A 144,179-nucleotide genomic window follows, 5' to 3' on the forward strand; every position below is an offset into this window, starting at 1 on the left:
AAAAAAAAAAAGAGCAGCGGTTTCCTTCCTCACTTCCTGCCTCCAATGAATTCAACACAAAAAACAGGAAGCCCGCGGTGCTTGTGCATTTCCTAGATCTTGCTTCTTTTCTTGTGTGTTTCACACGTACCAACCTTCAGAGGGGTGAGCGAAGGGAAACAGAGGCAGTGATTGTTACATAAGCTGCACGGATACGGTGGTCTATTAGAGGCACTGATGACAACGGCAGTTTCATGCAGGAGCTTTGCCAAGTGGGACGAAAAGGAGCATGACCTAACAACAAGCATTCACCATCTGATAATGTACCGAGGTATAGATACAGTTAACTGTAGAATTATGCAAATACCCCAGATCTGCAGTAACGGGCCAACGAACAAGATTCCTAGGAAAGATGCAAGAACTGGGCTGGTGAAGGGCTAAGCCACTAAGGCTGTTAGGGGTTAAAGGGGACGGGGAAGGGCACAGCCTTCAAAGTGTGTGTGTGGTGGGGGGGGGGGGAGGGGGGGGTAGGGTTGAATGGTGACGGCCACTGAAAGGGGTAAATTCAAAGATGCAGAAAGAGTCCTAAATTCAACTGAGGCAACCAACACCACACAGGGCCAAACAAGGGAACATCTGCCCACTTAACAAAAGCTCACCACTTGCCATAAGAGCTGCATTGGCTGTGTTTGCAGTATCAACAGGTTAGAATTAGGTTTTTGGCTTTTTTTGAACATTATTTAAGCGATTTTGATTGTGGAGACTGCTACACCGTTTACTTTGAGTATGCAAATCATGCACGAGCGCACTGCATCCGCCACGAGGCCGCCTTATTTAAAAACTTCCATTCGCCAAAGACGTGCCGGCGTTGAGACGCGACCGGTTCTCTGAGGTCAGATATGCTGCTCGGGAAGAACCACGCTGTCTGGGGGAAAGTAAAACTCAAGATGTCTCAGACAGAACGTGTGGTGGAATTTGTAACTTTGTGGTCACAGTCTTTCTGGGAAAGAAGAGGTATGGCAATGTGTAACCTGGTGAAGTAAAATGGCAGCTTTTCAACAGAGAACAAAAAAAAAGGGGAGGAGCAGTCAGCTATTCTGAATTGATTGTTTTTGCTAAAATTCATCTTCTGTCTGTGATTGTGAGCGCATATAGAGCTAGAAAAAAGGGCCCCCCTTACAGGTGCACTTAAATGTTTCAGATCAAACTACTTCTTATAAACAGAGAAAGAGAACATCACTAAATACAGTTTTAAAATGATCATTTTTATTTTTAGGGAGTAAAAGATAAGATGGATAACCCTTACCGTATGTGAAAAATTATATATATTATTGTTCTCCCTATTTCATGTTGAGACTAAACCAATTTGTGGGTTGGATTAGGATTCAGCCGAGCCTGATTACTGCCAGACCTTTAAAATCACCATTTAATTTATAGAACCTGCCTGACAGTGTGAATAGGCTAAAAGAATACTAAAGCATCACACTTATTTGAGATGCTGTGTGCTGACAAGTTATAAATCTCTGGAAATCCTCAAATGTAGCTAAATCAAAAATAATCTGCAAGAAAGAGTGTGCAGTAGCAATGGAAATAACTCACTGGGAGTAATCACAACTGCCTGATGCCAGTCGTCAAGGGTGGCACAACCACAAGTCATTAGGTTGCTTTCTATACTTACTGGGTTATTTTTGTTGGAAATTTAATATTATTAGTTGATCTTAAACATTTACGTAAAAAACACTGCAGACTCATTTGAGAAAAAAAAGGAAAAACTGACGATATGCATTAAATTATATAGAAAATATTTTTCACAACTCTGCATGTATCGGCTTCACAAGAAATGTATGCACTGATTTTTTTTTTTTTTAAAACAGTTTATTCATGATTAATACAGATGAAACACAGTGGAGCAGGTAGTTCTCCCTATTCACAGATGGATGAAAATTGCTGCATTTTGAAAGGTAGCAGTTTTTGTGGACCAAATCTGTTTAAAAAGATTACATAAAACCGCATGTGATTAAGCAAATGGGCACATGGAAGCTAGCCCAAAAATCTAACTGACATAATAACTCTAGGGAAGCCTATCAGGTGTGGGTCAATGGTCCTGGATAAAACATTCAACTTGGCGCATTAAATCAAAATAAAGACATTTCGTCTTAGGGTATCCCCGCCTCTCTGCTTCTTTACTTTTGCTTCCAGTAAGTTACACACATTATAAGAAGCGTGGCCGCTTAGAAAAGGTTGCGGATCCAATTCCTCCTTGTTTACCTGTTGATCTATCCATTAACCCACACCAATGGGCTCACTCACCAAATGTTACCGTTGCTTGCCTCTCCAGAGGCCAAACGCATCACCATAGAAAACCGATTACTATCTTATGACCTGGCAGAAAATGTTCATGGCTTTTTTTTTCAAGCTCCCCTCACTGGATGTTGCACTACAGTGTCCCTGTGGAAAAGTATTCAAATTACATTGAGTGGTTTTACCAGTACACTGACAAACTTCACTGTATGTATCGTGCCACTCACTACCAACACACACACCTTGGATTTGACTTCTCACCTAGAAAAGATCTCTCTTTTCGTATCCCTTTAAATGGCTTCAAGGAACTTTAGATTTAGTATTAACAAACTATGAATGTTCTCACGGCCTTATTTGCTATTGTCTCGTCTGTTTGTATGAAAAGTGCTAAAAGATGTAAAAAGTTCCTCCTAATACTAGGCAAATCAAAGAACTTAAGTTTAATTAGGTATCTGGTTTGGTTTAATTTGTGAGGTACCAGACAAGGAACCTGAAAATTTAAACAATCATAGAGCACATTCAGAGATATTTACTTAAAATCTGCGCCTGGTAGGAGTCGAGAAAACCTTACGGTAGCTCACAAAAAGCTCTGTGATTAAAGAGTTTAGGTCAGTGGCAGCAATAGCCGGGGCTAAGACACTAACCTTTCTGGGATCAATGAATTAGCCTTGATCCTAGAGTTGCTCCTACAAAGGCTTGTTAGTGCGAGGATCCAAACAAACAAGATTATTTTATCCATCCCTTGTCTATAACGTTGTACTGATGGGATCTCAGGGAGTGGGTGGGTATCTGGTGCCTATCCCAGCAGTCATTGGGCAAGAGGCAGGGATACACCTTGGACAGGATTGCCAGTTCTTCGCATAGGCACAACGAAGAGACACGCAGGACAAAGTTTTGGATTGTGAGAAAAAGCTGGATATCAAGAGAGATGCATGGAGAGAACATAGCAAAACTCCCTGCAGAAAGACCCCTGGTTTGGGATTGAACCCAGAACCTTCTTGCTACAAGGCATTAGTGCTTCTAGCTGCCCCATTGTGCGGTCAAAAAAAGACTCACCTTCTGCCTGAATGCCGAAGCGTTTAAAGCACAGTTCAGGAGGACAACCAGGAAGTGGCAGGCAAAGAGGACGGACGTCACCACGAGGTTGCAGGAATCGGAATCCCCGACAGATCGGTGTTGAAACACGGAGGTCACAAAATCTAATAATCGAGGGTTTGTCAGGAGACAGGCAAGGGTGATGTATAATGGAGGTGGGTCCCAAGGGTGCACAAATTAGGTTCATGGCCAGCAATCAGAAAGAAAGAAAACAGTCAAGGGGGCAAAGCGTAAAAAAGGGAGAATAATATCAAATTATCTATCAAGCATTATGGGCTGAGGAGGTAAGTACCCGGAATAACTGAGCGATGTAAAAAATAAATAAATTATGAAACAATTTAATATTTGCCGTACATAGCCTACATATTTATTGGATTTACAATCCTAGACCAACACAAAGCCATGCAATAAATAGTGAAGTGTAAAGAAATGCATGTGTTTTACCATTTAGTTGTGATTGTAAAGCCAGGAAACATGAGCCGTGCCTTTTGCATTCAGCCTTCTTTACGCTGGTGATAGCCCCAAAGAAAATCCATTCAGTGCAACCACCTGCCGTTAGAAGTCAGCCTATAGGTAAACAGAGTACACCTGTGTGTCATGTTAGAACTCAGAAATATTATGTTGTTGTTTTTTATTGTTGGTCTATGAAGTATAGCCGAAATCGTGTAAGTACGAAAAACCACACTTTGGTATTATCAAATGATAGGGTCACCACTTCACGAGTGAATTTGTGAAACCCAGTCAGTTCTCAGCCTGATTTTTTGTTCAAAGTTTATTATTAATTGAGGCCGCACGGACGCTTATTCAAGAGTAGTGATGATTGAAGAACTATGTTGAGGGGTTGGTATAATCAGAGCTGTAGTGTGTCTAGGTGGTACCCCAGATGGCACAACCGCCGTTGCTCTAACAGGATTAGGATTAGCTCCAGATTAAGATTATGTTACCTTCTTGAGTTTATATTCTAGGAAACTACTAACAGTACCTCAAAGAAAGAAAGATGCTGTAAAAGGTTAAAAAAATATTCAACAGAAATAGAAAAGGACTGAGAAATTACTCCGCACAGGCCTCTGTGACACAGCGTGTGTTTATTTGACTTTACTGGAGATCCAATTACTTGGCTGTCAGAGGTTTAGAGAAAAAAAACACACAGATTTGAGAGCAGTCAGCTGGGGCCAGATGTATGAGGAACATGGTAGAGCCTGAATCATCACTGTTACATAACACGGCCTTAGCAAGGGGAGGGCATGCTGCACCGAGGGAGCGAAACCAAAACAGACCACTGACCTAGTCGCAACTGGTTGAGATAGTACCTGAGGAGAGGCCAGGGGGCAACCACACTGCAACGGGGGGGGGGGGGGGGGGAGGGGGGTGGAGAGAGAAGCATGGAATTGCGATCCACGGGATGAAGTAAATGTGATGGGTTTCCATCCCAGCATGTGGTTTCTGCTTTATTAAAAACACCTCTGAGTGGCTGTGAGCTACAGTGAACAACGGGGCGTTGGAATTTGGGTCGTTAGGCAATAGATTTTGACAACACTGCTAGCCAGGGAAAGTTTTATCGTACAAGTGCCGGGGTGGGTTATGGTGTAGTGCAGTGGACGTACACTCATGACCATTCTGTGTCTTTTTCCCGCTTTTGTTTTCCACATCTTCCTTTAACACCGTCAGCCACTTGAAAATAGAATAAGGGGAAGGTTGTGTGAGATCTGAGTTGAGTAAGAAAGGGATGACACTCTGTCCACTTCTCCTGTTTGCAGAGGTCTACACGCTGATCCGAAACGCTGAGAAGCTCTGCTGAGCTACTGTCCAGGGTAAACATATTCACTCCGTATAGTTTCTCAGCTTTTGCTTTTTTTTTTTTTCAGGCCTCCGTGTTCAGATCATCAAACAAATCATAATATCAGACAATAATAACATGTGGAAATACAAAATGCAGATTTAGGGGAACGCCCAATCCAAATCCAAAAAAAAAAGGTTAAAAATAAAACAACTGGACTTCTACTCTGAAGCTGAAGACGTTTCGCTTCCCATCCAGGAAGCTTTCTCAATTCAAAATGTCTGGAGAGCTTCCCGGATCGGAAACGAAACGTCTTCAGCTTCAGAGTAGAAGTCCAGTTGTTTTATTTTTTAACCTTTTTTGGATTGATCATAACCTGGATGACTGAGAATGTTCACCAACACACCCAATCCAAACCTAACACCTGGGCCTAGTGTAAAAGTATAATTGTCCCCCTTAACTCATAACTGGTTGTGGTCATCCTTGATAGCGACGACTGCCATCAAGATTTTGCAATAACTAGGCATTAAAGGAAACATATCTTACAAAATCCCCTTTTTTATTAGCCCGTAAATACATTTTGTTTTGTACGTGGAGTCTAGGGTATGCAGACAATTGGAATATAGTCTGTCCAAGAGCTGCATAGACATCTTTATATTCTCTTTGGGCCATATTTTCAAGAGCCGTTTCGTTTTCTCTGTTTTCTACTAAGTTTTTCGAACAATTATGTCACGGTATTAGCTGCAGAGCTGCTAAACAAGGTCGCAAAGCCACCATTGTTAGTTCTCTAAAGAAGTTTGTAGTCCAAGCTGAAGGATGCCAAAGCTACAAGTGGGTAAGCGAAAATGTTTGGTGTGGCATTACACCATCGCAGCTTACTCTAACGACGGTTGATCGAGGTGGAGTGGAATGCTCTGTGACCTGGAGGGCGGTGGAGTTGGAAGTGGCTCTTTGCATTTAAAGTTGTTCTCAGATTGCCTTCGAACAGGGTTGAAAAGAAGGGAACGTGGGGGTAAATTAACAAGAAATTTAGACCAAAGCATGGCACTTCCACCACATATAGACCACAGCTGAATGATTTCAATCTGAAAAGGAAGAACTTAAAAGCATGATATGTCCCCGTTAAGGCTTTTGTGGAGGAATTTGGGCCCATTCTTCTTTGCAGAATTGTTTTTAATTCAGCCACTTTGCATTGGAGGGTTTTTAAAGCGTGATTGACCAGTTTAAAGTCATTCCCCAGCTTTTCAAACACAAAGGTCCAGACTTTGACTAGGCTACTACAAAGCATTTTTTTTTTCTCTTGAGCCTTTCAGAGGAAAACTTGCTGTTGAGCACTGGTTTTTGCATTAAAACTCTCACATCAATGGCATTTTTGCCCATCCTCTTTCTTATTATTAAATAAACAATCACCCAACTGTGATGAGTGAGATCTGCAATGCCTGATTTCTAAATGTGCAAATTAAGATATATCATATAAAGGATACTTTGACTTATATTGACAGGCATGCAGACAACACATTTTCAGCATGACACCTTAATTTCACAAAAATAATCACAATTTGAAGATTCCTAGAGTCATCTCTACGTGATACAAAGTTTTTTTGAAAGAAAATCTAAAAAGTCCACTTAGGACATGAAATGCCTTGGAGGAAAGCAGTTGTCGTCATTCAGTGGAGTCAAAACATACGTATTGCCACATGGACCAAAATGGTCTGGTTTAAAGTACCAGCGTACCACAAAAATTAAATCATTATTAAATTTAAAACTCAAAAAGGAAGAAGATACGGATTCTTTTTTTTCTTCTTCAAAAAACAATGCTTGCTGTATTTGGTCAAGTTTAATGAATGGGTGAAATTTTATGAACGGGACACAATAAATCTTTCTGAGGGCCAATACAGGCGTCAGGCCGACAGTTTGGACACTCCTGTTAAAAGTGAAAGATTAAATCTGTGTGTGACGAGTTGTGAAGCTTTTAGTTCTTTCCTCCCAAAAGTTCAGAGATTCCACTTTCACCTGTATCTTCTTGGTCTTTATCACACTGCCTTGTTTACAACTAGCATGTGGGTGAGAGATAAGCAGCTAGTCGTGCCAGTGCCTTAAAATCATAACCATTCAGAGGGTTTATGGTCTGTTTCCTTCTTTGCTCTGCTGTCTTAGCACACACAATGGCTACACACATGAGACACACACCAGAACACACCCACTGGTGCAAATATTGCTCAACGCGTTTGCGTTATTCCTCCTGAAAAAAAAAACTGCAGATGTAGGAGAATCTTCACTGCAACAGCAAGAGGATGTTAATGGTTGCGAAAATTGACGGCCGTCTCACTTTCCAGGAATGCAGATGTAGTTGTTGTTGTTTTTATTTATTTATTATGTATCTACATGCTCAGTTAAAAGTCCGTTATGGTAGGTCACAGGAAACGACTGCATGTTTTCCCAGGTTTTATCTTGTAACTGGGTTATGTGTGAGAAATGCTGGAGCGACGGGTACGACGGGTAATGTTTCCTGTCTTGGAAGCACGCCAAATGACATGATGTGCTCATCTGCTTCTGTGGCTTTTCTGCCAGGTTGGATTAAGTTTAAAGTAAAAAAAAAATACAGAGACATACCAAAAGCACTCATTCTTTGGTTCTTGCATGCTTTCTTAATGTTACGGTGAAAGTGTGTCACCTCCATGTGTTGGACAATTAGTCATTGACTTGGATTACTCTTCACCCTCCCAAATCATCAGTTTTCTGTAAACTCCTCCTTGTGTGTGCTCATCCCAACCTTCTGTGTGATCACTGAGGCCTATTTCTTAGCTGGAGGTAAGCCCTCTGATAGGAAAGGGTACTGTGAGAGGGCACAGGAGAAAACGTGCACCAGTGATCTCTCGTGCAGTTCAGCAGTTGTTCAGCATGACTAGAAAATCTTGTCCGGCAAGTTAACCGTCGGAGCTCAAAAAAAAAAAAAAAAACGGCGGGATGAGATTGTCTTCCATCCTCTTTCTCTAGGGAGAAAGTCTGTTTGACACAATGAAACACCAACTGGAGAAATATTGGTGTCAATATTTGCACACATGGGAGGAGTTCAATCCCCCCTTTGAATATAAAAATATTTATTTTTATATCTTAACATGTGCCTTTTCACAAGTATCTCCTTTAAATTCCAAAAACAAAGCATGTAAGAAGGACCTTTTTGATTTCACTTCCCTAAAAACGAAGAACGCAGACGGTAATATGTGTTATTTTGTTCAAGTTGTTAAAATTATCTGCATCCAACTAATTGTGAAATAAACACTTTGCACGTTGCATGTTAAAAAAAGGTCATGACATGCAAAGCGCGTCTCGTTGCAAGGGAGCCCTAAACCTTTATATAACCACCATTGATATCCTGCTACTTGATTTTGGGATCTTTAAATGCAATTTTGTAGCAGGAAATGTGTTAAACAGGTTTGCACCTATCTGGTCCAAAACCTGACATTTGATAGTTATTTTCACTTCCCAATGCCATACAAACATGAAACATCTCTGCAGCGGTTTAGAAAACTTTTAGGAAGGATCTAGGTGGTTAAAGGGGCCTAGTCGTGTACTATGACTTATGACAGCTGCTCATTCTGGTTGTATACAAAGATTGTCCGGTTAAATTATTGTGACCTGTTGGCTTATTATATTGTATCTCTGTATTTTGCACGTTCATTTTGCTCTGTTTCTTAGTAAACTAGTCACTTTTTGTATATTTACCATAACAAGACCACGTGACCGGAAGTACGATATTGCTCATGTGCGCAATAAGTAAACGAGGAGAAGCAATGAGAGAGTCAGCAATGCCCAGCAGAGCTGCAAAAACAAAGACGTTAAGGGTGCATTCACACCAGCCCTGTTTTCTGCTTCAATCGGACTCTGGTTTGTTTGCTCAGAAGGTTTGGTTCATTTAGGGAGGTGTGAATGCCCAATTGGACTCTGCTGCGGACCGAAAAAGCGAACTCAGGTTCATCTCAAACCTAGGTCTCGACTCGGTTGAAACGAGCTGTGGAGCAGTTCGAATGCATATGGGAATACCATGCAGACCAGAGGGCGCTCTATAAGCAGGGAACAGACTACAGCGCATGGCAATCTGGGTAAATATAATTGTAACTGAGCAATAATACTAGTGAAGTAACTCATATGTTCTAAATACCTTGCTCTACATCTGTGTAAGTGTGCAATCAGTTCAATATAGTTATATGAGCCCCTACTCGTGCGCCGTCTCACCCGCCTCGTGTAAAACATAACAAACTCTGTGGTCCTCTGCCTTGTCCTCCGCTCAGCCTGAGATACTGTTGAATTGTGCTTGTCTGGCACAGTTGGCAAAAGACAGCATTGCAGTCGCGTGGCTAAAATCTGTTGCTATTCCATTTTCTTTACCTTTTCACTGAAAACAAAGTTATGAACCAACTCCTTTCCTTCTGTGTTCCTTGGTGCAATATGACCACAGGCGAGGGGTTGAAGAAGGTTGGTCGAAAGGTTTAGGTCATTTGACAAAGTGCAGCATGAAAGCAAACCACACCAGCTGAAAATTTGCAGTTTGAGAAAGAAGAAAGAAAGATTTCCCTTTATAGCCCCACAGAGGGGAAATGTGGTCCCCCCATCAAACCGATTCTGCGGGATATCGGGTGTGAAAACGACCTACGTAACACTAACCGTGTAGTTTGGGTTGGCCGAGCCGTCACTTTACTGCTCGGTTTACTGGCTAACAGTAGCTGTGTCAATTGTTGCCATCTTGCTTTCTGATAGCTCTGCTGTACTGTAGGCAGATGGCACAACAATGTTTATCCTTGCTGATCGTGCCCGGTGCAAAATTCTTTTCAAGCTCAAAAAGGACTAAGTAGACACTACCACGCTTGACGTACATTGTTTTATTTGAAGATGAATATAGGGATTTTTGAGTTTTCTTTTTATGGTCAAAATACATGAATGGGCCCTTAACGAGTTGACTGCCATATGGAGATACTAATACTACTAGTAAAATTTGAGTTACTCTTATTGTTGTGTCTTGTAATACCTTCAACAGAACTTCCTGGGCTCAAATGCCAGTTCAAATAAGGGGACTGAAGAGTTGTGCAACAAAACAGTTACCTGGGGGGGGAAAGTGAACACGAACAGGTAAAACAACAACTATTCCCGGCAGGAACAAAGGGAAGCAGGCTGCAAGACGGTTGGTGTTCAGGGCGTGCCAGGCTCCTCTGTCAGGCTGGACTACCTGAACCACATGGCTGAGCCAAGTTGATTAAACAAATGACAGGAGCTCAGAGCTGAGTCATTCAGGCCTGCAGAGGCTCATCACTGGTGAAGTCATCGTGTAGGCAGCAGAAATTAAAAGGTATGAAGTCATCCTGAAATAGGCATTCGGGTAAGAGTTTTACTGAATTCTGCAACTCAAAGAAAAACATCAAAGGTTTTCTGCTAAGAGTCTCACAGACAAAGAAACTGTCACTAGACACGCAAAAGCATTTATAAGATTTGGTTCCAAATGAAAGACAGACTAAAAGTCTTCCTACAAAGGTATTCCACTTCAGCTAACAGATACGACATTCACAAATTCACAGATCACATCTTTGAAGCTTTGAGTTTGTCACATTTATTCAAAGCACAAACTTTCATTTATCTTGTTGGGTAATAGACTAACACAAAGTACTGCGTAACTGCCAAGTGGCAGGAAAAGATCGGATGGTTTTCAATTACATTTGCAAATGAAAATTTAAATCAATACCACGTAGAACCAGTTTTCACTGAAATTACAGCTAAAAGTCTTGTGGGGTTGGGCTTGGAGAGAGAGTGTTTATGAAAGGTGACTTTCAAGTCTTCCCATAGGAACTGAGCGGACCCTGTAGTCAGCTCTATCCATTTCTCATCAAAGCTGACAAACTTTCCTGTCTTTGCTAAAATATAAAATATCTCGGACTCTACCTTGTATTTGCGAGGGGAAAGTATGTACAAGGTAATATGCAATTTTAGTTTTCAGGCCACATCTTAATCAGCTCAGTTTAGGTTTTTTCTGACCGGAGCATGTTCTTGGACATGTCTGATTTGTCACCTATATGGCTTTTGGCAAACTGCAAAAAAGCCAAAGGCTTTCTTTCAGCTATGGCTTCTTCTTGGCATTCTTCCACAGAAAACAGAATGCAAAGCTAATATTTGTCCTGTCAACAGATTATCCCACCTGAGCTGTGGGTCCCATGCAGCTCCTCCAGAGTTAGCAGGGTCATTTTGGGTGATCATTGCTCTCCTCCACAATTTCCCTCCAGACCTCTCAATGTCCCTTGGTCTTCATGACAATGTTCATTCTCTAATGTTGCCAAACTTCTGAGGCCTTCACAAAACAGTCACATTTATACTGCGATTAAATTACTATTTGCTAACAAAGCAACTTCTGAAGGAGGTTGGTTGCACGCTGTATTTTATTTCTGTGTATCAGAATAAAAGGGCCTGAACACAAATCCTTCACAAACATTTCCCGTTTTATTCATAAAGAAATATTGAAAACAACACTCTGTTTGCTTTCCATTTCACAACCAGATGCTGCTCTGTGTTGATTGAGTCCATAAAATTCAAATACAACACGATAAAGTCTGGAGTTGTAACTAGCAGTAGGCACTGAACTTTAAATTTATGAGCAGCATAGTATAGGAGAAGTTTTGTAGTATCTGTGAAATTAATGCTGACACATCCAATAATAATAAGTGGTTTGAAAAATGCATACATATCAGCAATAAATATCTAATATTTCACAACATTTTGTTTCTGGAAATAGCCACACAATGGCAGTTCTCGTGTGAAACGCAAACTCCTCCTCCTCCCGTGCCACGACCAACTAAATACCCCCAAATTATTTGAGATTCTGGGGAGGAATAAAATGCACGTGCATTCCCAAACAAAACAAGAAGCTAGTTTTATTCTCGGCAACAAGCACGGCATCCCTAATTAACACAGAGGTGTGACAACTCACCATTGACTGCAATAGATAAATAAAAAGGATAAAAAGGGGTAAAAACTTCCACAGGCCTGGCAGATAAGTTTTTTGTTTGATTTTTCTAGCCCTTGTGGCCCTCATCAAAAGCTACCACTGCACACAGACACACAATATTTTATTTGTACCTTGTTTCTATTCCTAAGTTTTATACAATCATTCCCATCAGCAGTTTGTTAAATGTTATCGCCACCCTACTTCAGGCTGTTAAACGTTTTTTTTTATCATGACATACCTACTGATGTCACAGATAACAGTCATCCTGCGCTTACTTACATTTTCTAAATACATCTATAATTTTGTCCTCCGTGTGTTTGCTCGATTTTCCTCCAGTTTATTCATCCATTGATCTGCTTTTGTCCTGTTTACAACCATCTGGGTCACGGACATGGTGATTGAACAACACTGGGGAGGAAGCGGTTCCGCCTTCTCGTCTGTTCACAACCTAACAGGAATGCTCTCTCCCTAATACACTGACTCCCTTCCAGGCATCTGGAGGCTGTTTGAGAAATGACCTTGTTATGGGTCAGCTATATCCTGTCTCGGTCCTGGTAAAGCAGTCTTGGCCAACTTTAACCGAATCAGATCAAACCGGTGTGGCCACAGACTTTTCCCTGTGTTCGCATTCCCTGCTGTGACAAACAGGACTCAGCAGAAACTAATTTTAATGATCAGTAAAGAGTTGAAGTTACATCATAAAGCAAATTTAAGTTCAAAAGTTTATTTTGCTCATTCTGTCTGTGTGGATATTTGAAGCTGTCCTCCTCTCAGAGCGCATACCTGCACTGGATTCAAGTAGCCCTTCATTCAAGGGGCACTCCTCCAGAGATACCGATTGTATTTATGTGAGTGTGACCTACTTCCTGCACACATCAGGTGGCCAGTACATGCAGCAGCCACTGCAGAGGGGAGGATCCACAACACTACTACACACATGCAGTCTCCCCTCAAGGACAAGTCTGAAGGACAAAGTCTCAACCTCCTTGGGAGCAGCAGCTGGTGCACAAAACAAATACACCTTTAGAGGATAGACACACATCAACCTATTTAGCCTCCTCTGTGGGGAAATTCAGGGGTACCAGCAGCAAAGTGGAAGACAATTTTCAGCACACAAGGGGAAAAAAACATAATAACAGACTGTACAGTAATGGCAAAATTTAGGGCAATTATCATCATATGTATCCTCCATGTGAAGACTTTTTTTTTTTTTTTGAATGACTCACTTTTGATAATAAATAATAATAAATAATAACAACACTGTCTCCAGTGCTTTTGAGATTTTTGACCATGTAAGAAAAAGTTCAAAATCATATACATATTAACAGCGATGCTTGTAGGGATATTAATAGTAATCATTGTAAAAGTAAGGAGAGAAATTAGACATATGTCTTGACAGCGATGCATCAAAAACTTTTGTTTTGTTACTGCTGGATTTTAAAAGCTGCATTCCACACAGGGGATTTTCAGGTACGGAAATACAGTATATTTGCTTTTTGCGCTATTATTGTTCATGGGGCAATTATAAACATCTGAGGGAACAAAGATCACATGTGGAGTACCTCAGGGTTCCATTCTTGGACCACTTTTATTCAATGTCAACGATCTCCCTAAATCAGATTTCGCTGTATCTTTTACCATTCATATGTTGATGACACAATTTATTTTGCTACATGACCGAAGTCCACCACAGTCAAAGAGTCAGAGTAAATCTTGATAGCCCTGCACCTAAACATTGGCCTTAGTTTTGTACCATATGTTATGATTATTTGGGGTTTGTGTTTTGGCTTTCATTTATGTTTGTTTTCATCATTTCCAAGTTAATTTTTGTCTAATATGGTCTTCCCATGGTAATTCCTTTGTGTTCATTAGTGTCAGACATTTCATTCCATATTAGCTAATTTCTTTAGATTTAGTTTATTTATTTGTTGGTTTATGTTCCCTGCATATTAACTCTTATTCCATTGGGTCAGTAAAGCCTTTTTGTGTATTACATTAGATCGATCTGGATTCTGCCTTAGATTGTGAAGCATCACAACATATCTTACCATATCTATTCAGATGAAACACTTGTTTATATCTATGTATCATATGACAAATTTGCCCATGCCTTTGGTCCTATAAATACTAAACCTGTGTCAAATGCAGCTTTAGAACCCAGCAATACCAAAATAGCCATTTTTGATGCATTGCTATTAAGACATATGTCTATATTTATGAGTCCACGATGAGAACAGAAATATGACCTTTTTTAACTTGTTTAGTTTCCAGTTCAAGGTTTTATTCTTTTTATGTAATCTTTCTTTTAGTTATTGGTTTTAAATAAACCTTTTATTCAACTTAATTGCCCTGCGATAGACTGGCGACCTGTCCAGGGTGTACCCTGCCTCTCGCCCATTGACAGCTGGAACTATACAAACTTCCCTTGCCTCCTTTGATGCAGAGGTAATACCAAATCAGTGTGTGGCTGATGCTGTTCGGGTTGGATGATAATATGGAGCAATTTGCTACTTCTGCTTTCAATATTCAACATAAACTTTCACGTCAGTGTAAGCTCAGGCGGAGCTGACACTAATGCTGTAATGTCATCTGACAGCAAGACCAAAATAAATCAAATGTTTGCTTTTTTTGAAACAAAAACAAAAAGACAACATGTTTGTATGCAAATATGGTATAAAAATTTAATGAAGCTTTGAGGTTATCATGCTTTAAAAAAAACAAAAACAACAATCAGAGAAGCCTGGATATCACAAAGTGACGTGTGAATATAAAGTACAGCGGTGCTACTTTTTTACTTTTTTTTGTTATTTTCCAACTTTATTAAAAAATAGATGTCTTGTGGCACAGAGGAGCAAATTTGTAAGAATCCCTGGCTTTGTCTCCTTTACCTGGAGAAATATGCTATTATTTACAAAATGATTTGTACATCAAGTCATTATTCATTCACGCTTGCAAACACAAAGGCATTCACACATATTTAATGTGCAATGATGAAATGAAAACATGATTTATTTATTTTTTACGCGTCATGACTGCTTTAAAACATTTGTTAAATCTAAACGATTTCTCATCACAGCATACCTGCAAATAGATTTGCTATAGCAATAAAAAAAACAATTATGACCCATCGTTTAAAACTGTGCAAAGAAAAAACATTTCGTAGCAAACTGCTCCTCCCAATAACGGGTTTAGAGGGCGTGGCATTGGATTCGACAGGAAGCCCATAGCCATATGATTTCTTTCAGAACATAATACACAGCTATTTACACACGAAAAGTTGCGATTATAAAAGAATAGCTTTTTTTTTTTTGAAAGTGACAAGTAATTGTTTTCTGAGGGTAAAAGTTATTTGCTGTTGATGAGGCAGATATTGAGTCTCAGGAGCGTTTGAGTTCAGACAATCTGCGGAGCAGCTGCTGCTGCCTTGATCTGAGGCGCTTCTTCTCCTGCAGGTGCCGTCTCTCCTTTATATGCAGCTCATCCAGGTAGTCCGTCGCCTGGGTCAGGATGGCCACCTTGGGGGCCTTGGCTGATTCCAGGCCGGGGATCTGATCCCGCAAGGCGGTGAAGCGGGATCTGAGGTCGTTCCTCCTCTTCCTCTCCAGGAAGTTGTGGTTTCGCCTCCGGTCAGTGTCCTCCGCGTCCGAGTTCAGGGGGGTGTCCGAGGGGGAGGGCGGCAGCTGGTGGGACGTCGTGCAGGCGCGCTTGCTCAGAGGCTCCTCTTCATAGTCGTCGTCGTCCTCCTCCTCCTCGTCCTCCTCCTCTGGGTCGCTGTCCGGCGAGCGGGCTGCATAGTTGTGCTGCTGCCGGTGGACGGACACGTGAAAGCTTTTGGGGCAGGGGTCCGACCGGACCCTGATAGTGACCGGTTTCCTCCCGCTCAGCAGCCGCACCCGGCTCTGCTTGCTCTCCACGGTGACCACGTCGATTTCTTCCTCGTCATCTGTCATCACAGAGGGAAATAAGCCATGAATCCCCATTCAGAAGGCTCAAAACAATGACACCGCAGTACCAGGCAACAGATTTCTACGTTGGGTTAAAGTGTAACGAAACGAGCTACGAGGAAGTAACACTTGCAGTAATGAGGCGTCAATCAGCGGCTACTCAATAATCTAAACGAGGAGAGTCAAAGGTAGCGGGCATTCATTAAGCCGGTAAATGTCACCCAGGATGGTGTTTAGGAGGTGAAACTGAAGGGGGCGGCACCAAAGGGGGTTGGTAGGAGGTGAGACACCCCAATAAATTTGTGCCACCACCATCCTCTTCCTAGTCTTTCTTGTAAAAACGGTAAAGTATTTCATCTAAACAGTAGCTACAATAACTATGCCAGGCCTTAATTCAATGATGTAACAGCTAACAAACAAGAGCCAAAAACAAAAACAAAGAAGCTTGCCGTTACGTCTGACCTGTTTAGAGAAAGAAACTGTGGTCATATAAACCCAATAATAATAATAATAATAATAATAATAATAATAATAATATCTGCCAGCAGGATCAGTTATATTTCAAAGTGAAACTGGGTGGAAAAATAATAAATACAACTGATTTATTTTACACGTGACATCCGAGACAAGGGAATGAATGTAGCAGTCTGTTTACAGATAGGTATGCAGGAATTGTAGGTGGTGGTGGTGGGGGGGGGGGGGGGGGGGGGGGGGGGGTACAGGTTATTCAGGTTATTTTAACTCCACCCAAAGGGACCTAGAGGAAAGCAGTTTATGTAGGTGAAAGGTGTGAGTTGGCTGCGTGCCAAAATGATTGGCACACAGACAACGAGGCGTTATAATATTACAAATACCTCTTTCAGTTAAATTAATTTATAAGGATCAACGAGATTTATAGTCAGACCTAGATTCCCGGGTCCAACATGACAATATATAATGTTATGTTGTTGTTTTTTTTTAATCGAATAATTATTGGTAGCCCCCCCCAATCTGGCCACCCCCAAAAACTTCCTGGAGGCGTCCATGTGAATAATGGCAATAAATCCTGAAGACAGGTTAAATCCGCCCCTCAAACTGGAGCCAAAGATAAAGAAACGAGGTCTGTTTGCTAAGGCTAGAGGGGCGCGGTTTTTAAAAGGAAGCATGAGCCGGTCAGGGCAAGAAGGAGGCACTTTTTCTCAAAGAAAGAAAGAAAGAAAAAAACACAAAGTCATATTTGAGGTTGAACTGGATAACCCCTCGGCTTCAGCGTCGCCCAGCTTTTTCCAAATAACCCATTGTTGGTGGGCAATAATATAACCCCAGAGGCAGGACGGGGTGGGGCCGTTCTTACCAGAGGAATCGGAGCGAGACTCCGAGCCAGACGACGCCGGCTTCCTGCAGCTGCTGGCGGGGAAGGTGAGGACGGCGGCGGGGTCGACGCAGTCCGTGGCGGCGGAGAGGAGACCGCCCGCAGAGGCGCACTGCGCCTTGGTGGCCCGCACCGAGATCTGCTGGGGCGCCGGGCTCTGCGCCGCCACCCCGGACACTTTCCCGAAGCTACTCCACATGCAGTCCTGGATGATGTGGGCGCTGAGGTTGTCGAAAAGCTCCGCGGGGTCGGGCGTGAACGGACCCTCGCAGTCCTCGTCCTGCCCCAGCACCTTGGACAGCCAGCTGAGCTTGTCCCCCGGGGAGAGGTGCAGGGCCGCGTCGCTCAGAGTCCGGTGGGGGGACATGGGAGGGGTGGGCAGCAGCTCGAACTTTTTCCAGATATCCTCGCTGGGCGCAGTGGACTTGTAGAAATCCTCCTCGGTGTCCAAGTCGTGGAAAAAATACGACTGGAAACAATCAAATTCCATGTTGAGGCTGATAAAAAAAAAAGAAAATATCCACGTTTAATCCCAGAGAGGAAGTAGATCCTGTAGCGGAGAGTAAAAAATAGATTAATTACGTTGCATTTAAAAGTTTCTCCCCCTCAAACTGATCAAATATCCACCTAATGGGACATTATTCCGGGAACAGCTGACTTTCACCACATTAATAATTGATCCCATCATGCGGATGTGCTCTTTGCGCTGATGGACGCACACACCCACTCACCCACCCGCGCGCACCGCGGCTTAGCTCATGTTGAAAGAGGAGTTGTGGTTAATTAAGTGAATAGAGGATGGGAGAGATTTCAGGTTAGAGTGAAGCATTTCCTGAAATGTACTTAGAGCTTGGTTCGGTAGCGCACACCGGGGGAAGAAGGGTGAGCAGCGGCTGGCTTAAAACACAGCACAGGAGCTCTTATTTCCACACCAGAAAGTAAACATGTGAGAATTAAAAAAAAAAAAAAAAAAAAAAAAAAAAAAGTACTCACCGGATCTCTGCAGGTTCCAGACGCGCAGGTCAGCACATCAAAAGCCGCCCGTGTCGGCGGATGAAATCGCAAGAAGCTGACACCATCGATCGCAAAGCAGCAGGAGAAGACGCTGTTTGCGAATCTGGTTCAGTTTACTATGAAAGAAACGCGACTCTTGAGTCCCAAAGAGAGAGAGGAAACATCAGACAACAAACGCCGTAGACCCGCCCGCCTCACAATAGAAAGCCCCACAGTGCGCTTTTCGCGCCAGTGAGAGATCCTGTTATAAGGCGATAAAAGCGCAGGGAGGAGCCGCAGCCGCAGCAATGTCTGCTGCGGTAGATCCGGGTAAAGCCCCTTTATTTGCATCAGAGGCGTGGGGGAGGCGCGCAGAACCCCGCCCCGGTATGCAGCACCAGTCGTGGCCACAATAACAGATTCGCAATAACTGTTTCACTCCTATTAGGGATTATAATGACAAATTGAGGACGTAATGGTCAATCAAATGAGGCAAATCTATCCCTGCTGCAAAAACGGGCCATTTCCAAAGCTGCGATGGTAATATTAAGACTTAAAGGCGCATTTCAGTGCAGGAGAATCTCACCGGAAAGCATCATCTATTCAGTCAATTCAGCTAGAAAACTAAAGTTCATATAGTCAATTGCACAGATTCATTACGCACAGCATGGTATAACTAATTTTTTGTCATTATTTTCTTACAATTATGGTTTCCAGCTGATACACCTCGATCAAATAATTCTAATATTGCATAAGGTTAATAACAAAAGAACCTCAAGCGATGCCCTACATAACCAAGAGGGAAGACCTCTGACTGGACAGTTGTACCAGACAGTCACTGACACCCTCTACAAGGAGCATAAGCTAAACAGCTTTACTAAACAGGAGGGATTTTTTTACAGAGCGGCGTTGCCAAGCCTCCATCCATCAATTCTCTATACCCGCTTATTTGTGCAGGGTCACGGGGCAAGAGACGGGGTCCTCCCTGGACAGGCCCCGTTGGCAAGCATTTAATGGAAAGTTAGGTGGAAGGAAAAAGCCTGCAAAAGCTACAAGCCTCCCTGCAGCCGTGAGAGAAATATGAAGTTAGACCCGTCAAAAAAGCCTGTGGGAAATTCAGAAGGTCTGAACCACGGCTGATGCCAGCGCTTCAGTGGGTCTGGCAAAGATCTGCTGGTGTTGGTCTATTGTGTTCAAGCAAGGTTTCCCTACTGGACCTGTTATCCTTCTGACCTAGCAATGGATTTGTGTTTTTTATCTTTTGCCACGTTTATACCAAAAATATTATTTTGCTATTATATCATTGTTGTTATTTATTGTGATCTATGAGAGAGATTCACTGGGTTCACGTCACCTATTGACCAAACCTAATCAGTAATGCCTCATATTATTAACTTGATGTTGTTGTTGAACAAAGACGTTCAAGTCTGGAATAAGACTTGTGTTAACCAACCTTTCTTATTGCAAAAATAAATATCCTTTATATCCATCCATCCTTTATATATGGATGGATGGATGGATGGATGGATATATCAGGTTATCTTTGGCCAAACTAATGAGAGCCTGTGTATGTATTTAAATCTGCAGAATGAACACTCCTACTTTTCAAGATTTGGACTTAGCAATATATATATATATATATATATATATATATATATATATATATATATATATATATATATATATTATTGATCCATCTTTTACCTGATGATGTTTACCGTTGCAGTCAGTAAAGGTTTTAAGACTAGAAGTTTGCCACATCCTGTTCAGGTTGTCCTCAAAGTTGTGTGTCTTTGAACAGGGGAAGGAAACAAGAGCTAATAAAAGCAGCCAGTGGACAGAAATTGTAGACACAAAGGTCACTTTACCACTTTACCAGGCCAGATCTGGTAAAAATAGTTTCATATCTGTTTTCTCAGAAAAAAAGGCTTAAATTATATTCAACTGCTTGAACCCGAATTCTGTATAATGCTACAAATTGCACAAGAAACCCATAATTTGTCGTACTTCAAGAACAATGTCCTTTTATATAGATATTTGACTCTCCAAAGCTGTGGCTACTTCAGTGGGCTTTTGATGCCTACTTTCACACCCTAATTAACACAAAACACCCGACACAGCTCTGAAAATGAATAATTACATCACAGCACAATGCATGCAAGACGGCTGGGGTCAGCATTCGAGTCAGGGGAGCACATCCAGGCCAGATTGATGTCTTCATTGTTCAGACTGCGATTCCCTGAGATAAGGACGACATGTGTCAGCCTCGACACCAAAGATTACTTTAAAGATTAACCTACTTTCCCCTAATCTCGTTAAAATTAGCAGAATTAAGAATTAATCTGCAATTTGGGTTACGTAAGGACTTCTTTTCATTAATGTTCGTTGGAGCAGACCAATTTTAAATTGAGGTTATAACCAGGATTTTCTTCTTCTTCTTCAAAATCTCTGCCTGTGTGAAAATGTGTGAATTTGGAGACATTTGGTTTGTAATTTGTGTTACAAAGGATCTGACTTAAATTTGAATAGCCTTTTACACCTTTGTAGAGACAAGGCAGTCAAGGCATCCAGGCTCGCTTACAGGGGCTTTGTATTCCAAATCCAAGCAAAACTACTGGATTTCAGTTCCTGCAGTTGAAAATGTTTCGCCTTTCATCTGAAAGGCTTTCTCCACTCAAGGCTAGCAAGGGAGAAGTTGGAAAAAGGTGGCCACAGCCCGTAAACCCTGGGGATGATCATTTATCATACCTAAGTGCTCATGCAAATTGCCTCCCGTAACAATATGGAGTCGTTAGTGCCGTTGTTAGCCTGGCTCGCTGAAAGACGCTCAGTTTCATGGAAGAAGGTGTGAACTGGTTTGGACTGGATGTTTCTGAAAGCTGAAATCTTCTGCTCCTCAGAGCTGCTTTTTCTCGTTTGACCTAAATGGCTTCCTTCACTCTTGTCTCAAGCCATCTATCTTCTATGTCCAAAATATGAACATCTTGCTCCCTAAAAGTGAGTCCCTCATCCTTGAGGTGGGAGTCTTGTACTGAGGAGCTGAGCCCCGCAACTGTGGAGAGGTTTGTTCAGCTTCTCCAATATAGAGGTCTGGACTTTCCTCGCCGATTGGTTTGAGTTTGGGAATTAAGGATGAAACCAGCCTTTGTTCCACCAAACTCATCGCGATGTTGTGTTCAGAGAAAACCCTTCTGAGTTCCTCGGGTGCGGACGATGACGTTTCTCCATTTGCTCTTTTCCTTGTTCTGTTCAGGGGTGTGTTTTGTAGATTTCCTCGCTGCCTTGACAGATACGTAATCCAAAATGTGAAGCGTTCCCACGTTGTTGAGTGCCATTTAAAGTGACAGCTTTTAAACGGCACGCATTTAAACACCAAGGGGCACAATGGAACAGTGAGTTTTTTTGTAAGGAGAGTAATCTTCTTTAAAGTGCATGCCTCAACAGCTGCAAACGAGTTCATGTCCTAAACAAACACAACTTTATTTGCTCTTAAATTCCCTTTTTTCCAGGGCAGAGCAAAAACCTCGCGGAAGCAACAAAAAGGCCACGCCTGAAAACCGCAGGCTCCTGTCAGTGAGCTGAAGCGTCTAATTAAGCGTGTTGAAACAAGCGGCGATTAAACAGAGAGCTGATTTGTCCTTTTATTGTCTGGCTCAATTAAACGCTCCGTGCCGACTGGTGAGCAGGAGGTTAAAGTTTACCAACGTCTGGCGATCGGAGAGCAGCGGGTCAAGATCATCCGCCACCCCGCCTCTTTTGCCTCCTGCTAATGTATTGATCCACTTCGCCGCTAGCGTGGGTTCCTTCTGATTTAATTAATCGTTCATGTGCCCAAAGCAAAGCCTGCAACATCTTGGATCAAACTGAGGCACTGATTAGTGATGGACATCTGTCATCGTCAGTGAGCGTCTTAATGTCCAGCATAGGCCTCCAATTGTTCAAATCTTCCTTTTTTTGTGCTACTTTGCTGGAGATGCAACCGGCCGTCCCAAAAAAAAAAAAACAAGCATCAAAGCACACGTGCATCTGATGAAATCACTTAAGGTAACTGATCAGAGAGCTTTAGAGAACATCCATTCATACTTTGTTTGTATTTTATCCTATTTATTCACCGGTTCTTGATCCAATTTCTCCTTCAAATCAGTTTGCCTGGTCCATCATGTTTATCAATGCCTGGTGACCGATTTAATTATTGTGCGTCTTGGGATCTCATCAGTCCAAATCTACATAAAGCAGAACAAGCAGGATTGTTTTTATCTTTTTAAAAGCTTTGCATTTTATGAAATCTTGCAGCGGAAATCCATGCTTTGTTACCCAATTGTCAGTGTATATTTGTTAGTAAGATAAAAATAAACAACTGAGGATTGGAAAAAATGTATATACAAATGTGCAAGATATGTAATTTCAGCATTTTGTCTGTCAGTTCATGTGATTACATCAAAGACACGTTGGTTTGAAATGAAAACTTGTGATCTTCAAAATAATGGAAAATATCCACACAAAAAATCTTGATATCTTGCCTTGTATCGTATCAGATAATTTTTTTCCTGAATACAAAATAAAATTATTTCTTTTGGAATTAAATCTTTGACACTTTTTTTTCAGAAGCTTAAGCAAATCTTTAGTTGTTTTTATTGTCCGTTGGTTGAAACCTAAATAAACTCAATTTTGTTTTCAGAAAATAAAAATGAAACTTGATTTTGTTTTCTTTTTTTGCAGAATCCACAAAAAGTTTTGATTTTATAATTGAATGTTTCCAACCCTCTGCACTCAGATACTGCTACATGTAATCTTTATTTTCTATGAACATATATTTATAATATTACCTCTGTATGTCTGAATATACACTACTGAAAACATCTGTTATATGTCTGCTGTTTTGCATGCTTGCTCTTGCTTTTTGCCACCAATCGCTTTCTCATAAAATTCCCAGTCTGTCTTACAAACTGACCTTGTAATAAACCATGATTCTGATCTCAAATGATAGTTTGGATTGTTTTACTTTAGATTTTATTTTGAGACATTTACATGATTACTAAATGTGCACAGACGCAAGTATGACACAAATCAAAACTTTTTCAGTCGTTTGGATTTGTTGCCATAAATCTTCTAAGCTGTTTTGGTAAAGTCTTCCAAGACTAGCTGAATTATAACACACTGGAAAATCCCATCAGTCTGAAGTTCACAAAGTTATGCTTTAAAAAAAAAAAAAAAACACAAAAAAACACAAGCATACTTATTTTAAAGTGCTGCTAATTTGATTGTGGAGTTTTTCCTCCCACGGATAAATGATCCCAGTATTTATATCCCTAAATTGTCATCTCATAATAACTCTGTTAACCAACCCTACATTTTGCACACTTGCAATATTTCATTTATCCCAGACAGAAGAATAAAAGACTGCAATATGTTCCTTTCAGCTTCTTTTTATTTTTTCTGTCCATTTAAAGTTTCTGATCCTCTCCTCTGCAATGAAAACGCTGCTTAACACTAACAAAAGCATCCCCCCAAGTCGCTTCCCTGCTTAACTTCAAGTACCCTCTATTGTTCTTTCTTGTTAAAGCAGCATATGTGTGGCAATGCTAAAAAAAAAAAAAAGGGGGGGGGGGGTAAGGGGCTTGGTGTCCGCTGGGCTGAGTAACAGTGTGATCTGTAACTAGTCGGCCTCCTGGAGAACATCAAGCCCACCGCAGTCCAGGAATTTGGAGGGTTTTCCAGAGATTCTTTAAAGCATCGCCCACATGTGCAACACAAGAGTGGTGCACCCACTTTCCCCACGACCTCCATGACATCCCCTGGCCCTGACCTGTGACCCTCTCCACCCAGCTGAGAAAATACGATTTGTAGCCGGCTCCAAAACGGGACCGGTCATTCAGAAAGAAGAAAGCCACACAGGAAAGACAACAAAATAAGTCACACAAATGTTATTGCACCCCCGGGATGTAAAAGCCACACATTCTGGTGCTCTTCCATCTGCAGTGTATTGCGAAAGCTTAACAGGGTTCCAGTTTTACCTGCTTTCACATACCGAAGACCTCTGTCAACACGGTGCATTACATCAGGCTTTTACTGACTGTCATTTCCTCACTAAAGTGTTGCGGCAGTAAAAGGTGGTAAGACGGCAGTCAAAGTCTGTGAACTGACCAAAGTAACAGATTATAAATAGCTGCTGATAAAAGCTAAAATCTTGCCCACAAGTAGAAGGAAGTCAGCTGGAAGTTTATTCTTACACTGTGAAATGTGCGTCACAAGGTTTGTTTTTTTTTTAACATTACTACTGTGTAGACTAAAAGATGCATTCAAGAGTTGTTATGAAGAATAAAATATATGTGTTTGATTAGGTTCAACTGCTGCTGAAATGAAGCAGATATTGATTGACTCATGCTGCCACCTGGTGGTTATTAAGTGTAGAATATCCAGAAACTTGTATATTTTGCCCTGTTGAGGAATCCTTTAAAATATAGGAATGGGGTTTCAGTTGAAAATATGCTGCAAAAATGTAGTTGTGCCACAGGTAAATGTATACCTGAATAATATAGGAAACAGTGCCAACATATTATTGGCTAAATCTCCCAAAGTTTCAAACACTAAAGGACTTAATTTGAATTTCAATATATACACATTCTCATTTTTATATTTAATTAGTAGATGATTTGAGGTTTCCATAATCCAAGTGTAAAAGTTGTCATTTTATTTTATGTCTGATCACAATGTAGAGGCCCATGCAAAAGTACTACCGTGACCAGAATGTATTTTATTGGGATCTTAAGTGATAGGGCAACACAAAACAGTGAATAATTGGTAACAGCTGAAGAAAAAGGACTAAGCTGTTTAAATATTATGTAAATAAAAATCAGATAAAACTAACATGTGTATCTATCTAGCTGCTGTTACTGTAATGCCTCGAAATAAAATCCATAGCACGGGATTACTTTCTGAAATCGCCTGACCGGTACAATCCACCTGCGTGTAATTTAAACTCAGCATAAATCCAGATGTTCTCTGAAGGCCCCAGAGGTTTGTTAGAGAACACCGAAGAACAAACAGCATCATGAAAACTAAGTAATAAAGTTGTGGAGACATTTAAATCAGGGTTAGGTTATAAAACAATATCCTCTGATTTGAAAATATTATGGAGCAAAAAAATAAAAGTGCAGACCGAGCTTTAAATGGCTTAGGTCTGCCATAAGAGCAGCCAAATCAAAGTCTATACTGATTTCCAATCGAGAACCTGCTTCTATACTTAAAATAAATTTACTTCACTGATGTTTTTCATCCAATATGACTGAGTTTGAGCTATTAGGTAACAACTGGCAAAATATTCAGGCTCTAGCTCTGCAAAACTTGTAGAAACTTTCAGCTGTAATTGGAGTATTAATTCTTCAACAAGGGGACATATGAACAATTTGGAGAAGTATGAATACTTCTGCAGGGCACAGTAACCATATAAGATTTTAAAAAAAAAATCATGAAATGAATAAATAAGCACAAAATGTCATTGAAAAAATACTGATTGTAGTGTATCGTGAGTTGAATTTCAAAATGCCGACCTTTATATTTATGGCCACAAGATGGCGCCAGTACTTTACTTTACGCAAAAATGTAATGTTTGTTCAAATTTTGTTCTTATATTTGTACTTTGTGTGCATTTTAATGACTTTTATATAAACACCTTATTTCTGTTTTATAGCATTCAACAACTCTCTGGTATTCTACTCATTCATCAGACTGACAGTAAACCAAAAATGCTACAAAATAAAATTAAATCACATTCAAACAATCAACATTATTGTTAGTTCCTATAATTCTAAATATTTCTGTGCATCTCTCAGTTTCCATCCCTCATCATACTGAAAGCCTTTAATTTCCTGCACATGTGACAAAACTGGCATGTTTACTGTCACACATTAAGATATTTTGAGTATTCAGCCGCTCTGCCCCCCGCCTATGAAACTCTCTACCACCCCTACTTTGAAACACTTCTCCATTTCATATCACAACTCAAAACTCATCTGTTTAAGATTGCCTATTCTCTTTAATATCAATTTCCCTGTCCCAGCATTTGTATTTTTAATTGGTTTTTATTCTGTGTTTCGACTTTGTTTCTGACATTGTGTTTTTATCTTTTTTGTACGGTGACCTTGAGTGTCACAAACAGTACAAATGCGTTTCATCTTCATCGTTGTCATCAGTTCCCAAACTCTATTTCTTCTGCTAACACCTCTGTTCCTTAGTGCCTTCCTGGATTCCTCTCCCAAGGTCCAAAACAACATTTACTTACCTGTTAGTTTCAATAAACCATTTAAGGATTCCTCAGTTGTCCGTTGATGTTGTCTTGACAAGGATCTCATCTTACTAAATGACAACATGACAAATGCAGGTTGCCATGATGATAGATCAGGTTTGCAATGACCAAACACCCAGAACCAAAGAGGGTTGAAATAGCCTACAGATGCCATAGAATCAGCCTGGGTTCTGGTGCAGTTACTCTTCTAATGTGTTAAAATAAAGGACAAACTGATTGAATGTAGCACTTTTAGGCTTAAAATGGCTCCGTTCCTGACTTTCCATAACAAATCCAAACTGGACAACTATTTCGCACCAAACGATTGAGCTCCTTCAACTTAACCTGCCTGGATGGTCGTTGCTTTACCTCTGATTTACAGCTATGACAGCACGATTAACGTCTTTTATGACTCATTTAGATATGAACTTAATGTTTAATGGGGGTGATGGTGTCACAAGTGCCAATAATTAGATACTTTAAAAAATATGCAATAGTCTGGCAAAAAGATGGATTTAAGATGACTTACCATGATTTTCCATGCAGGCCTCCAACCTGCATAGAATTTTTATGTGAAATACATAAAAACTGACAAGTTAGTTGTCAATGTTCAGAACAGATTAGTTTTAGTTCCCGTTCTCATCCCTCTGGTCAAGCCTCGAACTTTTATGAATGTATACATCTTAGTTCATTAACTAAAGTTATTAGATCTTCTAGTTCCCCCCACATTTCTTTAAATATCATTCGAATAAGTACTGGTAGGTTGTCCCCCCCCCCCCCCCCCCTCATTGATAAAATCATCCTTTAAAAACTGTCCTTTGTATTTACTCAGGTTGCCTGACATCAAAATATGATGATCTGTAACATTTACGTATGATTTTATTTTATTACTATTATTATTATTATTATTATTAGAAACCTGTAAGAGGTGAGTACTTCAAAGCACGGTCTTTCCCAGTTTTAAAGTAATCTTAAAGGTGATAACATTTGACTTTTTGACAAAAAGTTAAAAGTAATTAAGAATGCTTTATTATTATTGAAGAAAAGTCCAAATTGTCTCACAGAAAACATTTCCCTAAATACAATTTAAAAAATTTTCAGTCCTAATTTATGACAAAAGTTTTTGAATCCATAGGAAAAGCCACAATGAGAACCAAACATCTCTGATAACGGAATGAATAATTGCTCCACTGGCTTCCCTGCATGCAAATCTGCAGGATAAAGATGTGTGAGGCTATTGTATCTGCATGTGGCTATGCAGCTCCTTACACCCAAATAAGCACGTTCGCTTAGTTTCGCTTTAGGTCATAACTATGTCAAAGTAAACTAGAGCATTATAAAAAGATTCATAAGTTTACCACAACAAAAGAGTGAGAAGTCTAGAGATGGATTGTCTGACCCCCTCCTCCCAACCCAAATTGCTTGCTATGAGTAGTAGCACAATCACAAAAGCAATTACACAGACGGTTGACAAGACACGAAGATAAGATGCAAATTCATAAAGTTAAAAAGAGAGCAATCTAAAACACGCCTTTAAAAAAGTTATAAACTAGATCTAAAACTGGAGTTAAAATACAACAATTTGATAGAGGTCTTAAATTAGGAGCTCTCTCATGTGTTTGTTTTACATCTTGGTAGGACGTATATCCTACCTGCAAGGAGAGGTTTGAACTGTGTGTGTAGGGTGTGGTTCACCAAAACTTGTTTGGCTTTGGTAATTGCTCTGGACATCAATAATGGCCCGTTTTCCATTGCAAGCCCCACGGTTTAAAGTATGGAGGACCAGAAGAGTCCCTGAAAAAGAAATCCAACCATTTCAAATGTAACATTTAAACGATACAATTAAAAATCCAATTGAAAAGTGTATTGTAATTGCACATTTTAAATTGTATTAAAGAGGTTGCAAGGGGTCTATTGTGCATCGTAATTATTGTTAGATACTGCAATTTGGAAATGTATTTGGAAATCCTATTTCTAAATGGGGATTTAAAAACCACAAATCACAAATCTGATTATAAATACCTTTCCTTATCAAACATTTAAAAAAGGTTTTTGGTTTTTCCATTTTCATTTTCTTTTCCACCTTGCATTTTTTAAATTCTTTTTGCAATTGCATTTTCTTTTTACTTTACCCTCTGCATTTAGCATTTCCGTGACCATTCTTGTTCCTTCATTCTCTTTATAGTTTCTCTTTTCCTTTTAGCTTTTGCGTGACCCTTCTGGCGCACCAGGAACAATTTTGCTGCATGCACAGTACCTCCTACGGTAGCCGTCGTGTTGTGATCCAAGTGGGGCTGTCTACCTAATTAGAGAGCTGGTTACACCCGAGGAGCAACTGTGATTGGTTTAACTTGGTTTTCAGAGCCGTGGGCAGCCTGCATGATGCCAGGGGGGCTACCCCTGGGGGCTACGCCTGTCTAGCTTGTGGGACCTAATTGACAGAGGTTTGCTGCAGCCTATGGAAACAAGGAGGGCAGGAATCTGTGAGCATGAAATTAGATAGTATCTCCTTGGTGATGCTGCGTAGCCCCAGCAGAGCAGGTTGCTCAAACTTTTTATACACAATGGCAAGCTGATATCCAAGCAACCTGTGTAAAACAACAAGATAAGCAGGGCCAGAATAGCTGGCTGTGGGATGCATGTTTTGCCTAACTTTAGATAAATTAATAGAGAGGCCTTCATGGAGGAATGGAACCTCTTTTGCAGCAGCGTGATTCTGGCCCGTCTGCTATTGTAGAGACAGAGAGACCTAATGCACGTGCTGCTCTTATGGAGTTTCTAATTCCTAAAGTGTAAAATTTTGTATAGTGCAACCTGACATGTTTGTATATTTGGTGCTTTTATAATGCTTTTGTATGTTTTAGTGCTTTGCCCTTGGTTTTTACAAACTACCACATTAATCAATAGAGAAGGTGTGAGTCAAACATCTTGGTCAGTCTTTGTTGTGTAACCCATAAAACTAGTTCCTGTGAATAAAATAAAACTGCAATAGACATCTCTGCAATTTTAATAGTAATAGGTAGATGCTTTTATAAAAGTATACCTGAAGTCGACGCTACTTTAGAACATTTCACAAACTTCCCATAAGATCTTTTTCCTTGTCATTCGATTCCATGCAAACAAAAGCATTGAAGAAAAATGACAAGCAATAACACCAAACAAGGAGACATGCAAAATACAAAAAAAAAAAAAAAAAGGAACTCTGGGACAGTTATCAGTACAAAGTAAAATTTTCTTCCTTTGACTTTGATAAAAATTCAGACTTCACAGTTTAATGAGCTATATATAGATTGTGTTGAAATAAAACAGGTGGATGTCTTCATAAAAATATACCTGAATTAGTTTCTACTTTTGAACTTTTCACAAACGTCCCATAAGTTCTGTTTCTTAGTCAATCATTTCTGTGCAAACAAAAAGCATGCAGTACAAATGGCTATCTCTAGTCAAGAAATAAGATGTGTAATCACATGAAATATGCAAATATACAAACAAGGTACTCTGCTACAGTTACCAGTGCAAGTAAAATTTAAAGGTTTTGTGCAGTCCGGTTAGATAAATAGTTTATGTTTTACACAGATTTTGTTGTTTCAAACTAGACATAGAAAGAGTTGGTTCTTGCTAAATTTGCAACTTGAAATAGCCTAATCTTTTCTATGTGAAGGCTCAACCAGTAGTCAGGAATGTGTCTGTCATATCATTGACTTGGCATAGGGTGACTTTATGACAGTTGTTTAGTTTCATAGTGGTTAATTAAGTTCAAAATAGCAATACATATGAACAATTTAAGAAATATCTTTAAAAAAAAACTAATATTACAAGGATTTTATCTAAGTAACAAATGCTGTAAAATGACTTCAGACTGCTTTACTGACTGCAACAGACCTCCAGGACTTTTTTGGTGGCAAAGTTATGTCTGGAAGAGAAAGACTGAAGTGTATACAGTAAAGTATAGCTATTGCTCAGTGATGCTCTGGGACTACATCACTTCCCCTGGCACTGCAAAACAGGAGTTTGTGGTGGAAAATATGTATTGATTCAGGTAAAGGAAAATCATAGGAAAGGAAGCTAAGGTTTGGGTAGTTGTTCAAACAGGACAGTTGACCCATATCTCAAAGACAGCCAAGTTTCGGTTTCAGAAGCTGCCAGATTTGAATTCTATTGAACCTCTGTAGCTGATTTGGAAAAAATACTAATGAACTGGAATCCTTTTTCCATGAGAAGTGGGCTAAGAATTCCCAGTTTCCAGCAGGTTATGATTTCCAGCAGGTTATGAAGCAAATAGTTCTCTACTAAGTACTAAAGATGCTTGCCATGAAGGGGTTCAGTAATTATAGGTGCAGTTGTCCAACTATTTGCAACTTTGATGCATTTTAGTGAACTTTGGTCAAATGAGAAATGGCTTTGCAAATGAAAAAAACATTACAACTATGTATGTTAACGAACATACCTTTTTTCATTTTATGCATTTGTCATTTTAAATCTCTTGTTTCTTACATCCTTAATTATTTTGTTTTTGTTGTTATTTTTTACTTCCAAATTGATAACATATAGGTGACCTTCACATTTTATTTCTAGTGTGAGGCATTTTAACCCAGTTTCACAAAACATTAAAAAAATGAAAGAGACAAACAGAAGTGCAGGCTGTAAAATGCATGCATGAAATGACCTCAACAGCAAGGTCTTTATGGCTAAGCTCAAACAGAATTTTGGGTCATAAAGGTAGGTAGCCTTCATATTTTAGTTAATGTAACAAAGGATTGTTTCTAATTGTAATCTATTAGGCCTGGGAGCCATCGTGTCTTTAATAAGCAAAAAATATACGTTTCTTGGTGAGTTTTTCCGTTCTCGCAGCTGAACGTCATGTGAATGGATTATGTGGAAAATTGTCTTTCCATACCGAGAACATTTTTCCTTTGACGTCATGACGTACCGTAGTAGAATGATTGAGTGGGCAAGACCGAGGAAGCTACACGAGTTCATTCAGACACAGTGGAAGTGGAGAGCAATACAACATAATGCTGCTGTGAGGAGGCCGGTGTTTTTTATTGTTATTATTATTCAACACTAAGTATTTTCATCAGATTGGACCAAAAGTTATTAATTTACCGGCTTGAAATGGCTCGAGGAGAAGGTGCCGAGCAGTACTCCGCAACCTTACTGGTGGCGACAGCTAAACCCACGAAGACAGAAATCAAGGCGGTCAAGGTAATCTTTTTTTAAAATTTATTTCAGTGTCTACCATGAATGCGGATAACTTCTCATTGACTTCACCCGGATTCGGGCTTTAATTTACGGTCACGCACCCCCACGTTTCGTGTCGTGTCCCTCGGTCCTCGGGTTTTTGAATTCCACCCGGCGTCTCACACACCTGTCTTCCTTCTGCTGCTGGTTTGATTTGCGGCAAGCGAGTTTTAAAGGAACAGCGTGAAGTTAAAAGAAAAAATAATAATCTCCTAACAGTTCATTCATTTTCGCCGGTCCGACGAGCCAAAGCAGAATAAGCAGGACACGACGCCGCTCGTTCTCAGAGCCGCATCAGACGCAATCTGATGTAAACCCTTTAGACCTGAATGAATAATGAAAATTAGGACATTTCTTTTAACAACGACCTCGAAAATGCTTAGAATAAATCAAATGAGAGCTCCCTGTGAGCCCCGAAGGTCTGAAGCGGATCTTATTTGCATAAACATTCCCAGAATATTTCAGATATTCATAATTAAAGGTGCTATGTAGTGGTGTAATTTACACTATAAACTTAGCATACTATTTAAGTATACTAAATACACAGTTGAGTAATGAAGTATGGATACGGCAGGATTTAACAAAATAGAAATATTTCAGAAACTAAACAGAAATTTTTGCTTTCTGTGAATTTGAGTATCGGGCACAATACTCAGTGCAGTGGGTTTCTCACGTTTGACTCATACGTTTAAACTTGCAGAATATAAGTAAATTTGAAACATGCAAATAAAGACATCATTTGCTTAGCCAAAGGCTCCTGCATGCTGAATATTGTCTTTGGGGAGGCCTTTTCAATTATGTTTTACACAAAGATGGCAAAACTAATTTAAAAATCGACAATCTTGTCTATATACTTAGCTTAGTTGATTTTTACACCAAAGGATGGCTATTCCCTCTAAAAAAAAAAAAAAAAAAAAAAGTCCCACTCAGATGTACTTTTTTTTAATCCTTTTTTTATGCACTATCAGAGATATGATCTGACATGTAAGACTTTACTACAAAAAAATGTGGGTTCTGAAAAGTATCAATCTGTCATGTTTCCGAACAATTTCAGCATTATGTGAAACAAACCAGACGTTCATTGTGTCAAAACTTTAACAGGTTGGGCTGTTCTTTGTTTTACGAGTAATTAAATTGGATGTTGTCTTGTCTTTGAAGTTCGATTAATTATAATTTATGTTTATTGCCTTGTATGGCTGTCAATGCAATCCTACTTTTTTTTTTTTTTTTTTTAAAAAGGCTTTCTGAGACTGTCCATGGTTTTATTTCTAACTAAACAGTTTCTATGGGATTTATCAGGTTAGATGATGAACATTTGAATTGGTATTAAATTTTCCCCCTCATTGATGTTTTTGGATTCCTGAAGGTGATTGGCTGGAGCCAATAAGTGCGTGGTGTGCGGGCTGCGCCGCGGAAATGCGTCACATCACCTGCAACATCCCATCTCAGGAGCCAATGGCTGAGCTGGGCTGATGCGGTGATGCAGGCTGAGTGCATATGAACGAAAGTAACCCCCTCCCGCCTCTGACTCAGACGGGTTTTCAGTTTTAAATCAGTTAGAGAGAGAGAGAGAGTGATGACTGAGGGCGTGTGAAACGCAGAGCGAGGATTAAAAGACCCATTCATGAGTCCCCCGGGGAAGGGGGGGGGAGTTAAAATCTGAAACTCAAATCGGTCCAAAGTCACGTCGGCTCTGTTATGCATCTCTCCCCCTGATGTTTCTCTTTCAGTCCAGCGAGCAGAGGAGCGTCACACAGGAGCAGAGGAGGAACGGGCTGTCCGTGTGGAATAAACTGTGCTATGCCTTCGGAGGAGCTCCCTACCAGATAACGGGCAGCGCTCTAGGCTTCTTCCTCCAGATCTACCTGCTCGATGTGGCTCAGGTGAGCTATGCCTCCTTAAAAAAAGGAGGGAGTTGTGCAGAATCACAATAGAGGACAAGTACAGAATTCCAAAAATATTTCTCCCACGATGGTTTGCAAGGATAGATTCCAGTCATATTATGTGTTTCTTTCTCAGTAGCAACACACGCCGATTAGCTTGGAGTTTGTTTTGGCTCAGTTTAACCGTCTCCATCTGGCTGGATTCAGTCAGGCGCGTGAGCTTGGACTCCCGCCGTCAGCTTTTCTTGCCCCATTAATATTTTCCACTGTTCGCAGCTGGACTTTTTAACACAAGGTCACGCAGCTCAAAGAACGACCTCATCACAACTAGGCCTGGGTATCATCTAGGATGAGCCGATTCGATACGATTTTCGATACATAGCTCACGATACAATACGATTCTCGATATAGCTCACCTTGATTTGATTTGACTCCAATATCGATATTTATTACTTTCAAATGCTCAAAGTCATTCAATCAACAAAACCAGCCAAATATTATATTTATGTTCAATTTATTGAACACTGATATATTAACAAGAAAACAAAGTGCATTTGGTTGAATGCATTTAATGTATCACAGAAACCAAAAACGTGCCCAAACGTCTGATTTTAGGGATGAAGGTTAGGCTGCAATAGCGCCCCCTAGGTGTTGGGAGGTATATCGATATTGAAAGCCAGAATATCGGTTTTAAATCATTTAAAAAAAAAAATCGATATTAATCTTTGTATCGATTTTTATGCACAGCTCTAATCACAACGCGACCGTATCTGCTTCTGTGTTGTTGTTGTTGGGCTCATTGTTCCTTGGCGCTTCTCTCCTTGACAGCTGGATCCTTTCTATGCCTCCATCATTCTGTTCGTGGGCCGGGCCTGGGACGCCGTCACCGACCCGACCGTGGGGTTCCTGGTGAGCCGGAGCAGATGGACCGGCATCGGCCGTATGATGCCCTGGTAGGTACCTGTCTGCCATATGCTGAGCGAAAGATGATGTGACGTGGTAACGACAGGGGTTCCTGTTTAGCCTCGTAGTCTGGAAGCTGATCTGAGAGTTTTTAAAGAACTGGGTCAGTGTGGAAGAAGAAGAAAACATGGAAAAGTTTGTCTATCCGTCCATCATCCCATGCATCCACCTGTAGATCAGGCCAGCCTTCAGTTAATCATATTTTCTTCCATCCAGCCATCTGAACAGCAAGGTTGAAGTGGCTGAAAGAAAAGAGGAAACAGTGGAGTGAAAGTTTGCAGTCCGACAATATGAGTATATAAAGAGAAGAGAGTAGGATAAAGAAAACTCGACCTCTGTGCATGTTCTTTTTCACTAAAACTATAACAGATCCCTAAAGAAATTCAAATGTTAAGTAATCTGCTCTACTGACATCAATTACCTCCTTAATAGCTGCTTTTTTTCTAATTAGACTGTCTTTTAATCATTTAAAGAGGTCTTGAGAGAAGAGCTTCCCAGTTGCATTGTCCTCTCTCTCCATTCTTTCCATACATTCAATCTGCTTAAACACTACAGAGAAATACTCACAGTTCAACATAGTAAATGTCTGCTGCACATGTTAGACTTGTCCAGACCGTATCTAGAACCGCTTCCTGAGGAAATTATGCACTTCTGTGTTTTATTACAACTCAAACCTAAAAATAAGCTTTTTTTTTTTTCTTTTTAATTACAGAAGCGCTGACTTTAAAATGCACACGCTCTTCTTTATAGCTTCTGATGACCCCAGCAGCTAAGTTTGCATAAAGAAGCCGGTTCATAAAAATAGGTGACCTTCATGTTTTATTTCTAGTGCAAGCTGTGTGAGGCTCCCTCAGTTACAAGAATGATTGTAAGCCATCTTTTAAGGCTGTGAGCTGAGTTTGCAGACGAACAGAGCTGATTTTATAACACACTCTAAGTTGAATCACTCTTGGCAACTTAACAGGTCTTTAAAAAGCTAGAAATAAAAAAAGCTGCCGGGTGTTCATACGCCTCATGTCGCAGGAGGGGGAGGGGGGAGAGGGAAGTTCCCGGCATCTGCTCTGATTGGTCCCACCCACAACACACCATCTGATCCAACCAATAAGAGAAGGGGAAACACTGAGCGCCACGTGTAGGTTTGATTTCCTGACCAGGAAGCAGCTGAGACAAGAAGTACACGTTGTTTAAAGATGCATGGTCAAACAATCAAAAAATTAGGTTATTGTCAAAGTTATTGTATAGCTAGTTATATATATATATATATATATATATATATATATATATATATATATATATATATATAGATATATATATATATATAATATCTATATATATATATATATATATATATATATATATATATATATATATATATATATATATATATTGTGTGGAATGTTGTACATATAACAATGTGTGTATTCTGGAGCATGTAACAAAAGTAATTTCCCTCTGGGATTATTAAAGTATGTCTGATTCTGATTGTGAAAGAAAAGCACGAGATGTGGATGAAATATTCAGGAGACAGATTGGTTTAAATAGAAATACCTTTATTGTCCCACAGTTGGGGAAATTCAGAAAACAAGCGTTTTTGTGCACTTTTAGACTATTTGTGTCACGTACCTCCTGATGTGGTTAAGGCAGACAATGTCATTGTGTGAGACTATCAGGTTTAATCCACCGAAACCGAAAAACAAATCTAGGCTGGCCCGACTTTGATCACAGTTTTTATATCCAATAAAGAAATACCCTGGTGTGTTTAGAGATGCATCCCAGAGGAAGGAGCAGGCTTTATATCCAGGGCATGGCTGCTTGTTAGTGGCTGCAACTAATACTTGTGTGAAGGATGTGACATTCACGCTACAAAGATCCTCCTTTTGGTTCTTATTCATACCTTAACTCCTCCTGCAGCTTTTGTGCAGTTCCGCAACCAGGAAATGCCAGTAATGACTTTTGAAATGTCCAACTTTTAATACTTTTTAAAATGTATCGCGCTTTAAAATCCTATTAGAATACATGGGGAATGGCTTCAAACATTTTGGTGATTGCTGAAACACACAGACTCCAAAAACAGCATTTCAATTTTAGATGGTTGACGAGGCTTTTCGCAACTCCCAAATGATTCAGCTTTTCAACATCTTTGACCGTCTTCAACCCCCACCCTAACCAAACTGGGTAAATGACGCATACACGTTACATTCTTTGGCTCTTTTTATATAAATCTTAAAACTTACTCCCACACTTTTGTCGTACATTAAAAACGTATATAGCATTATGTAGCTATAAGGATTTTCAACTAGTTCAAACTAGAAAAAGAAGTACTTGGGTCTTCCTAAGCTTGCAGTAATGTAGTGGTGTGGATCAGAACACCCTCGTCACCTCATACAGTGCCGCCTCAGTCTTTTCTCCACACACCACCTCTAACCAGGCAGGATTAGGAGGATTATTCACAAAACAGAGAGAAAAGAATTTCTGTTGCTGTAGGGCAGACTCAGATAAGAAACTAAGGGGATATTTTACAGCAATCAAAGGGATAATCCATTAAACACAGTCATAATGGATGAATACTGTACTTTATTCCGCATTACCGGAGCTTACTTGGTTAATTAAAACTTTAAAAGTGCTAGCTATAACATTTGTTGGACTGTACTGTAAGTAATGATGAGTGGAAACCTTTTAATTAATGTGTCCCCAACATTTCCCTCTCACTTCTGTGCAGGATTCTTTGCTCAACTCCATTTGCGGTACTGACTTACTTCCTGATCTGGTACGTGCCTCCGTTTGAGGAAGGGAAGGTCATCTGGTACCTGGTGTTTTACTGCCTCTTCCAGTCAATGCAGACGGTTAGTCAGTTAATACCTTGTCTATGATTTCTGCTTTGCCCTCTCCAGCGCGCCGCTTACTGTATGTAACTATTTCTGATTGCAGTGCTTCCACGTGCCGTATTCGGCGCTCACCATGTTTATCAGCAGCGACCAGAAAGAGCGGGACTCCGCCACTGCCTACCGTACGCCGAACACTCTGCATGATTAGAATACAGTGTTTGTGTGTTTGTCAAACGTGCTGATCCTGCGAACCTTGTGATCCGTCAGGTATGATGGTGGAGGTGCTGGGCACTGTGTTGGGCACGGCCATCCAGGGACAGATAGTAGGCGGCGTCTCCAGTTGTCCCACCGAGTCCGGCGGCTCCAACAGCACCAACGCCACAATGAGCGCCATAGTTTCACTGGAAGATACAGTAAGTGTCTCGAATCTCTTGGTCGACGTGTAAATGCAATATTTTCCCTTGAGGCAAAAGGTTGAGCGTATGTTTCCGTCGCTTTGATCAGGATTAGGACGGGAAAAAATGCTTTTACAATGCCTTGCAAAGGCAGTCTTACCCCTTGATCTTTTCACGTTTTGTCTTGTTATACCTGAGAGCATCAGTTTATTTTATTGGTAGCTCGTGGAATTGGCCAGCTCAAACTAAAAGAAAGCAAAATGCTTTTTTTGTTTTTTTTTACAAATAGAAGTGAAAAAGTTTGCTGCACATTGTGTTCAGGCTCCTTTCCTCCGATACCCCTTTTCTTCACAAGTCACCGTACTATTAGTAAATAGAGTCTACCTGTGTGAAGGTTGGTCTCTGGTACGTTCACTGCAAACCTAGCAAGACATGATCATCCGCCTGCACTAAGAGCGTTAATCAGAGAAGCAGCCAAGAGGCCCATGGTCGCTCTGGAGGGGCTGCAGAGATCCACGGCTCAGGCAGGAGAATCTGTTGGCAGGACAGTCGTGCACTTCAAAGATCTCGGCTTTAGAGAGGTTTTCCAACAGCCATCTTGGGCAGTGCCCCCTCCCATTGTGCTGGAGGTTTTCGATGTGTCCCCACCCCAACCTAACCTCACCCTAGCCAGCTGAATTTCGCTCTGCCTAGCTTCACTCACGTCCATCTGGGACATCTTCAATAGAGAGTGATTTCTTCAACCAATTTTATTGTCTGGCCAATCAGGACGCAGGGCTGGAGTTTCATAGATGTGACGTAGTGGAGAAGCGACCGTGACGTGAGACTGTTTTGATTCAGACAACATGGCGGCTCGCATCGAGGAAGCAAGCGTTAACACTGATGCTGCTATTTCTTCCGTGTTGTCCAATCTACCTAATATTGTCTTACCCCTCTTCCTGTCAGCTCACTGTCAATAAAACGAGTGCCACTAGAGCCGCAAACTCTAGTGGCAAAAAAAAAGTAAATGTTTTCTTTCCTGCGTCGCTCTCATCAGCGTCACAGGTTGGCTTTGGTGTGAGTGGTTGAAATAGCACGTCGATAGAGATGACAGACAAGTGGCTTATCCAATCATTTGCAAGGATTTTTTATAAGGCCCAGCCTTAAAAAAAGGCAATTCCTATGGAGACGTCCCAGATGGATGAGTGGAGTTAGGCGGAGCGAAATACATATGGCTAAAGTCAGGTTAACCCCAACCACTACTGACTAAAATGATGGCATTACCTCCTCAGCATCCACTTTATGGCCTTTTAATCCCCAGTGATTTAGGACAGCTGTGTGGTAGCAGAAAAAAAAAAATAAAACATGCAGGGTAGTTGGCCCAAAGGGACACGATTGGGGACCTCCTTGATGTATGGGACCCAGCAAACATGAAAGTAAGCGCTCTAGTCAGAGGACACAAATAAAAATATCTGTAAAAACTGTGTGTGAAGGAAAAACCTTCAACGCGTAATGTGGGAATCATTTAGAGCTGAATCAAACAGAATCAGGAGCAACACTTAAAAATAGATGTTCGGAGATGCTGTCCATCCAGTATGACTGAGCTGTGGCTATATATCAGCCTCTAGATCTGTAGCGCTGATAGAAATATACCTTAGAAAGGCTGGAAAAAGGACACCGTTTAAGTGTTATTTTTAAATGTATCCCCCTCAGCAAAAGTTAAATGAATAAGGATTGGGCTGACTTAAGTCTGGACATTCATGTTTAAAAATGAAACTCTAAACGGTTCCTGAGTGTTAAAAGAAGCAAACAGACTCCTGTCCTTGTTTCCTTCCCTTCAGAAACGAGCGTACTTGCTTGCTTCAGGGGTCATCTGCGTCATCTACGTCATTTGTGCCGGAATACTGTTTTTTGGTGTGAAGGAGGAAAAAGGTATGAAAGCATTATATTGTTCTATGTTTTATCTTGGTGGTGTTTGTTTTGTTTTTTTGTTTTTATAGACTTTTCAAGTGCATTTGACTTGAACCTCATTGTTTTGAATTTCTATACTTAGCTTCCTGACACTCAGTCAGTGCTGCGCTGCAAAGTCCGGCAAGCGCAATACACTGATACTGATTAACTCGTAAGGCTCATAAAAAACTCATAAAAATGTTATTACTCTTACAACTTCAGTGAACAGTAACATCGTTTAAAACGGCACGTGAAGGTCATGGGACTCCTTTTGGTCTACCTCTGGTTCAAATGCAAGATATTTGGTTGTAGCCAAACCTTTTTCCAGCAGTTTTTTTTTTTTTCAGTGTTCGCAGATTAAAGGTTTTAATGAAAAATGTGGTGGCTGCTCTGTTAATTGTTTCCCCCCGCTGTCTTCTAGAGAGCTGTCGGAAAACCTCGGGTCCGCCGCTCACCTTCCGCCAGGGCCTGTGGGTGATTGCGAGTCACGGACCGTATGTCAAACTAGTCATCGGCTTCCTCTTCACATCCCTGGCCTTCATGGTAAAATATGCTCAGAGCTTTCTTAACTTTTGAATATGGAAAATGTTTGCAGAAGGAACCTGGTGTTGGGTTTCTAACTCTGGTTTTTATAAAGTAATTTTACCTTTTAACAGCTGCTGGAGGGAAACTTTGCCCTGTTCATCACCCACGCTCTGGGCCACAGGAAGGACTTCCAGAATATCTTGTTGGTCATCATGGTGAGTGTTTCTAATTTTTTTCCACTCAAGGACCGACCCTTCCTGTTTATCAGGATTAGGCATTCAGAGGACATCGTTTGTGCCTGCAGCCTTATTCTGGGCTAATTCTCAGACGTGCTTTCACACTAATGCACTGTGGACTGAAAGACTGCAGCTTCAAGGGTGCTTGAGCTCATGGGGGGGGCGTCACCCACGTCTTTACTGTTAGCAGGAGATAAAAGGAGAGATGGCGTACAGTGGCGCTTCTGTTGCTAGGCAACCCTTCACAGTGCAACCATTGGCTCTGCCCTTCTCTCCTTCTACTCAGTGTTGTGCGGCGCTACTATTTCTCGTGATTTTAAGCTGACGCCGTTTAAATGGAGCTAAAAATGTTGGATTTTCCTACGGTTAAGGTTTGCGTTTCCGTCTGAAGTTTGTCAGCGTCAGAAGGTTGTTTCAGAATCCGCTTTGTTGGCCCAGATTGTGTGCACAAACAAGGAATTCGACCTCACAGCTTGCAGTCATCAGGTATAAATATATAAAGTTTAGAGGAAATAAAATACCAGCAACAGCAACATGCACAGCAATTTTTCTTGTATTTATTTAGTTAATGTCCGATCAGCAAGCTGCACTTTGACCACTTGCTTCTTGTTGCTAACAACAGCCTTCTGGCAGAATAAGTAAGTTATTTAAATTTGTTGGTTTCTGTCCATTTAGTTTGTAATTTGTAGTAATTCATCGATACTAATGGCAGCAAAACCGTCCCAGCAACTTGCAACCACCGCCATGCTCCACAGTTGGTTCGTTGTTCTTAGGTTTAAAAGCCTCACTTTTAACAAACTTGCTGACATTGTGCACAGAAATCTAAACTTTGTCTCATCTTGCCACAAAAAACTTTCTTGCTTGTCTTGGAGGGGGAAACACAGCTTTAATTTAAAATTAAAGCAGTTGATTTCGGAGCGGGGGGCATCTTTCTTTGTCGCACAGCTAATCCAGCGTCTTCCATTTTAATGAGGCTTATTGATTCTTGAGCATCCTAACCAGCTTGGTTGAAACAGGACATCACATTTTGTTTTAGAATAAATTAAGCTTTAGAAAAAGCCTGGACTCAACCTTTCGGAAAATCTTTGGGCCATGTTTAAAAGTCGGGCTTTGGACCCTGTTTGAGTTGGAGAAAATGTAAATATGTGCGCCAGGGCTGCACAATATAACGATTCAAAGACGACACCGCAGCTGCTTTTTGGAGACAGGATTTAATTTATGAGCTTATCAACAGATTTTTACTTTTCAGTTTTTATCTTCTTTGTAACAATTTCCAAAAGAACTTTCAAATCTCTTAAACTTGAGGACAGGATCAGGATGTTCTGATTATCTCTTTTTCATATCACCATGATATATACAACGTAATTATCCTTGACGGTTTTCTTCCCACATAGTTGGATAACTTCAGTGTTTAGTGCCCATTTTAAGAGACTTTTGCACACAAAGGGATACAAATAGTTTTTCTTAGAGCTGCTTTTGACCAACTCACCTAAAAAAAAGCTTTTTAAACCTGAAAGGTGTTTTTGTACATCCAACAGTTAATTATATTTTTAGCATCATTTTTGATAAGTCCTGTATTGGCTGAAGGCTGGTTCACACAGCAGGATTTTAAAATAATCGTCCGATTTTTAAAGCCTGAGAGACAGCACATGTAACGATAAAAAAAATCTTATAAAACGCGTTTGTTGGTACAGTGTGTGGCGTCCGGTCAGACGAGCTCAACTCACCACACACGAACAGATTAAGCTTAAGATCGTTCAGATATCAGAGAGGAAATGTTGTGAATCCTCTCAAGATCAAACTTCTGCTCAGAGTAAACAAACATGGACGATGGGGGAGAATAACGCTGATAGTTTGTAGGCTGATTTTAACAGAGAAAAGAAACTTAATAAAAAGGAAAGGTGTTAAAGAAGCGGAAACAATGCGACATGTTGAATATCCCCAATTTGAGGTTGGAGCGGTCCTGAAGTTCCACCAAGCGGACCCGATTGCTCTTAACACACCACACACGGCAGGATATTCTCTTAAGAGACACGCTGATAATCGGTGCCTCTTGAAGGGGAGATCGGGGCAAAAATCGGGCTTAAAAATCCTGTCGTGTGAACTAGCCTTCAGTCACGGTTTATACTAATGACCTCTTTCAGTGGAAGTTTGTTTTCACAATCTGACTCCAAAAGAAGCCCGTCAGGTTTCTCCTGTCTGCCGTACTGCGCACAAATCTTGAGTCGCCCTTTACTTTTTCATAATGTAACAGCAATGGTTTCAATTCTCCAGGCTTTCTACTTTTTCCACTTTTTCTCCATTTCCAGTCCACTAACTAAAAGTTTGCACATTCAGAGGGATTAAAAAAAGATTTTACCAGTACTGTCCTATCTTACTTTTTCTCATCTGTAGTTGCTTTGGTTCCTCTAACCAACAATGCAGACGTTTGCCTTTTCTCTACACAGGTCAACAGTGAATTAAACGTTGCTGAAGCTCAGTAAACCGAAACAATCAAGATGTTCATTGAAGCAGTTTTTGCTTCATCCAGCTTTTAAAAACGCACTTATGACTTTTCCTGTTTGGATTTTAAGATGGTAGAGATGGAGCCACATTGTCGTCATCATTGTCATCATGTCTTGCAGCTATCAGGGACTTTAACCATCCCGTGGTGGCAGTGGTTCCTGACTCGGTTTGGGAAGAAGATGGCTACGTACTGCGGCATCTTGGTCTGTATTTTCATCACCTGGAAAAACATCCGATCATGGCGCAAAGTTAAATTGCCTCCCGAGGGATGCTAATCGGACTTAATTATCTGTCCCTGCAGTGGGCAGTACCCTTCATGATCCTGATCGTCTCCGTCCCGAGCCACCTGATCATTTCCTACCTGGTGTCGGTGGCGGCAGGTGTGAGTGTGGCAGCGTCGTTCCTCCTGCCTTGGTGAGGAGCAAGTTTTTTTTTTTTTTTTCAGCTGCACCTTTTCCTCGTTTTATCACAAGCTAAATGTTGTTTCTCTTCAGGTCAATGCTTCCAGATGTTGTGGATGACTTCAAAGTTCAAAATCCAGACGTGCACGGCCATGAAGCGCTCTTCTATTCTTTCTACGTGTTCTTTATCAAGTTTGCGTCTGGCTTGTCTCTGGGCATTTCTACTCTCAGCTTAAAGTAAGTCTTACCTATTATTATATTATTATGGTGATGCATGCCCTGAACCATCTTTGATAAGTTACTCTATAGACTATATCACCTACCACTTTAAGGTGCTTTTTGTGCATTTTCATGTCTTAGATAAACACAAACTAGTGCATAGTGGTGAATTAGGAAGGACATTAGATGTAGCCTTAGTTATATAAATGAATCTAAATAGTGTGACGTTCGGTTTTATTCAGACCCCCTGAGTCGACATTTTTACGCACCACCTTTTGCTGAAGCTACAGCGCTAGTCTGTGATTAGCAATTTTCAAGTCTTGTACCATATTTTCAAATAAACTAAACTCTGTGCCTGTCTACCGGATACATATGCTTTGATATAAACTATTTATCGTTGCTCTGGCAGTATGTTTAGGGTTGGAGAGTGAATCTCCTCCCCCAGTTTGAAGTCTCTTTCAGCCTCTGGGCGAAAAAAAATAAAAATAAAATCTCTGCATTTCTTATACCAAATCTAATCAATAAATTTTTTTCCCCTTCCTTTCCATTTCACAAAAAAAAATTAAAGAAATAATTAAAAAAACATGCTGTTATTTCAAGCATTTTCTCTTTGACCTGAATTCAAAGTGTAACTAAATAGAAGCTGTGAAACATGCTTGTAAAACAAGATGGCCGTCCTGCCGTTGTAAACAATGAAAATATAACAAAATGTTTGCTGCTGGTGGTTTTACACAATGAGCGAAGAACAGACTTCACTTGTGTAACTTCAAACGTTAATGAATACATTAAAGTGCCTCATCTTATGGTTAAAAAGTTTCTTTAAAATATTCTGACATATTTTCCTAAACATATATTCAGCATTATTGCTGTTCTCTTCATGGAAGCCCAATAAGCGCATTTGCTAAATAAAATCCCGATTTTTTTTTTTATTTTTATTTATTTTTTTTATTTAATTGTAAATTGAAATCAATCGATTAAATCATATTATCATCCAGCCCTATCGCTAACAGGTTTTCTCCCAGGATTTCCCTGTATTTGTCTCTGTTCGTCATCTTGTGGCCTGCTTTACAGGCGCAGTCCCACAGCATGATGCTGCCACCACCATGTCTCACAGTGCTGTTGATGTGTTTAGGCTGATAAGGCAGTCTAAGTTTCCCCCCTGAGACTTTATCTGTAGGCAAAAAAGGAGAATTTTGGTCTCATCTGAAAGGAGAAACTTCTTCCACCTGCCGTGTCTCCAACTTGGCACAAGGAAAACTTTGAACAAGACTTGTTGTGGCTTTCTTTAACCAAGAGCTTTCTTCTTACCACGTTTCCATGAAGGGCGGATCTGTGGAGCGTCTAATAGCTGCTTTATAACCTTGTTTTAAACTTCTCCACCTGTCTTCTATTTCCCTTGGTCTTCGTGTTGCTGCTTGTTCACTAATGTTCTCCTAAAAACCTTTTAAGGCCTCCACAGATCAGCTGCATTCATGCTGGGATTAAATTACACATCGACTGACTCTAGAAATTACAAATGAAATGACTCCTGAAGTCTGTGGTCCGCACTGGGTTTTATTCAAGTGTATGAAAGGGAGACGGATACATGTGCTTTTTAAAACCACGTATCAGTTTTCATCCTCCTCAGTTATGCACTACTTTCAGTCTGTCATATAAATCCCTTAAAACCCAGAAGTTTTCTGTTGCAACAAAAGCTAAAACTAGGGCTGAACGATTTTTGGAAAATAATCTAATTGCAATTTTTTTTCTTAATATTGCGATTTAATCCTATTTTTTTCCAGTTTAATTTACCATGTCTTTTTAAACATATACAAACTACAAATCAATTTGTTTCCTCGTCGTGCGGATTAGTTGCTAAAAGACCCACAGCATCTAAACTTTGTGCAGAAATGATTGCGTTCTGCCTACAAAATATTTCAACCAAAATTGCAATGTTGACTTTTCTCTGCATTAACCACAAGCAACTAAAATGGCCTCTAAATAAAGATGTTTTTAAACAAGGACTATTTTAAACAAGAATTTTTCATGTTTCTATTAATCAGAATATTATTCAAGAGAACAGCTTTTAGTTGATTTGGACATCGTTCCTTGTTGAACATAAAGTGCAAAGTGCAACCAACAAGTAAGTCTACGTATTAAACTGATTGACCAGAACTTAATGCTATGTATGATTTATATAAACTGTAAAACAAGTAATAAAATTAGATTATCTAACTGCTGCAACTGTCTTCCCTTCCATGTGGAGCAAACCCACTTTAAACATTTTAGCAACACCTAAAGGACGCTTGTGATTCACTAATTGTTACATAGCCAAAAATTGCAGACCTCTGCGATTTGGAAATTGTATTTTTTTAAATTGCAACTATATTGAAAATGCAATTAATTGTTCAGCCCTAGCTAAAACGTGAAGAAAGTTAAAACGGTGTGAATACTTCTGCAGGGCGGCATGTATAATCCTGCGTGTAGCCTGAGCGTTTACACGTCGGCTCAACTTTTCCTCCTCTTTGTTGCATTGTGTGGCAGATTTGCTGGGTATGTGACGGGTCAGTGCTCCCAGCCTGAGGCGGTCAGCTTCACCCTGAAGATCCTGGTCTCTCCTGTCCCCATCGTCCTCATCGTCATCGGACTTTTGGTGATCAAGACCTACCCCATTGACGAGGAGAGGAGGCAAGGCAACCGCAAGCTACTGCAGGATTTGTTGTAAGTGAGGAATAAAGGGATGCAGCGCCTTTAAAATCTATTTAGCGGTGCAATCTTTGTGCCTACTTTCTTTTTTTTTTTACGTGTCCTTTTACCGTCTCTACATACATGTGTGTCTGATGCGTGTTTGTTTTTCCTGCTTCCTAACAGGGACTCCGAATCGGAAACGTCACAACTGGGAACCAGTGTGTAGATGCTGCTATGGACCCTCATCAGGACAGACTGAAGACTCCAGACCTACACAGCTGCCTTATCACCAGCATTAACCTGCTGCTTACTGTAAATCAAGTAGGTTCAGGGCGCCATCTAGTGGCCAAAGTATTGTGTTCATTGCCTTTTCCATCTGCTGTGTCCGAGTTCAACTACAACAAAAAACACTGGTATGAAAACATCTAAGCGGCTTAATGTTTCACTACCAAGGAGCCAAACTGCCAGCCAAGCCTGTATTTATCTCCAGTCATTGTTTACCGGGGTCACTTGGATTTGTCTAAATGTCAAAGTCATGTTTTTCCAAAGGTTTGTTGTTTACTGAGATGTTCTACAAGTTGTTTTTTTCCCCCCTTATGGTTCTGTTTAAAGGTCTTACTCCACTTCCCCCCTTGTCTGCTTTACCTCAGCAAATCTTAGTTACTAAATTGATTTTGTGTTCTTGTCGCTTATGATCTATTTATGTACTGGTTTGTAAGATCTGACTGTGACTCCTGCAGACAGGGGAGGCGCGTTACATTCATCGTTTACCGTTTCCTAAGCACTCTTTTATGATATGTTTGGAGTTTTACTGTTTTGGTCATCTGAAGAACATTTCTCGTTTTATATACTTGAATTCTCTGAAAATGAACACACTCATTGTTTTTTTTTTGTTTTTGTTTTTTTTGTACCAAATGAAGGAAAATCTAAAGTTTAGCTCAGTCAATGACAGCTGCTGTGAGATTTTAGATTTTTATTTATCTGATGATTGTTTTCTGAGCAAATGTAGCCTTTGGATTCCTTTGGCTCTTAATGTGACGTCTCAAAAAATAGCATCTGTATAAGAGGTCATATTCTCACATACTAAGAGGGGAAAAGGCTTTATTGAAATATTTATACAAGTTGTCTAAGGGATTATTATTTACCAATGAAAGCACATTTTTGTAATATATAAACACCACCACAGTGGATGCTGGTGATTCTGTAAGCAGGCAATATTTAATTACAGCAAAAAAAAAAACACATGACATTCCACTGATTTTCTTGGTGGGCATGTACAAACTGAAGATTTGAAAAGATTAAATGATCTATCCTGTTGTACATATGTGTATATGTAAATTGTTACAAAATTGTTGAAACTGAAAAATGTTTTTTTTTTTCATGTGAAATGACCATAAAACACATTTACACTGCTGTGTCTGGTAAAAGTGTCCTTACTGTTTAGAATTTTGTCATTTTACCACCACAAACTTCCATGTATTTTATAGCCACTATACGAAAGACCAACACAAAATAAAACATAACTGTAAATTGGAAGGAAAAATTCACATGGGTTTTAAGCTTTGATTTTAAGACAAATTAATGAAAAGTGTGGCATGAAAGAGATTTCCCCCTATGTGCTCTGATACCCCTACATTAAACTCAAGTGCTTTCAATTCTCAGAAGAAAGGCGCATAAAAAAAGTACAAACCAATCCAATAAGAGCTTTTTAAGTTAATAATCCAGTGTGTATGTGATCTTACAGCGTGGGTTAAAGTTCTCCGTCGCTGCGACCATAGACATAATATAAGAGTAGACTGGTGAAGATTCTCAGTCATCCAGGTCATGGTCATTCCAAAAAAAGTAAAAAACAAAGCAACTGGACTTGTTTTCCGTAGTTGAAGACATTTCGCTTCCTCTCCAGGAAGTTTTTTCAATTCAAAAAGTCTGGAGTAATGTGGAGTACCAAGCTTTATACCACTGCCCACACAAAGGCTTTGTAATTGGTTAGATTACATGCAAATTCAACAGAAACAGGTCCACCCCTTAGTAACGGGCAGTTGTTAAAGCCATTAAACCAGCAGATTGAACCGAAACTGGTCCACTCCTCTGCAACAGGGAGTCGTTAGGGTTGTTAATGACCTGGCTTAAAGGAACGAATAAGGTGGATACCACTCACAACCCATATTCTCAGGTCCAGGCACCGGCACCCCAACAGGGTACCAGTCCCCAGACCCGGTAGGTCAACCCTAAAATCAAGTTGGGGAGGTGCATCACAACCCAACCTAACCGGTTCCTTCTTTGGTCCCGACCCCCCCATCCAGTACCCAGACCACACGACCCGAGGGACAACGTGATTAGAATTGGCCACTCAACCAGAACACACACCCACGCACGCTCCAGGGGAGAGCAGAAGTGTCAGCCCCAGTTCCGGCAAGTCACCAAGGCCCCGGACCAGGTGGCCCACTCCTCCTCCAGGCCTCAGATTCCAGGGGGCAATTGGAAAACGGAGGTGTGAGAAAGACACCGATCCTGCCTCCGCCCGCTTCAATGTTGTGTTGTTGCATGTTGTTCTCGAGTGTGTTTAAAACTGGGAGTACCAAATGGGGTGCCTGGCACAGTCCACCCCCCTCGGGAAGGTAGCTGGCGCCAGTGCACCCCCTCCAGGTGACCTACCCAGAACCCTCAATGTCTAAAAGCGAGTGGGGGGTGGGGTGGAGGGAACCATCAGGGGTGAGGCTAAGAAAGTAGAGCACATAACCCCAGTTCTAAAGTCATTACACTGGCTCCCTGTATCTCAGAGAATAGACTTTAAAATACTTCTGTTAGTCTATAAATCCTTAAATGGCTTAGCACCTAAATACACCACAGACTTGTTATCAGTGTATCAACCCTCCAGACCACTAAGGTCTTCTGGCTCCAGCCTACTCTGCATACCCAGAACCAGAACTAAACATGGAGAAGCAGCATTTAGTTCCTATGCTCCGCTTATCTGGAACAAACTTCCAGAAAACTGTAAAAGTGTGGAAAGCCTGAGTTCTTTTAAATCAAGATTAAAAACACATCTGTTTAAAATTGCCTTTGACTGTTCTAGTTAAACAGTTTTACTGTTTTTAATGTTCTTTTTTGTTACTACATTCTATCCCTACTTGCTTTTATTCTATTTTCTATCTACATTTTATTATTTTGGTATATCTTAATCATGTAAAGCATTTTGTATTGTCTTGTACTGAATTGTGCTATATAAATAAATATTTAAATATTTATTTAAATAAATAAATAAATATATAAATAAATATTTAAATATTTAATATAAATAAAATTTGCCTTGCCTTGCCTTACATAATAAGCCCCCCCCCCCCCCCCCCCCCCCCCCCACACACACACCAAACAATGCGCTACATTGTTTGGTGAGGGGGGGGGGGGGCTGGAACAACCTCCTGGCTGTTCCAGAGGTAACAAAAAAAAAAGACCCTCTGGTTATCCAGCCCGCCCAAATCATGCAGACCCCTTTTCCCCAGATGAAACCACACCGGAAGACGGCATGGACCAGGACCGAGATAGGGAGCCGGACACAGATCCCTCCAAACATCCACACACACCCCACCGGTAAATGTAATCCCACCCCAACACTATCATTCAAACCACTCAACACACATACGACAATAGACACCCAGGCTGGGATCATCCACACCCCACCTCCCTCCCCTCCCCCCTCTAGCAGAGTGCAAAACCCTAATGGGGAGAGCATCTGCCATGAGATGTTAATGTCCATGCCCCCCTACCAGCTCAACAGGCCTCGAGGCCTTCAGCACATCAGAGACCCCTGTACGGCCAGACACCCGAGCATACACCGGCCCAGATCCCAAGCAGCATACTCCACAGAACCCAAACCCCCGAGGCCCCGCCAGGGCACCCACCCAAGGGGGACACACCCCAGGAACCCCAAAGCCCCGGACCCACCCAGCTGCAGCACAGCTACCAGGCCAGTAACTCATGTCCATCACTGTGGAAGCGACTGCCGGAGGCCGCCCCAAGGTCCCCCAAGCCCTGCCCAGATAGGGGCAACAGATCCTGGGGCCAGACCCACCAGACACCCCACTCCGAGTGCCCCCCCAGAGCCCCAAGACTCAGGCACCCCCCAAACCAGCCTCTGCGCCCCACAGGACACATCCCAAAGCCCCCTCTCCACTATGTGATGGAGCCGATCAAAGAAACCCAGAGAGATCGGTCTGATGCTGATGCAGATGATGTCTCAAGACTAATATGATCCAACAAAAGATCTCTATACTGATTGATACTGAGATCTTTCTTACTTTTCCAATTCATGAGGATAGTTTTATTTGTGATACATAAGGCAGTGAAAGCCATGCAAACTATTTTGTTCCCCAAAGAGCTTTCCTCAATGTTACCCAGCAAGCAAACTGATGGGGAAGGTGAAATTTTACAACTCAGGCACTTTGACAAGTCCTTAAATATCTGAACCCAGAACCTCTGAACTGGTGTACATAACCATAACACGTGAATATAATTGTCAGGATTATTGCCTGTGCAATGTGAACAGATAAAACCCATCTTGAATAATCTTTTACCTGTAACGTGTACTCTGTGAAGGATTTTATATTGTTTTAGTTCTAAATTTGGGTTTCTAGTCATTTTGAAAGTTCTTAGACATGTCTGAGCCCAGATGTTTTGTTCAAAGCTGACTGATAAATCCTCTTCCCATTTCATAATAGGAAATATTATTATTTTGTAATGTCAGGATTATTCCAGATGGGTGTACGACCATAGACATAATATAAGAGTAGACCCCACATTGACTGTCGCTGCGCAGGAATTACGGCCGCCATCTTGAGGCGGTCGACCTGCTGCCCAATCCTAATGATTCTAGCTGAACGCACTAATGATGCCTCAGCACTGTGCGGCTCATTTTTGTTTAAATCGAGGGACTATCTACGTCAGGGCTCAAGGGATAACTTTTCAGAAGTAAGATGAAAAGATATTGTTTATATTTTTGATTAGAATGTGATTTTTCTAATATTAGAGATACAGGTCTACACGTCCAAGTCTTTGTGACTTAGTCTTTCCAAAACTGCACCTGCTCTGTGAAGGCATCAGAGCTTTGTTAGACATTAGTGAATAAACAGCAAGTATATATATATATATATATATATATATATATATATATATATATATATATATATATGTGTGTGTGTGTGTGTGTACATGTACAAATGTGTTTGTTTATATAGTAATAAAAAACGTATAAAAATGTATGAGTGGCTGTGTTTTGAAACATACATACATCCTGTCAGAATGTTCTACTACTTTTAACCCCACTAAGATTATTTAAATGCACTGGACCATTTGTTATAATAGCTATAGTTTTAAAGTTTGAAGCAAAAAAACAACATGAAAATTAGTTCAACATTCAACGAGTTATAGTTGATTAGAAATTATTCTGCCTGGTCCACACATTACAGTGAGCTGAGCTGTAGACCGCCCCAAGATTGCGCCCCCAAATCCTGTCAGCGCCCATGGGCGATTGAGAGCTTTGGGAACCTTCAGAAGAACAACACCAAGCCACTGGTTTAAATATGTGGATGACACCTTTGTCAAAATCCAGTTAAAATAAGTGGAAGCTTTCACAAGACACATCAACTTGGTGGACAACAACATCAAGTTTACTCGAGAGGATGCCAATGACAACAAGCTACCTTTTCTCGACTGTTTGGTGAACATGGAAGGAGATGGAAACCTCAACATTGAAGTGTGTAGGAAACCCACACACACAGACCATTATCTTCTTTTTGACTCACACCACCCACTGGAGCACAAACTTTCGGTCATCAGAACCTTACAACACCGGGCCGAGCATGTCCCGACTAAAACAGAAGGGAAGCACAAGGAACAGAAACACATCAGAGATGCCCTCCAAACCTGTGGGTACCCTAACTGGGCCTTTGACAAATCAGCAAGAAAATCCTGCTGCAGAACATAATGGTGAGAAGAACAAATGAAAAAACATCGTCATCCCATATGTTGCTGGAGTCTCTGAAAAACTCCGGAGGATTTTCTCCAAACACAAAATCCCAGTATATTTCAAACCAAACAGGACCCTCAGACAGAGGCTGGTGCATCCCAAGGACAAAACCCCCAAACCTAAGATGAGTGGAGTGGTGTATGCAGTTCAGCGCAGTGAGGAATGTTCTGATCTTTATATTGGAGAAACCAAACAACCTCTCCACAGACGCATGGCTCAACACAGGAGAGCTACCTCCTCAGGACAAGACTCTGCTGTCCACCTACACCCTAAGGACAAAGGACACTCTTTTGAGGACCAAAATGTTCACATTTTGGACAAAGAAGACAAATGGTTTGAAATGGGTGTGAAGGAAGCCATCTACGTCAAGAGAGAAAAACCAACCTTAAACAGAGGAGGAGGCCTTAGGTTCCAACTCTCAAAAACTTACAACACAGCTATAGGATTAATTCCGGCCAATCATCACCTTAACACTCACCCTCATTCGGGTGATCAAAACATTGTTCCTTTAAGCCAGGTCATTAACAACCCTAACGACTCCCTGTTGCAGAGGAGAGGACCAGTTTCGGTTCAATCTGCTGGTTTAATGGCTTTAACGACCGCCCGTTACTAAGGGGTGGACCTGGACCTGTTTCTGTTGAATTTGCATGTTAACTAACCAATTACAAGGCCTTTGTTTGGGCGGTGGTATATAGCTTGGTACTCCACATTACTCCAGACTTTTTCAATTAAGAAAGCTTCCTGGACAGGAAGCGAAATGTCTTCAACTACGGAAAACAAGTCCATTTGCTTTGTTTTTTACTTTTTTTGGAATGACCATGACCTGGATGACTGAGAATCTTCACCAGTCTACTCTTATATTATGTCTATGGTCGCAGCGACAGAGAACTTTAACCCACGCTGTAAGATCACATACACACTTTATGATTAACTTAAAAAGCTCTTATTGGATTGGTTCGTACTTTTTTTATGCGCCTTTCTTCTGAGAATTGAAAGTGCTCGAGTTTAATGTAGGGGTATCAGAGCACATAGGGGGAAATCTCTTGTGCCACGCTTTTCATTCCTTTGTCTAAAAATCAAAGCTTAAAACACGTGAATTTTTCCTTCCAATTTACAGTTATGTTTTATTTTGTGTTGGTCTGTCGCATAGTGTCTATAAAATACATGGAGGTTTGTGGTGGTAAAATGACAAAAGTTCAAACAGGACACTTACCAGACACAGCAGTGTAGATGTTTTTTATGGTCATTTCACATGAAAAAAAAAACATTTTTCAGTTTCAACAATTTTGTAACGATTTACAATTTATATATACACATATGTACAACAGGATAGATCATTTAATCTGTTCAAATCTTCAGTTTGTACATGCCCACCAAGAAAATCTGTGGAATCTCATGTGTTGTTGTTTTTTTTTTGCTGGAATTAAATATTGCCTGCTTACAGAATCACAAGCATCCACTGTGGTGATGTTTATATATTACAAAAATGTGCTTTCATTGGTAAATAATAATCCCTTAGACAACTTGTATAAATATTTAAATAAAGCCTTTCCCACTCTTAGTATGTGAGAATATGACCTCTTATACAGATGCTATTTTTGAGACGTCACATTAAGAGCCAAAGAAATCCAAAGGCTACATTTGCTTCATCAGAAAACAATCATTAGATAAATAAAAATCTAAAATCTCACAGCAGCTGCCAATGACTGAGCTAAACTTTAGATTTTCCTTCATTTTGTACAACAAAAACAATGAGTGTGTTCATTTTCAGAGAATTCAAGTATATAGAAACGGGAAATGTTCTTCAGACGACCAAAACAGTAAAACTCCAAACATATCATAAAAGAGTGCTTAGGAAACGGTAAACGGTGAATGTAACGCGCCTCCCCTGTCTGCAGGAGTCACAGTCAGATCTTACAAACCAGTACATAAATAGATCATAAGCGACAAGAACACAAAATCAATTTAGTAACTAAGATTTGATGAGGTAAAGTAGACGAGGAGGGAAGTGGAGTAAGACCTTTAAACAAAACCATGGTGTGGGGAAAAAACAACTTGTAGAACATCTCAGTAAACAACAAACCTTTGGAAAAACATGACTTTGACATTTAGACAGATCCAAGTGACCCCAGTAAACAATGACTGGAGATAAATACAGGCTTGGCTGGCAGTTTGGCTCCTTGGTAGTGAAACATTAAGCTGCTTAGCTGTTTTCATACCAGTGTTTTTGTTGTAGTTGAACTCGGACACAGCAGATGGAAAAGGCAATGAACGCAATACTTTGGCCACTAGAGGGCACACTGAAGCTACTTAATTTACAGTAAGCAGCAGGTTAATGCTGGTGATAAGGCAGCTGAATGAAGCCCAAGATTTTGTCTGAAACTCAGCAAAGCAGCTGTCAGGCACGTGGTGGAGGACTAATGACCTGAACACCTAGAAGTCACTGAGTCCACCATAACCTCCTCTGGTCACCAGAATATTCTGGAGTCCAATATGAAGCCATCAGTCCAGCAGTGGCCCAGTCGAGCTTCAGGGTTCTGTTAAAATGCTGAAATAAAGATCGACTTCTGCTGATATTTTCTGTGCCAGGAACTGAAGAGAACTTTGACCATCAGAGCTGCTGCTGCTGCTACTGTCAGTCCCAGTGCAGCATAGAGGCCAGTCCTTCCTCGACCTTCTGATTCTGGATCCAGAGTCGGTCTCTGAGGTTGGGAGACATCAGCAGCTGCTGAAAGGACAAAACATGAAGAGGATTTATGCTCTCATCATCATCAGCTGTTAGTTCTTCATCTTCTACCAGAGAAACTGTTGTTCTGTCTCTATTGGATCTGGTTCAGCTGCAGCTTTGAATTTAGTGTGAACAGCAGAATAAAGAGTGGTGAAAAATCAGTTCCCTGATCTAAAAGCTCTAAAGCAGTTATTCCCAAACTATTGTTCGCGTACCCCTGGGGGGTACGCGACGTCATGACAGGGGGTACGGGAAAAGATTTTGGAAAAAAAAAAATGCAGGGGAAAAAAAAAAAATCAAATGAGGCGCTCCGGTCCAAGAGGTCACGTGATTCGATTTTTGCTGCTCAGCCAATCAGATCGCTGTATTGTCAGCTGTGCGCGTTCACCACGTCATCATGGCTGCGCCCGTAAGATGTTTGTATGCATCTGTTTCCAGACGAAGAAAGCCCAATAATAGCATTTTCTGGCGCCAGCTGGCTGAGATCTTGATGGCAAGAAAAAAGAAATAGCCCAGACCATCCATCCATCCATCCATCCATTTTCTAACACGCTTATCCCCGTTGGGTTTGCGAGGTGCTGGTGCCGATCTCCAGCTGTCAATGGGCGAGACGCGTTGTATAAACTCGTTGTGCCAAACGAGTTATCCCCTTCGGAATTTGTAGAATTTTGTATTGTATTTTTGAAATCAATAAAAGTTTTAACCTTCAGCTTTGTGAAGTCTAAATATTTTAAATATCACATTCTAATAAAATGAAATAGATTTTTTAAACTCCTAATTGTTCTATTTTTAAAAGAGACATATCTCGTTTTCTTAATATGGTTAATATCTCTATATGGTTCTTGGTTGAATTAAAATATTATTAAATCTGATAATTTTGGCTGTACCTTTATTCAGTGTTCATTTGATCACACGTGAAATCCGCTCTATATGATCCATTCATGCGGGTCAAAAAGAAAAGAAAAAGAAAAAAGACGAATAAGCTGACAGCTGTGATGAACTCAGAAAGGTGGATTTTTGGTTTAAGCAGACAGACATGCGACAATCTAATAACATAAAGCTAATATTTTCGTGACACATGTGAAAATGACCACAGAGACGTTTACTTTCTCATAACGTGTTATATTGAGTGATCAATCGAGTTTTAACCGACATAGCAATCCTTATGATAGCACTAACAAGTGTTACATTTTCAGTTTTTTCACACTAACTGAACGAATGTAACGACACCATTGCTATATTTCGTTAAGAAAAGTAAAAGATCTTCATTTCCACGCCTAATAGGTTGGAAATGAGGCGGAGTTGACTGGGTTCATTCTTCCAGTTGAATGCGCTCTCAGCGCAGGGAATACAAATTCTGGCGGGGATAAATCGTTTGGCACAACGACACCTGTTGCCTTTGCTATTCTAGCGCAGCAGGTCTTGGTGATATCACAGTAAATTGGGCAAAAGTCTGGACTATTTCTGCCCTGCGATGGACTGCCGACCTGTCCAGTTTATACAACGCCTCTTGCCCATTGACAGCTGGAGATAGAGACCGGCACCTTGCGAACGCAGGGATAAGCGTGTTAGAAAATGGATGGATGGATGGACGGATGGATGGATGGATGGTCTGGACTATTTCTTTTTTCTTGCCATCAAGATCACTATCAGCTGGCGCCAGAAAATGCTATTATTGGGCTTTCTTCGTCTGGAAACAGATGCATACAAACATCTTACGGGCGCAGCCATGATGACGTGGTAAACTCGCTCAGCTGACAATACAGCGATCTGATTGGCTGAGCAGCAAAAATCGAATCACGTGACCTCTTCGACCGGAGCGCCACAGTTTAGATTTTTTACCGGCTATAACTTATTAATGTGCAAGTGAAAACGTGGAAACATTGGTGTTTTGAGATCACTGCTATGTGTAGCAACTTTTCCCGGTGGAAGAAAGTTGCCCCCTGACAGTTCATACGAAAAGTCACCCTACAGATTCTGGCCCACGGCCTACAGGTCCTCCTCGGTCTTCACAGCCTGGTCCCGTCGCTGCGTCCGGTGTGTCACTGATGAGCCGGATAGGGCTGCTCACCGAGTACCCTGAACTGGCAACACGCGCAGTCAAGAAATTAATGGCATTCGCCACTACATATTTATGTGAGAGAGGATTTTCATGTCTGACCAGCCTGAAAACTAAATACCGACACAGACTATGTGTGGAAGACGATTTAAGACTGAAACTGTCGCCGATTCGGCCAGACATACAGGGGTTATGCGCGTCCTCTCAAGCACACCCCTCACATTAGAGTCACAAGGACTCCGTCACGCTCCGCAGTTTTGGCTGTATTCTGAACAGGCTCGTTATAGTCTTTATTCTTGTTTGTTACATGTTATTAAGTTATGCCCTTTTATAATGCAGATGTATTTAGTATCTGCAGTCAAGATAATAAAACTCTGATCCCCATGTTGAATGTTTCTTTTTCTTTTTTTTTTCGGGGGGGGGGGGGGGGGGGGTACGCGGATGGAGATGAAATGCTCCATGGGGTACACGATGCAAAAAGTTTGGGAAGCACTGCTCTAAAGCAACATTCCTCAAAGACACTTGGTTCTCAGACACATTAAACCTGAATAGGCTCAGTTCTCCAGAACTACTGGAATATGGAGGCTTTCTATCAATCCATGGACTCTGTAGGGCTGCTCGCTGGAGCAGCTGTAAGCACTGCTGCCTGGCTACAAGCAGGTCCTTGGTTCAAATCCCTTTGTGTGCTGTGTTCATGTTCTCCCTGTGCAGTTGTGGAGACTCCAGCTTCCCTTCATACAAAACATCCATGTTAGGTTGACTGGACCCACATCTGCCCTTAAACCCTGCAGATCAGAACCAGCAACCCGACCCCATGACCCTGCATTGAAGTATTTACAGAGAACGTATCAGTTTGAGTTTCAGGCCGATTCTTTGCTTCTGTGGAGATGAAACGGGTCAGCTTTATTCATGGAAGTAGAAAATAATAATAAACACAGAGCAGATATTTAGGAAAGATTCTGTTCCTCATACCAAAAAGCAGATCAAGGAAGTGAACAGTTGAAAAAGCTTGAAGCAATGAAATTATTCATTTTCAAAACTGGGATCTCATGCCTCTAGTAGATGGAAACATTTGCTCATCAGCAGTTCTCAAGATTTTAATTAATCAGTGAAAATTATATTACGTTCTTCTTACCAGAGACATTGAGTTGACAGGATCCAGAACTAGAATCATCATCAGTCTGCACAAAACACACATACAGACCAGAGTCTTCAGTCCTTAGTCTGGACACATGGAGTCTGATTCGTCCTTCTCTGAGGACGTCTTTGTCACTCTGGACTCGTCCTGAAAACTGTTCATCCTGAGACTCTGACACCTCAACACCATCATGGACCCGATACAGGACTGATTCTTTCCTGGGCGTTAATAGGCTGCAGTAGATAACCAGGAATCTCCAGGGTCCATCAGGTCTGGTGGTGAAGGTCCACTCCAGAGTGATGCTGTGGTTCTCCTCTGCCTGATAGAAGCTCTGTGCCACATTCACTACAAATGTTGCTGCTGTGGAGACAGAGAGGGAAAGAGAGGAGCAGACACACTGAGAACTGGAACATGGGAGTCTTTAAACTACATCTCTAGAGCTTTCTGTCCCATGATGCTCTCTGTGCTGTCAGAGCTCTGCTTGATGCTCTTCTAGTCAAACTGCTTGATCAGATGAGGCTGGAGGATTGAAGTGTTCCCTTCACTGACAGACTTTTCACTGATTATTGATGGATTTAAACTGAACAAATAGAAGATGGAAACTGACCACAGAGACATGAGTTGAGAATTATGGGCAGCAGGATCCTGCAGATCATCTTCTCCCTGTGAGAGAAGACAGAGGAGGAGAGTCAGCAACACATCAGCTCCAGCATCACTCAGACAACCAGGACTCCTTCAGCTCAAACAAGGCTGTTCCGTCAGAGATCATGACTGCCACCTGGTGTCTATAAACTAATACAGCAGCAGAGAGACAGCAGGACAGGTTTCCATTCTCTGCAGCTGCTGAAGGACTGTTAGTAAAAATGAGTCAACTCCCTCTAATTATTTAAATTTCCACATTTCCTATGGGATGGGGAGGAGGAGTAGAAACCATCTTTCAGTCTGATTTATTAATTAGTCTCAGCCCAATTAATAACTACAATTCTTTTGAACATTTAACCCTCAGTTTCCCTTATCCAAACTGCAAAGCAATAAAACCTCTTCCCTTTGTTGTTTTGTATCGTCCACCAGGCCCTTACTCTCAGTTTTTACATCAGTTCTCACACTTATCTGATTTGGTGATAAACACTGAGAAGGTTATTATAGTGGGGGATTTTAACATTCATGCTGACACTGAATGCGATAACCTTAATGTAGCCTTTAAAACTATCCTAGATTTAATTGGTTTTGCTCAAAATGTGTATATACCGACGCACTCTTGCATTCATACTTTGCATCTTGTGCTGACATATGGCATGATTGTGAAGAATTAACAGTATTTCCTCACAACCCTGTCCTATCTGACCATTTTTAATAACCTTTGAGTTCAATTTAACTGAGTTCTCCACCCTCAAAAGGTTTCATTATAGTAGATCTTTATCAGATAATGCTGTATCAAACTTTAAAGAGTCTGTCCCCCTTATAATTTCCTCAGTACCACATAAATGCCCTGCAGATGGCAGCAATGTTGTTTCTTCCCTTTCCCTTGTCGGTGTCACTTCCTCGTTGCATTTTGCATTAGACAAAGTAGCCCCTTGAACATTAAAGTAGGCCCTTGCAAGTGTTGTTGTCACAATGAAAAAAAAAGTCAGGGTGTGCAATTTTTCAACTAAGAGAACAGCTTTACCAAAAGGAGCATGCCTTGGAGTCCTTGTTGAAGCTTTTCCTGAACCCACATGTGAACCGGAGCAAAGCACTGAGCCTAGTTGTATGAAAGAGAATGCATCACCATTGCTGGTAGGAAGAGTAGCAACAATCTCTGACACTCCTGAGCACCTCCAAGGCTCGGTTGTTGCTACAAGTGAAGTTCTAACTGGAGGACAACAACAGCGGTTTATTCAACTGCTACTCTCATACCAGTCCATCTTTGCTAAAAGTGAGACTGATCTTGGTTACATGTCTGCTGTGACGCATAAGATTGACACTAAGCCTGTACGCCAACCTGTCAGAAGAACCCCTCTGGGATTTGAAGGTGAAGAGGAAGCACATCTTAAAGCCATGCTGGAAGCCGGAGTAATCATGCCATCAGTTTCTGAATGGGCTTCTCCAGTGGTCCTGGTACGCAAAAAAGATGGAGGAGTAAGGTGGTGTGTAGATTACCGAAGTTTGAATAGTTTGACTATCAAGGATGCTTATCCGCTACCCCAGATTGAAGAATGCCTTGATGTTGTCGGTGGAGCTACCATGTTCTCTACCCTTGACCTTCAGTCTGATTACTGGCAGGTTGCAGTGGACAATAACGATCGTGAAAAGACGGCATTCATCACCAAATGGGGCCTTTATGAATACACCCGAATGCCATTTGGACTCTGTAATGCTCCGAGTACTTTTCAAAGGGCAATGGAGCTTGTCCTTAGAGGCCTTCAATGGGACACCCTTCTCATTTACCTGGATGATGTCATTGTCGTTGGAAATGGAGTGGACCAAAGCTTAGATCGTCTCGAGCAGGTTTTTCAACGGTTTCAGAGCCATGGGCTCAAGCTAAAGCCATCAAAATGTCACCTGCTTCAAAATGAAGTTCTCTTTCTCGGCCATATTGTGAGTGGAGAAGGAGTCAGACCGAATCCAGCTTTTGTCAAAGATGTACAGCTGTGGAAATCCCCTGACAATCTGCAAGAGTTACAAGCTTTCCTGGGGCTATGTAACTACTATCGCAAATTTGTCCCACGTTTTGCAGAGCTGGCAAACCCCCTTCATCATCTTCTCAAAAAGGGGACTATGTTTGTATGGACAGAGGAACATCAGGCTGCTTTTACTAAGCTCAAAGAGAGACTGACTACCACACCTGTGCTGGGTTATCCCCGTCCTGAAGGCAAGTTCATTCTCGATACTGATGCCTCCAACAACAGTGTCGGTGCTGTCCTGTCACAGGTCCAGTGGGGAGAAGAGAGAGTTCTATTTCATCCCTACTGACCGCCAGAGGCGGTGCTTAAAGCACTGAATGATCACTCTTGCGCATGCACAGGTCGAGAATCTTATACCAACATGGTCACGTGTGACCCCCGGTGACTCCGGAGCCCATATAGTCACGTGACAGCGACAGCTCAGTCCCTTTCAATCTTCTCGCATGCAGGTTGTGCAGGTGGTAAGTCACCGATTGTTGCTCGTCGCTGGTAGCCTCGAGACTACGGTCGGGGCTGCGAGGATTTTCTCGCCCTCCAGAGGCTGCGCAAGCTATTCTTATTACAACTCTTTCTTCGATTGGTAAGTCGTTTTCCTTTATTCGACGGGAAACGGGACGCGTTCGCTCCCTGCGTCGACTTCCTATTGCCTTTTTGGCGACTCCGACCAACCTGTTGCTTGCCTTTTGGTTTTTGGTTGGCGCATATTTTGTTAATCGCTCCCGCTTTCGGGCGTGCGTTTTTTATTTACTCTGCAGCCGTTTTGCGGCTTGCCTTTATCTTGGCAAATTGCAGCCGTGTTGGCTTACATATACTGATTGAGCTTGCGTCTCATTACCGTGCAGCCGTTTTCGAGCTTGCCTCCTTCATTTAGCGGGCAGCCGTTCCCGAGCTTGCCTCCTTCATTTAGCGGGCAGCCGTTCCCGAGCTTGCCTCCTTCATTTAGCGGGCAGCCGTTCCCGAGCTTGCCTCCTTCATTTAGCGGGCAGCCGTTCCCGAGCTTGCTTCCTTCATTTAGCGGGCAGCCGTTCCCGAGCTTGCCTCCTTCATTTACCCGGCAGCCGTTCCCGAGCTTGCCTCCTTCATTTAGCGGGCAGCCGTTCCCGAGCTTGCCTCCTTCATTTAGCGGGCAGCCGTTCCCGAGCTTGCCTCCTTCATTTAGCGGGCAGCCGTTCCCGAGCTTGCTTCCTTCATTTAGCGGGCAGCCGTTCCCGAGCTTGCCTCCTTCATTTGCCGGGCAGCCGTTCCCGAGCTTGCATATATTAAGTTAATTGCGGCCGTTTTCGGGCTCGGCTTCTCATTGTGAGCAGTCGTGTTCGGCTTCCCTCAAAGTGCTCTTTGCAGCTTTTCCACTGCTGGGGAACCCCTGGTGGCGTGTTCTGCTCGACCGGGTTTCCTGGCCTATTTGTTCGTCTGCTAGTGTCAAGAGTAGCGTTTTCAGCTCGACCTGACCTAGTCCTGCGAGCACATGATGTTGGACGTGCCGTGCTGCAGAGCTTGTTTGGCCCCTCTCCAGTTAGAGGATGGGCATGACCTCTGTCCCTCTTGTTTGGGACCGGATCACCTGAGGGAGGCCTTGACTGAAGCGGCCTGCCCTAATTGTTCTGTTCTTCCCTTGTCCCTGCGTAATGCTCGCTTAGCTGACTGTCAGGGCACCGGCCAGCCTAGGAAGCGTATGGTTCCTGAGGCTGCGGGGCCCCCCCGGAAGAGGACCAAGAGAAGCCCTACGGATTCCGAGGGCTTATCTGGGCAGGTGGCTCATCTTACTTCTGAGTTGAAGGAGATGAAAGCGCTGCTGGAGTCCCTCAGGGACGGACGTGGTGCGGGCTTGGTTGAAGACCCTGACCGAGTGCAGAGCATGGGTTCAGGACTCTCTGCCTTGGAGGACGATGCTATTTTCAGGATCAGCTTGACTCCGGCTCGCATCTGTCGGATGCCGGTTCGCATATCTCTTCCGATTCTCGGTCGGAAGAGGACGATTCTATAGTGGGTGCGTTAAAAACTGCTTTTGCCCGGTTGCACCTAGATGCTCCGCAGAACCAACCTGTGACTTCCAGTGCGTTCTTTCGCCGTCCTCCTGCTAGGTCGTCCTTTATGGTTCCCCCATCAGCCGAATATGTTAAGGAGGTTCATACCTGTTGGGCAGACACTAAGGTCTTCTCACGGCCGACCTCTGATGGCAGGGTTCTGGCGGCCATGCAAGATGCGCCCAAGTTTGGCTTGGGCCATATGCCTTCTGTTGAGCCCGCAATAGCATCCCTCATTGTGGCGCCAGATGAGGCTTTGAGAGCTAACGCCAGGTGTCCTCGTCCTCAGTGCCGGGTGACTGATGACCTGCTGTGTAGGGCCTATGATGCGGGGTCTCGTTTGGGGCGGCTTGGTAACTCGTTGTCTCATTTGTTACTGGGTCTCTCAGCCTCCTTGGAAGGCTTTGCAATTGACGCGCCCACTCGGGGGCTGTTGGACACATCGCTTCATGCCTTTGCCCTTTTGTCAAGGGAAATCGGCCGTGTCCTGTCCACCCTGGTTCAGGCACGCCGTCAAGTGTGGCTGGCTCAGTCTCCTTTGACTGAAGCCTGTAGACGGACCCTGATGAGCCTTCCAGTGGTTCCTGGGGAGTTGTTTGGCTCTGCTGCACTTGCAGCCTTGGAGCGGTCGGCCCAGGCTTCCCGTACCAAGCAGCAGTTGGCTGGCCTTCATCGCAGACCATCACGGCATCCTGCTGCGGGTGCCTCGGCGTCTCTTTCATGCACGTATGTTGCTCGGACTACACCCCCCATGGGGCCGCCGCGACCTGCTGCGGTACCTACTGCAGGACCTGCTCGGGTCGCTTCCCGACCCGGACAGTTTCCTCGGCGGCCCTCCCGCCCTCTTAAGGGCAGGGTGTCTCGGAAATGACATCACCGAGCTGGCGGTGGGACACTTTACCCCGGACCAGCTCAGTTGTTGGGCCGCTCTCGTTCCCGATCCGTGGGTGGTGTCTACAATTACCCGGGGTTATGCGCTACAGTTCCGCCGCCGCCCCCCAGTTCCTGGTCAAGTCAGGATGACGGTGATTCACGGCCTGGAAATGGCTCAGACTCTGAGCCAAGAGATAGGCGCCTTGCTGGCCAAGGGTGCTATATTGCCTGTCGACCCCCTGCAGGATCCAGGGGACTTTTACTCAAAATATTTTTTAGTCCCAAAAAAGACTGGCGGTCTCCGCCCAATTTTGGACCTGAGAGGTCTGAATGTTTTCTTGAAGGCTATCCCCTTCCACATTTTGAGCGTCAGGGATGTGCTTCAGGCAGTCTCCCCAGGCGACTGGTTCACCTTGGTCGACTTGAAGGACGCATACTTTCATGTCCCGATTGCACCGCATCATCAGCAGTTCCTCCGCTTTGCGTTTCAGGGCAAGCATTTTCAGTTCAGAGTCCTTCCGTTCGGTCTCTCCCTGTCCCCACGTGTGTTCACGCGGTGCGTAGCTGCGGCCCTGTGTCCTCTGCAGGCCAAGGGGCTGAAGATCCTGCCCTACTTGGACGACTGGCTCATCTGTGCGCCCACAGAAGCTCAAGACCATGTTGGTATAAGATTCTAGACCTGTGCATGCGCAAGAGTGATCATTCAGTGCTTTAAGCACCGCCTTTGGCGGTCATCCGGGATTCATAGAACCGTAGTTACAGTCGTAACTTTTGTTTTGGCCTATGCCAGCTGTCAGCTTACACCAGCTCAACAAAGGTACTGTGTCACCCGTCGTGAATTACTCGTTGTTGTGCGTTTCACATGCCAGTTCCGCCACTATCTTCTAGGAAGAAAGTTCCTACTTCGGACTGACCATGGCAGTCTCACCTGGCTTTTTCGGTTCAAGTGCCCTGAAGGACAGCTAGCTCGCTGGCTTGAGGAGTTGAGCCAGTACGACTTCCACATTGAGCATCAAGCCGGTAAGCAGCACGCTATAGCAGATGCCATGTCAAGGCTGCCAAAAGATAATATGGAAAAATGTGACTGTTACCAAGCAGGGGTAAATCTTGCAGATCTGCCATGCAATGGGTGCAAGTACTGCCAGAAAATTTGTGAGCGGTGGGAAAATTTTGAAGAAGATGTGGATGATGTTGTGCCACTAGCTGTTGCATAGAGCCTCAAAGCTTTATAAATTACAATGGTACTCAGTCAGTGGAAGATCAGCCATCTGCACCCTTCTCAGAGAACCCAGCGGTTAACTGGCTGGAGTCGCTTAGTCCTGAGCAGCTGGCTACACTCCAGAAAGCAGATCCTGTCATTGGCACCCTTCACACATGGAAGGAAACAGGGGCGCTCCTCAGCAAAGACGAAGTGATGCTTGAAAGTCCTGCGGTGAGAAAATTCTGGCTTTGTTGGCCCCAAGTTACACTGAGACAAGGAGTCCTCTATTACTCCTGGGAGAAAATTGGGAACCAGCTCCCAACTTTGCTGTTACTAGTTCCAACAACTATGCAGAAAGAAGCCATACAGTTATGCTATAACCCTCCATACTCTGGTCACTTGGGAGAAGCCAAAACCCTGGAGCGCATGCGCCAAAGTTATCATTGGTATGGCATGGGTGGAGATGTTCACCTTTTTGTTAAAATGTGTCCACACTGCAGTGCATGCAAATCTACAGGACCGAAGAAAAGAGCAAAACCGCAAGGTTACCAGGTCGGCGCACCACTAGATCGTTTGCACCTTGATATTCTTGGACCATTCCCTGTGTCAAGCTCTGGCAACAAATGCATTCTTGTCATTATTGACCAGTTTACAAGATGGGTCGAAGCCTTTCCTATCCCTGACCAAGGCGCGGAAACAACTGCAAAGAAACTTGTCCACGACTTCATTGCCAGGTTTGGGGCCCCCCCTAGAACTACACACGGATCAAGGCCGTAATTTTGAAAGTTCGCTGTTTCGAAATGTGTAGGCTCCTGCAAATAACCAAGACCAGAACTACACCTTACCATCCCTCCTCTGATGGGCAGGTAGAACGGTTCAATAGGACCTTGCTGCAGATGCTGCGATGTTATGTGGACCGGAATCAAAAGAACTGGGATGAACAGTTACCTCTGCTGACTGCAGCCTACCGCAGTTCACAACACATGGTAACAGGATTCACACCAAACAGACTCATGCTTGGAAGATACGTCCACAATCCACACGATATTCAGTGTGGTGTTGCAAGACTCAAATCTAATGCAATGGAAGTTGTAGATTATATCTACAATCTTGAAGAGAGCTTAAAGGAAGCACAGAGCCTGGCAAGAAGTCATCTTCGCACTGCACAAGAACGACAGAAAAAGGTGTATGACCTCCGAGCAAACGAACATTCCTACAATGTCGGAGATCTAGTGTTTGTCAAAGATGACACAAAAAAGAAAGGACTTAGCACAAAGCTTCAAGCGCTATGGAGGGGTCCCCTGATTGTTGCAGCACATCGTGGTCCTGTACTGTATGAGATCCAAGGCCCCAAGCACAGGACAATAATGCATCATGACAGGCTCAAGCCCTTTGACAGTGATGTGATACCAGTCTGGATTTCACCTCAAATGTGTAAAATACTGCAACAGTGCCAGGATACAGATCTCTGTCTAAATACAGAGGATGCTCCTTTAGCACCGGTGCTACCGTTGCCAGACGATCCGGACAAGGCATCACAGTCTGAAGGTCCAAGCGAGGCTTGCCAGTCTGAAGGTTCAGGTCAGGCGGTTCAACCCAGAGGTCCAGTGTACCAGCCGGTAAGCAGACAAGGTGATAAAGAATCTTCAAAAAAGACTTTTAAAACATCAAGTGGTCGCATAGTCAATCGACCAGAGAGATTTAGGCATTAGTTATAAGTTATACTGAGCTAAGGTTGTTGGCTAAAACTTAAATGTTAAAACTAAAAGTAACCAGGGGATTGGTTTGTTTTATTGCCCCATGGTGTAAGTTTATTTTCAGTCATTTCTGTTGCGTTTACCAGTTACATAAGTCCAAATCAGACTTCTTTATGTTATTGATACTGAAGGAACACAGTAGTCCTGAAAAGGGGGGGGGGGGGGGGGGGGGGGGGTAGTGTAAGGCAGTTTAAGCTGTTATGAGCAAAAAAGAATGTTTTTTGTATTTTGTTTGATTTCTCCGAGCCTAGTGTTAAGTCAGTAAACGCAGCGCAGTCATCTAGATAACCTGAGATTATCGCGAGAGTGTTGTTATCTTTTGTTAAGTTGTAAAGGCACTCAATGCTCACTGTATGGACACTGCTAAAACGCTGTCTGTGCCAGAGCGAGAGGCCAAAACAACACAGTGTATCAACCGCCAGCTGTGTCTGTAACTCACCTGTTGCCGGAGCAAGTAAAGTTCAGTTAAAGAAGATTCCTTGTCGTGTTCTTCATCAGAACATCCACGCACCTCCATGCCACCGCAAGGTAAAACACGATTATATATATATATATATATATATAGATATATAGATAGAGATAGAGAGATATATAGAGAGATATAGATATATATATAGATATAGATATATATATATATATAGATATATATATATATATATATAAATAAATAAATAAATAAATAAATAAATAAATAAATATATATATATATATATAAACAATAATATACATTGTTTTTGCTATGATTTTGTAATCTCTTTGATTCTAAGATGCATTATCCATTTTTTATTGATTTTTTTCCCCTGTATTTGTATTATATAATTTTTAAATGCTGTTATTGGCAAGTGCTGCTGTCATCACATACTCTTAAAAAGTGTCAGATGGTCACTAATGAGTATCTGTTTTTTGTACAGTTTAAAGTGTCATTTGGCTGTCAATGCAATCCTACTTTTAAAAAAGGCTTTCTGAGACTGTCCATGGTTTTATTTCTAACTAAACAGTTTCTATGGGATTTATCAGGTTAGAATCTAACCTGATAAATCCCAACATCTTTATTTCCCAACATCAAATGTTCATCATCTAACCGTTAGATGATGAACATTTGAATTGGACACATTTGGAGCGGTATTAAATTTCCCCCTCATTGATGTATTTGGATTCCTGAAGATGATTGGCTGGAGCCAATAAGTGCGTGGTGTGCAGGCTGCGCTGCGGAAATGCGTCACATCACCTGCAACATCCCATTTCGGGAGCCAATGGCTGAGCTGGGCTGATGCGGTGATGCCATAGACATCATATACGTAGACGCGTCATAGGGCGCAGGTTCGCACGTCAACGTCACCGCCATATTGTATGTGGCAGAAAAAAGTCGAGTTCTGTTATTGTGAACGTGAATCAGAAAAGATGCCTCACTCCTGTGCTGCAATAAATACACACACACACACGCATATATATATATATATATATATATATATATATATATATATATATATATATATATATATATATATATATATATATATATATATATATATATATATATATATATATATGTTATGAATATATATATGTTATGAATATAAGGATAAATGTGTTAAATCTAAACATTGTTGTCTTCATTATTTCATAAAACCGTGTCACTTGTGAACCTTTAGGAACAGACTTTTTGGGTGAGTATTAAAGAGGTAAAATTAATAAAATGAGAGAAAAAAGTCCTAGGTCAATAAAGTAAAAATAAACAAACAAACACAAAAGTGATAATGTTATGATAAAAACATCATATCATGAGAATTAAGGGGGAACATTTCCAGAATACACACAGTTTGCAGAATTATTTTACTCCTGGAGTAATAGGGCCAGGTTAGATTATTTTAAATATTTTTATTCTTTAGGAGAATAAATTCAGGAGAATGAAGCTAAAGGGATACGAAAATAAACTTGTAATATTACAAAAAAAATACTATGAATACAAAGTATATTCAGAGATTAAAGTCCCTCCGATACTGTTTAAGTGACTGAGTAACTGCAGATTTGCCACATTTAAGATGGCGGACGCTCTGACGCATCGCAGCATAGGCAGAACCCGCCCAACGACGCGTCTACTCTTATATTATGTCTATCATAGATAGAGTTCTTAACAAATCGATCCTCATAAGATATACACACACATACATACATACATACATACATACATACATACATACATACATACATACATACATACATACATATATATATATGTGTGTGTGTGTATGTATATATGTGTGTGTGTATTTATTGCAGCACAGGAATGAGGCATCTTCTCTGATCCACATTCACAATAACAGAACTGAATTTTTTTCTGCCACATACAATATGGCGGTGACGTTGACGTGCGAACCTGCGCCCTATGACGCGTCTAGTGTCTGTGCGGTGATGCAGGCTGAGTGCATATGAACGAAAGTAACCCCCCGAGTCAGACGTGTTTTGAGATGATTGAGGGCGCGTGAAACGGAGACTGAGAATTGAAATACCTATTCATGAGTCCCCCGGGGAGGGAGGGGAGGATCTAAAACTCAAATATGTCCAAAGTCACGTCGGCTCTGTTATGCATCTCTCTCCCTGATGTTTCTTTTTCAGTTCAGTGAACAGAAGAGAAATTTTCCGCCGACAAGTTACTGATCCGGAGAAGCCAAATCTGTCAATATCTTTCTAACTTTAGCGAAGTCAGATTAATTTATGCCTGATGCGGCTCTGAGAACGAGTGGCGTCGTCTCCTCCTTCTTCTGCCTCGGCACGTCGGACCGGCGAAAATCAACTGTTAGGAGATTATTCTGTTTATTTTAAACTCAAGTTGTTCCTTTAAAACTCGCCTGCCGCAAACCAAACCAGCAGCAGGGGAGACAGGTGTGGGAGACGCCGGGTGGAATTCAAAAACCCGACCGTAAAACCGTGACCGTAAATTAAAGCCCGAAGCGGCTCCCTTTTCCGAACCCGGGTGAAGTCAATGAGAAATTATTCGCATTCATGGTAGAGATTGAAACAAATTTAAAAAAAGATTACCTTGACCGCCTTGATTTCTGTCTTCGTGGGTTTAGTTGTCGCCACTAGTAAGGTGCTCGGCGCCTTCGCCTCGAGCCATTTCAAGCCGATAAATAATAACTTTTTGATTGTTTGACCATGCAGCTTTAAACAACGTGTACTTCTTGTCTCAGCTGCTTTCTGGTCAGGAAAACAAACCTACACGTTGCGCTCAGTGTTTCCCCTTCTCTTATTGGTTGGATCAGATGGTGTGTTGTGGGTGGGACCAATCAGAGCAGATGCCGGGAACTTCCCTCTCCCCCCTCCCCCTCCTGCGACATGAGGCTTATGAACACCCGGCAGCTTTTTTTTTTTTTATTTCTAGCTGTTAAGTTGCCAAGAGTGATTCAACTTAGAGTCTGTTATAAAATCAGCTCTGTTCGTCTGCAAACTCAGCTCACAGCCACACGCCCTCAGTCATCACTCTCTCTCTCTCTAACTGATTTAAAACTTTAGGTTACTTTCGTAACCCCGGTTCTCTAAGTAGCATGAGTGAGTGTTCTCTATGGCAAGCCGTTTTAACATAAATTCGGTTTCGTCTGACTATCCGTAATTACATTCCAGGTATCTTAAAATGCATTTTGACTAGACAAAACTACATTTTGACTATCCGGAATGGTAATTTAAGATATCTTTATTTACATTCTGACTAGGAAGAATAATAATTTATATGGCAAGCCGTTTTAACATAAATTCGGTTTTACCGCCCTTACGTTCGAGATATCTCAAATTTTTTTATGACTAGACGTTTTAGCAATTTAAGATATCTCTAATTGTATTTTGACTAGTCAAAATACCTATTCGAGATATCTCTAATTACATTCTGACTAGTCGAAATGACATCAGATTTTCCATTGAGTTGTATGGAGACGTCAATTCAAGATATCTCGAATGAATTACTGACTATCTGAAATACCCATTTCAGATATCTACAATTAAATTACGACTAGTCAAAATTACAATTCAAGATATCTTAAATTGAGTTTTGACTAGTCATAATTCTAATTAAAGATATCTCAAATGCCACCATAATTCAAGCTATCTTAAATGTATTTTTGGGTAGGCGAAATGCAGTTTTGACTAGTAAAAAATAAATTTAAGATATCTTGAATTGTAATTTTGACTAGTCAAAATTCCTTTTAAGATATCTTGAATTGTAATTTTGACTAGTCAAAATTCCTTTTAAGATATCTCTAAATGAATTAGAGATATCTTGAATTATTCAGCTTTTCCATTTAAGATATCTTAAATTGACATTCTGACTAGTCAAAATGACGTTACTGATATCTTGAATTACGAAACGGCTTGCCATATATCATCACACAGGAACCGGAGGCGTGCGCTTTTGTTTTCAGAGAAGCTAAAGGAGGGTGCTGCAATGCCTTGTGCCGTATAGCATGTGAAAATCAAGAGCTAGCTGGCTTTACCATAATTCCCAAGAGGCAGATGCTTTACCACAGTATAAAAACTGCATCTGGTTATTAACTGAACTGGTCCGGGCTGAGGAATATTCCTTATTTCCAGCTTGGACATGAGTCGACAGTAGCGCTTTCAGCTAGCCGTTTTTCAGTGCATTGTGTGCGTCGGCAGCAAGTAAATCCGAAATTCTTTGCAAATTTCTTAAGCATTCTTCAAGTATACTATTTTCGCCCTCTCTGCATATCCCATACTTAAAAAGCTCTTTCTATATTGTGGAATTTTCTTACAATTTTGTCGAAAACAGCCAGCGCCATTGAATGTTCAGGCAGCTTTGGGCAGCTTACAGCCAATAAGGGGCTTACACGCAATGTCTTATTTCAGATATCTTAAATTGTAATTCTGACTAGTCATTATTACGTTCGAGATATCTTAAATTACATCTACGGATGTGTGACGCTTTCAATGACGAATCCGGTGACGTAATTTGAGATATCTTGAAAGGAATTTTGACTAGTCAAAATGTAATTGAAGATATCTTGAATTATTATTCTTCCTAGTCAGAATGTAAATAAAGATATCTTAAATTACCATTCCGGATAGTCAAAATGTAGTTTTGTCTAGTCAAAATGCATTTTAAGATACCTGGAATGTAATTACGGATAGTCAGACGAAACCGAATTTATGTTAAAACGGCTTGCCATAGAGAACACTCACTCATGCTACTTAGAGAACCGGGGTTACGAAAGTAACCTAAAGTTTTAAATCAGTTAGAGAGAGAGAGAGTGATGACTGAGGGCGTGTGGCTGTGAGCTGAGTTTGCAGACGAACAGAGCTGATTTTATAACAGACTCTAAGTTGAATCACTCTTGGCAACTTAACAGCTAGAAATAAAAAAAAAAAAAGCTGCCGGGTGTTCATAAGCCTCATGTCGCAGGAGGGGGAGGGGGGAGAGGGAAGTTCCCGGCATCTGCTCTGATTGGTCCCACCCACAACACACCATCTGATCCAACCAATAAGAGAAGGGGAAACACTGAGCGCAACGTGTAGGTTTGTTTTCCTGACCAGAAAGCAGCTGAGACAAGAAGTACACGTTGTTTAAAGCTGCATGGTCAAACAATCAAAAAGTTATTATTTATCGGCTTGAAATGGCTCGAGGCGAAGGCGCCGAGCACCTTACTAGTGGCGACAACTAAACCCACGAAGACAGAAATCAAGGCGGTCAAGGTAATCTTTTTTTAAATTTGTTTCAATCTCTACCATGAATGCGAATAATTTCTCATTGACTTCACCCGGGTTCGGAAAAGGGAGCCGCTTCGGGCTTTAATTTACGGTCACGGTTTTACGGTCGGGTTTTTGAATTCCACCCGGCGTCTCCCACACCTGTCTCCCCTGCTGCTGGTTTGGTTTGCGGCAGGCGAGTTTTAAAGGAACAACTTGAGTTTAAAATAAACAGAATAATCTCCTAACAGTTGATTTTCGCCGGTCCGACGTGCCGAGGCAGAAGAAGGAGGAGACGACGCCACTCGTTCTCAGAGCCGCATCAGGCATAAATTAATCTGACTTCGCTAAAGTTAGAAAGATATTGACAGATTTGGCTTCTCCGGATCAGTAACTTGTCGGCGGAAAATTTCTCTTCTGTTCACTGAACTGAAAAAGAAACATCAGGGAGAGAGATGCATAACAGAGCCGACGTGACTTTGGACATATTTGAGTTTTAGATCCTCCCCTCCCTCCCCGGGGGACTCATGTATAGGGTAGTTCATTGTTATTGTTTTGAGGCGGGTTTTTCGCGCATGCGCGCCGGACTGGTAGGCAAAAGGCTAACACAATGGCGGACGCAAACAGAGAAACTGACGAGTTCTCTGCGTATTTTTCTTCTTTAGATAACGTACTACAAGATCGTTTTAAGAGTAAGTTGATGGTTCATGGTATCAGATTGCCAGATCCACACAGCAAAAGCCTTAAGGGACGGAGCGAGTCTGTGAAATGCTGGCCAAGCGCTCCGTACCATGACATATACAGCTGCCTTATAAACATGGCAGGCCAGTACAGACAGAGAGCACGAAAGCCATGAAACCACTGGACGGCTACAATTATTTTAAATCGGGAAAAAGGCTCCAGCAACGCCCGCGACGCCATGAGGGATTAATCGGTCAGAAAATGGATGGATGGATGGATGTTGTTCACACATGTTTGTGCAACAGCACAAAGCGGCGTCGGACACAGGCCGCGTCTCAGCAGAGGCCCGGTAGGTTAAAAAAAAACATTTTTCACTACGGATTATTTAGGTGTTTTTGTCTTGTTAAAATGGGTGGCGGTGTCGGCGACATTGCAGCGTAAACACACAAGTACTAGCGCCCGTGAACCGGGGCGTAATAGCAGCAGCAGCGGCTGTAGCCCCTGCTGCTAGCTGCTGCTAGCCGCCCCGGCCCGTGTAGCCGGCGGCGCCGGCCCGTGTAGCCGGGCCGGGGCGCCGGCTCGTGTAGCCGGGCCGGGGCGCCGGCCCGTGTAGCCGGCGGCGGCTACACGGGCCGCCGGCTACACGGCTACACGGGCCGGCTACACGAGCCGGGGCGCCGGCCCGTGTAGTGTTTACGCAGCAGCCGCTGGCTGCTGCCGCAGCCCGTGAACTGGCAGAGCAGCCGCTGCCTGCTCCGCCGCTGCTGCTTGGCTGCTGCTGCTACCGCTTCTCCGGCCCGTGTAGCGATCTGTGTACCCTCCGCCGCTATTTAAGTAGAACAATGACTAGAGCAGAATTAAGTTGTATTTACCGGAGATGAAGTGTAGACTGCAAATTCTGTCGTAGTACGATGCCCCCCAGTCCATTGGGAGTGTCTGTCTGCGCTCTTTTCATTGAAAATATCCATTTCTTTCTTCGTCCTTCCTCCTTTGGAAAACGACAGAAACGTACATCCAACGATTTGGAATGCCTCTCTGTGCAACCGGGAGCACAACAAGTCGTAGGCATTGCTTAGATTCCATAAATAAACGAAGTAAAAGTACGCTCTAAATCACCCGTTTTGTCATGTAGTAGACGAGAACAGTACTGTTTTCTGCCTACCAGCGGGACCCGGATGTAGCGCTGACGTCACGCGGGACGTCACACGTGAACTACCCTATAGGTATTTCAATTCTCAGTCTCCGTTTCACGCGCCCTCAATCATCTCAAAACACGTCTGACTCGGGGGGTTACTTTCGTTCATATGCACTCAGCCTGCATCACCCACAGACATGAATACGTAGACGCCGCGTCCTCGGGTGAGAGGCGTGCCGACAGAGCGGCCATCTTAGGTCAGACCTAGCTGCGCTCAGAGAGAATACAAGTCAATTCAGAAAAATGTACTTTATGTTTTCAGACACTCTGAATGCGGTGAATTCTCACCCGATTTCCAGATAAATCAACTGACTGAAACGTCACCCCTTTAGGGGCTACATGGGACCAATTGAATGAAATTAAATTATTGTCTAACTTAATATATAATTTCGATTTTGTATTGAAAGTAAGCAAACTTCCAGAGCTACGTCCCAGGAAGCCTGACTTTTACTCCGCTTATGGGTGCGCAAATAAAAGGATAGGCCTACTAGAAACCAGATCCTGGGGAATTACTTTCCATAAGTAAGATTTTATAATAGATATTCCTCATGCTTTACAGTTACAGTTTTTCTGGCATAAACACAATATGTGCTAATGGGTAGCAGGGATGGAAGCAGAGAAAAGTACATTAAACACCAAAAACAAACAAAATGGTCCTAAATTACTGGATAGACATGATTTGTGGTGGGGGGGATATTATACAGTTTTTGCTATGATTTTGTAATGTATTTGATTCTTAGATGCGTAAGGTTTTTTGTTGATTTATTTCCCCCCAGATTGCGGTTTGTAATATATAATTTTTAAATGCTGTTATGAGCACCTCTGCTCTCACTTGTCTGTATATAGTTTTGCTCCTATGTAGATCAGTGCTGTTGTCTGTAGATCGGTGTCTGTGTACATAGCCTATACATACAGTATATATATATATATATATATATATATATATATATATATATATATATATATATATATATATATATATATATATATATAGAAAGAGAGAGAGAGATATTTATGTGTGTATAAATTGTGTGTGTATATTAGATTAATATATAACTGCAAAATATGTAAGTGCATGTACATTTTTCATCCAGTTTGACTTCAATTTAAATAGTTTTGGTTCTGAATAAATATATGTAATCTGTCTGAAATGTCACGAGCGTTGTGAACATATGATTAAAATGAGATCTGAGCTGCCTCCTATTCATTTTGACAGCAGATGTCTGATCTGTGGTCTGACCCAAGATGGCCGCCATGTAGGCACGTCGGCCCAGCGGCCGGCAGCGTACAATGGGGCGTCTACGTATATGATGTCTATGGCATCACCGCACAGACACTAGACGCGTCATAGGGCGCAGGTTCGCACGTCAACGTCACCGCCATATTGTATGTGGCAGAAAAAAATTCAGTTCTGTTATTGTGAATGTGGATCAGAGAAGATGCCTCATTCCTGTGCTGCAATAAATACACACACACATATATACATACACACACACACACACATATATATGTATGTATGTATGTATGTATGTATGTATGTATGTATATGTGTGTGTGTGTGTATATCTTATGAGGATCGATTTGTTAAGAACTCTATCTATGATAGACATAATATAAGAGTAGACGCGTCGTTGGGCGGGTTCTGCCTATGCTGCGATGCGTCAGAGCGTCCGCCATGTTAAATGTGGCAAATCTGCAGTTACTCAGTCACTTAAACAGTATCGGAGGGACTTTAATCTCTGAATATACTTTGTATTCATAGTATTTTTTTTGTAATATTACAAGTTTATTTTCGTATCCCTTTAGCTTCATTCTCCTGAATTTATTCTCCTAAAGAATAAAAATATTTAAAATAATCTAACCTGGCCCTATTACTCCAGGAGTAAAATAATTCTGCAAACTGTGTGTATTCTGGAAATGTTCCCCCTTAATTCTCATGATATGATGTTTTTATCATAACATTATCACTTTTGTGTTTGTTTGTTTATTTTTACTTTATTGACCTAGGACTTTTTTTCTCTCATTTTATTAATTTTACCTCTTTAATACTCACCCAAAAAGTCTGTTCCTAAAGGTTCACAAGTGACACGGTTTTATGAAATAATGAAGACAACAATGTTTAGATTTAACACATTTATCCTTATATTCATAACACATAAACACACACACATACACACATATATATATATATATATATATATATATATATATATATATATATATATATATATATATATATATATATATATATATATATATATATATATATATATATATATATATATATATATGCGTGTGTGTGTGTATTTATTGCAGCACAGGAGTGAGGCATCTTTTCTGATTCACGTTCACAATAACAGAACTCGACTTTTTTCTGCCACATACAATATGGCGGTGACGTTGACGTGCGAACCTGCGCCCTATGACGCGTCTACGTATATGATGTCTATGGCATCACCGCATCAGCCCAGCTCAGCCATTGGCTCCCGAAATGGGATGTTGCAGGTGATGTGACGCATTTCCGCAGCGCAGCCTGCACACCACGCACTTATTGGCTCCAGCCAATCATCTTCAGGAATCCAAATACATCAATGAGGGGGAAATTTAATACCGCTCCAAATGTGTCCAATTCAAATGTTCATCATCTAACGGTTAGATGATGAACATTTGATGTTGGGAAATAAAGATGTTGGGATTTATCAGGTTAGATTCTAACCTGATAAATCCCATAGAAACTGTTTAGTTAGAAATAAAACCATGGACAGTCTCAGAAAGCCTTTTTTAAAAGTAGGATTGCATTGACAGCCAAATGACACTTTAAAACTGTACAAAAAACAGATACTCATTAGTGACCATCTGACACTTTTTAAGAGTATGTGATGACAGCAGCACTTGCCAATAACAGCATTTAAAAATTATATAATACAAATACAGGGGAAAAAAATCAATAAAAAAATGGATAATGCATCTTAGAATCAAAGAGATTACAAAATCATAGCAAAAACAATGTATATTATTGTTTATATATATATATATATATATATATATATATATATATATATATATATATATATATATATATATATATATATAATCGTGTTTTACCTTGCGGTGGCATGGAGGTGCGTGGATGTTCTGATGAAGAACACGACAAGGAATCTTCTTTAACTGAACTTTACTTGCTCCGGCAACAGGTGAGTTACAGACACAGCTGGCGGTTGATACACTGTGTTGTTTTGGCCTCTCGCTCTGGCACAGACAGCGTTTTTAGCAGTGTCCATACAGTGAGCATTGAGTGCCTTTACAACTTAACAAAAGATAACAACACTCTCGCGATAATCTCAGGTTATCTAGATGACTGCGCTGCGTTTACTGACTTAACACTAGGCTCGGAGAAATCAAACAAAATACAAAAAAACATTCTTTTTTGCTCATAACAGCTTAAACTGCCTTACACTACCCCCCCCCCCCCCCCCCCTTTTCAGGACTACTGTGTTCCTTCAGTATCAATAACATAAAGAAGTCTGATTTGGACTTATGTAACTGGTAAACGCAACAGAAATGACTGAAAATAAACTTACACCATGGGGCAATAAAACAAACCAATCCCCTGGTTACTTTTAGTTTTAACATTTAAGTTTTAGCCAACAACCTTAGCTCAGTATAACTTATAACTAATGCCTAAATCTCTCTGGTCGATTGACTATGCGACCACTTGATGTTTTAAAAGTCTTTTTTGAAGATTCTTTATCACCTTGTCTGCTTACCGGCTGGTACACTGGACCTCTGGGTTGAACCGCCTGACCTGAACCTTCAGACTGGCAAGCCTCGCTTGGACCTTCAGACTGTGATGCCTTGTCCGGATCGTCTGGCAACGGTAGCACCGGTGCTAAAGGAGCATCCTCTGTATTTAGACAGAGATCTGTATCCTGGCACTGTTGCAGTATTTTACACATTTGAGGTGAAATCCAGACTGGTATCACATCACTGTCAAAGGGCTTGAGCCTGTCATGATGCATTATTGTCCTGTGCTTGGGGCCTTGGATCTCATACAGTACAGGACCACGATGTGCTGCAACAATCAGGGGACCCCTCCATAGCGCTTGAAGCTTTGTGCTAAGTCCTTTCTTTTTTGTGTCATCTTTGACAAACACTAGATCTCCGACATTGTAGGAATGTTCGTTTGCTCGGAGGTCATACACCTTTTTCTGTCGTTCTTGTGCAGTGCGAAGATGACTTCTTGCCAGGCTCTGTGCTTCCTTTAAGCTCTCTTCAAGATTGTAGATATAATCTACAACTTCCATTGCATTAGATTTGAGTCTTGCAACACCACACTGAATATCGTGTGGATTGTGGACGTATCTTCCAAGCATGAGTCTGTTTGGTGTGAATCCTGTTACCATGTGTTGTGAACTGCGGTAGGCTGCAGTCAGCAGAGGTAACTGTTCATCCCAGTTCTTTTGATTCCGGTCCACATAACATCGCAGCATCTGCAGCAAGGTCCTATTGAACCGTTCTACCTGCCCATCAGAGGAGGGATGGTAAGGTGTAGTTCTGGTCTTGGTTATTTGCAGGAGCCTACACATTTCGAAACAGCGAACTTTCAAAATTACGGCCTTGATCCGTGTGTAGTTCTAGGGGGGCCCCAAACCTGGCAATGAAGTCGTGGACAAGTTTCTTTGCAGTTGTTTCCGCGCCTTGGTCAGGGATAGGAAAGGCTTCGACCCATCTTGTAAACTGGTCAATAATGACAAGAATGCATTTGTTGCCAGAGCTTGACACAGGGAATGGTCCAAGAATATCAAGGTGCAAACGATCTAGTGGTGCGCCGACCTGGTAACCTTGCGGTTTTGCTCTTTTCTTCGGTCCTGTAGATTTGCATGCACTACAGTGTGGACACATTTTAACAAAAAGGTGAACATCTCCACCCATGCCATACCAATGATAACTTTGGCGCATGCGCTCCAGGGTTTTGGCTTCTCCCAAGTGACCAGAGTATGGAGGGTTATAGCATAACTGTATGGCTTCTTTCTGCATAGTTGTTGGAACTAGTAACAGCAAAGTTGGGAGCTGGTTCCCAATTTTCTCCCAGGAGTAATAGAGGACTCCTTGTCTCAGTGTAACTTGGGGCCAACAAAGCCAGAATTTTCTCACCGCAGGACTTTCAAGCATCACTTCGTCTTTGCTGAGGAGCGCCCCTGTTTCCTTCCATGTGTGAAGGGTGCCAATGACAGGATCTGCTTTCTGGAGTGTAGCCAGCTGCTCAGGACTAAGCGACTCCAGCCAGTTAACCGCTGGGTTCTCTGAGAAGGGTGCAGATGGCTGATCTTCCACTGACTGAGTACCATTGTAATTTATAAAGCTTTGAGGCTCTATGCAACAGCTAGTGGCACAACATCATCCACATCTTCTTCAAAATTTTCCCACCGCTCACAAATTTTCTGGCAGTACTTGCACCCATTGCATGGCAGATCTGCAAGATTTACCCCTGCTTGGTAACAGTCACATTTTTCCATATTATCTTTTGGCAGCCTTGACATGGCATCTGCTTTAGCGTGCTGCTTACCGGCTTGATGCTCAATGTGGAAGTCGTACTGGCTCAACTCCTCAAGCCAGCGAGCTAGCTGTCCTTCAGGGCACTTGAACCGAAAAAGCCAGGTGAGACTGCCATGGTCAGTCCGAAGTAGGAACTTTCTTCCTAGAAGATAGTGGCGGAACTGGCATGTGAAACGCACAACAACGAGTAATTCACGACGGGTGACACAGTACCTTTGTTGAGCTGGTGTAAGCTGACAGCTGGCATAGGCCAAAACAAAAGTTACGACTGTAACTACGGTTCTATGAATCCCGGATGACCGCCAAAGGCGGTGCTTAAAGCACTGAATGATCACTCTTGCGCATGCACAGGTCGAGAATCTTATACCAACATGGTCTTGAGCTTCTGTGGGCGCACAGATGAGCCAGTCGTCCAAGTAGGGCAGGATCTTCAGCCCCTTGGCCTGCAGAGGACACAGGGCCGCAGCTACGCACCGCGTGAACACACGTGGGGACAGGGAGAGACCGAACGGAAGGACTCTGAACTGAAAATGCTTGCCCTGAAACGCAAAGCGGAGGAACTGCTGATGATGCGGTGCAATCGGGACATGAAAGTATGCGTCCTTCAAGTCGACCAAGGTGAACCAGTCGCCTGGGGAGACTGCCTGAAGCACATCCCTGACGCTCAAAATGTGGAAGGGGATAGCCTTCAAGAAAACATTCAGACCTCTCAGGTCCAAAATTGGGCGGAGACCGCCAGTCTTTTTTGGGACTAAAAAATATTTTGAGTAAAAGTCCCCTGGATCCTGCAGGGGGTCGACAGGCAATATAGCACCCTTGGCCAGCAAGGCGCCTATCTCTTGGCTCAGAGTCTGAGCCATTTCCAGGCCGTGAATCACCGTCATCCTGACTTGACCAGGAACTGGGGGGCGGCGGCGGAACTGTAGCGCATAACCCCGGGTAATTGTAGACACCACCCACGGATCGGGAACGAGAGCGGCCCAACAACTGAGCTGGTCCGGGGTAAAGTGTCCCACCGCCAGCTCGGTGATGTCATTTCCGAGACACCCTGCCCTTAAGAGGGCGGGAGGGCCGCCGAGGAAACTGTCCGGGTCGGGAAGCGACCCGAGCAGGTCCTGCAGTAGGTACCGCAGCAGGTCGCGGCGGCCCCATGGGGGGTGTAGTCCGAGCAACATACGTGCATGAAAGAGACGCCGAGGCACCCGCAGCAGGATGCCGTGATGGTCTGCGATGAAGGCCAGCCAACTGCTGCTTGGTACGGGAAGCCTGGGCCGACCGCTCCAAGGCTGCAAGTGCAGCAGAGCCAAACAACTCCCCAGGAACCACTGGAAGGCTCATCAGGGTCCGTCTACAGGCTTCAGTCAAAGGAGACTGAGCCAGCCACACTTGACGGCGTGCCTGAACCAGGGTGGACAGGACACGGCCGATTTCCCTTGACAAAAGGGCAAAGGCATGAAGCGATGTGTCCAACAGCCCCCGAGTGGGCGCGTCAATTGCAAAGCCTTCCAAGGAGGCTGAGAGACCCAGTAACAAATGAGACAACGAGTTACCAAGCCGCCCCAAACGAGACCCCGCATCATAGGCCCTACACAGCAGGTCATCAGTCACCCGGCACTGAGGACGAGGACACCTGGCGTTAGCTCTCAAAGCCTCATCTGGCGCCACAATGAGGGATGCTATTGCGGGCTCAACAGAAGGCATATGGCCCAAGCCAAACTTGGGCGCATCTTGCATGGCCGCCAGAACCCTGCCATCAGAGGTCGGCCGTGAGAAGACCTTAGTGTCTGCCCAACAGGTATGAACCTCCTTAACATATTCGGCTGATGGGGGAACCATAAAGGACGACCTAGCAGGAGGACGCCGAAAGAACGCACTGGAAGTCACAGGTTGGTTCTGCGGAGCATCTAGGTGCAACCGGGCAAAAGCAGTTTTTAACGCACCCACTATAGAATCGTCCTCTTCCGACCGAGAATCGGAAGAGATATGCGAACCGGCATCCGACAGATGCGAGCCGGAGTCAAGCTGATCCTGAAAATAGCATCGTCCTCCAAGGCAGAGAGTCCTGAACCCATGCTCTGCACTCGGTCAGGGTCTTCAACCAAGCCCGCACCACGTCCGTCCCTGAGGGACTCCAGCAGCGCTTTCATCTCCTTCAACTCAGAAGTAAGATGAGCCACCTGCCCAGATAAGCCCTCGGAATCCGTAGGGCTTCTCTTGGTCCTCTTCCGGGGGGGCCCCGCAGCCTCAGGAACCATACGCTTCCTAGGCTGGCCGGTGCCCTGACAGTCAGCTAAGCGAGCATTACGCAGGGACAAGGGAAGAACAGAACAATTAGGGCAGGCCGCTTCAGTCAAGGCCTCCCTCAGGTGATCCGGTCCCAAACAAGAGGGACAGAGGTCATGCCCATCCTCTAACTGGAGAGGGGCCAAACAAGCTCTGCAGCACGGCACGTCCAACATCATGTGCTCGCAGGACTAGGTCAGGTCGAGCTGAAAACGCTACTCTTGACACTAGCAGACGAACAAATAGGCCAGGAAACCCGGTCGAGCAGAACACGCCACCAGGGGTTCCCCAGCAGTGGAAAAGCTGCAAAGAGCACTTTGAGGGGAGCCGAACACGACTGCTCACAATGAGAAGCCGAGCCCGAAAACGGCCGCAATTAACTTAATATATGCAAGCTCGGGAACGGCTGCCCGGCAAATGAAGGAGGCAAGCTCGGGAACGGCTGCCCGCTAAATGAAGGAAGCAAGCTCGGGAACGGCTGCCCGCTAAATGAAGGAGGCAAGCTCGGGAACGGCTGCCCGCTAAATGAAGGAGGCAAGCTCGGGAACGGCTGCCCGCTAAATGAAGGAGGCAAGCTCGGGAACGGCTGCCGGGTAAATGAAGGAGGCAAGCTCGGGAACGGCTGCCCGCTAAATGAAGGAAGCAAGCTCGGGAACGGCTGCCCGCTAAATGAAGGAGGCAAGCTCGGGAACGGCTGCCCGCTAAATGAAGGAGGCAAGCTCGGGAACGGCTGCCCGCTAAATGAAGGAGGCAAGCTCGGGAACGGCTGCCCGCTAAATGAAGGAGGCAAGCTCGGGAACGGCTGCCGGGTAAATGAAGGAGGCAAGCTCGGGAACGGCTGCCGGGTAAACGAAGGAGGCAAGCCCGAAAACGGCTGCACGGTAATGAGACGCAAGCTCAATCAGTATATGTAAGCCAACACGGCTGCAATTTGCCAAGATAAAGGCAAGCCGCAAAACGGCTGCAGAGTAAATAAGAAACGCACGCCCGAAAGCGGGAGCGATTAACAAAATATGCGCCAACCAAAAACCAAAAGGCAAGCAACAGGTTGGTCGGAGTCGCCAAAAAGGCAATAGGAAGTCGACGCAGGGAGCGAACGCGTCCCGTTTCCCGTCGAATAAAGGAAAACGACTTACCAATCGAAGAAAGAGTTGTAATAAGAATAGCTTGCGCAGCCTCTGGAGGGCGAGAAAATCCTCGCAGCCCCGACCGTAGTCTCGAGGCTACCAGCGACGAGCAACAATCGGTGACTTACCACCTGCACAACCTGCATGCGAGAAGATTGAAAGGGACTGAGCTGTCGCTGTCACGTGACTATATGGGCTCCGGAGTCACCGGGGGTCACACGTGACCATGTTGGTATAAGATTCTCGACCTGTGCATGCGCAAGAGTGATCATTCAGTGCTTTAAGCACCGCCTCTGGCGGTCAGTAGGGATGAAATAGAACTCTCTCTTCTCCCCACTGGACCTGTGACAGGACAGCACCGACACTGTTGTTGGAGGCATCAGTATCGAGAATGAACTTGCCTTCAGGACGGGGATAACCCAGCACAGGTGTGGTAGTCAGTCTCTCTTTGAGCTTAGTAAAAGCAGCCTGATGTTCCTCTGTCCATACAAACATAGTCCCCTTTTTGAGAAGATGATGAAGGGGGTTTGCCAGCTCTGCAAAACGTGGGACAAATTTGCGATAGTAGTTACATAGCCCCAGGAAAGCTTGTAACTCTTGCAGATTGTCAGGGGATTTCCACAGCTGTACATCTTTGACAAAAGCTGGATTCGGTCTGACTCCTTCTCCACTCACAATATGGCCGAGAAAGAGAACTTCATTTTGAAGCAGGTGACATTTTGATGGCTTTAGCTTGAGCCCATGGCTCTGAAACCGTTGAAAAACCTGCTCGAGACGATCTAAGCTTTGGTCCACTCCATTTCCAACGACAATGACATCATCCAGGTAAATGAGAAGGGTGTCCCATTGAAGGCCTCTAAGGACAAGCTCCATTGCCCTTTGAAAAGTACTCGGAGCATTACAGAGTCCAAATGGCATTCGGGTGTATTCATAAAGGCCCCATTTGGTGATGAATGCCGTCTTTTCACGATCGTTATTGTCCACTGCAACCTGCCAGTAATCAGACTGAAGGTCAAGGGTAGAGAACATGGTAGCTCCACCGACAACATCAAGGCATTCTTCAATCTGGGGTAGCGGATAAGCATCCTTGATAGTCAAACTATTCAAACTTCGGTAATCTACACACCACCTTACTCCTCCATCTTTTTTGCGTACCAGGACCACTGGAGAAGCCCATTCAGAAACTGATGGCATGATTACTCCGGCTTCCAGCATGGCTTTAAGATGTGCTTCCTCTTCACCTTCAAATCCCAGAGGGGTTCTTCTGACAGGTTGGCGTACAGGCTTAGTGTCAATCTTATGCGTCACAGCAGACATGTAACCAAGATCAGTCTCACTTTTAGCAAAGATGGACTGGTATGAGAGTAGCAGTTGAATAAACCGCTGTTGTTGTCCTCCAGTTAGAACTTCACTTGTAGCAACAACCGAGCCTTGGAGGTGCTCAGGAGTGTCAGAGATTGTTGCTACTCTTCCTACCAGCAATGGTGATGCATTCTCTTTCATACAACTAGGCCCAGTGCTTTGCTCCGGTTCACATGTGGGTTCAGGAAAAGCTTCAACAAGGACTCCAAGGCATGCTCCTTTTGGTAAAGCTGTTCTCTTAGTTGAAAAATTGCACACCCTGACTTTTTTTTTCATTGTGACAACAACACTTGCAAGGGCCTACTTTAATTTTCAAGGGGCTACTTTATCTAATGCAAAATGCAACGAGGAAGTGACACCGACAAGGGAAAGGGAAGAAACAACATTGCTGCCATCTGCAGGGCATTTATGTGGTACTGAGGAAATTATAAGGGGGACAGACTCTTTAAAGTTTGATACAGCATTATCTGATAAAGATCTACTATAATGAAACCTTTTGAGGGTGGAGAACTCAGTTAAATTGAACTCAAAGGTTATTAAAAATGGTCAGATAGGACAGGGTTGTGAGGAAATACTGTTAATTCTTCACAATCATGCCATATGTCAGCACAAGATGCAAAGTATGAATGCAAGAGTGCGTCGGTATATACACATTTTGAGCAAAACCAATTAAATCTAGGATAGTTTTAAAGGCTACATTAAGGTTATCGCATTCAGTGTCAGCATGAATGTTAAAATCCCCCACTATAATAACCTTCTCAGTGTTTATCACCAAATCAGATAAGTGTGAGAACTGATCTAAAAACTGAGAGTAAGGGCCTGGTGGACGATACAAAACAACAAAGGGAAGAGGTTTTATTGCTTTGCAGTTTGGATAAGGGAAACTGAGGGTTAAATGTTCAAAAGAATTGTAGTTATTAATTGGGCTGAGACTAATTAATAAATCAGACTGAAAGATGGTTTCTACTCCTCCTCCCCATCCCATAGGAAATGTGGAAATTTAAATAATTAGAGGGAGTTGACTCATTTTTACTAACAGTCCTTCAGCAGCTGCAGAGAATGGAAACCTGTCCTGCTGTCTCTCTGCTGCTGTATTAGTTTATAAACACCAGGTGGCAGTCATGATCTCTGACGGAACAACCTTGTTTGAGCTGAAGGAGTCCTGGTTGTCTGAGTGATGCTGGAGCTGATGTGTTGCTGACTCTCCTCCTCTGTCTCCTCTCACAGGGAGAAGATGATCTGCAGGATCCTGCTGCTCATCATCCTCAACTCATGTCTCTGTGGTCAGTTTCCATCTTCTCTTTGTTCAGTCTAAATCCATCAATAATCAGTGAAAACTCTGTCAGTGAAGGGAACACTTCAATCCTCCAGCTGCATCTGATCAAGCAGTTTGACTTGGAAGAGCATCAAGCAGAGCTCTGACAGCACAGAGAGCATCATGGGACAGAAAGCTCTAGAGATGTAGTTTAAAGACTCCCATGTTCCAGTTCTCAGTGTGTCTGCTCCTCTCTTTCCCTCTCTGTCTCCTCAGCAGCAACATTTGTAGTGAATGTGGCACAGAGCTTCTATCAGGCAGAGGAGAACCACAGCATCACTCTGGAGTGGACCTTCACCACCAGACCTGATGGACCCTGGAGATTCCTGGTTATCTACTGCAGCCTATTAACGCCCAGGAAAGAATCAGTCCTGTATCGGGTCCATGATGGTGTTGAGGTGTCAGAGTCTCAGGATGAACAGTTTTCAGGACGAGTCCAGAGTGACAAAGACGTCCTCAGAGAAGGACGAATCAGACTCCATGTGTCCAGACTAAGGACTGAAGACTCTGGTCTGTATGTGTGTTTTGTGCAGACTGATGATGATTCTAGTTCTGGATCCTGTCAACTCAATGTCTCTGGTAAGAAGAACGTAATATAATTTTCACTGATTAATTAAAATCTTGAGAACTGCTGATGAGCAAATGTCTCCATCTACTAGAGGCATGAGATCCCAGTTTTGAAAATGAATAATTTCATTGCTTCAAGCTTTTTCAACTGTTCACTTCCTTGATCTGCTTTTTGGTATGAGGAACAGAATCTTTCCTAAATATCTGCTCTGTGTTTATTATTATTTTCTACTTCCATGAATAAAGCTGACCCGTTTCATCTCCACAGAAGCAAAGAATCGGCCTGAAACTCAAACTGATACGTTCTCTGTAAATACTTCAATGCAGGGTCATGGGGTCGGGTTGCTGGTTCTGATCTGCAGGGTTTAAGGGCAGATGTGGGTCCAGTCAACCTAACATGGATGTTTTGTATGAAGGGAAGCTGGAGTCTCCACAACTGCACAGGGAGAACATGAACACAGCACACAAAGGGATTTGAACCAAGGACCTGCTTGTAGCCAGGCAGCAGTGCTTACAGCTGCTCCAGCGAGCAGCCCTACAGAGTCCATGGATTGATAGAAAGCCTCCATATTCCAGTAGTTCTGGAGAACTGAGCCTATTCAGGTTTAATGTGTCTGAGAACCAAGTGTCTTTGAGGAATGTTGCTTTAGAGCAGTGCTTCCCAAACTTTTTGCATCGTGTACCCCTTGGAGCATTTCATCTCCATCCGCGTACCCCCCCCCCCCCCCCCCCAAAAAAAAGAAAAAGAAACATTCAACATGGGGATCAGAGTTTTATTATCTTGATTGCAGATACTAAATACATCTGCATTATAAAAGGGCATAACATAATAACATGTAACAAACAAGAATAAAGACTATAACGAGCCTGTTCAGAATACAGCCAAAACTGCGGAGCGTGACGGAGTCCTTGTGACTCTAATGTGAGGGGTGTGCTTGAGAGGACGCGCATAACCCCTGTATGTCTGGCCGAATCGGCGACAGTTTCAGTCTTAAATCGTCTTCCACACATAGTCTGTGTCGGTATTTAGTTTTCAGGCTGGTCAGACATGAAAATCCTCTCTCACATAAATATGTAGTGGCGAATGCCATTAATTTCTTGACTGCGCGTGTTGCCAGTTCAGGGTACTCGGTGAGCAGCCCTATCCGGCTCATCAGTGACACACCGGACGCAGCGACGGGACCAGGCTGTGAAGACCGAGGAGGACCTGTAGGCCGTGGGCCAGAATCTGTAGGGTGACTTTTCGTATGAACTGTCAGGGGGCAACTTTCTTCCACCGGGAAAAGTTGCTACACATAGCAGTGATCTCAAAACACCAATGTTTCCACGTTTTCACTTGCACATTAATAAGTTATAGCCGGTAAAAAATCTAAACTGTGGCGCTCCGGTCAAAGAGGTCACGTGATTCGATTTTTGCTGCTCAGCCAATCAGATCGCTGTATTGTCAGCTGAGCGAGTTTACCAAGTCATCATGGCTGCGCCCGTAAGATGTTTGTATGCATCTGTTTCCAGACGAAGAAAGCTCAATAATAGCATTTTCTGGCGCCAGCTGGTAGTGATCTTGATGGCAAGAAAAAAGAAATAGCCCAGACCATCCATCCATCCATCCATCCGTCCATCCATCTATTTTCTAACACGCTTATCCCTGCGTTCGCGAGGTGCCGGTCTCTATCTCCAGCTGTCAATCGGCAAGAGGCGTTGTATAAACTGGACAGGTCGGCAGTCCATCGCAGGGCAGAAATAGTCCAGACTTTTGCCCAATTTACTGTGATATCACCAAGACCTGCTGCGCTAGAATAGGGGGTTTTCACTGACGTCACTGGCCAACTTCCGGTCCGCCATATTGGGTGGTTCACTTCCTTATCTCTAGTTGCCGTACACGTATTATCGTATCGCGAATGGATTAGTACGCCAGTGGGCTAGAGCGACCAGATAAGGACGTATACCTGAGGAAATGTTCCGGGATCGACCATATGGACCCGTATGCCCTCCACGGTGCCTTGTTTAGCCGTAATCCAGATGCATTACCTGGTGTTCGGTGAAAACCCTCTGCACACTCTTGAGGAAATGAGAGCTTACAAGGGTCTAGAGGCTCACAACCAGTTCACATCTGGTTATGTACATCAAGGAAATCGCCATCATACGTGGACGGGTGAGTTTTAATAAGATGGTAAAAATGTAAACGATCCGACGCAAATGCGTCGCATGCTTCTGCGGTGGCTGACGGCCGGCGGTGCGCGAAGGCGCTTGGCTGCAGGGCCGGTCGACGCCGCTCGCGGCTTTAATTATTTAAGCAGAACAATGACCAGTGCAAAATTAAGTTGTTTTTACCGTATTGGCGCCGGTGGGCGCAGGTAGCAAACAGTGGGAACACAGCAACTCGTTCAAAGGTAAGCTGCGCTCAGACGGGCTCTGGCGCATGTACCACTCACGCATGTAATGTACTTTTAACTAGCTGCTATGTGTTTCAAAGGTTTAGAACACACTCTCATTGACATCGGGATACTGTGGAAAGTTATGTTCGGTCGACTTACAGCCGCGATCCAAGCGAGCCGACGACTCTTTGTTATCTCTGTAACTCGTTCAAAGGTAAGCTGCGCTCAGACGGGCTCTGGCACATGCTAACCGTTAGCGCTAACAACCACTCACGCATGTAATGTACTTTTAACTAGCTGCTATGTGTTTCAAAGGTTTAGAACACACTCTCATTGACATCGGGATACTGTGGAAAGTTATGTTCGGTCGACTTACAGCCGCGATCCAAGCGAGCCGACAACTCTTTGTTATCTCTAACAGTTGTTCTCCGTGGTTGCGCCTCCAGGCAGGAAAGCGGTGGAAAGTTAACCCATTTTCTATGTTTTTCCCATGGCGATCATGTGTTGCGCTGTTACAGCCCACAATACAGCAACGGTTTACCATGGTTGAAATCAAGTTAAGGTGAAATTAATCAAATTAAAACACGGCTGAGAGAGGGAGTACAGTACGCGGTAGTAATAGGCAGTAGAGGCGGCGGAGACAGTCAACACGGCAGCCGCGGAAAGTAATAAGTCATAACGCCCAAGCCCTATTATTAATATATTCTTCTTACATGTTTTAAATACTTAACAGTTAATTACCTGTGACAAAGTGAGCACCGCAGACTCTGGCGTATTCCAGCTTAACACCGTCCAAATCGGACCTGGATATCCGTGTCAGCCGTAGGTGACGGCGTTGTTCAGAGAGCTGTTTTGTTTTTTCACACTGATTCACTATTACGGCTGATAGGCGATAGAAAGAGCGTTGATCTCCACGGGCCGTGCAACCAACCATTAAACACGTTTTCCCCATTGTTCACTTCCAATACTGCCTAAGGCGTCATACAATGCAGGTCAACGGTGCGAAACGACTGCCACCCAATATGGCGGACGCGCTGAGTAGTCACGTGAGCGTGACGTCAGCTGAAAACCCCCTATAGCACAGGCAACAGGTGTCGTTGTGCCAAACGATTTATCCCCGCCAGAATTTGTATTCCCTGCGCTGAGAGCGCATTCAACTGGAAGAATGAACCCAGTCAACTCCGCCTCATTTCCAACCTATTAGGCGTGGAAATGAAGATCTTTTACTTTTCTTAACGAAATATAGCAATGGTGTCGTTACATTATCATTCAGTTAGTGTGAAAAAACTGAAAATGTAACACTTGTTAGTGGTATCATAAGGATTGCTATGTCGGTTAAAACTCGATTGATCACTCAATATAACACGTTATGAGAAAGTAAACGGCTCTGTGGTCATTTTCACATGTGTCACGAAAATATTAGCTTTATGTTATTAGATTGTCGCATGTCTGTCTGCTTAAACCAAAAATCCACCTTTCTGAGTTCATCACAGCTGTCAGCTTATTCGTCTTTTTTCTTTTTCTTTTCTTTTTGACCCGCATGAATGGATCATATAGAGCGGATTTCACGTTTGATCAAATGAACACTGAATAAAGGTACAGCCAAAATTATCAGATTTAATAATATTTTAATTCAACCAAGAACCATATAGAGATATTAACCATATTAAGAAAACGAGATATGTCTCTTTTAAAAATAGAACAATGTATTAGGAGTTTAAAAAATCTATTTAATTTTATTAGAATGTGATATTTAAAATATTTAGACTTCACAAAGCTGAAGGTTAAAACTTTTATTGATTTCAAAAATACAATACAAAATTCTACAAATTCCGAAGGGGATAACTCGTTTGGCACAACGAGTTTATACAACGCGTCTCGCCCATTGACAGCTGGAGATCGGCACCAGCACCTCGCAAACCCAACGGGGATAAGCGTGTTAGAAAATGGATGGATGGATGGATGGATGGTCTGGGCTATTTCTTTTTTCTTGCCATCAAGATCTCAGCCAGCTGGCGCCAGAAAATGCTATTATTGGGCTTTCTTCGTCTGGAAACAGATGCATACAAACATCTTACGGGCGCAGCCATGATGACGTGGTGAACGCGCACAGCTGACAATACAGCGATCTGATTGGCTGAGCAGCAAAAATCGAATCACGTGACCTCTTGGACCGGAGCGCCACAGTTTAGATTTTTTACCGGCTATAACTTATTAATGTGCAAGTGAAAAAGTGGTAACATTGGTGTTTTGAGTTCACTGCTATGTGTAGCAACTTTTCCCGGTGGAAGAAAGTTGCCCCCTGACAGTTCATATGAAACTTCTTAAGGAAGCGTCCTACAGATTCTGGCCCACGCCAGCCGCACACTCCGCTGCGCGCAGCTCCTCCGTGCGCTGAGGCGCTCGGCTCCTCTTCACCTCCCGGCCGCATAATGACCTCCGCGGCTACGATGACGGAGCCTCTCTACAGCCGGGCGTACACTGTACGAGTTTTTCAGTCGTGGTACTTATATACATCTCAAACTGTGCGACGGAACCACAGGGTTTAAAAAGTTCACCGCTCACGATCTGTGCGGCGCGACGCTCGGACTGCTCACACTGTACGTCGTGTCCCCTCTGGGACCGCTCGCTGTGGTGGCAGAGGCAGGCGAGCGACGGTAGGTGACAGGGACCCAGAGCAGGGGTTCGAGCCCAGCTCTGGCGAGGCCCGCAGGAGGCACCGGGCGTCGGGGGAACGGAGGGGAGCGAGAGGAGAGACGAGATGCATCGGCGGCCGCGCGGCACGGCAGGTCGCCCGGCCCGCACCCCCCCCCCCCCCCCCCCCAGCAAGCGGAGGAGTGCCGAAACAGGCGGCCAGCGCGTTGCGCGGACCGGACGGCTCGCCCTCCCCAACACCGGCCGGAGGTTGCTTCAGGGACGCCCGCTTCCCTCCCTCCGCTGGCGGGGACGAAGAGGAGGGGAGGGCGCCCCCTCGTAGCTCTGCTTGAACAGCAAGATGCGCTCACGAAAACCTCACGACAGCCGACTGAGTTTCAAACATGTTTGATTTTCACCGATCGTCCGATTCCTGATCGGGAGGTAGTCGTGAGAAGCCAGTCCCCCCTCCTCCCCCCCTCTACGATCAGGCTGAAATTGGCCCGATTCAAAAAATGCCCGCACGACTGAAGAATCGGCCCGAAAAGGGGAAAAACTCGTACAGTGTACGCCCGGCTTTAAGCGACTGGACCCCGCCGGCTGCGATCAGCGGAGGAACCACACCCCCTCCACCGCCCGCTGATGACGGCACTCCTCTCCCCCTGCGGCTCCTCCTGTCCTTCTCCGGGGACGTCACAGCTCGCCTCTAACCAACGTTATCAGTGTCAAGCCCGAGCCCTACTCGAGCTCGTGCTATTCATTGAATTTAAGGTTGCTGCTTCGCGTACGATGCCACTATTGTACGTCATTTGATTTTTTTTTTTTTTTCCCTGCATTTTTTTTTTCCAAAATCTTTTCCCGTACCCCCTGTCATGACGTCGCGTACCCCCTAGGGGTACGCGAACAATAGTTTGGGAATAACTGCTTTAGAGCTTTAAGATCAGGGAACTGATTTTTCACCACTCTTTATTCTGCTGTTCACACTAAATTCAAAGCTGCAGCTGAACCAGATCCAATAGAGACAGAACAACAGTTTCTCTGGTAGAAGATGAAGAACTAACAGCTGATGATGATGATGAGAGCATAAATCCTCTTCATGTTTTGTCCTTTCAGCAGCTGCTGATGTCTCCCAACCTCAGAGACCGACTCTGGATCCAGAATCAGAAGGTCGAGGAAGGACTGGCCTCTATGCTGCACTGGGACTGACGGTAGCAGCAGCAGCAGCTCTGATGGTCAAAGTTCTCTTCAGTTCCTGGCTCAGAAAATATCAGCAGAAGTCGATCTTTATTTCAGCATTTTAACAGAACCCTGAAGCTCGACTGGTCCACTGCTGGACTGATGGCTTCATATTGGACTCCAGAATATTCTGGTGACCAGAGGAGGTTATGGTGGACTCAGTGACTTCTAGGTGTTCAGGTCATTAGTCCTCCACCACGTGCCTGACAGCTGCTTTGCTGAGTTTCAGACAAAATCTTGGGCTTCATTCAGCTGCCTTATCACCAGCATTAACCTGCTGCTTACTGTAAATGAAGTAGCTTCAGTGTGCCCTCTAGTGGCCAAAGTATTGCATTCATTGCCTTTTCCATCTGCTGTGTCCGAGTTCAACTACAACAAAAACGTTGGTATGAAAACATCTAAGCAGCTTAATGTTTCACTACCAAGGAGCCAAACTGCCAGCCAAGCCTGTATTTATCTCCAGTCATTGTTTACTGGGGTCACTTGGATCTGTCTAAATGTCAAAGTCATGTTTTTCCAAAGGTTTGTTGTTTACTGAGATGTTCTACAAGTTGTTTTTTCCCCCCACCATGGTTTTGTTTAAAGGTCTTACTCCACTTCCCTCCTCGTCTACTTTACCTCATCAAATCTTAGTTACTGAATTGATTTTGTGTTCTTGTCGCTTATGATCTATTTATGTACTGGTTTGTAAGATCTGACTGTGACTCCTGCAGACAGGGGAGGCGCGTTACATTCACAGTTTACCGTTTCCTAAGCACTCTTTTATGATATGTTTGGAGTTTTACTGTTTTGGTCGTCTGAAGAACATTTCCCGTTTTTATATACTTGAATTCTCTGAAAATGAACACACTCATTGTTTTTTTTTTTTGTACAAAATTAAGGAAAATCTAAAGTTTAGCTCAGTCATTGGCAGCTGCTGTGAGATTTTAGATTTTTATTTATCTAATGATTGTTTTCTGATGAAGCAAATGTAGCCTTTGGATTTCTTTGGGTCTTAATGTGACGTCTCAAAAATAGCATCTGTATAAGAGGTCATATTCTCACATACTAAGAGTGGGAAAGGCTTTATTTAAATATTTATACAAGTTGTCTAAGGGATTATTATTTACCAATGAAAGCACATTTTTGTAATATATAAACACCACCACAGTGGATGCTGGTGATTCTGTAAGCAGGCAATATTTAATTACAGCAAAAAAAAAAAAAACACATGAGATTCCACTGATTTTCTTGGTGGGTATGTACAAACTGAAGATTTGAAAAGATTAAATTATCTATCCTGTTGTACATATGTGTATATATAAATTGTAAATCTTTACAAAATTGTTGAAACTGAAACATTTTTTTTTTTCATGTGAAATGACCATAAAAAACATCTACACTGCTGTGTCTGGTAAGTGTCCTGTTTGAACTTTTGTCATTTTACCACCACAAACCTCCATGTATTTTATAGCCACTATGCGACAGACCAACACAAAATAAAACATAACTGTAAATTGGAAGGAAAAATTCACGTGTTTTAAGCTTTGATTTTTAGACAAAGGAATGAAAAGCGTGGCACAAGAGATTTCCCCCTATGTGCTCTGATACCCCTACATTAAACTCGAGCACTTTCAATTCTCAGAAGAAAGGCGCATAAAAAAAGTACGAACCAATCCAATAAGAGCTTTTTAAGTTAATCATAAAGTGTGTATGTGATCTTACAGCGTGGGTTAAAGTTCTCCGTCGCTGCGACCATAGACATAATATAAGAGTAGACTGGTGAAGATTCTCAGTCATCCAGGTCATGGTCATTCCAAAAAAAGTAAAAAACAAAGCAAATGGACTTGTTTTCCGTAGTTGAAGACATTTCGCTTCCTGTCCAGGAAGCTTTCTTAATTCAAAAAGTCTGGAGTAATGTGGAGTACCAAGCTATATACCACCGCCCAAACAAAGGCCTTGTAATTGGTTAGTTAACATGCAAATTCAACAGAAACAGGTCCACCCCTTAGTAACGGGCGGTCGTTAAAGCCATTAAACCAGCAGATTGAACCGAAACTGGTCCTCTCCTCTGCAACAGGGAGTCGTTAGGGTTGTTAATGACCTGGCTTAAAGGAACAATGTTTTGATCACCCGAATGAGGGTGAGTGTTAAGGTGATGATTGGCCAGAATTAATCCTATAGCTGTGTTGTAAGTTTTTGAGAGTTGGAACCTAAGGCCTCCTCCTCTGTTTAAGGTTGGTTTTTCTCTCTTAACGTAGATGGCTTCCTTCACACCCATTTCAAACCATTTGTCTTCTTTGTCCAAAATGTGAACATTTTGGTCCTCAAAAGAGTGTCCTTTGTCCTTAAGGTGTAGGTGGACAGCAGAGTCTTGTCCAGAGGAGGTAGTTCTCCTGTGTTGAGCCATGCGTCTGTGGAGAGGGTTTTTGGTTTCTCCAATATAAAGATCAGAACATTCCTCACTGCGCTGAACTGCATACACCATTCCACTCATCTTAGGTTTGGGGGTTTTGTCCTTGGGATGCACCAGCCTCTGTCTGAGGGTCCTGTTTGGTTTGAAATATACTGGGATTTTGTGTTTGGAGAAAATCCTCCGGAGTTTTTCAGAGACTCCAGCAACATATGGGATGGCGATGTTTTTTCATTTGTTCTTCTCACCATTATGTTCTGCAGCAGGATTTTCTTGCTGATTTGACAAAGGCCCAGTTAGGGTACCCACAGGTTTGGAGGGCATCTCTGATGTGTTTCTGTTCCTTGTGCTTCCCTTCTGTTTTAGTCGGGACATGCTCGGCCCGGTGTTGTAAGGTTCTGATGACCGAAAGTTTGTGCTCCAGTGGGTGGTGTGAGTCAAAAAGAAGATATTGGTCTGTGTGTGTGGGTTTCCTACACACTTCAATGTTGAGGTTTCCATCTCCTTCCATGTTCACCAAACAGTCGAGAAAAGGTAGCTTGTTGTTGTTGGCATCTTCTCTGGTAAACTTGATGTTGTTGTCCACCAAGTTGATGTGTCTTGTGAAAGCTTCCACTTATTTTAACTGGATTTTGACAAAGGTGTCATCAACATATTTAAACCAGTGGCTTGCTGGTGTTCCTCTGAAGGTTCCCAAAGCTCTCAATCGCCCATGGGCGCTGACAGGATTTGGGGGCGCAATCTTGGGGCGGTCTACAGCTCAGCTCACTGTAATGTGTGGACCAGGCAGAATTATTTCTAATCAACTATAACTCGTTGAATGTTGAACTAATTTTCATGTTGTTTTTTTGCTTCAAACTTTAAAACTATAGCTATTATAACAAATGGTCCAGTGCATTTAAATAATCTTAGTGGGGTTAAAAGTAGTAGAACATTCTGACAGGATGTATGTATGTTTCAAAACACAGCCACTCATACATTTTTATACGTTTTTTATTACTATATAAACAAACACATTTGTACATGTACACACACACACACACACACATTCGTGTAAGACCTACGGAGTGAGGACCGAGTAAAAGCACTCACAAAGTGAGGACCGGTAGTTCTGAGCTACTTAGAAAGATAACGTTTTTATTTTCTGTCACCAGGTGTCACAGACACACAATACACCACTTCAGATTTTGCAAAAGAATTAAATTAATAAAAAAGTTTTTTACCATCAGTGTGAGGACCGAGGAGTTCAACCAACTTTTTTGACATTTTAAGTAATTAAGAAGTAAATGTACTTAAGATTTGAAAACAAACATGTTTTTTACGTTTTACTGATTAATGCACTGAAGAATAATCCAATGCTGTACTAAAAATGAAAGCTTGAGGTTGTGTGGCTCTGATTTATTACCCCCTGATAAATTAAAAGTTTTAACAAAATAATCCATTGTACTTTGAATAATGTTTATTTTAGAAACAAAGCATTTTTTGTGGACATTAGCAGAGCCTAACAACTGTTGTTCCTAATCTGCAGCATGAATTCCTCTTGCACATTGCAGAATCCACATGCATGACTCTGATTGGATAATAGCTTGATGGGCCATCTGCAGGTTGTGAATGTTGCAAAGTTGGGGGTCGGAGAGGGGTCACTCAGTGGTTGCTGGCTCAGACTTAAGCCTGAGATATTTTCTGTAAAAACAGGCATGACTTTGCACTCACTTTTATTCTAGGGGCATATTGTTTAGGATTCTTTTTTAGTTTTTCTGTATGATTATTTTTAATTTAGTTGTCATTGGTATAAAAATATTTTTGTTTATATACAATAAACATGCTTTACTGCCCTAAAAAGCTTGATTTAATTAATTTATAGAAAAAGGTTTGTGTCATAATTTTAACCGAGGCTGTCATATATTTAATCATAACAGCAATTCCTCTTTACACATATTTTAAACAGCAAAGAAATCTATTGTTCAAAATGTTAAAACTCAGAAATCCAAAATTAAAATTATTACTTTACAGGAAGAAAACAAGATACACTATGATTTCTATGATTTCTTAAATATCTGCCCATAATAAGCATTAATTGGTCCCCAAGGTAATTTTATATAGGGCCTAAAGTGATACAGGCAAGATCTTTGAATGGAGTCATGAGGGAAAATCTGCCATTTTGTGAAACACTTGTTTTGCCTTCCTGCTGCAGGTGGGAGAGGTTTTGGCAGGAATGCATGGTACCATTTGTAGGGGAAGAGTTGATAAAGAGACTGGCTCATGCATGACATTTTAACTATATCCTACAGCCTGCAGTATGGTCCATCACTGTTCTGCACTGACATACCAGAAATGGGATTGTGTTTGACACTGTTGTTAAGGCTAGGAAGATTGGATCTGGATGTGCGTGGTATTGTTGTGAAGAGCCTGATTACATGATTAAAACAAGTCCTCCCCCTTTTTCATAACCCATTTTCAAGTGCCAGAACTCAACCCTAAAATGATGATTGAGGCCTTTGAGGCTTTCTATTAGGCATAGGCTGGAAGCAAATACTCTCTTTCATCAAAAGCTTAAAAGCAATCTTTTTCTGGGGCTGAGTAGAGGGCAGCATGCAAACAATTGGAGCATGCACAGAAAGTTGAATAGAGGTTCCCTCAGTGTCCGAGAGAGACATTTGTCATCTAGTCTCTGAACCTGCTAGGAACAGGTTGGAGGCCCAGAAATGATCCACCCATAGTGTCACCAACCTATGGAAAGTGGCATAAGATTATTTTTTGGTCAAAAGTTCAATTTTGGCCCAGATTTGGTGAGGCTTTGTGACTGAAGGAGGCCAATCTGACTGCTGACCTTTTGTGACCATTGAGGTTTTTCCCTTTTTTGATGCACTTTTCAGTGGAGGATTTTGATTACTCTCACAGTGTAGCACCTCCTGGTAATGCGGAACACCACCCCGTTAGCGGCTAAGGACTGTCATGTTTCTAAACCTAAGTAGCTGTAGGAAGGTTCCTGTGCTCCACTGATGCACCAGAAATGGGAGTGTGTTTGACCCGGCTGCTATGGCTAGGAGGATCCGATCTGGATGTGTGTGTTACAGTTTTTAAAAGCCAATTTAAACGAGACCTCCCTTTTCTCCATAACCTGTTGGCAAGTGCCAGAACTCAACCCTAACATGATGACTGAGGCCTTTGAGGCTTTCTATTAGGCATAGGCTGGAAGCAAATACTCTCTTTTATCAAAAGTTTAAAAGTTATCCTTTTCTGGGGCTGAGTGGGGGCAGCAAGTGTACAATAGGAGCATGCACAGAAGGGGTTCCCTCAGTGTCAAAGAGGGATAAATTTGCCGTCTGTCCTCCGAACCTGTTGGGGCCCGGTTGGAGGCCCAGAAATTACCCACCCGTTCCCATAGTGCCACCAACCTGTAGCAAATGGCATTAGATCCCTTTTTGGTCAAAAGTTCAGTTTTGTCTAAGGTTTGGTGAGGCTTTTGTTACTGAAGGAGGCCAGTCTGACTGCTGACCCTTAGTGACCTTTCAGGTTTTTCCCCTTTTCGAGGCACTTCTCAGTGGAGGATTTTGATTAATCTCACAGTGTAGTGTCTCCTAGTAATGCAGAATACAACCGCATTAGCCATTAAGGACTTTCATGTTGCTAACCCTAAGTAGCTGTAGGAAGGTCATAGAAAGTTGGGCTCTGCCTACTTTGTAGAAGCTTTAAGGGGGAAGCTGCACAACAAATGCGGGCAACATTGGACAATGTGTCTCTGTGTCATGAGGTGTCAAAGGTCAATTTTTTGCCCATTCTTGCCCCTGCCACGCCCAGACAAAATGGTCCAGTGATACCAAACTCTCAGAATCCACTCAGGCTAATGCTCTGAACAGCATTTGTGAAAATCAGCCCTCTACGACAAACTCAACCAATTTTGTCAACCCTAAATGATACAGGTAGGTTTGTAGGAGAACTAAAAGACACTTTGCTACTGAAGAGACACCTGAGAAAATTGTACTTAATATTGAGCCACCTAGATTTCCAAGCACGTTCCAGGCTGCATGAGAAACATGCCCTGCAAATTTGGGGTCTGTAACTGCTCCAGGGCTGAGGGACTGCTGTTTAAATGCTCACTAAAGTAATACTATTGAGGAACATGTCCAAAATGGAGTGTGTTTGTTCTTTTGAGGTTTTCTTGGCACTGTTGAAACAAGGCTAATCAGACCATCAAAACAACACCAACCATTTCCTAATTAGCCACTTCTATATCCCACAAGCAGACATAATTTATCACCAAGGTAATTTCAATTAGACCATAACAGGGCCCTTTAATACATTTGAATGTAGTCAATAAGGAACTTAAGGCCTCTCACAATGAGTGTGTTTGAACCCATTGCTTCACACTGCAGAGTCTGATCTGGACATGCTTGGTACCGTTAAAAAGGCCTAAATGATATGAAGAACAGAAACCCATGCATGACTTTGTCACTTCATTCTGCAAAATATAAATGGCACCAGAACATTAGACCTTAGTGCTCCAAGGAGATCCCAAAAAGCAATTGTGCTGTGTGTGTGTGTGTGTGTGTGTGTGTGTGTGTGGGGGGGGGGGGGTTATGGACGTCGGAGGCCATCATTTGTTATGTGCCATCCTCTATGAGTCCTTAAATATCTTCCCATAATACGCTTTAATTGGTTCACAAGGCCGTTTAAAATGGGGCATAAACTGGTACCAGCAGGAACTTTGAATAGGGTAATTAGGGAAGATCCGCCATTTTGTGAAACACATTTTGCAAAAGGGGAAGAGCTGACCAAGAGACTGTTAGATGCATGATCTTGTAACTATATCCTACAGCTCGCACAACGGTACAGCGCTGTGCTCAACAGCCACAGCAGGAATGGGAGTGTGTTGGACCCTGCTGCTGGGGCTAGGAGGATCCGATCTGGATGTGCGTGTTACAGTTGTCAAAAGCCTGATTAGACGATTAAAACGAGACCTCCCCTTTCTCCATAACCTGTTGGCAAGTGCAAGAACTCAACCCTAACATGACGACTGAGGCCTTTCAGGCTTTCTGTTAGGCATAGGTTGGAAGCAAATACTCTCTTTCATCAAAAGCTTAAAAGCTATCTTTTTCTGGGGCCGAGTGGAGGGCAGCAAGCGAACAATTGGAGCATGCACAGAAGGTTGAAAAGGGGTTCTCTCAATGTCCGAGAGAGACATTTGCCATCTAGCCTCTGAACCTACTAGGACCGGGTTGGAGGCCAAAAAAGGCCAACCCATAGCGTCACCAACCTATGGAAAGTGGCATTAAATAATTTTTTAATGCCACTTTCATTCTTAACTCATTTTCATCAGAAGCTTAAAAGCTATCTTTTTCTGCGGCTGAGTTGGGTGCAGCAATTGAACAATAGTGACATGCACAGAAATTTGAATAGGGTTTCCATCAATGTCAAAGACATCTGCTTTCTGGCCTCTGAACCTGCCAGGAGCTGGTTGGAGGTTCCTTGCACCATAACTCTGGGCACCATAGCGTCACCAACCTATAGAAAATGGGACTAGATCCCTTTGTGGTCAAAAGTTCAGTTTTGGCCCAGATTCACAGGAAGCTGGCTCCTTGGTTTAATTCAGAGCTGCGTTCCTTGAAGCACAATGTTAGGAAATTGGAGAGAAAATGGCGCTCTACACACCAAGAGGAATCCTACTTAATCTGGAGGGACAGACTATTGTTGTATAACAAGACCCTCCGCAGAGTTAGAGCAGCATATTTTTCATCATTAATTGAAGAGAATAAAAATAATCCTAGATTTCTCTTTAGTACAGTTGCCAAACTTACCCAGAGCCACAGCTCTGTTGATCCATCCATTCCCTTAGCTCTCAGTAGTAATGATTTTATGGGATTCTTCATAAATAAAATTGATGCCATTAAAAATAAAATAATTGGCATCCTCCCAAACATGATTACCTCGTCCTCAGTAAGTGAGGCAGCATTGGAGGAATCTTTAGAATCTGCGCAGTGTTTGAACTGTTTAGAAGCAGTAGCGCTTTTTGAGCTATCTAAAATTTTTGCTTCATCTAAACCTTCTACCTGTATGTTAGACCCAATCCCAACCAAGTTGTTTAAGGACATATTCCCTTTGATCAGTGGCACTATTTTAGACATGATTAATCTATCCTTAGTAAATGGATATGTACCACAGGTTTTGAAAGTAGCTGTTATTAAACCTTTACTTAAGAAACCTTCTCTTGATCAAGATGAGTTAGTAAATTACAGACCTATATCTAATCTTCTTTTCTTATCTAAAATTCTTGAGAAAGTAGTTGCTAATCAACTTTGTGAACATTTACAAAGTAATGACCTACTTGAGGAGTTTCAGTCAGGCTTCAGAGCTCATCATAGCACTGAAACAGCTCTGGTCAAGGTCACTAATGATATTCTCATGGCCTCAGATAATGGACTTGTGTCTATACTTGTCCTGTTAGATCTCAGTGCTGCGTTTGATACAGTTGATCACAATATTCTCCTACAAAGACTTGAACATACTGTAGGGATTAAGGGGAAAGCATTAGGTTGGTTTAAATCTTATCTGTCAGACAGATTCCAATTTGTTCATGTTAATAATAAATCTTCCTCAAACTCTAGGGTCACCTGTGGAGTACCACAGGGTTCAGTCCTTGGACCAATTCTCTTTACTATATATATGCTTCCGATAGGCAAAATTATCAGACAGCATGGGATTAATTTCCACTGTTATGCTGATGATACTCAGCTATATTTATCCATAAATCCTGATGAATCCAATCAATTACTTCGACTGCAGTCATGTCTTGATGACATCAAAAGCTGGATGACTTTAAATTTCCTGCATCTAAATTCTGACAAGACCGAAGTTTTTATCTTTGGGCCAGAGTCCTCAAAAAATAAACTTAACCAATCACTTAATCTGGGTGGCATTAACCTGGCCTCTGGTAATAAAGTAAAAAATCTTGGTGTTATTTTTGACCAAGACATGTCATTTAAATCCCATATTAAACAGGTTTCCAGAGTTTCCTTTTTTCACCTCCGGAATATCGCCAAAATTAGAAACATTCTGTCCAGGAGTGATGCTGAAAAACTGGTCCATGCATTTGTTACTTCAAGGCTGGACTATTGTAATTCTTTACTATCAGGAATTCCACAAAATGCAGTTCAAAGCCTTCAGCTGATCCAAAATGCTGCAGCAAGAGTTCTGATGAAAATCAACAAGAGGGATCATATTTCTCCAATTTTAGCTTCCCTTCATTGGCTTCCTGTTAAATCAAGAATAGAATTTAAAATTCTTCTTCTAACGTATAAAGCCCTTCATAATCAAACTCATCATATATCAGAGCTCTGATTACCCCGTATGTTCCTAACAGAGCACTTCGCTCTCAGACCGCAGGTCTGCTGGTGGTTCCTAGAGTCTCTAAAAGTAGAATGGGAGGCAGATCCTTTAGCTATCAGGCTCCTCTCCTGTGGAACCAACTCCCAGTTTTGGTCCGTGAGGCAGACACCCTGTCTACTTTTAAGACTAGGCTTAAAACTTTTCTTTTTGACAAAAATTATAACTAGTGACTCATGTTACTCTCAGCTACCTTTATAGTTTTACTGCTATAGGCTTAGGTTACTGGAGTATATCAGGATCTAATTTTCTCACTATATTGAGTTCTACTGTTCTTCAATTATGCATTATGTGTTGTCATTTCTGCTTTAACTTTCTGTTCTCTCTCTTTTCTCTTCATAGTAGGTACACCTGGTCTGGCGTTCTGTTAATTGTGACATCATCCAGAGAAGACGGCTCACCCGCTACTACCATCTAATGTAGAACAGATTACTAGATCAATGTGTGCTTCTGTGCTTTTTTGTTTCTCTTGTTGTGTCTCTGTTCTGTCTTCTGTAACCCCAGTCGGTCGAGGCAGATGACCGTTCATACTGAGCCCGGTTCTGCCGGAGGTTTTTTTTCCCGTTAATGGGTGGTTTTTTCTTCCCACTGTCGCTTCATGCTTGCTCAGTTTGAGGGATTGCAGCAAAGCCATGTACAATGCAGATGACTCTTCCTGTGGCTCTACGGTTCCCCAGGAGTGAATGCTGCTTGTCGGGACTTTGATGCAATCAACTGGTTTCCTTATATAGGACATTTTTGACCAATCTGTATAATCTGACCCAATCTGTATAATATGATTGAACTTGACTTTGTAAAGTGCCTTGAGATGACATGTTTCATGATTTGGCGCTATATAAATAAAATTGAATTGAATTGAATTGAATGTGGTGCTGTTTTGCGACTGAAGGAGGCCAATCTGACTGCTGACCTTTTGTGACCTTTGAAGTTTTTTCCCTATTTGAGGCACTTTTCAGTGGAGGATTTTGAATAATCTCACAGTGTAGCATCTCCTGGTATTGCGGAACACAACCCAATTAGCGGCTAAGGACTGTCATGTAGCTAACCTGAAGTACCTGTAGGAAGGTTCCTGTGCTCCACAGATACACCAGAAATGGGAGTGTGTTTGACCCGGCTGCTATGGCTAGGAAGGTCTGATCTGGATGTGTATGTTATTGTTGTGAAAAGCCTGATTAGACGATTAAAACGATACATCCCCTTCCTCCATAACCAGTTGGCAAGTGCCATAACTCAACCCTGACTTGACAACTGAGGCCTTCTATTAGGCATAGGCTGGAAGCAACAACTAATTTTCATCAAAAGCTTAAAAGCTATCTTTTTCTGTGGCTGAGTTGGGTGCAGCAATTAAACAATAGGAGCATGCACAGAAGTTTGAATAGGGTTTCCATCAATGTCAGAGACATCTGCTGTCTGGCCTCTGAACCTGCCAGGACCTTTTGTGACCTTTGAGGTTTTCCCTCCTGTTGAGGCACTTTTCAGTGGAGGATTTTGATTCATCTCACAGTTTAGCATCTCCTGGTAATGCAGAATACAGTCTTGTTCTTACCGTTTCTCAGTTCAAGTTTCAAAATTATACTGTCTTTTCCTGCTCAATGGTCCTCCAGAGAGTTCAGCAGCCTTAATGAGCTGAGCTCTGCTTTCATTATTTCACCAGCCCTTAACCCCATCATCCCTGCTGTTACCAGTCTGTTTTCATGTCTACCTGTTACCTGCTTCTCCAGGACTCTTCTGCCATCTACACATTGTTTAATTAATTTTAATCTACACATAATTATATTACAAAAAATTTCAACATCATGTCTAGCTTGAATATCATGTTCCCTGTCTGGGCATTGAATAAGTCTGAAGGCATATAACCATTTTTATTTATGCATAAAGCCTGAAAATACATATTTGGTTGATACTGATTCAATCTATGTTTTGCCTACACTATAAAAAATGTACTGCCTATATATTAAATAATAAACTGATCACTAAAAATGGCATTCAATCTGGTAAGATTTGGGTGCAGCGCCAAAAGAACACCTATAGGGGGAGCAGTAGAGAACCAGTTTGGTGGAAACCTGAGTGCAGTTGCAGAACTATACACTAGAGGGACCTAGTGAGAAGAGAATTGTGAACCTTCAGACTCATTTTACATTAAAAATGAGGACCTTTTATAAAAAAGACAGAGTAACATCTATATGGCTAGTAGAGCTCATTACTATATGAAAGAAAGTGAGGACCAGGAAACTTGCTGTTTATTCACTAATGTCTAACAAAGCTCTGATGCCTTCACAGAGCAGGTGCAGTTTTGGAAAGACTAAGTCACAAAGACTTGGACGTGTAGACCTGTATCTCTAATATTAGAAAAATCACATTCTAATCAAAAATATAAACAATATCTTTTCATCTTACTTCTGAAAAGTTATCCCTCGAGCCCTGACGTAGATAGTCCCTCGATTTAAACAAAAATGAGCAGCACAGTGCTGAGGCATCATTAGTGTGTTCAGCTAGAATCATTAGGATTGGGCAGCAGGTCGACCGCCTCAAGATGGCGGCCGTAATTCCTGCGCAGCGACAGTCAATGTGAGGTCTACTCTTATATTATGTCTATGGTCGTACACCCATCTAGAATAATCCTGACATTACAAAATAATATTATAATATAAACTTGCCATACTGGAAGAATAAAGGTATTGAATACCTGGAACATTTAATTGACGGAACTGAGTTTATCACATTTGATAGATTAAAAATACAATATGGTATTAATAGAAATAAATCCTTAGAATTAAATCTATAATTAGAAATAAATTTAAGCATATTAATGGTTGTTTACAAATTCCAACAAATACATTAGAGTTCTTAGATCTAAGCCCCCCAAAACTATTGTCTAAATAACAGGACACTGACTAAACTAAACAATTCAATATCTCTTCCTATTATGAAATGGGAAGAGGATTTATCAGTCAGCTTTGAACAAAACATCTGGGCTCAGACATGTCTAAGAACTTTCAAAATGACTAGAAACCCAAATTTACAACTAATACAATACAAAATCCTTCACAGAGTACACGTTACAGGTAAAAGATTATGCAAGATGGGTTTTATCTGTTCACATTGCACAGGCAATAATCCTGACAATTATATTCACGTGTTATGGTTATGTACACCAGTTCAGAGGTTCTGGGTTCAGATATTTAAGGACTTGTCAAAGTGCCTGAGTTGTAAAATTTCACCTTCCCCATTAGTTTGCTTGCTGGGTAACATTGAGGAAAGCTCTTTGGGAAAGAAAATAGTTTGCATGGCTTTCACTGCCTTATGTATCACAAATAAAACTATCCTCATGAATTGGAAAAGTAAGAAAGATCTCAGTATCAATCAGTATAGAGATCTTTTGTTGGATCGTATTAGTCTTGAGACATCATCTGCATCAGCATCAGACCGATCTCTCTGGGTTTCTTTGATCGGCTCCATCACATAGTGGAGAGGGGGCTTTGGGATGCGTCCTGTGGGGCACGGAGGCTGGTTTGGGGGGTGCCTGAGTCTTGGGGCTCTGGGGGGGCACTCGGAGTGGGGTGTCTGGTGGGTCTGGCCCCAGGATCTGTTGCCCCTATCTAGACAGGGCTTGGGGGACCTTGGGGCGGCCTCCGGCAGTCGCTTCCACAGTGATGGACATGAGTTACTGGCCTGGTAGCTGTGCTGCCGCTGGGTGGGTCCGGGCTGAGTCCGGGGCTTTGGGGTTCCTGGGGTGTGTCCCCCTTGGGTGGGTGCCCTGGCGGGGCCTCGGGGGTTTGGGTTCTGTGGAGTATGCTGCTTGGGATCTGGGCCAGTGTATGCTCGGGTGTCTGGCCGTACAGGGGTCTCTGATGTGCTGAAGGCCTCGAGGCCTGTTGAGCTGGTAGGGGGGCATGGACATTAACATCTCATGGCAGATGCTCTCCCCATTAGGGTTTTGCACTCTGCTAGAGGGGGGAGGGGAGGGAGGTGGGGTGTGGATGATCCCAGCCTGGGTGTCTATTGTCGTATGTGTGTTGAGTGGTTTGAATGATAGTGTTGGGGTGGGATTACATTTACCGGTGGGGTGTGTGTGGATGTTTGGAGGGATCTGTGTCCGGCTCCCTATCTCGGTCCTGGTCCATGCCGTCTTCCGGTGTGGTTTCATCTGGGGAAAAGGGGTCTGCATGATTTGGGCGGGCTGGATAACCAGAGGGTCTTTTTTTTTTGTTACCTCTGGAACAGCCAGGAGGTTGTTCCAGCCCCCCCCCCCCCCCACCAAACAATGTAGTAGCGCATTGTTTGGTGGGGGGGGGGGGTTATTATGTAAGGCAAGGCAAGGCAAGGCAAATTTTTTTATATAGCACAATTCAGTACAAGACAATACAAAATGCTTTACATGATTAAGATATACCAAAATAATAAAATGTAGATAGAAAATAGAATAAAAGCAAGTAGGGATAGAATGTAGTAACAAAAAAGAACATTAAAAACAGTAAAACTGTTTAACTAGAACAGTCAAAGGCAGTTTTAAACAGATGTGTTTTTAATCTTGATTTAAAAGAACTCAGGCTTTCCACACTTTTACAGTTTTCTGGAAGTTTGTTCCAGATAAGCGGAGCATAGGAACTAAATGCTGCTTCTCCATGTTTAGTTCTGGTTCTAGGTATGTGGAGTAGACTGGAGCCAGAAGACCTTAGTGGTCTGGAGGGTTGATACACTGATAACAAGTCTGTGATGTATTTAGGTGCTAAGCCATTTAAGGATTTATAGACTAACAGAAGTATTTTAAAGTCTATTCTCTGAGATACAGGGAGCCAGTGTAAGGACTTTAGAACTGGGGTTCTATTTCATCCCTACTGACCGCCAGAGGCGGTGCTTAAAGCACTGAATGATCACTCTTGCGCATGCACAGGTCGAGAATTTTATACCAACATGGTCACGTGTGACCCCCGGTGACACCGGTAAGCCCATATAATCACGTGACAACGACAGCTCAGTCCCTTATCATCTTCTCGCATGCAGGTTGTACAGGTGGTAAGTCACTGATTGCTTGTCGCTGGTAGCCTCGAGACTACGGTCGGGGCTGCGAGAATTATCTCGCCCTCCAGAGGCTGCGCAAGCTCCCCTTGTTACAACTTTGCTGTTCCTTTGGTAAGTTGTTTCCCTTTCATCGGCGGGAGCGGGGACGCGTTCGCTCCCCGCGCCGATTTCCCCGTTGCAGGTGGTAAGACGTTAGCCGATTTCGACCAGCTTGTAATGTTAAATTGCAGCCGCGTTCGGCTGCTTATGATGTTAAATAGCAGCCGCGCTGCCGATAACATTAAATAGCAGCCGCGTTCGACTGCTTATAATTAATTGCCGGCGCATCAGCTGCCTATATTGGATTATTGCAGCCTATATTTTATTATGTAGCAGCCGTGTTCGGGCTTGCTTTTCATTTACTGTGCAGCCGTGTTAGGCTACCGATATTATTATTACTAAGCAGCCGTTTTCGGGCTTGCTTTATCGTTTACTGTGCAGCCGTGTTCGGCTACCTATATTATTATTACTAAGCAGCCGTTTTCGGGCTTGCTTTATCATTCACTGGGCAGCGTGTCCGGCTTGCCTATGTTTTATTACAAAGCAGCCGTGTTCGAGCTTGCTTTATCGTTTACTGTGCAGCCGTGTTCGGCATGCCTATATTATTATTACTAAGCAGCCGTTTTCGGGCTTGCTTTTCATTTACTGTGCAGCCGTGTTCGGCATGCCTATATTATTACTAAGCAGCCGTTTTCGGGCTTGCTTTATCGTTTACTGTGCAGCCGTGTTCGGCATGCCTATATTATTATTACTAAGCAGCCGTTTTCGGGCTTGCTTTATCATTCATGGTGCAGCCGTGTTCGGTTTGCCTATATTTTATTACTAAGCAGCCGTGTTCGGGCTTGCATTTCATTTACTGTGCAGCCGTGTTCGGCTACCTATATTATTATTACTAAGCAGCCGTGTTCGGGCTTGCTTTATCATTTACTGTGCAGCCGTGTCCGGCTTGCCTATGTTTTATTACAAAGCAGCCGTTTTCGAGCTTGCTTTATCATTCATTGGGCAGCGTGTTCGGCTTGCCTATGTTTTATTACTAAGCAGCCGTGTTCGAGCTTGCTTTATCATTCACTGGGCAGCGTGTTCAGCTTGCCTATGTTTCATTACAAAGCAGCCGTGTTCGAGCTTGCTTTATCATTCACTGGGCAGCGTGTCCGGCTTGCCTATGTTTTACTTCACAGCAGCCGTTTTCGAGCTTGCTTTATCATTCATTGGGCAGCGTGTCCGGCTTGCCTCAATAAATGTTGCAACCTTGGTGGTTGGTACTTCTGTAGCTACGGTGATCGTAGTGCTCCTTGCAGCCTTTTACGCTGCTGAGGAACCCAAGGTGGCGTTTTCTGCTCAACCAGGTTTCCTGGCCTGTTCGTTCGTCGGCTTAAGTGTCAGGGGTGGCGATTTCAGCTCGACCTGACCTAGTCCTATGAGCATAAGATGCTGGACGAGCCCTACTGCAGAGCGTGTTTGGCCCCTCTCCAGTCGAAGGGTGGGTATGATCTGTGTCCCTCTTGTCTGGGACCAGATCGCCATAGAGAAGCCTTGACTGGAGATGCAATGCTATATTCCTGGCATCTGGTACTGTTTTTCAACATCAGTTGACTATGGCTCGCATCTCAGTGTTTCCCGCAGGAATTAACTTATGCGAGGCGGTCCGACTCGTCGAGCGGGGGGTGGACGACACGTTTTCCGCGGACCGACTCGCGGAGCGGGGGGGCGGACGACACGTTTTCCGCGGACAGCCGCGCGGAGCAGAGCGGGGGGGGGGGGGGGGCCACACGTTTTCCGCGGATAGATTCGCGGAGCGGGGGTATCCATGTGTTTTTTCCATGCCATTCACGCACGCGCGAAAGCGCGTCTTAACGTCACTTTTTTTTTTTTTTTTTTTTTTTTTTGGGAATGTTGGCGTGGCGGTAGCCTGAGTTTGGCGTGGCGGCCGCCACGCCAAGATAGCGCTGCGGGAAACACTGCATCTGTCTGCAGCCAGTTTACGTATCTCTTCCGGCTCTGTCGGAAGAGGACGGTTTGATAGTGGGCGCTTTGAGAACTGCTCTTGCCCGGTTGTAGCTGGATGCTCAACCGAACCAATCTGCGGCTTCTGGTGCTTCTTTCGACGTCCTACTACTAGGTCGTCCTTTGTTTCCCCATTGCTGAATATGTGTAGGTGGTTCATGCCTGTTGGGCAGACACCCAGGCCTTTTTTGTTGCTGACCTCTGATGGCAGGGCCCTGGCGGCCATCCAAGACGTGCTCAAGCTTGGCTTGGGCCATATGCCTTCCTTCGAACATGCCAGAGCATCCCTCAGTGTGGTGCTGGAGCAGGCTTTGAGAGCTAATGCCTGTAGTCCTCAGTGCCGTGTGACTGCCGATCTACTCTGTAGAGTCTATGACTCGGGGTCTCTTGGGGCGACTTGGTAACTCATTGTCGCATTTATTACTGGTCTCCCAGCCTCTCTGGAGGCTCCGCGATTGACACACCTTTACATGCTTTTTCTCTCTTGTCAAGGTAAGTTGGCCGTGTCCTGTCTACCGTTGTTGTAGCATGCCGCCAAGTTGATTGGCTCAGTCTCCTCTAACCGAAGCCTGTAGAGAGACCCTGATGAGTCTTCCAGTGATTCTGGGGAGTTATTTGGCTCTGCTGCGCTTGCAGCGGTCAACCCAGGCTTTGCGTACAAGGCAGCAGCTGGCCGGCCTGCATCGTAGGCGATTGGCGTCCTGCTGGGAGTGCCTCTGGTTCACTTTAACACACTTATCCCGCCCCAACTACACCTTCTGTGGGGCAACCACGGCCTGCTTATGGCCAGTGCATCACCGAGCTGGCGGTGGGACACTTTACCCAGGACTAGCTTGGCTGCTGGACCGCTCTCGTTTCTGATCCATGGGTGGTGTCTACACTTACCCAGGGTTACGTGCTACAGTTCTCCCACCGCCCTCCTTTTCCTGGTCGAGTCAGGATGACGGGAATTCGCGACCAGGTAAAGGCTCAGACTCTGAGCCACGAGATGGATGCCTTGCTGGCCAAGGGTGGTATATTGCCTGTTGACCCCCTGCGGGACCCAGGGAGCTTTATACTTAAGTATTTTTATTGGTCCCAAAAAACGGCTGCGGACTCGACCCAAATTTGGACCTGAGAGGTCTGGATGTTCTTTCGAGACCACCCCCTTCCACACGTTGGGAGGGGATGTGCTTCAGACAATCTTCTCCAGGCAACTGGTTCACCCTGGTTGACATGAGGCACGCATACTTCATGTCCCAATCGCACCATGTCATTGGCTGTTTTCTCCGCTTTGCATTTCAGGGCAAGCCTTTCGTCCAGGGTTCTCCCATTCGGTCTCTCTGTCCCTACGTATGTTGCTTGGTGCATTGCTGCAACACTGTGTCCTCTGCAGGCCAAGGGGTTAAAGATCCTGCCCTACTTGGACAATTGGCTCATCTGTGCGCCCACAGAGGCCCAAGCCACTGCAGACACGAGCACATTACTCGTCCATGTAGACCTATTGGGTCTACGTGTGATCTGGCAGGAGAGTAACTTAGTTCCATCTCAAGATGTCACGTTCTTGGAATCACAATGGACTCCCTCACTGTGACCGTTCGCCCATCGCCTCAGCGTGTCGAGGGCATTCTGCATATGCTGCCGACTTTCTGTCCGGCCGTGCACCCCCTTTATTGCTTATCTTCATCTGTTGGGCAAGCTGGCTCCTGCCACTACAGTAATACCCCTGGGACGGTTGTCTCTGCGACCACTGCGGATGCGGTTCACAGCCTGAGGCTGGACCCTTCTCGTACGCGGTGCCATCGCACGACACTGTGGGTGTCCTCTCACTGCCTCGCATCACTGGCTCAGTGGCAAAATGCAGTATTAATGACAAAGGGTTCCACTTGGTTCGCTGCCGTCTTGACAACAGGTTGTCTCTACTGGCGAGTCCGCCACGGTATGGGGCGTGGCAGCGACAGATCGCCCGGGGTCACGGTCTCAGCGGAGGAAAACTGCAGCACATCCACGCCTTGGAGTCAGAGTCTGTGCAGCGGGCGTTGCAGCACTTCCTCCCAGACCTGTGCGGACAGCATGTCTTGGTGCAGTCAGACAATACTTAAGTGGTTTTTCATATCAACCATCAATTGGGGACACGCTTGTTAACATTGCTGTGGCTGACCCAGAGGCTCTTGACCTGGGCAGCCCCTGTTCTCGCCAGCCTGAGAGCTGCCTACATTCCAGGGGTGCAGATGTTTTGGACGATATTCTGTCTCTGGGACGCCCGCCACCGGGGGAGTGGAGACTCCACCTGGAGGTAGTGGGGGTCATTTCGGAGTAGTACGGAAAAGCAGCTGTAGATCTACTTCGTCCGAAGAGACAACACATTGCCCACTTTAGTTCTCCCTGGCAGACAATGCCAGTCCCCTGGGTCAAGACGCACTGGCACATGACTGGCCGAAAGTGCTGTTCTGCACTTTTCCGCCGCTTCCCATGATAGGCCCAACACCCCCGAGGGTCCTTCAGGAGGGGCATTGGGTCCTTCTAGTGGCCACCTGGTGGCCAGGGAGAATCGGGTTTCCTTTGCTGCAGAGGCTCTGTTGCAGCTCTCCAATGCCTCTTCCCCACAGGACGGACCTTCTGTCACAGCTGGGGGGTCAGATCCTGCATCCCAATCCCAGTCGCCTCCAACTCTGGGCCTGGCCGCTACCGGGCCGGCGTTTCCTTCAGAGTATGACGGAAACATCGGACATATGATGACTAATGCCTGGGCCCCTTCCACACGACTGGTTTATACCCATATGTGGAAAGTTTAGCAGCTGGTGTCATGCAAGACATGAGGACCCTGTACACTGTCCTGTTTCTCTTATTTTAACCTTCCTTCAAGCGCTGCTTTCTCAAGGTTGGTCTCCATCCACTCTGGAAGTTTATGTTGCTGGCATTTGGTGGCGAGTGGAGAAACGATAGGCCGTAACAAGGATGCCTTGTGTGTCTGAGAGGTGCCCGATGTTTGCACCCTCCCACATGCCCTGTTGTGCCTGTGTGAGACCTCTCTCTCTCATCCTCGCTGCCCTGCAATCTCCTCCGTTTGAACAGTTGGCAGATGCAAGCCTTGAGTGTCTGTCAAAAGACTTTCTCCTTGCCTGGGCTTCGGCGAAGCGGGTCAGGAAGCTACATGTGTTGTCTGTTCACAAGCCCTGTTGCCATGGGAATCCAGCTGATGTTATTCTCTGGCCTGATGTTGGGTTTCTTCCTACTGTGGCCTCATTGGCGGGCCACACTGTGCCCCTCCAGCTTGCTTGCCTTTATACAGATGGGCCTAGCCTTTCTGCCCTGTTCGGGCACTGAAGGCATATGTCAGACTCACAGCTTCTCTGCGGCAGTCTGATAATCTGTTGTTTGCTACTCGGGGCCCTGCGAAGGGCAGGCTCCTTCTAAACATCGTCTTGCACGTCGGATTGTGGACGTGGTGGAACAAGCGTACGTTTTACAGGTTCGCCAACCCCCTGCTGGTGTACGGTGCCATTCCACCAGAAGCATTAGTGTGGCATGGCCACTATGGCGGGGGTCACTCTGGAGGCTATATGTCCAGCAGCCTCTTGGTAATCCCCGAATACCTTTGCAAGGTTTTACAGGGTTAACTTGGCCGACTTTCACCCTTTGGTGGGGATCCTATCCCAGCACGCATCTTCATCCCAGTGTGGTGGGCGTGCTTTCAGGGTTGTTTATTTCTGTGTGATTCCTCAGGACTCTGTTGGTAATCGTCATCCAGTGCTTTAAGCACCGCCTCTGGCGGTCAGTAGGGATGAAATAGAACGAAAGTTACGACTGTAACTACGGTTCTATGAATCCCGGATGACCGCCAGAGCGCTCGGTCCCTCGGAATCATCGTGTTGTTCGCGAGAAGATTAAGGGACTGAGCTGTCGTTGTCACGTGATTATATGGGCTTACCGGTGTCACCGGGGGTCACACGTGACCATGTTGGTATAAAATTCTCGACCTGTGCATGCGCAAGAGTGATCATTCAGTGCTTTAAGCACCGCCTCTGGCGGTCATCCGGGATTCATAGAACCGTAGTTACAGTCGTAACTTTCGTTATGTGCTCTACTTTCTTAGCCTCACCCCTGATGGTTCCCTCCACCCCACCCCCCACTCACTTTTAGACATTGAGGGTTCTGGGTAGGTCACCTGGAGGGGGTGCACTGGCGCCAGCTACCTTCCGGAGGGGGGTGGACTGTGCCAGGCACCCCATTTGGTACTCCCAGTTTTAAACACACTCGAGAACAACATGCAACAACACAACATTGAAGCGGGCGGAGGCAGGATCGGTGTCTTTCTCACACCTCCGTTTTCCAATTGCCGCCTGGAATCTGAGGCCTGGAGGAGGAGTGGGCCACCTGGTCCGGGGCCTTGGTGACTTGCCGGAACTGGGGCTGACACTTCTGCTCTCCCCTGGAGCGTGCGTGGGTGTGTGTTCTGGTTGAGTGGCCAATTCTAATCAAGTTGTCCCTCGGGTCGTGTGGTCTGGGTACTGGATGGGGGGGTCGGGACCAAAGAAGGAACCGGTTAGGTTGGGTTGTGATGCACCTCCCCAACTTGATTTTAGGGTTGACCTACCGGGTCTGGGGACTGGTACCCTGTTGGGATGCCGGTGCCTGGACCTGAGAATATGGGTTGTGAGTGGTATCCACCTTATTCGTTCCTTTAAGCCAGGTCATTAACAACCCTAACGACTCCCTGTTGCAGAGGAGTGGACCAGTTTCGGTTCAATCTGCTGGTTTAATGGCTTTAACAACTGCCCATTACTAAGGGGTGGACCTGTTTCTGTTGAATTTGCATGTAATCTAACCAATTACAAGGCCTTTGTGTGGGCAGTGGTATAAAGCTTGGTACTCGACATTACTCCAGACTTTTTGAATTGAAAAAACTTCCTGGAGAGGAAGCGAAATGTCTTCAACTACGGAAAACAAGTCCAGTTGCTTTGTTTTTTACTTTTTTTGGAATGACCATGACCTGGATGACTTAGAATCTTCACCAGTCTACTCTTATGTCTATGGTCGCAGCGACGGAGAACTTTAACCCACGCTGTAAGATCACATACACACTGGATGATTAACTTAAAAAGCTCTTATTGGATTGGTTCGTACTTTTTTTATGCGCCTTTCTTCTGAGAATTGAAAGCACTTGAGTTTAATGTAGGGGTATCAGAGCACATAGGGGGAAATCTCTTTCATGCCACGCTTTTCATTAATTTGTCTAAAAATCAAAGCTTAAAACACGTGAATTTTTCCTTCCAATTTACAGTTATGTTTTATTTTGTGTTGGTCTTTCGTATAGTGGCTATAAAATACATGGAAGTTTGTGGTGGTAAAATGACAAAATTCTAAACAGTAAGGACACTTTTACCAGACAAAGCAGTGTAAATGTGTTTTATGGTCATTTCACATGAAAAAAAAAAACATTTTTCAGTTTCAACAATTTTGTAACAATTTACATATACACATATGTACAACAGGATAGATCATTTAATCTTTTCAAATCTTCAGTTTGTACATGCCCACCAAGAAAATCAGTGGAATCTCATGTGTTTTTTTGTTGTTGCTGTAATTAAATATTGCCTGCTTACAGAATCACCAGCATCCACTGTGGTGGTGTTTATATATTACAAAAATGTGCTTTCATTGGTAAATAATAATCCCTTAGACAACTTGTATAAATATTTCAATAAAGCCTTTTCCCCTCTTAGTATGTGAGAATATGACCTCTTATACAGATGCTATTTTTTGAGACGTCACATTAAGAGCCAAAGGAATCCAAAGGCTACATTTGCTCAGAAAACAATCATCAGATAAATAAAAATCTAAAATCTCACAGCAGCTGTCATTGACTGAGCTAAACTTTAGATTTTCCTTCATTTGGTACAAAAAAAAAAAAAAAAAAAAAATGAGTGTGTTCATTTTCAGAGAATTCAAGTATATAAAACGAGAAATGTTCTTCAGACGACCAAAACAGTAAAACTCCAAACATATCATAAAAGAGTGCTTAGGAAACGGTAAACGATGAATGTAACGCGCCTCCCCTGTCTGCAGGAGTCACAGTCAGATCTTACAAACCAGTACATAAATAGATCATAAGCGACAAGAACACAAAATCAATTTAGTAACTAAGATTTGATGAGGTAAAGCAGACAAGGGGGGAAGTGGAGTAAGACCTTTAAACAGAACCATAAGGGGGGAAAAAAAACAACTTGTAGAACATCTCAGTAAACAACAAACCTTTGGAAAAACATGACTTTGACATTTAGACAAATCAAAGTGCCCCGGTAAACAATGAATGGAGATAAATACAGGCTTGGCTGGCAGTTTGGCTCCTTGGTAGTGAAACATTAAGCCGCTTAGATGTTTTCATACCAGTGTTTTTTTGTTGTAGTTGAACTCGGACACAGCAGATGGAAAAGGCAATGAACACAATACTTTGGCCGCTAGATGGCGCCCTGAACCTACTTGATTTACAGTAAGCAGCAGGTTAATGCTGGTGATAAGGCAGCTGTGTAGGTCTGGAGTCTTCAGTCTGTCCTGATGAGGGTCCATAGCAGCATCTACACACTGGTTCCCAGTTGTGACGTTTCCGATTCGGAGTCCCTGTTAGGAAGCAGGAAAAACAACCACGCATCAGACACACACGTATGTGCAGACGTGGTAAAAGGATGCATAAAAAAGTGGAAAGAAGGCACAAAGATTGCACCGCTAAATAGATTTTAAAGGCGCTGCATCCCTTTATTCCTCACTTACAACAAATCCTGCAGTAGCTTGCGGTTGCCTTGCCTCCTCTCCTCGTCAATGGGGTATGTCTTGATCACCAAAAGTCCGATGACGATGAGGACGATGGGGACAGGAGAGACCAGGATCTTCAGGGTGAAGCTGACCGCCTCAGGCTGGGAGCACTGGCCGGTCACATACCCAGCAAATCTGCCAAACAATGCAACAAGGAGGAGGAAAAGTTGAGCCGACGCAGGATTATACATGGCGCCTTGCAGAAGTATTCACACCGTTTTAACTTTCTTCACTTTTTAGCTTTTGTTGCAACAGAAAACTTCCTGGTTTTAAGGGATTTATATGACAGACTGAAAGAAGTGCATAACTGAGGAGGATGAAAACTGATACGTGGTTTTAAAAAGCACATGTATCCGTCTCCCTTTCATACTCTTGAATAAAACCCAGTGCGGACCACAGACTTCAGGAGTCATTTCATTTGTAATTTGTAGAGTCAGTCGGTGTGTAATTTAATATCAGCATGAATGCAGCTGATCTGTGAAGGCCTTAAAAGGTTTTTAGGAGAACATTAGTGAACAAGCAGCAACACGAAGACCAAGGGAAATAGAAGACAGGTGGAGAAGTTTAAAACAAGGTTAGGTTATAAAGCAGCTATTAGACGCTCCACAGATCCGCCCTTAATGGAAACGTGGTAAGAAGAAAGCTCTTGGTTAAAGAAAGCCACAACAAGTATTGTTCAAAGTTTTCCTTGTGCCAAGTTGGAGACACGGCAGGTGGAAAAAGTTTCTCCTTTCAGATGAGACCAAAATTCTCCTTTTTTGCCTACAGATAAAGTCTCTGGGGGGAAACTTAGACTCCCTTATCAGCCTAAACACATTAACAGCACTGTGAGACATGGTGGTGGCAGCATCATGCTGTGGGACTGCGCTTGTAAAGCAGGCCACAGGATGATGAATAGAGACAAATGCAGGGAAATCCTGGGAGAAAACCTGTTAGCGGTAGGGCTGGATGATAAATTGATTTAATCGATTGATTCAAATTTATAATTTATTACAATTTCATTTTTGGAAAAATCTGGATATTATTTTGCAAATGCACTCATTGGGCTTCCGTGAAGAGAACAGCAATAATGCTCAATATATGTTTAGGAAAATATGTCAGAATATTGTAAAGAAACTTTTTTAACCATAAGATCAGGCACTTTAATGTATTAACATTTGAAGATACACAAGTGAAGTGAAGTCTGTTCTTTGCTCATTGTGTAAAACCACTAGCAGCAAAGATTTTGTTATATTTTCATTGTTTACAACGGCAGGACCGCCATCTTGTTTTACAAGCATGTTTCACAGCTTCTATTTAGTTAAACTTTGAATTCAGGTCAGACAAAATGCTTGAAATAACAGCATTTTTTTTTTTTAAATAATTTCTTTAATTTATTTTTGTGAAATGAAAAGGAAGGGGAAAGAGACTTGAAACTGGGGGAGGAGATTCACTGTCCAACCCTAAACATACCGCCAGAGCTACAATAAATAGTTTATATCAAAGCATATGTATCCATTAGACGGGCCCAGAGTTTATTTAAAAATATGGTGCAAGACTTGAAAATTGCTAATCACAGACTAGCGCTGTAGCTTCAGCAAAAGGTGGTGCGTAAAAATGTCGACTCGGGGTCTGAATAAAACCGAACGTCACACTATTTAGATTAATTTATTTTAACTAAGGCTACATCTAATGTTCTTCCTAATTTGCCACTATGTATTAGTTTGTGTTTATCTAAGACATGAAAATGGACAAAAAGCACCTTAGAGTGGTAGGTGATATAGTCTATAGAGTAGGGCTGAACGATTTTGCAGAAATGATTGCGTTCTGCCTACAAAATATTTCAACCAAAATTGCAATTTTGACTTTTCTCTGCGTTAACCACAAGCAACAAAAATGTAAACAAGGACTATTCAAAACAAGAACTTTTAATGTTTCTATTAATCAGAATATTATTCAAGAGAACAGCTTTTAGTTGATTTGGACATCAATCCTTGTTGATGTCTATGTATTAAACTGATTGACCTGTACTTAATGCTATATATGATTAAATAAACTCTAAAACACGTAATAAAATTAGATTATCTCACTGCTGCAACTGTCTTCCCTTCCATGTGGAGGCAAACCCACTTTAAACATTTTACCAACACCTAATGGACGTGTCTAATTCCCTAATGCGGTACCGCGCACGTGACGTCACCGTCTCAAGAGCAACGCCCCTTTTGCCGCTTAGGTAGGGCATACAGGAGAGAACGCATACAGGAGAGAACGCACGGATAACAGATATGACCGACTTTACAGCCGTTAAACTTTCCCAAGACGATGTCCCAGGCACACGGATTACTGGTCGCACTGTCGAAGAACACACCAACCTTCAGCTCAAACGATGGCTTGAGGTTCGAGGGCTTAAAAAGACTGGAAAACTGGCCGAGATGATGAACGGTAAGCTTTGTTTTTTTTTCCTGCGCGGCGATCATGGCAGCGTCGGCCGTTTTTTTGTTGTTGTTGTTTGCAATCACCGTCCAGGAATGGGTATATGTTTAATGTTTGTCTCATTTGAAATGTTTTTGAGTAAGCTATCCTGGTAGCAGGCTATCATGTTAGCGCCTGCTACCATGATAGCCTATATGCGATCATGGTAGCAGGCGCTACTTTATTAACATGTCGGCCACCAAAATACTCTTACCTTGACTTGATGTCGCTGGAATTGGGTCAGGATGTTCTTCGGTTGTACCCTTTCCTCCGACAAAATGCTTGCTACATATGTACTTGAATTTGGTAACTTTTTCCGGGTTGAACTGTTGTGTAGGCCGACCACCCCGGTGTTCCAAGCACACACATTTCTCCTTGGCAGTCTTGAAGAAAACATCCTTCATATACGGCCGATCAGCGTAACTCGAGTCGCTGTTGCACGTTCCATAGCAACAATGTTTAAAAATCATGGTCTTAGATTTGGAAAAAGCAGTCGTTTACCGAGTAAAACCTAGGCTAACGCACGTCTCTTACAGCGAAACAACGGCGGATTTTCAGGAGTTTGTCCCACTGCGTACCACGTGATGTGACGTCATCGTGACGTTGTGTTTCTAAAAATAGCTCGCGCGCGGTACCGCATTGTTACATAGCCAAAAATTGCAGACTCTGCAATTTGGAAATTGCGTTTTTTTAAATCACGATTATATTGAAAATGCGATTAATTGTTCAGCCCTACTATAGAGTAAGTTATCAAAGATAGTGCAGGGCACGCATCATAATAATATAATAATAGGTAAGACTTACTTTAAGCTGAGAGTAGAAATGCCCAGAGACAAGCCAGATGCAAACTTGATGAAGAACACGTAAAAAGAATAGAAGAGCGCTTCATGGCCGTGCACGTCTGGATTTTGAACTTTGAAGTCATCCACAACATCTGGAAGCATTGACCTGAGGAGAAACAACATTTAGCTCGTGATAAAAACCGAACAAAACGAGGAAAAGGTGCAGCTGAAAAAAAAAAAAAAAAAACTTGCTCCTCACCAAGGCAGGAGGAACGACGCTGCCACACTCACACCTGCCGCCACCGAGACCAGGTAGGAAATGATCAGGTGGCTCGGGACGGAGACGATCAGGATCATGAAGGGTACTGCCCACTGCAGGGACAGATAATTAAGTCCGATTAGCATCCCTGGGAGGCGATTTTACTTTGTGTCATGATCGGATGTTTTTCCAGGTGATGAAAATACAGACCAAGATGCCGCAGTAGGTAGCCATCTTCTTCCCAAACCGAGTCAGGAACCACTGCCACCACGGGATGGTTAAAGTCCCTGATAGCTGCAAGACATGATGACAATGATGAAGACAATGTGGCCCCATCTCTACCATCTTAAAATCCAAACAGCAAAAGTCCTAAGTGCGTTTTTAAAAGCTGGATGAAGCAAAAACTGCTTCAATGAACATCTTGATTGTTTCGGTTTACTGAGCTTCAGCAACGTTTAGTTCACTGTTGACCTGCGTAGAGAAAAGGCAAACGTCTACATTGTTGGTTAGAGGAACCAAAGCAACTACAGAGGAGAAAAGGTAAGAAAGGACAGTACTGGTAAAATCTTTTTTAATCCCTCTGAATGTGCAAACTTTTAGTTAGTGGACTGGAAATGGAGAAAAAGTGGAAAAAGTAGAAAGCCTGGAGAACTTGAAACCATTGCTGTTACATTATGAAAAAGTAAAGGGCGACTCAAGATTTTTGCGCAGTACGGCAGACAGGAGAAACCTGACGGGCTTCTTTTGGAGTCAGATCGTAAAAACAAACTTCCACTGAAAGAGGTCATTAGTATAAACCGTGACTGAAGGCTGGTTCACACGACAGGATTTTTAAGCCCGATTTTTCCCCTGATCTCTCCTTCAAGAGGCACCGATTATCAGCGTGTCTTAAAATAATCTTAAGAGAATATCCTGCCGTGTGTGGTGTGTTAAAAGCAATCGGGTCCGCTCGGTGGAACTTCAGGACCGCTCCAACCTCAAATCGGGGATATTCAACATGTTGGATTGTTTCCGCTTCTTTAACACCTTTCCTTTTTATTAAGTTTCTTTTCTCTGTTAAAATCAGTCCACAAACTATCACCATTATTCTCCCCCATCGTCCATGTTTATTTACTCTGAACAGAAGTTTGATCTTGAGAGGATTCACAACATTTCCCGTCTGATATCTGAACGATCTTAAGCTTAATCTGTTCGTGTGTGGCGTGTTGAGCTCGTCTGACCGGACACACACTGTACCAACAAACCTGTTTTATAAGATTTTTTTTTATCGTTACATGTGCTGTCTCTCAGGCTTTAAAAATCGGACGATTATTTTAAAATCCTGCCGTGTGAACCAGCCTTTAGCCAATACAGGACTTATCAAAAATGACGCTAAAAATATAATTAACTGTTGGATGTACAAAAACACCTTTCAGGTTTAAAAAGCTTTTTTTTTTAAGTGAGTTGGTAAAAAGCAGCTCTAAGAAAAACTATTTTTTATCCCTTTGTGTGCAAAAGTCTCTTAAAATGGGCACTAAACACTGAAGTTATCCAACTATGTGGGGAGAAAACCTTCAAGGATAATTACGTTGTATATATCATGGTGATATGAAAAAGAGATAATCAGAACATCCTGATCCTGTCCTCAAGTTTAAGACATTTGAAAGTTCTTTTGGAAATTGTTACAAAGAAGATAAAAACTGAAAAGTGAAAATCTGTTGATAAGCTCATGAATTAAATCCTGTCTCCAAAAAGCAGCTGCGGTGTCGTCTTTGAATCATTATATTGTGCAGCCCTGGTGCACACATTTACATTTTCTCCAACTCAAACAGTCCAAAGCCCGACTTTTAAACATGGCCCAAAGATTTTCAGAAAGGTTGAGTCCACGTTTTTCCTAAAGCTTAATTTATTCTAAAACAAAATGTGATGTCCTGTTTCACCCAAGCTGGTTAGGATGCTCAAGAATCAATAAGCCTCATTAAAATGGAAGACGCTGGATTAGCTGTGCGACAAAGAAAGATGCACCCCACTCCAAAATTAACCACTTTAATTTTAAATTAAAGCTGTGTTTCCTCCTCCAAGACAAGCAAGAATGTTTTTTGTGGCAAGATGAGACAAAATTTAGTTTTCTGTGCACAATGTCAGCAAGTTTGTTAAAAGTGAGGCTTTTAAACCTAAGAACAATGAACCAACTGTGGAGCATGGCGGTGGTTGCATCTTGCTGTGGGACGGTTTTGCTGCCATTAGTATCGATGAATTACTAGAGATTACAAACTAAATGGACAGAAACCAACAAATATAAATAACTTACTTATTCTGCCAGAAGGCTGTTGTTAGCAACAAGAAGCAAGTGGTCAAAGTGCAGCTTGCTGATCGGACATTTAACTAAATAAATACAAGAAAAATTGCTGTGCATGTTGCTGTTGCTGGTATTTTATTTCCTCTAAACTTTATATATTTATACCTGATGACTGCATGCTGTGAGGGCGTGAGACCGAGGTTGAATTCCTTGTTTGTGCACACAATCTGGGCCAACAAAGCGGATTCTGGAACAACCTTCTGACGCTGACAAACTTCAGACGGAAACGCAAACGCTAACCGTAGGAAAATCCGACATTTTTAGCTCCATTTAAACGGCGTCAGCTTCCAGTCACGAGGAATCGTAGCGCCGCACAACGCTGTGAGTAGAAGCGGGAGAGGAGGGCAGAGCCAATGGTTGCACTGTGAAGGGTTGCCTAGCAACAGAAGCGCCACTGTACGCCATCTCTCCTTTTATCTCCTGCTAACAGTAAACACGTGGGTGACCGCCCCCCCCCCCCCCCATGAGCTCAAGCATCCTTGAAGCTGCAGTCTTTCAGTCCACAGTGCATTAGTGTGAAAGCACGTCTGAGAATTAGCCCAGAATAAGGCTGCAGGCACAAACCATGTCCTCTAAATGCCTAATCCTGATAAACAGGAAGGGTCGGTCCTTGAGTGGAAAAAAATTAGAAACACTCACCATGATGACCAACAAGATATTCTGGAAGTCCTTCCTGTGGCCCAGAGCGTGGGTGATGAACAGGGCAAAGTTTCCCTCCAGCAGCTGTTAAAAGGTAAAATTACTTCATAAAAACCAGAGTTAGAAACCCAACACCAGGTTCCTTCTGCAAACATTTTCCATATTCAAAAGTTAATAAAGCTCTGAGCATTTTTTTTACCATGAAGGCCAGGGATGTGAAGAGGAAGCCGATGACCAGTTTGACATACGGTCCGTGACTCGCAATCACCCACAGGCCCTGGCGGAAGGTGAGCGGCGGACCCGAGGTTTTCCGACAGCTCTCTAGAAGACAGCGGGGGGAAATAATTAACAGAGCGGCCACCACATTTTTCATTAAAACCTTTAATCTGCGAACACTGAAAAAAAAAAAACTGCTGGAAAAACGTTTGGCTACAACCAAATATCTTGCATTTGAACCAGAGGTAGACCAAAAGGAGTCCCATGACCTTCACGTGCCGTTTTAAACGACGTTACTGTTCACTGAAGTTGTAAGAGTAATAACATTTTTATGAGTTTTTTTATGAGCCTTACGAGTTAATCAGTATTAGTGTATTGCGCTCGTCGGACTTTGCAGCGCAGCGCTGACTGAGTGTCAGGAAGCTAAGTATAGAAATTCAAAACAATGAGGTTCAAGTCAAATGCACTTGAAAAGTCTATAAAAAACAAAAAAAAACAAACACCACCAAGATAAAACATAGAACAATATAATGGTTTCATACCTTTTTCCTCCTTCACACCAAAAAACAGTATTACGGCACAAATGACGTAGATGACGCAGATGACCCCTGAAGCAAGCAAGTACGCTCGTTTCTGAAGGGAAGGAAACAAGAACAGGAGTCAGTTTGCTTCTTTTAACACTCAGGAACCGTTTATAGTTTCATTTTTAATTAAACATGGATGTCCAGACTTAAGTCAGCCCAATCCTTATTCATTTAACTTTAACTGAGGGGGAATACATTTAAAAATAAAACTTAAACGGTGTCCTTTTTGCAGCCTAAGGTATATTTCTATCAGCGCTACAGATCTAGAGGCTGATATATAGCCACAGCTCAGTCATAAAGGATGGACAGCATCTCCCAACATCTATTTTTAAGCGTTGCTTCTGATTCCGTTTGATTCAGCTCCAAATGAGTCCCACATTACGCGTTGATGGTTTTTCCTCCACACAAACTGTTTCATATATTTTTATTTCTGTGTCCTCTGACTAGAGCGCTTACTTTCATGTTTGCTGGGTCCCATACATCAAGGAGGTCCCCAATCCTGTCCCTTAGGGCCAACTACCCTGCATGTTTAGTTGTTTTTCTGTTACCACACACCTGTCCTAAATCACTGGGGATTAAAAGGCCATAAAGTGAGGAGGTAATGCCATCATTTTAGTCAGTAGTGCATGACTGTCCTGCCAACAGATTCTCCTGCCTGAGCCGTGGATCTCTGCAGCCCCTCCAGAGCGACCATGGGCCTCTTGGCTGCTTCTCTGATTAACGCTCTTAGTGCAGGCGGATAATCATGTCTTGCTAGGTTTGCAGTGAACGTACCAGAGACCAACCTTCACACAGGTAGACTCTATTTACTAATAGTACGGGGACTTGTGAAGGAAAGGGATATCGGAGGAAAGGAGCCTGAACACAATGTGCACCAAACTTTCTGACTTCTATTTGTAAAAAAAACAAAAAAACAAAAAAAGAATTTTGCTTTCTTTTAGTTTGAGCTGGCCAATTCCACAAGCTACCAATAAAATAAACTGATGCTCTCAATTATAACAAGACAAAACGCGAAAAGATCAAGGGGTAAGAATGCCTTTGCAAGGCATTGTAAAAGCATTACCGTCCTAATCCTGATCAAAGCGACAGAAACATACGTTCAACCTTTTGCCTCAAGGGAAAATATTGCATTTACACGTCGTCCAAGAGATTCGCGACACTTACTGTATCTTCCAGTGAAACTATGGCGCTCATTGTGGCGTTGGTGCTGTTGGAGCCGCCGGACTCGGTGGGACAACTGGAGACGCCGCCTACTATCTGTCCCTGGATGGCCGTGCCCAGCACAGTGCCCAGCACCTCCACCATCATACCTGACGGATCACAAGGTTTGCAGGGTCAGCACGTTTGACAAACACACAAACGCTGTATTCTAATCATGCAGAGTGTTCGGCGTACGGTAGGCAGTGGCGGAGTCCCGCTCTTTCTGGTCGCTGCTGATAAACATGGTGAGCGCCGAATACGGCACGTGGAAGCACTGCAATCAGAAATGGTTACATACAGTAAGTGGCGTGCTGGAGACGGGAAAACAGAAATCATAGACAAGGTATTAACTAACTAACCGTCTGCATTGACTGGAAGAGGCAGTAAAACACCAGGTACCAGATGACCTTCCCTTCCTCAAACGGAGGCACGTACCAGATCAGGAAGTAAGTCAGTACCGCAAATGGAGTTGAGCAAAGAATCCTGCACAGAAGTGAGAGGGAAATGTTGGGGACACATTAATTAAAAGGTTTCCACTCATTACTACTTACAGTACAGTCCAACAAATGTTATAGCTGGCACTTTTAAAGTTTTAATTAACCAAGTAAGCTCCGGTAATACGGAATAAAGTACAGTATTCATCCATTATGACTGTGTTTAATGGATTATCCCTTTGATTGCTGTAAAATATCCCCTTAGTTTCTTATCTGAGTCTGCCCTACAGCAACAGAAATTCTTTTCTCTCTGTTTTGTGAATAATCCTCCTAATCCTGCCTGGTTAGAGCTGGTGTGTGGAGAAAAGACTGATCCACACCACTACATTGCTGCAAGCTTAGGGAGACCCAAGTACTTCTTTTTCTAGTTTAAACTAGTTGAAAATCCTTATAGCTACATAATGCTATATACGTTTTTAATGTACTACAAAAGTGTGGGAGTAAGTTTTAAGATTTAGATAAAAAGAGCCAAAGAATGTAACGTGTATGCGTCATTTACCCAGTTTGGTTAGGGTGGGGGTTGAAGACGGTCAAAGATGTTGAAAAGCTGAATCATTTGGGAGTTGCGAAAAGCCTCGTCAACCATCTAAAATTTAAATGCTGTTTTTGGAGTCGGTGTGTTTCAGCAATCACCAAAATGTTTGAAGCCATTCCCCATGTATTCTAATAGGATTTTAAAGCGCGATACATTTTAAAAAGTATTAAAAGTTGGACATTTCAAAAGTCATTACTGGCATTTCCTGGTTGCCAAATTGCACAAAAGCTGCAGGAGGAGTTAAGGTATGAATAAGAACCAAAAGGAGGATCTTTGTAGCGTGAATGTCACATCCTTCACACAAGTATTAGTTGCAGCCACTAACAAGCAGCCATGCCCTGGATATAAAGCCTGCTCCTTCCTCTGGGATGTATCTCTAAACACACCAGGGTATTTCTTTATTAGATATAAAAACTGAGCATGTACAAAACATGTAACAAAAGTCAGGGCAGCCTAGATTTGTTTTTCGGTTTCGGTGGATTAAACCTGATAGTCTCACACAATGACATTGTCTGCCTTAACCACATCAGAAGGTATCTGACACAAATAGTCTAAAAGTGCACAAAAACGCTTGTTTTCTGAATTTCCCCACTGTGGGACAATAAAGGTATTTCTATATAAACCAATCTGTCTCCTGAATATTTCATCCACCTCTCGTGCTTTTTTCTTTGACAATAACTTCATTTTTTGATTGTTTGACCATGCAGCTTTAAAACACAACGTGTACTTCTTGTCTCAGCTGCTTCCTGGTCAGGAAATCAAACCTACACGTGGCGCTCAGTGTTTCCCCTTCTCCTATTGGTTGGATCAGATGGTGTGTTGTGGGTGGGACCAATCAGAGCAGATGCCGGGAACTTCCCTCTCCCCCCTCCCCCTCCTGCGACATGAGGCTTATGAACACCCGGCAGCTTTTTTTTTTTATTTATTTCTAGCTTTTTAAAGACCTGTTAAGTTGCCAAGAGTGATTCAACTTAGAGTCTGTTATAAAATCAGCTCTGTTCGTCTGCAAACTCAGCTCACAGCCTTAAAAGATGGCTTACAATCATTCTTGTAACTGAGGGAGCCTCACACGGCTTGCACTAGAAATAAAACATGAAGGTCACCTATTTTTATGAACCAGCTTCTTTATGCAAACTTAGCCGCTGGGGTCATCAGAAGCTATAAAGAAGAGCGTGTGCATTTTAAAGTCAGCGCTTCTGTATTTAAAAAGAAAAAAAAAGCTTATTTTTAGGTTCAAGTTGTAATAAAACACAGAAGTGCATAATTTCCTCAGGAAGCGGTTCTAGATACGGCCTGGACAAGTCTAACATGTGCAGCAGACATTTACTATGTTGAACTGTGAGTATTTCTTTGTAGTGTTTAAGCAGATTGAATGTATGGAAAGAATGGAGAGAGAGAGAGAAGACAATGCAACTGGGAAACTCTTCTCTCAAGACCTCTTTAAATGATTAAAAGACAGTCTAATTAGAAGAAAAAAAACAGCTATTAAAGGTGGTAATTGATGTCAGAGCAGATTACTTAACATTTGAATTTCCTTAGGGATCTGTTATAGTTTTAGTGAAAAAGAACATGCACAGAGGTCGAGTTTTCTTTATCCTACTCTCTTCTCTTTATATACTCATATTGTCGGACTGCAAACTTTCACTCCACTGTTTCCTCTTTTCTTTCAGCCACTTCAACCTTGCTGTTCAGATGGCTGGATGGAAGAAAATATAATTAACTGATGGCTGGCCTGATCTACAGGTGGATGCATGGATGATGGAGGAATAGACAAACTTTTCCATGTTTTCTTCTTCTTCCACACTGACCCAGTTCTTTAAAAACTCTTAGATCAGCTTCCAGACTTCGAGGCTAAACAGGAACCCCTGTCGTTACCACGTCACATCATCTTTCGCTCAGCATATGGCAGACAGGTACCTACCAGGGCATCATACGGCCGATGCCGGTCCATCTGCTCCGGCTCACCAGGAACCCCACGGTCGGGTCGGTGACGGCGTCCCAGGCCCGGCCCACGAACAGAATGATGGAGGCATAGAAAGGATCCAGCTGCCAAGGAGAGAAGCGCCAAGGAACAATGAGCCCAACAACAACAACACAGAAGCAGATACGGTCGCGTTGTGATTAGAGCTGTGCATAAAAATCGATACAAAGATTAATATCGATTTTTTTTTTTTAAATGATTTAAAACCGATATTCTGTCTTTCAATATCGATATACCTCCCAACACCTAGGGGGCGCTATTGCAGCCTAACCTTCATCCCTAAAATCAGACGTTTGGGCACGTTTTTGGTTTCTGTGATACATTAAATGCATTCAACCAAATGCACTTTGTTTTCTTGTTAATATATCAGTGTTCAATAAATTGAACATAAATATAATATTTGGCTGGTTTTGTTGATTGAATGACTTTGAGCATTTGAAAGTAATAAATATCGATATTGGAGTCAAATCAAATCAAGGTGAGCTATATCGAGAATCGTATTGTATCGTGAGCTATGTATCGAAAATCGTATCGAATCGGCTCATCCTAGATGATACCCAGCCCTAGTTGTGATGAGGTCGTTCTTTGAGCTGCGTGACCTCGTGTTAAAAAGTCCAGCTGCGAACAGTGGAAAATATTAATGGGGCAAGAAAAGCTGACGGCGGGAGTCCAAGCTCGCGCGCCTGACTGAATCCAGCCAGATGGAGACGGTTAAACTGAGCCAAAACAAACTCTGGCCTCCGAGCTAATCGGCGTGTGTTGCTACTGAGAAAGAAACATGGATAATATGACTGGAATCTATCCTTGGAAACCCTCATGTCTGCAAACGTGGGAGAAATATGTTTGGAATTCTGTACTTGTCCTCTATTGTGATTCTGTACAATTCCCCCTCCTTTTTTTAAGGAGGCATAGCTCACCTGAGCCACATCGAGCAGGTAGATCTGGAGGAAGAAGCCTAGAGCGCTGCCCGTTATCTGGTAGGGAGCTCCTCCGAAGGCATAGCACAGTTTATTCCACACGGACAGCCCTCGCCTCCTCTGCTCCTGTGTAACGCTCCTCTGTTCGCTGGACTGAAAGAGAAACATCAGGGGGAGAGATGCATAACAGAGCCGACGTGACTTTGGACCGATTTGAGTTTCAGATTTTAACTCCCCCCCCCTTCCCCGGGGGACTCATGAATGGGTCTTTTAATCCTCGGTCTGCGTTTCACACGCCCTCAGTCATCACTCTCTCTCTCTCTTTAACTGATTTAAAACTGAAAACCCGTCTGACTCAGAGGCGGGAGGGGGTTACTTTCGTTCATATGCACTCAGCCTGCATCACCGCATCAGCCCAGCTCAGCCATTGGCTCCCGAGATGGGATGTTGCAGGTGATGTGACGCATTTCCGCAGCGCAGCCCGCACACCACGCACTTATTGGCTCCAGCCAATCACCTTCAGGAATCCAAATACATCAATGAGGGGGAAAATTTAATACAAATTCAAATGTTCATCATCTAACCTGATAAATCCCATAAAACTGTTTAAATTAGTTAGAATTAAAACCATGGAGAGTCTCAGAAAGCCTTTTTTTTAAAAGTAGGATTGCATTGACAGCCATACAAGGCAATAAACATAAATTATAATTAATCGAACTTCAAAAACAAGACAACATCCAATTTAATTACGCGCAAAAAAAAAGAACAGCCCAACCTGTTAAAGTTTTGACACAATGAACGTCTGGTTTGTTTCACAAAATGCTGAAATTGTTCGGAAACATGACAGATTGTTACTTTTCAGAACCCATTTTTTTTTTGTAGTAAAGTCTTACATGTCAGATCATATCTCTGATAGCGCATTAAAAAAAAGGATCCCAAAACAAGTACATCTGAGTGGGATATTTTTTTTTTAGAGGGAATAGCCATCCTTTGGTGTAAAAATCAACCAAATATATAGACAAGATTGTCGATTTTTAAATTAGTTTTGCCAGCTTTGTGTAAAACATAATTGAAAAGGCCTCCCCAAAGACAATATTCAGCATGCAGGAGCCTTTGGCTAAGCAAATGATGTCTTTATTTGCATGTTTCAAATTTACTTATATTCTGCAAGTTTAAACGTATGAGTCAAATGTGAGAAACCCACTGCACTGAGTATTGTGCCCAATACTCAAATTCACAGAAAGCAAAAATTTCTGTTTAGTTTCTGAAATATTTCTATTTTGTAAAATCCTGCCGTATCCATACTTCATTACTCAACTGTGTATTTAGTATACTTAAATAGTATGCTAAGTTTATAGTGTAAATTACACCACTACATAGCACCTTTAATTATGAATATCTGAAATGTTCTGGGAATGTTTATGCAAATAAGATCCGCTTCAGACCTTCGGGGCTCACAGGGAGCTCTCATTTGATTTATTCTAAGCATTTTCGAGGTAGTTGTTAAAAAAAAAAAATTCCTAATTTTCATTGTTCATTCAGGTCTAAAGGGTTTACATCAGATTACGTCTGATGCGGCTCTGAGAACGAGCGGCGTCGTGTCCTGCTTATTCTGACTCGGCACGTCGGACCGGCGAAAAATGAATGAACTGTTAGGAGACTATTATTTTTTCTTTTAACCTCACGTTGTTCTTTTAAAACTCGCCTGCCGCAAATCAAACCAGCAGCAGAAGGAAGACAGGTGTGGGAGACGCCGGGTGGAATTCAAAAACCCGAGGACCGAGGGACACGACACGAAACGTGGGGGTGCGTGACCGTAAATTAAAGCCCGAATCCGGGTGAAGTCAATGAGAAGTTATCCGCATTCATGGTAGACACTGAAATAAATTAAAAAAAAAGATTACCTTGACCGCCTTGATTTCTGTCTTCGTGGGTTTAGCTGTCGCCACCAGTAAGGTTGCGGAGTACTGCTCGGCACCTTCTCCTCGAGCCATTTCAAGCCGGTAAATTAATAACTTTTGGTCCAATCTGATGAAAATACTTAGTGTTGAATAATAATAACAATAAAAAACACCGGCCTCCTCACAGCAGCATTATGTTGTATTGCTCCACTTCCCCTGTGTCTGAATGAACTCGTGTAGCTTCCTCGGTCTTGCCCACTCAATCATTCTACTACGGCACGTCATGACGTCAAAGGAAAAATGTTCCCGGTATGGAAAGACAATTTTCCACATAATCCATTCACATGACGTTCAGCTGCGAGAACGGAAAAACTCACCAAGAAACGTATATTTTTTGCTTATTAAAGACACGATGGCTCCCAAGCCTGATAGATTCCGATTATAAACAATCCTTTGTTACTTTAACTAAAACATGAAGGCTATCTACATTTATGACCCAAATTCTGTTTGAGCTTAGCCATAAAGACCTTGCTGCTGAGGTCATTTCATGCATGCATTTTACAGCATGCACTTCTGTTTGTCTCTTTCATTTTTTTTGTGTGAATGTTTTGTGAAACTGGGTTAAAATGCCTCACACTAGAAATAAAATGTGAAGGTCACCTATATGTTATCAATTTGGAAGTAAAAAATAACAACAAAAACAAAATCATTAAGGATGTAAGAAACAAGATATTTAAAATGACAAATGCATAAAATGAAAAAAAGGTATGTTCGTTAACATACTTAGTTGTAATGTTTTTTTTCATTTGCAAAGCCATTTCTCATTTGACCAAAGTTCATTAGAATGCATCAAAGTTGCAAATAGTTGGACAACTGCACCTATAATTACTGAACCCCTTCATGACAAGCATCTTTAGTACTTAGTAGAGAACTATTTACTATCATAACCTGCTGGAAACTGGGAATTCTTAGCCCACTTCTCATGGAAAAAGAATTCCAGTTCATTAATATTTTTTCCAAATCAGCTACAGAGGTTCAATAGAATTCAAATCTGGCAGCTTCTGAAACCGAAACTGCCAGGCAACAAAATCTGTGTAAAACGTAAACTATTTATCTAACCAGACTGCACAAAACCTTTTACTTTTACTTGCACTGGTAACTGTAGCAGAGTACCTTGTTTGTATATTTGCATATTTCATGTGATTACACATCTTATTTCTTGACTAGAGATAGCCATTTGTACTGCATGCTTTTTGTTTGCACAGAAACGATTGACTAAGAAACAGAACTTATGGGACGTTTTTGTGAAAAGTTCAAAAGTAAAAACTAACTCAGGTATATTTTTATGAAGACATCCACCTGTTTTATTTCAACACAATCTATATATAGCTCAGTAAACTGTGAAGTCTGAATTTTTATCAAAGTCAAAGGAAGAAAATTTTACTTTGTACTGATAACTGTCCCAGAGTTCCTTTTTTTTTTGTATTTTGCAAGTCTCCTTGTTTGGTGTTATTGCTCGCCATTTTTCTTCAATGCTTTTGTTTGCATGGAATCGAATGACAAGGAAAAAGATCTTATGGGAAGTTTGTGACATGTTCTAAAGTAGTGTCGACTTCAGGTATACTTTTCTAAAAGCACCTGGATTACTATGAAAATTGCAGAGATGTCTATTGCAGTTTTCTTTTATTCAGAAGAACTAGTTTTAGGGTTAGTGTGATACATAACACAACAAAGACTGACCAAGATGTTTGACTCACAGTCACACCTTCTCTATTGATTAATGTGGTAGTTTGTAAAAACCAAGGGCAAAGCACTAAAACATACAAAAGCATTATAAAAGCACCAAATATACAAACATGTCAGGTTGCACTATACAAAGTTTTACACTTTAGGAATTAGAAACTCCATAAGAGCAGTACGTGCATTAGGTCTCTCTGTCTCTACAATAGCAGACGGGCCAGAATCACGCTGCTGCAAAAGAGGTTCCATTCCTCCATGAAGGCCTCTCCATTAATTTATCTAAAGTTAGGCAAAACATGCATCCCACAGCCAGCTATTCTGGTCCTGCTTATCTTGTTGTTTTACACAGGTTGCTTGGATATCAGCTTGCCATTGTGTATAAAAAGTTTGAGCAACCTGCTCTGCTGGGGCTACGCAGCATCACCAAGGAGATACTATCAAATTTCATGCTCACAGATTCCTGCCCTCCTTGTTTCCATAGGCTGCAGCAAACCTCTGTCAATTAGGTCCCACAAGCTAGACAGGCGTAGCCCCCAGGGGTAGCCCCCCTGGCATCATGCAGGCTGCCCACGGCTCTGAAAACCAAGTTAAACCAATCACAGTTGCTCCTCGGGTGTAACCAGCTCTCTAATTAGGTAGACAGCCCCACTTGGATCACAACACGACGGCTACCGTAGGAGGTACTGTGCATGCAGCAAAATTGTTCCTGGTGCGCCAGAAGGGTCATGCAAAAGCTAAAAGGAAAAGAGAAACTATAAAGAGAATGAAGGAACAAGAATGGTCACGGAAATGCTAAATGCAGAGGGTAAAGTAAAAAGAAAATGCAATTGCAAAAAGAATTTAAAAAATGCAAGGTGAAAGAAAAAATGAAAATAGAAAAACCAATTACCTTTTTTAAATGTTTGATAAGGAAAGGTATTTATAATCAGATTTGTGATTCGTGGTTTCCAAATACATTTTCAAATTGCAGTATCTAACAACATATACGATGCACAATTCCTCTTTAATAATTCAATTTAAAATGTGCAATTACAATACACTTTTCAATTTGATTTTTAATTGTATCGTTTAAAATGTTACATTTGAAATGGTTTTTCAGGGACTCTTCTGGTCCTCCATACTTTAAACCATGGGGCTTGCAATTGAAAACGGGCCATTATTGATGTCCAGAGCAATTACCAAAGCCAAACAAGTTTTGGTGAACCACACCCTACACACACAGTTCAAACCCCTCCTTGCAGGTAGGATATACGTCCTACCAAGATGTAAAACAAACAGATGAGAGAGCTCCTAATTTAAGACCGCTATCAAATTGTTGTATTTTAACTCCAGTTTTAGATCTAGTTTATAACTTTTTTAAAGGCGTGTTTTTGATTGCTCTCTTTTTAACTTTATGAATTTGCATCTTATCTTCTTGTCTTGTCAACCGTCTGTGTAATTGCTTTTGTGATTGTGCTACTACTCATAGCAAGCAATTTGGGTTGGGAGGAGGGGGTCAGACAATCCATCTCTAGACTTCTCACTCTTTTGTTGTGGTAAACTTATGAATCTTTTTATAATGCTCTAGTTTACTTTCCCATAGTTATGACCTAAAGCGAAACTAAGCGAACGTGCTTATTTGGGTGTAAGGAGCTGCATAGCCACATGCAGATACAATAGCCTCACACATCTTTATCCTGCAGATTTGCATGCGGGGAAGCCAGTGGAGCAATTATTCATTCCGTTATCAGAGATGTTTGGTTCTCATTGTGGCTTTTCCTATGGATTCAAAAACTTTTGTTATAAATTAGGACTGAAAAAATTTAAAATTGTATTTAGGGAAATGTTTTCTGTGAGACAATTTGGACTTTTCTTCAATAATAATAAAGCATTCTTAATTACTTTTAACTTTTTTGTCAAAAAGTAAAATGTTATCCCCTTTAAGATTACTTTAAAACTGGGAAAGACCATGCTTTAAAGTACTCACCCCTTATACAGGTTTCTAAAAATAATAATAATAAAATAAAATCATACGTAAATGTTACAGATCATCACATTTTGATGTCAGGCAACCTGAGTAAATAAAAGGACAGTTTTTAAAGGATGATTTTATCAATGGGGGGAGACAACCTACCAGTACTTATTTGAATAATATTTAAAGAAATGTGGGGGGAAGTAGAAGATCTAATAATTTTAGTTAATGAACTAAGATGTATACATTCATAAAAGTTTGAGCCTTGTACAGAGGGATGAGAACGGGAACTAAAACTAATCTGTTCTGAACCTTGACAACTAACTTGCCAGTTTTTATGTATTTCACATAAAAATTCTATGCAGGTTGGAGGCCTGCATGGAAAATCATGGTAAGTCATCTTAAATCCATCTTTTTGCCAGACTATTGCATATTTTTTTTAAAGTATCTAATTATTGGCACTTGTGGCACAGTCACCCCCATTAAACATTGAGTTCATATCTAAATAAGTCATAAAGGACGTTGTTACTCATGCTGTCATAGCTGTAAATCAGAGGTAAAGCAACAACCATCCAGGCAGGTTAAGTTGAAGGAGCTCAATCGTTTGGTGCACAGAAATAGTTGTCCAGTTTGGATTTGTTATGGAAAGTCAGGAACGGAGCCATTTTAAGCCTAAAAGTGCTACATTAAATCACAGTTTGTCCTTTATATTAACATATTAGAAGAGTAACTGGACCAGAACCCAGGCTGATTCTGTGGCATCTGTAGACTATTTCAACCCTCTTTGGTTCTGGGTGTTTGGTCATTGCAAACCTGATCTATCATCATGGCAACCTGCATTTGTCATGTTGTCATTTAGTAAGATGAGATCCTTGTGAAGACAACATCTATGGACAACTGAGGAATCTTTAAATGGTTTATTGAAACTAGCAGGTAAGTAAATGTTGTTTTGGACCTTTACTTGGGAGAGGAATCCAGGAAAGCACTAAGGAACAGAGGTGTTAGCAGAAGAAATAGAGTTTGGGAACTGATGACAACGATGAAGATGAAACGCATTTGTACTGTTTGTGACACTCAAGGTCACCGTACAAAAAAGATAAAAACACAATGTCAGAAACAAAGTCGAAACACAGAATAAAAAACAATTAAAAATACAAATGCTGGGACAGGGAAATTGATATTAAAGAGAATAGGCAATCTTAAACAGATGAGTTTTGAGTTGTGATTTGAAATGGAGAAGTGAGTCCGTGTTTCAAAGTAGGGGTGGTAGAGAGTTTCATAGGCGGGGGACAGAGCGGCTGAATACTCAAAATATCTTAATGTGTGACAGTAAACATGCCAGTTTTGTCATATGTGCAGGAAATTAAAGGCTTTCAGTATGATGAGGGATGGAAACTGAGAGATGCACAGAAATATTTAGAAATATAGGAACTAACAATAATGTTGATTATTTTAATGTGATTTCATTTTATTTTGTAGCATTTTTGGTCAGTCTGCTGAATGAGTAGAATACCAGAGAGTTGAATGCTATAAAACAGAAATAAGGTGTTTATATAAAAGTCATTAAAATGCACACACACACAAAGTACAAATATAAGAACAAAATTTGAACAAATTTTGCAGCATACGCCGTAAATCTCCAGCATTATTTTCAGACAAAACTAAAGTACTGGCGCCATCTTGTGGCCATAAATATAAAAGTCAGCATTTTGAAATTCATCTCACGATACAGTACAATGAATATTTTTTCAATGACATTTTGTGCTAATTTATTCATTTCATGATTTAAAAAAATAAAAATCTTATATGTGCCCTGCAGAACTATTCATACCTCTCCAAATTGTTCATATGTCCCCTTGTTGAAGAATTAATACTCCAGTTACAGCTGAAAGTTTCTACAACTTTTGCAGAGCTAGAGCCTGAATATTTTGCCAGTTGTTACCTAATAGCTCAAACTCAGTCATATTGGATGAAAAATATCAATGAAGTAAATTTATTTTAAGTGTAGAAGCAGATTCTTGTTTGGAAATCAGTATAGACTTTGATTTGGCTGCTCCAACTCATGGCAGACCTAAGCCATTTAAAGCTCGGTCTGCACTTTTGTTTTTGCTCAATATTATTTTCAAACCAGAGGATATTGTTTTATAACCTAACCCTGATTTAAATGTCTCCACAACTTTATCACTTTGTTTTCATGATGCTGTTTGTTCTTCGGTGTTCTCTAACAAACCTCTGGGGCCTTCAGAGAACATCTGGATTTATGCTGAGTTTAAATTACACGCAGGTGGATTGTACCGGTCAGGCGATTTCAGAAAGTAATCCCGTGCTATGGATTTTATTTCGAGGCATTACAGTAACAGCAGCTTGATAGATACACATGTTAGTTTTATATGATTTTTATTTGCATAATATTTAAACAGCTTAGTCCTTTTTCTTCAGCTCTTACCAAGTATTCACTGTTTTGTGTTGCCCTACCACTTAAGATCCCAATAAAATACATTCTGGTCACGGTAGTACTTTTGCATGGGCCTCTACATTGTGATCAGACATAAAATAAAATGACAACTTTTACACTTGGATTATGGAAACCTCAAATCATCTACTAATTAAATATAAAATTGAGAATGTGTATATATTGAAATTCAAATTTAGTGTTTGAAACTTTGGGAGATTTAGCCAATAATATGTTGGCACTGATTCCTATTTTTAATTATAAGACATTTACTTGTGGCACAGCTACATTTTTGCAGCATATTTTCAACTGAAACCCCATTCCTATATTTTATAGGATACCTCAACAGGGCAAAATATACAAGTTTCTGGATATTTTACACTTTATAACCACCAGGTGGCAGCATGAGTCAGTCAATATCTGCTTCATTTCAGCAGCAGTTGAACCTAATCAAACCCATATATTTTATTCTTCATAACAACTCTTGAATGCATCTTTTAGTCTACACAGTAGTAATGTTAAAAAAAAAACTTTGTGACGCACATTTCACAGTGTAAGAATAAACTTCCAGCTGACTTCCTTCTACTCGTGGGCAAGATTTTAGCTTTTATCAGCAGCTATTTATAATCTGTTACTTTGGTCAGTTCACAGACTTTGACTGCCGTCTTACCACCTTTTACTGCTGCAACACTTTAGTGAGGAAATGACAGTCAGTAAAGGCCTGATGTAATGCATCGTGTTGACAGAGGTCTTCGGTATGTGAAAGCTGAAAGCAGGTAAAACTGGAACCCTGTTAAACTTTCGCAATACACTGCAGATGGAAGAGCACCAGAATGTGTGGCTTTTACATCCCGGGGGTGCAATAACATTTGTGTGACTTATTTTGTTGTCTTTCCTGTGTGGCTTTCTTCTTTCTGAATGACCGGTCCCGTTTTGGAGCCGGCTACAAATCGTATTTTCTCAGCTGGGTGGGGAGGGTCACAGGTCAGGGCCAGGGGATGTCATGGAGGTCGTGGGGAAAGTGGGTGCACCCCTCTTGTGTTGCACATGTGGGCAATGCTTTAAAGAATCTCTGGAAAACCCTCCAAATTCCTGGACTGCGGTGGGCTTGATGTTCTCCAGGAGGCCGACTGGGAGTTACAGATCACACTGTTACTCAGCCCAGTGGACACCAAGCCTCCCCCCCCCCTTTTTTTTTTTTTTAGCATTGCCACACATATGCTGCTTTAACAAGAAAGAACAATAGAGGGTACTTGAAGTTAAGCAGGGAAGCGACTTGGGGGGATGCTTTTGTTAGTGTTAAGCAGCGTTTTCATTGCAGAGGAGAGGATCAGAATCTTTAAATGGACAGAAAAAAGAAAATGGAGCTGAGACGAACATATTGCAGTCTTTTATTCTTCTGTTTGGGATAAATGAAATATTGCAAGCGTGCAAAATGAAGTTTTTAAGTTATTATGAGATGACAATTTGTAGGGATATGAATGCTGGGATCGTTTATCCGTGGGAAGAAAAACTCCTCAATCAAATTAGCAGCACTTTAAAATAAGTATGCTTGTGTTTTTTTTTTTAAAGCATAACTTTGTGAACTTCAGACTGACGGGGATTTTCCAGTCTGTTATAATTCAGCCGGTCTTGGAAGACTTTACCAAAACAGCTTAGAAGATTTCTAGCAACAAATCCAAACGACTGAAAAAGTTTTGATTTGTGTCATACTTGCGTCTGTGCACATTTAGTAATCATGTAAATGTTTTAAAATAAAATCTAAAATAAAACAATCCAAAGTATCATTTAAGATTAGAATCATGGTTTATTACAAGGTCAGTTTGTATGACAGACTAAGAATTTTATGAGAAAGCGATTGGCGGCAAAAAGCAAAAGCAAGCATGTAAAGCAGCCGACATATAACATATATTTTCAGTGGTGTATATTCAGACATACAAATGTAATCTTATAAATATATGTTCATAGAACATATATTTCTGAGTGCAGAGGGTTGGAAACATTCAATTATAAAATCAAAACTTTTTGTGGATTCTCCAAAAAAAGAAAACAAAATCAAGTTTCATTTTAATTTTCTGAAAACAAAATTGATTTTATTTAGGTTTCAACCAACGGACAATAAAACAAGTAAAGATTTGCTTGAGCTTCTCAAAAAAGTGTCAAAGATTTAATTCCTGATTAAGTAAAACTCCAAAAGAAATAATTTTATTTTGGATTCAGGAAAAAAAATGGTCTGATACGATACAAGACAAGATATCAAGATTTTTTGTGTGGATATTTTCCATTATTTTGAAGATCACAACTTTTCATTTCAAACCAACGTGTCTTTGATGTAATCACATGAACTGACAGACAAAATGCTGAAATGACATATCTTGCACATTTGTATATACATTTTTTTCAATCCTCAGTTGTTTATTTTTATCTTACTAACAAATATACACCGACAATTGGGTAACAAAGCATGGATTTCCGCTGCAAGATTTCATAAAATGCAAAGCTTTTAAAAAGATAAAAACAATCCTGCTTGTTCTGCTTTATGTAGATTTGGACTGATGAGATCCCAAGACGCACAATAATTAAATCGGTCACCAGGCATTGATAAACACGATGGACCAGGCAAACTGATTTGAAGGAGAAATTGGATCAAGAACCGGTGAATAAATAGGATAAACTACAAACAAAGTATGAATGGATGTTCTCTAAAGCTCTCTGATCAGTTACCTTAAGTGATTTCATCAGATGCACGTGTGCTTTGATGCTTGTTTTTTTTTTGGGACGGCCGGTTGTATCTCCAGCAAAGTAGCACAAAAAAAATGAAGATTTGAACCACCAATTGGAGGCATATGCTGGACATTAAGACGCTCACTGACGATGACAGATGTCCATCACTAATCAGTGCCTCAGTTTGACCCAAGATGTTGCAGGCTTTGCTTTGGGCACATGAACGATTAATTAAATCAGAAGGAACCCACGCTAGCGGCGAAGTGGATCAATACATTAGCAGGAGGCAAAAGAGGCGGGGTGGCGGATGATCTTGACCCGCTGCTCTCCGATCGCCAGACGTTGGTAAACTTTAACCTCCTGCTCACCAGTCGGCACGGAGCGTTTAATTGAGCCAGACAATAAAAGGACAAATCAGCTCTCTGTTTAATCGCCGCTTGTTTCAACACGCTTAATTAGACGCTTCAGCTCACTGACAGGAGCCTGCGGTTTTCAGGCGTGGCCTTTTTGTTACTTCCGCGAGGTTTTTGCTCTGCCCTGGAAAGAAGGGAATTTAAGAGCAAATAAAGTTGTGTTTGTTTAGGACATGAACTCGTTTGCAGCTGTTGAGGCATGCACTTTAAAGAAGATTACTCTCCTTACAAAAAAAACTCACTGTTCCATTGTGCCCCTTGGTGTTTAAATGCGTGCCGTTTAAAAGCTGTCACTTTAAATGGCACTCAACAACGTGGGAACGCTTCACATTTTGTATTACGTATCTGTCAAGGCAGCGAGGAAATCTACAAAACACACCCGTGAACAGAACAAATGGAGAAACATCGTCGTCCGCACCTGAGGAGCTCAGAAGGGTTTTCTCTGAACACAACATCACGATGAGTTTGGTGGAACAAAGGCGGGTTTCATCCTTAATTCCCAAACTCAAACCAATCGGCGAGGAAAGTCCAGAACTGTGGAGAAGCTAAACAAACCTCTCCACAGTTGTGGGGCTCAGCTCCTTAGTATAAGATAAGATAAGATAGTCTTTATTGATCTCACAATGGAGAAATTCACTCGTCACATCGGCTCATACAAGAAGGTGCAGAGTAGGGAAGGTGCATTCAGTTATATACAGTGAATCTTCATATCTACAATGGATCATAAGACTCCCACCTCAAGGATGAGGGACTCACTTTTAGGGAGCAAGATGTTCATATTTTGGACATAGAAGATAGATGGTTTGAGACAAGAGTGAAGGAAGCCATTTAGGTCAAATGAGAAAAGGCAGCTCTGAGGAGCAGAAGATTTCAGCTTTCAGAAACATCCAGTCCAAACCAGTTCACACCTTCTTCCATGAAACTGAGCGTCTTTCAGCGAGCCAGGCTAACAACGGCACTAACGACGGCATATTGTTACGGGAGGCAATTTGCATGAGCACTTAGGTATGATAAACGATCATCCCCAGGGTTTACGGGCTGTGGCCACCTTTTTCCAACTTCTCCCTTGAGTGGAGAAAGTCCTTCAGATGAAAGGTGAAACATTTTGAACTATAGGAACTGAAATCCAGTAGTTTTGCTTGGATTTGGAATACAAAGCCCCTCTAAGCGAGCCTGGATGCCTTAACTGCCTTGTCTCTACAAAAGGTGTAAAAGGCTATTCAAATTTAAGTCAGATCCTTTGTAACACAAATTACAAACCAAATGTCTCCAAATTCACACATTTTCACACAGGCAGAGATTTTGAAGAAGAAGAAGAAAATCCTGGTTATAACCTCAATTTAAAATTGGTCTGCTCCAACGAACATTAATGAAAAGAAGTCCTTACGTAACCCAAATTGCAGATTAATTCTTAATTCTGCTAATTTTAACGAGATTAGGGGAAAGTAGGTTAATCTTTAAAGTAATCTTTGGTGTCGAGGCTGACACATGTCGTCCTTATCTCAGGGAATCGCAGTCTGAACAATGAAGACATCAATCTGGCCCGGATGTGGTCCCCTGACTCGAATGCTGACCCCAGCCGTCTTGCATGCATTGTGCTGTGATGTAATTATTCATTTTCAGAGCTGTGTCGGGTGTTTTGTGTTAATTAGGGTGTGAAAGTAGGCATCAAAAGCCCACTGAAGTAGCCACAGCTTTGGAGAGTCAAATATCTATATAAAAGGACATTGTTCTTGAAGTACGACAAATTATGGGTTTCTTGTGCAATTTGTAGCATTATACAGAATTCGGGTTCAAGCAGTTCAATAGAATTTAAGCCTTTTTTTCTGAGAAAACAGATATGAAACTACTTTTACCAGATCTGGCCTGGTAAAGTGGTAAAGTGACCTTTGTGTCTACAATTTCTGTCCACTGGCTGCTTTTATTAGCTCTTGTTTCCTTCCCCTGTTCAAAGACACACAACTTTGAGGACAACCTGAACAGGATGTGGCAAACTTCTAGTCTTAAAACCTTTACTGACTGCAACGGTAAACATCAGGTAAAATATGGATCAATTATATATATATATATATATATATATATATATATATATATAAAATCTGTCAAATGTCTTTGTTCAACATCAAGTTAATAATATGAGGCATTACTGATTAGGTTTGGTCACTAGATGACGTGAACCCAGTGAATCTCTCTCATAGATCGCAATAAATAACAACAATGATATAATAGGAAAATAATATTTTTGGTATAAACGTGGCAAAAGATAAAAAACACAAATCCATTGCTAGGTCGGAAGGGTAACAGGTCCAGTAGGGAAACCTTGCTTGAACACAATAGACCAACACCAGCAGATCTTTGCCAGACCCACTGAAGCGCTGACATCAGCCGTGGTTCAGACCTTCTGAATTTCCCACAGGCTTTTTTTGACGGGTCTAACTTCATAATCCTCTCACGGCTGCAGGGAGGCTTGTAGCTTTTGCATGCTTTTTCCTTCCACCTAACTTTCCATTAAATGCTTGGCAACGGGGCCTGTCCAGGGAGGACCCCGTCTCTTGCCCCGTGACCCTGCACAAATAGGCGGGTATAGAGGCTTGGCAACGCCGCTCTGTAAAAAATCCCTCCTGTTTAGTAAAGCTGTTTAGCTTATGCTCCTTGTAGAGGGTGTCAGTGACTGTCTGGTACAACTGTCCAGTCAGAGGTCTTCCCTCTTGGTTGTGTAGGGCATCGCTTGAGGTTCTTTTGTTATTAGCCTTATGCAATATTAGAATTATTTGATCGAGGTGTATCAGCTGGAAACCATAATTGTAAGAAAATAATGACAAAAAATTAGTTATACCATGCTGTGCGTAATGAATCTGTGCAATTGACTATATGAACTTTAGTTTTCTAGCTGAATTGACTGAATAGATGATGCTTTCCGGTGAGATTCTCCTGCACTGAAATGCGCCTTTAAGTCTTAATATTACCATCGCAGCTTTGGAAATGGCCCGTTTTTGCAGCAGGGATAGATTTGCCTCATTTGATTGACCATTACGTCCTCAATTTGTCATTATAATCCCTAATAGGAGTGAAACAGTTATTGCGAATCTGTTATTGTGGCCACGACTGGTGCTGCAGACCGGGGCGGGGTTCTGCGCGCCTCCCCCACGCCTCTGATGCAAATAAAGGGGCTTTACCCGGATCTACCGCAGCAGACATTGCTGCGGCTGCGGCTCCTCCCTGCGCTTTTATCGCCTTATAACAGGATCTCTCACTGGCGCGAAAAGCGCACTGTGGGGCTTTCTATTGTGAGGCGGGCGGGTCTACGGCGTTTGTTGTCTGATGTTTCCTCTCTCTCTTTGGGACTCAAGAGTCGCGTTTCTTTCATAGTAAACTGAACCAGATTCGCAAACAGCGTCTTCTCCTGCTGCTTTGCGATCGATGGTGTCAGCTTCTTGCGATTTCATCCGCCGACACGGGCGGCTTTTGATGTGCTGACCTGCGCGTCTGGAACCTGCAGAGATCCGGTGAGTACTTTTTTTTTTTTTTTTTTTTTTTTTTTTTTTAATTCTCACATGTTTACTTTCTGGTGAGGAAATAAGAGCTCCTGTGCTGTGTTTTAAGCCAGCCGCTGCTCACCCTTCTTCCCCCGGTGTGCGCTACCGAACCAAGCTCTAAGTACATTTCAGGAAATGCTTCACTCTAACCTGAAATCTCTCCCATCCTCTATTCACTTAATTAACCACAACTCCTCTTTCAACATGAGCTAAGCCGCGGTGCGCGCGGGTGGGTGAGTGGGTGTGTGCGTCCATCAGCGCAAAGAGCACATCCGCATGATGGGATCAATTATTAATGTGGTGAAAGTCAGCTGTTCCCGGAATAATGTCCCATTAGGTGGATATTTGATCAGTTTGAGGGGGAGAAACTTTTAAATGCAACGTAATTAATCTATTTTTTACTCTCCGCTACAGGATCTACTTCCTCTCTGGGATTAAACGTG

At 42.5% G+C, this 144,179-nt stretch overlaps 4 protein-coding genes and 1 long non-coding RNA gene across 5 annotated transcripts in view; 2 read left to right on the forward strand and 3 right to left on the reverse strand.

Annotated features, from left to right (window-relative positions):
* Nucleotides 1-14,807: 14,807 nt before the first annotated feature.
* Nucleotides 14,808-18,755, reverse strand: mycla (MYCL proto-oncogene, bHLH transcription factor a). Its single transcript, XM_021310473.2, has 3 exons — nucleotides 18,429-18,755; nucleotides 17,418-17,985; nucleotides 14,808-16,083 (listed from the first exon to the last, which is right to left on the reverse strand). The coding sequence occupies exons 2-3, from the start codon at nucleotides 17,923-17,925 to the stop codon at nucleotides 15,518-15,520; spliced, it is 1,074 nt and encodes a 357-aa protein (XP_021166148.2). The 5' UTR covers nucleotides 17,926-17,985; nucleotides 18,429-18,755; the 3' UTR covers nucleotides 14,808-15,517.
* Nucleotides 18,756-31,657: 12,902 nt separating this feature from the next.
* Nucleotides 31,658-47,741, forward strand: LOC105917464 (sodium-dependent lysophosphatidylcholine symporter 1-B). Its single transcript, XM_036129413.1, has 14 exons — nucleotides 31,658-31,917; nucleotides 33,684-33,836; nucleotides 34,665-34,789; nucleotides 37,519-37,642; nucleotides 37,728-37,806; nucleotides 37,892-38,037; nucleotides 39,840-39,930; nucleotides 40,370-40,491; nucleotides 40,605-40,688; nucleotides 43,334-43,417; nucleotides 43,516-43,628; nucleotides 43,709-43,852; nucleotides 46,358-46,534; nucleotides 46,685-47,741. Exons 1-14 carry the CDS (start codon nucleotides 31,828-31,830, stop codon nucleotides 46,725-46,727), a joined length of 1,575 nt encoding a protein of 524 aa, XP_035985306.1. The 5' UTR covers nucleotides 31,658-31,827; the 3' UTR covers nucleotides 46,728-47,741.
* Nucleotides 47,742-53,751: 6,010 nt separating this feature from the next.
* On the reverse strand, nucleotides 53,752-70,161 carry LOC118558850. The gene is made up of 4 exons (XR_004928516.1): nucleotides 70,006-70,161; nucleotides 59,056-59,111; nucleotides 58,446-58,808; nucleotides 53,752-55,251 (listed from the first exon to the last, which is right to left on the reverse strand). It is a non-coding gene; the product is annotated as an uncharacterized LOC118558850 (long non-coding RNA).
* A 45,553-nt stretch (nucleotides 70,162-115,714) lies between these two features.
* Nucleotides 115,715-131,176, reverse strand: LOC118556273 (sodium-dependent lysophosphatidylcholine symporter 1-B-like). Its single transcript, XM_036129410.1, has 14 exons — nucleotides 130,924-131,176; nucleotides 129,020-129,172; nucleotides 128,043-128,167; nucleotides 125,452-125,575; nucleotides 125,288-125,366; nucleotides 125,057-125,202; nucleotides 123,851-123,941; nucleotides 123,292-123,413; nucleotides 123,093-123,176; nucleotides 120,326-120,409; nucleotides 120,116-120,228; nucleotides 119,879-120,022; nucleotides 116,582-116,758; nucleotides 115,715-116,431 (listed from the first exon to the last, which is right to left on the reverse strand). The coding sequence occupies exons 1-14, from the start codon at nucleotides 131,011-131,013 to the stop codon at nucleotides 116,389-116,391; spliced, it is 1,575 nt and encodes a 524-aa protein (XP_035985303.1). The 5' UTR covers nucleotides 131,014-131,176; the 3' UTR covers nucleotides 115,715-116,388.
* Nucleotides 131,177-143,372: 12,196 nt separating this feature from the next.
* The window catches only part of LOC118556274 (protein L-Myc-1b-like), a 3,953-nt gene continuing 3,146 nt past the window's right edge, over nucleotides 143,373-144,179 (forward strand). The window contains exons 1-2 of the mRNA XM_036129412.1: nucleotides 143,373-143,706; nucleotides 144,151-144,179. The exon at nucleotides 144,151-144,179 is cut by the window's right edge and continues 539 nt beyond it. The gene's annotated coding sequence lies outside the window, so the exon portion shown is untranslated. The remainder of the gene's footprint in view (nucleotides 143,707-144,150) is intronic.

The sequence above is a fragment of the Fundulus heteroclitus genome, unplaced genomic scaffold (genome assembly GCF_011125445.2).
Source record: "Fundulus heteroclitus isolate FHET01 unplaced genomic scaffold, MU-UCD_Fhet_4.1 scaffold_166, whole genome shotgun sequence".
NCBI classification, from domain to species: Eukaryota; Metazoa; Chordata; class Actinopteri; order Cyprinodontiformes; family Fundulidae; genus Fundulus; species Fundulus heteroclitus.

What these genes read in the sequence shown, in the direction of transcription:
- mycla (XM_021310473.2), bottom strand. Translation starts at nt 17,925, where the DNA reads ATGGAATTTGATTGTTTCCAGTCGTATTTTTTCCACGACTTGGACACC. An exon ending in GTCTCGCTCCGATTCCTCTG is followed by an intron (nt 16,084 to 17,417) that starts GTAAGAACGGCC and finishes CTGTGATGACAG; the next exon opens with ATGACGAGGAAGAAATCGAC.
- LOC105917464 (XM_036129413.1), top strand. Translation starts at nt 31,828, where the DNA reads ATGGCTCGAGGAGAAGGTGCCGAGCAGTACTCCGCAACCTTACTGGTG. An exon ending in CAGAAATCAAGGCGGTCAAG is followed by an intron (nt 31,918 to 33,683) that starts GTAATCTTTTTT and finishes TTTCTCTTTCAG; the next exon opens with TCCAGCGAGCAGAGGAGCGT. An exon ending in TCTTCCAGTCAATGCAGACG is followed by an intron (nt 37,643 to 37,727) that starts GTTAGTCAGTTA and finishes TTCTGATTGCAG; the next exon opens with TGCTTCCACGTGCCGTATTC.
- LOC118556273 (XM_036129410.1), bottom strand. Translation starts at nt 131,013, where the DNA reads ATGGCTCGAGGAGAAGGTGCCGAGCAGTACTCCGCAACCTTACTGGTG. An exon ending in TCTTCCAGTCAATGCAGACG is followed by an intron (nt 125,367 to 125,451) that starts GTTAGTTAGTTA and finishes TTCTGATTGCAG; the next exon opens with TGCTTCCACGTGCCGTATTC. An exon ending in ATTTCTACTCTCAGCTTAAA is followed by an intron (nt 116,759 to 119,878) that starts GTAAGTCTTACC and finishes ATTGTTTGGCAG; the next exon opens with ATTTGCTGGGTATGTGACCG.